The sequence below is a fragment of the Malania oleifera genome, chromosome 10, assembly GCF_029873635.1.
Source record: "Malania oleifera isolate guangnan ecotype guangnan chromosome 10, ASM2987363v1, whole genome shotgun sequence".
NCBI lineage: Eukaryota > Viridiplantae > Streptophyta > Magnoliopsida > Santalales > Ximeniaceae > Malania > Malania oleifera.
In genome coordinates this window covers 75332751-75476929 of record NC_080426.1, presented here as the reverse complement: position 1 = coordinate 75476929, position 144179 = coordinate 75332751, and the positions used below count along the sequence as shown (strand labels likewise).

General features: G+C 35.7%; 2 protein-coding genes across 3 annotated transcripts; both read right to left on the bottom strand.

The window, feature by feature from the left end:
* Positions 1-1169: 1169 nt before the first annotated feature.
* LOC131166077 (subtilisin-like protease SBT4.14) lies at positions 1170-8876 on the bottom strand. Its single transcript, XM_058124318.1, has 11 exons — positions 8628-8876; positions 8397-8488; positions 7447-7544; positions 7052-7195; positions 6831-6936; positions 4774-5287; positions 3363-3460; positions 2538-2759; positions 2358-2466; positions 2020-2233; positions 1170-1924 (listed from the first exon to the last, which is right to left on the bottom strand). Exons 1-11 carry the CDS (start codon positions 8757-8759, stop codon positions 1350-1352), a joined length of 2304 nt encoding a protein of 767 aa, XP_057980301.1. The 5' UTR covers positions 8760-8876; the 3' UTR covers positions 1170-1349.
* A 14023-nt stretch (positions 8877-22899) lies between these two features.
* On the bottom strand, positions 22900-139358 carry LOC131166237 (vacuolar protein sorting-associated protein 53 A). Of its 2 annotated transcripts, none has more exons than XM_058124585.1 (24): positions 138975-139358; positions 138487-138581; positions 135016-135072; positions 134662-134812; positions 123621-123691; positions 110256-110380; positions 108896-109056; positions 108656-108797; positions 107071-107134; positions 92628-92807; positions 92466-92507; positions 78411-78515; positions 78250-78309; positions 58009-58086; positions 46313-46420; positions 46160-46225; positions 33280-33357; positions 33070-33203; positions 32897-32990; positions 32517-32594; positions 31477-31539; positions 29418-29489; positions 29248-29343; positions 22900-23506 (listed from the first exon to the last, which is right to left on the bottom strand). In XM_058124585.1, the coding sequence occupies exons 1-24, from the start codon at positions 139021-139023 to the stop codon at positions 23210-23212; spliced, it is 2466 nt and encodes an 821-aa protein (XP_057980568.1). In that variant the 5' UTR covers positions 139024-139358; the 3' UTR covers positions 22900-23209. The 2 variants fall into 2 exon arrangements, with proteins under 2 accessions (XP_057980568.1, XP_057980569.1); XM_058124586.1 differs by having other exon boundaries at positions 29418-29486.
* Between the last annotated feature and the right edge of the window lie 4821 nt (positions 139359-144179).

Sequence of the window (144179 nt, the reverse complement as noted above, 5' to 3'; positions counted from 1 at the left end):
TTAGCTGCATTGTGATAGTCAGAGTGTTATCTATTTGGCGAAAAACACATAAATGTGCAGTTTCACAAGATCAGGGAATTGATTCCTTCTAGTGAACTACTACTTGATGAAGTTCACACGTCTGAGAATTTAGCAATATATGTTGACAAAGCTTGTTACAACGAATAAGTTCAAGCATTGCATGGACTTGATTAACGTCTCCATGTGTTAGATGGGAGGCGTCCCAATCTACTGTCCTAGGTGGAGCTGCAAGTTTTCTTATTTCTCCTAGGAGGTGAATATTCACCAAGGTAGAGATTGTTGGACTATGTGACTCATATTGAGTGGAATACATGCATAAGGAAAGCATGATGAAACAAGAACAAGGAAGTTAGGCTGCAAGAAGAAATCGTCGACAATTTGGTCGACGGTTTACCCTCAGGAGATAACCGTCAATGGATTGCTTGAAACTGTTGATGGTTTTAGTCTTTATGTTTCAATCTTGACATTAAATCATCTATAGTTTGCCTGAAACCATCGATCGTCTTTGTCGGCTTTGATTTCGAATTTTGAATTGGAAAGAACAATAGATTGGGGATTTCAGAGGATTTTCTTTCGAAGATTGCTATAAGGGTACTAGGGGAACTTCCTAAGTCTTTTGTATGCATATGGTTAGCATATAAACAATATTAATTTAACCTTTGTTTGAGATTGATAGTGAAAATCAGTCGTTTGCTCCCATGGACGTAGGTACATTGCCGAACCACGTGATCTCTTGTGTCATTGTTTATTGGCTTTCCTTTATTATCTGTGTGATGGATTGTTTCCATATTGTGCATCATTGATTGTTGTATTACACGATCTGATCAATTTGTGTTTCTGTTGCGCATTGGTATTTTTGCACAACATCCCTAATTTTTCAAGTATTATTGAAATAACCAATTGAAGATGATCATTAATTAGAACTCATTCACAATAGTAGATTTTTCATTTCACTAATGCCAAACTCTACTTTGATGTAACTGCATTGGATGAAATCGAATCTTTGCTTGTCTCATCTTAAAAGCATGGGCAAGATTGTAAGGTTTTCTTCAAAGTTAAATTTAGAACAAATTTCTTTTTTCAAACTTGATTTCTCAAATATTATATTCTTATTGGTAAATTACTTCTAGATGTTGCAAATTGACCCATAAATAAGAATCATTAACTGTATTTTGAATATCATTTTTCGATTTTGATAGATGGATACATTAGTCATTCGCAAATGCACTCTTAAAACTAGAATAGTAGATTAAACAAATGTACAATATTGGCAAAGCACATAGTAGTGAGTGGGTCATCTTTCCTTCCAAGGTCATCTTTCATTCCATTCACTGATCATATGCATGCTCCCTTACTGTGTAATTTGGATTACGAACAACTATAGGGCTCCTTACAACATGTCGATCGCTTTTCCATGCTAGGTAACCTGATAGCATTTGTGTACGCTGTGACATGGGACTTGCCTTCACCTCAACCTTGAATCTCTGCGTCTCCGACGCAAGTGAAAAAGTGAGAATCGTGGGCTCTACGCTAACTTCAACCCCATAGGGAGCTCTAATAATAGCTTTGTATGTTGAGTTAGGAGGACCAACATTAGTAACAATTCTCTGGAAAATGCCTATGGTTGGTTGTCTAGCCCTCTTGGTTACGGTGAGGTGCATGGTGGGATAGTTAATTGCATCGTAGCCTGCTCCTTGAAGTAGCGCAGAGCAGTTTATGGGTTTTGAGCCAACCAGAACACGCAAAGAGGATGCATTGTAACCCTCTTGGCATAGGAATCGAATGTAGGACTCCTCGTTAGTGTCATAGACTAGGCCTGGGCTCACAGCGTTTCTTGGGTTCAATTGACCAGCACCATAAGCGTACTCTGCTTCCTTGTTCACCCTTGAGCTCATGGGTTTTGCTGAAAATTTAAATTTGCTCCAAAGCAAGCATAAAATTTGTAATTATTAATTATATAATACACTTCTAGAGAGAGAGAGAGAGGTTTAATTTTACCAGAAGTTATGATGGCAGATTTGATCGCAGCCGGAGACCAATCTGGGTGGAAGGATTTGACATATGCAGCCACTCCAGCGACGTGGGGGCATGCCATTGAAGTACCGGACAACAAGTTAAATTTGGAGTGTCGGGTATCCGCATACCACCCAGTAATTGACCTCAATGGTGTGTATGATGCTAGAATGCTGACGCCGGGTGCAGCAATATCCGGCTGTTCATTTCAACTCACAACAAATTAAGCAGATGATTCATTTTGGAAATATAATACAAATTAAACACAACAATTAAGTCACAAAATCCTAATTTCATTCATCACTGCTTATCAAAATCTATACCTTGAGAAGGTGGTTTGATCCGGGATTGGGACCTCGAGAAGAAAAAGAAGCGACGAAGGGAGCTACCATTTTTTCTTCCTCGGATTTCCATATTGTTGCTGATGCTGATCTGCGTTTAACGTTTAACAACATTCATCATTTCAGAGATTAATTAAGAACATATATTGTTGTAATGCTTACTTTGTTGAGTCTATATAAGTGTCAATGGATTTAGCAACAGTGGCATTCACTGCTATCGCCGGTGTTACGTAAATTGTGGCCGACTCCGAATCACTTGGGTCATCAATGATCGCGCCGACGCCTCCAAGTGTTTTAACTGTCATATCCGTTTGGCCGTCTCTTTCGCAGTATATAATCTTCCCTTTCACCTTAGCAGGATCTAATGAGTTTTCATAACAAAACCTGAAAAAAATATGAACCTAATATTACCTCGATCTTATGTTGCAATTGGCAGCATGGATGAAGTTCAGTTCTTAGATTTGATTTATGTGGATTTTCACAAAATATAATATAAAATTATATCTAAATTCACATAAAGGTAAACCAATAATCTCAAACATTATATCTTAGTCTTCATCATTTCTTTATTGATTTAGTTTTCATGAAGATTTTTCCATGTTATTGGAGTGTAAAATCTTTACTTATGCATGCGTAAATATCTAAAAGACAAACCACATGATATATTAAGGATTATTTATACTATTGTCAAGAATTATAAAACTAAGAACTAAAAACTAGCAATCAATTTGGATAATATATCTAAAACCAAAAAGAATTAAAACCTAACTGGACTCATGTTCATTTTTGTCTTTGAATCAAAAAAGAATTTGAAATATAAGTAAGATAATTATTTTATCTTATTAACTCCAAGGATAATCCTATTGTATATGACTATTGGAAATTAGCAAATGCATATAAAAGTAATGAAAATAGAAACAGAAAATAAAAATGATACAAAACAACTTGTAAAAGTTTATTTCTTAAGTTCTGCCAAATGAAAAATACCTTGCACTCTCCTTTGAGCTAGAATCCTTAGCTATATCAATCCCACGAACAAGAGGTTGTAATTTTTTACTTGTATCAAAAGTGTTTATTCCAGTGCCCTACGAAATAAATGCATAGTAGTCACCCAAAAAATATGAAGATGAACAGCATTCTCCATTGACATATGCCAAGTTTACTACCTTCAATATTTTACCGTAACAGAACTACCTTCAAATCAATTAATATGAATGTATTAATTATAAATCTAAATGATTGGCTAAAGAAAAAAAAAAACTCAGAAGCACAATAACACAGAGGGCTTGCATTGCCAAGGAACAACTGAGTAAGCTGAAGTTCTTAGGGCCACATTAGTCAATTTATTAATTGACGTGTTTGATAAAATATCGACACCATGAAATGCCAACTAAGAAATTGAGTATTTAGACTTGAGTTTGAATGTGGACATAGACAGACTCAGAGACGCATATAATAATATAAGAGTTGGGAGTGTGGGACTAGGCCTTGACCAATAAAGCTTTGTTAATTGAATTGATGTCTAACAAGTATGGGCATATGAGATTAATAATGAATTTAAACATTAGTTGTTAGCGCATAGGCGGATATCCATCGGATAAAATCTTAAATCCGCCAACAACTTATTTAGAGGAGGACAAAAAAAAGTTTAAACCATATTCGACTCATTTAAGGTGTGGATCGATTATGATTTGATTTAAGTGGGTTGGATTCAGTTCGGATTAATGAATTTTTATCCATTTTGCAAGTCTACTTGTAATGCGGGTTCAAGATGATACGAGCTCACATGATAGGAAATGAATGGTAATGTGAATTCCATACTGCTTCATTCATGGATGTCCTGGATCCATCGTGTTACTAAGGCTTAGGTTGACCTATCTGTGACTTTTTTAAAGGATTTTTTAAAAATGAGTTGAATAAAATATCATTTAAAAAATGATTGGTCCCTTATGAAAAAAGATTTATTAAACGAAAAGCTAACTTTGTAAAAAAAGTTATAATGTGTCTAAAAATATTTAAAATTACTCAAATGGATATATGGTTTTAGAAAATATAATTAATATTTTGATTGTTTTATAATATTTGAAAAAAAAGAAGTTAAGAATAAGAAATGGAATAGAATATTTTATTGGAGAAAAAAATTATTTTTTAACTTTTAAAAGTTCAAAATTTCTAACTTTTAAGAATTTTTAGAAAAGTTAAAAATTAACTTTTAGAGGTTGAAGAAAAGTTTATTGCCAAAAATATTTTCACTTATAAAAAGACACAAAAAGAAGGGTCAAATTCATTCTAAAAGCTCACAAAAAAAAAAAAAATAAATAAAAATAAGAAAGAAAAAGTTGAAGGCAAAAAAGAGCAGAACTTATTGGCGTTGTAGGTAGGTAGCTTAATTAATTACCGAGGCTGTGTGGCCATTGCCCAGCACAACTTTGTTCCGGAACTGCCGATCAATTCCACTAGCCGCAACGGTGAGAAGCCAGGGAGCAGTGTTCACCAGTGTGCCCAGGGAGGGTCCACCATTTCCGGCGGCAGCCACCGTGACAATGTTCTTCCTCATGGCATGGAACGATCCTATTGCTATTGAGTCCTCCGTGTACCTAGCATAATAGCCGCCGATCGATAGGGAGATTACGTCAACGCCGTCGTGTATGGCCGAGTCGAACCCCGCGAGAATGTCCATGTCGGAGCAACCGGAGCTTATCCAACACACCTTGTACATGGCCACTCTGGCGGACGGCACGGCCCCGCGCGCCACGCCCTGTGCCAGCCCAAAGAGGCTTGCATTTGCGACGGCGCTTCCTGCTAGCGTCGACGACGTGTGCGTGCCGTGGCCGTTCACGTCCACCGGAGATGCTATGTCAGCCTCGTCTTTCACTCTATCCAGTTTGAAGAATTTGGCTCCTATGAGCTTGCTGTACAAAATTTTAGAGCAAAACAAGAGTGCTTTCAGTGTGAAGTACGTAGAGAAATATTAAGGAGGTTCACCTGAAATTAGAGTGACTTTAGATTTGGGTTAGGATTATATTGGGGCAAATGTGCGTTTTAAAGTGTAATTTCCATCCATGATGAATGAAAGGGCAATAAGAAAGAAATTTATTTTGTATTGGTCTATATCAAAAATACTATTTTAAAAAATTAAAAAAAAAAAAATAATGATGTGAAAAAAAAAAAAATTATTCATTGATTTGGTTTACTTTAAGTTTTTTTCTTCTCAGATTTCTTGATAACCAAACACGAAAAAGTAAAATATTTGTTATTTGGTATATATATATATATATATATATATATATATATATATATATATATATATATTTTTTCACTCTTGCAAGAGTCGAGAGAGGCTTGACAAGGAAAATCATGAGCTCACAAACAAATGTGTATTGCCCGTTGGCCCTTCCTACTTCCCACCCTTCACTTGCCTCTCTTTTCTCTCAAAGTCACTCTCGTAATATTTCTTCTGTGAATAGCAAAATAATATTACAATCAATCGCTAATTTTGCTACTTGGTATTTTGGTCAAGTTAATGTAGTTACAATTATATAGTATATATATGTTGGCCAATTAATTAAACTAAAATTTGGCTGAATGAGTACTATAGATTGTGTGCATACCAACTATGAAGGTCGTATTCGCACCATACATCATGACACTTAAATTGCATTTGAATTCAACTAATCAATTCATATATATATATATAAGGGCAATTACATATTATACTGAATAGATAAAAATGAATAGTTATAAGATCAACGATTTGTTGAATACCTATGCATGTGTGTACAACATACTATAAGCATGCTTAGTTCTAAAGATAGAGTATCGCATTTGTAATTTGATGGACATTGGTTTAATGTCTCTTAGAAATCAAAGCTAAAAAAATATTGAAAGGGATTCTTCACCCTTTTCCAAAAGTTGCAGATCTAGTATATCATTGGAACTTCCAGCTATGAATAAAAGTGGATAAAGTTAGAACACTGCAGTGTAAATCAAGAACAAGGATACTCTTCTTACAAAATGTATACTATATATATAAGGGTTAGATATTGATAGAATTCATCTCATTGTTCTTTGTGGTACAATCCTTGAGTAAATTTCATCAATTTATCATTTATTTTAGTTTTAATTTTGGTTTAATGTGTAAAGTAAAATGAAATTTCAATAGAATAAAAAATGAAATAAACTAAGGAGACTTTATGTCACATTACTGATAGTCACTCAAAAAAAAAAAAACATTGCCGAGGGCCTTTGCCGAGACTAACTAATAAAAATTAGAGGGCAAAAAGTGATCTTAGAAACCATAACATGCCAAGAAAAAATCTCAATATAGTACTCATTTTAGAATAAAAAAGTAAACATTATAGTTTCAATAAAAAAAAAAAAAAATCATGTTTAGATATGATTTGAGTGCTTTTTGATCAATTAATATATCTCAATCTTATATTTCAAAGGGTTTACTTGTTGCATCCCGAGAAATTAGCGTATCGTCCGCAACCTCCTTTCCATTTTTTGGGTGGAGGACCAAATCCGGTGTCTTTAAAACTGCTTGACTGTGGGGTGATCCCTGCCATACATACTAATAATCAAACCATTTTCATATCTATGGTATGTGCAGCAAAAATAAAAATTTTCCTTATCTAAGTGCAAAAATATTTAAAAAGATGCATTTGCATATAGACCTGAATCTAGCAAACCCACAACTATGTCGCTTTCCATTTTCAATTTTCTTCTTGCATTTTGAGGCAACCCAATAAAATCCCAAGATCGTGTGGTCTGGAGCTTGTGATATCGATTCGGGAAGACAGACGCAACTCTCTCCATGCCTACGACATAGTAAAAATATCTATATATGTTAGGAATCTTTGTCATCTGTTTTGGGTGGCATTCCAACTAAACACAGGCTAGTGGAATGCATAAAACCCATAGTCATGTATTCTATCATCATATGTGTCTAGCAAGGATGTTGTGTGTGCCACATGATTGAGATAGCAAGAATTTTTCTTTTGCAAAAAATGATTTCAATATTATGTCGAATGCAAACATTTGATGCACACACACACGCACGCAAACATACTTGATAGCTCGTTGGCTTCATTTGCAGATAGCTTTGCTACAAATGCATTAAAGTTCTTCGTGTAGCTATGGATGATGGAGTCCTTAGCATCTTCATCACTAAAATTCCAATGCAAATACAACACAAATAAATGAACAAAAATAACACATAATGTCAATTAGTATTCCCTTCTTTGGGTTTATTGATTACAATTCCAGTTGATGTTTAGAATGATTTATTCATGATAAAAAGTACAATTGCATCGTTATGATGTGTGAATGGAGTGCTTGGAATCTCATTTCATTTAAGAGTCTTGAAAAACTTCAAATTATATTGTCTGTCCTTAATTATTCCATCATCACAAGATTCATTTTAAGTATAGACAAAACTATGAGACTCATAAATCAAAATAGACAATACCTCTTGTCAACCATAACATAGTCTTCAACATTATTTAACAAACCTCTCTTCAACATTACTATATGTTTGGCACTAATATACAAAATGGAATAGAATTAGACGCAACAAAATGAAATTTCCCGTTTGATTTTTCATATTCTATATTTTATTTTTGCTTCATTCAATTTCTATCTTGTTTTATTTCATAGACATAAAAATATGGCATTGGTGTACACTCAAGATCATAATATGCATTAAATGTTGAGCAAAGTGCATTAAAAAACTGTTCAATTAGCAAATCCTTTGGTTTCTACATGCTTTCTCTCAAGCAATAATATCCTAGCATATGCTATCTTTTGACACATTTCTAGAAGTTTTTCAAAAAAAATTAAAAAGGGGATGGAGATGAGAGGGATAACTTTTTTTTTTTTTTCAACTCTCCTTATTATTCGTGAATTTGAATAAAATTAAATATAAATTTGTATTATATTTTGTACAAATCTAAATTGAAAGTCTCTAGAGAACTCATGATAAAAGTTTCAATAGGATTGCACTATCTTTATGAAACTAACCTTCCTTTCACCGTGGAGAGGAGATCAATGTGAGTTTGGACGGCAGATTCTTCATCATTGTGACGATCTCCTAAGTAAACAATATAAAATTTCTGTGCATATATATATACACGGTCACCTCCAATATTACAAATACGCACCGAGAAGGTACATAATAAACAGGCTAATGGAGTAGGGATTATAAATAATGAAAGTTAAAACATGATATAAAATTGGACACAGCTTAATTACCTTTTGCTCATGATCATCTTCTGCTGGAACAGCATTAACACTGAGAGCTGCAGCAGCAATTAGAGCCAGCAGAAGAAGAGAGTGAGTTAAAAAATAATGTGGGTGACATGATGGGGATCCATCTTTGAACATTGTTGCGCGCAGTTCAATTTCTAGAGGTTGGAGTTCGGCATGTACGTGTTGATGCTCTGTTTGTGGTATAGTTAATATATAGCAAGAAATTCTGAGGGTTTAGAAGAGAGATCGAATAGCTAACAGCGATAATGGTAATTAATAAATAGCTTGAGGATAAGAAGAATGGTTTGTATATGACTTGGGTTGTAAACTTTCTATATCCTGAGGCGGGTTTGGTAATTGGGAAACCAGACGTACAAGGGAGATTATGGTTCTGTAGCTTGGGACTATCTTGCTGGTCCAGTTGATCATATATGCCCACGAGCATATACATAAGTATAGCTTAATGGGGAATGCTTCCCTTGGAGTAACTTGTGGGACATTTCCATGTCCCTCTCTCATTGTGTCCTTGTTGCTTTGATGGGAAGATGAACAATAATATCCGATATATGTAGACACCCCAATTTTAATCGAGCCTCTCTTTTCCTCTTAGAGCGGGAACTATTCGCAATAGCATGGTAATTTAAAAAAGGAGAGGTCGATTTTATATTCTGGAAATTTGAAGTGTTTTATTGAGTCATTCTATTTTTAAAATCAAGTCCATGTTAATTGAGTTATTTTTATTAAACCTGTAGGTGTTTAAAATGGAGTCCCTGGTAATTGAGTCCTTTTGATTAAACTTGTAGGTGTTTGAGTCCCTAATAATTGAGTCCTTTTGATTAAACTTGTAGGTGTTTGAGTCCCTGATAATTGAGTCCTTTTGATTAAACTTGTAGGTGTTTAAAATTGAGTCCTGTTAATTAAGCCCTGTTATTATGTCCTGGTTTTTAAAGTCAAGTCCTTGTTAATTAAAATCCTTGTGTTGAGTCCTTATTCTTAAAAGTTGAGTCCCTTTTAATTAAGTCTTATTTTTCAAATCAAGTCCCTGTTAATCAAGACTTTTTATTAAGTCCATAGGAGTGTTTGAGATCGAGTCCCTGTAAAATTGAGTCCTTGTTAATTGAATCCCTGTTATTGTTGAGCTCCAGCCCTTTTTGTTAAGTCCTCTTAGAATTAAGGTCCTATTTTTATAAGTTTTTAGTCTTTGTTGATTTCTTGAAACTGTGGGTCCCACAAGAGAAAATAAAAAATTTTATTATGCTAGCAAGTGATACACATGGGGTACAAATTAGATACATACAAGATACGATGGGGTACAGGTACAAATTCAATACATACGGGTACATGGGGGGTACAAATGTAAAACACAAAAACACAAGGAAAGCCCTAATTCTAAAAGACCAAGCAGCTCCCCTCTACGCCAAGTCCCATGACCCCTCCAAAGATTCCTACACCAAAAAGGGAAAATAAAACAATCGTGCACATGGAACAAAATTTGAAAAGAAAATCATTCAATTAATGGAAGAATTTTGAAAATTGGGATGTATCCCCCAATATATTCGGTCAGACTCTCCATTGGAAGGAGAATCGGCCATATCATAAGGATGAGGGGGGGTTATTTTGCTATAGGAAGGAAAGCATAATTAAGGTTTTACCCGAAAGGAAACAATGGAAAATACAAAGACTAGAGATTGCCTAAATTGATTGAGACCTAGTCCTATAAATTGAAGGATCTTGCACAAACAAAGGGCACGACAGGACTGAATACTCAAAGAATTCAACACACAGCAATTCTAAGAGAAAAAAAATAGAGAGTTCTAAAAGAAAAGTAATGCAAAAGGGGCAAAACCATGGAAATCCACTAAGGGTGAAGTCATCACCCTATTTCTATGGTTCTTACTAGTGACCCCTAGCACTCAAAGGTGTACCTCCAATACCCCCTACAGCCTAGAAAGCTACCCAGACAGACACGGACAAAGGGAAAAGAAGACCGAAGGAGTAGAATACCTCGAGTAATTTGGCTAATCCTTCATCACTTTATTCTATGATAGATGACTCCCTTTGTGCATGCTTACAGGTTTTCCCCCTAGAATATCTGAACCCACAATGAGATAGGAAGACCTAAACCCACACTGAGGCTTGAACCTTGAAACCAAACTAAGACCTGAATCCACAACCTAAACAAGATCTAAATCCTAAAACTTGACTATACTCGAACCCTGAAACCATACCAAGACCTGAATCCACAACCCAAACAAGACTTGAATCTTGAAACCAAACCAAATCCAAACCCACACTGAAACAAGCCTAGAACAATGACCACCACAGCCCAAATAGCCTAATCCAAACAAACCAAAGCTCATCGTTTTAAAATAAAGCAGGGTTGGCCCAACCTTTTTTTTTAAACAAAACCATGACCCACTGTTTTAAAAAAAACAAGGTCATCCCAATATTTTAAAATAAAACTATGGTCCACTGATTTAAAATAAAATAGGGCCGACCCATTTTTTTAAAAACACGTCAAGGCCGGCCCACTTTTTCACCTCAAGGCCCAAGCCCATGATCTTAAAATAGAATAGGGACGACCCTTTTTTTTTTTTTTAAACACATCAAAGCCCAAACCAAATAAACAAGGCTGGCCCACTTTTAAAAAACACATCAAAGCCCACACACTAAACAAGCCCAATGGGTTGACTCACCCGAGTCAACCCTAAACTAAACTCACTGGGTTTCGGGCAAGTTAGCTCACCCTAAAACCCATTCACCTCACTTGAATCACAGCATCAAGCACACACTCTACAAATCTGAACACACCAAACACACATCACAATTTGAAAAAAAAAAACCCACTCAAGTATGAACACAAAAATCAACATTCATCGCAATTTGAACACACACGTACATCATAAATATGAACAAAAACCATACACAAAACACAGATCTAAACATTCACCTGCACATAAAAACACCATTTGATGTAGGACGGGGGAGGGTTCTTTGGTGATGGCCGTGTGGGTGATGGAGGGGATGCCGTGAAAATGGGATATGAATGGAATCGATGGATAACTAGTGGTCTCACACCACCTGATATCTAAGGAGAATGATTGTAGGCTCTCGCCACTCAATCACAAGGGTCGGAACAAAGATATACAAGCCTCACAAAGACAAAGTCTTTAATTCAATAACAATATTTGTTGTCTGCTTCTTACAATGATACATGACATACTTATAGACTTAACAAGGGGAAGGGGAAAAACACAACAATAACTAGTTAAGCTAGCATGGGAGGAAAATTACTAAACACACTAACAATTCCCATACAAGCATGGGAGACAAAAGAAATACAACACAACTCTCAACACTCCAACTTACAAGACTCACAACTTTCCAACACATTAAAGACTCCTATTTTCTAGACACAATAAATAATAAGCACACACTTGGAAGCTTGCTTGTCTTGCAATAATACAAAATAAAAATATAAGTCAAAGGGGTGGCCCAAGCCATGTGGGCCCCAATGGAACCGTGTGGGGCCCACAAGATCATGTGAGCCATATAGGTCTTGATCTCGGATTTGCTTAGTCATCTCAACTCGGATCTTTCTCATACTGAAACGTCTTCTAGATACTCCATGAGTCCCTGCAAAGTAGTTATGAACAAAAGAGCATCTAGAGATTGTCCATGTGTTAGCATGTCGGCAAAGGAAATGTGGACATCAGGAAGCCGTCCTTGTGTCACAACATCTGAAAATGACATAGGTAGGGCATGTTGATCCTCATCATCTCTCCCGAACCCAAAATAATTCTTCTCCAAAGAATTAAAGTCGAAGTAGTGGGAGTAACATTCCAGGCTAAGATGAAGGAGGTCTTCCTTATGATTCCAGCTCCTTTCGGTAAGTGGCTGGCCTCTCCACTTGACCAAGTACTTCCGGTATGATCCAGATTGAGTGAACTTTTCCTTGTCATCCAAGATTACATCAAGGTTCTTAGGCATGGGTAAGGATAAAGACAAAGGCAATGTCGGGTTTTCAGGTTCAAGAGGAGTGGGGAATGGAGTGGGGTCACCTACTGAACATTCTTCAAAAGAAGATGCTATAAGAAATGAAGTTAGATTTTCAATATTGAAAACATTGCTTATGCTAAAATCAATAGGAATATCAAGCATGTAAGCATTAGAACCAGTTTTCTTTTAAATTTTGAAATGATCCATCTTGTTAGCATATAACTTCCTCACATTTCCTAATGGGATCCGCTCAGGACAAATACAGAACATAACCATATCACCCTTTGAAAATTATTTCAACCTACAATGTATGTCAGCAATATATTTATAATGTTCATGATTCAAATTAATCTTCATTCTTATTTCAGAGTGTAGATTGTGTATATGCTTTGCAAAAGCATTAGTCGGCTCACTCACTCTAGACTTAAGCGTTAGTGGAATAAGATGTACATGCTTCCTAGGATTATATCCTGTGACAACTTGAAATAGGCTAAGGCATATGGTCCTATCCACTGAACTATTGAATGCAAAATTGACCACAGGAAGGCATAAATCCCAAGCTAGGGTATTCTCAACTACCTTACATTTCAATAGGTCCCTAAGGCTCCTATTCACTACTTCAACTTGCCAATTGGTTTGCGGGTGATAAGCACTAGGACATTTAAGTTTGGTACCTAACATGGTCCTCAAGGCTTTCAAGAAGTATCCTATGAGCTGTATATCTCTACTGGAAACAATGGTTTTGAGAAACCTAGCTATTCTCAATGACAATCTTGTTAGTTGCTCGATTATCGATGCATGTGCTCAAATTGTTATATTCCTTGGGATTAGGGAAAGTAGGGCAGGCAAGGGGACGTAAATTGTCATGACCTGAAATTTCTACCATTTTTTTTTTCAATATCTAATACCATAATTGTACGACTCGTACCACATTGGGGGTACTGGGTTTACCTGTCTAAATCTCATTTCATAACCAATCAGCAGAATCATAAACATAAAATCTTGAATACAATACCAGAGTTCTATTACCATCATATTTACATGCATAAATTCTCCAAAAACTTTATTACAACCCCACTGCACAAAAACATGTCTAACTGTATACATAACAATTTTCACTAGTATTCACTTTTGATAACACTATATATACCCTGCTCTGAAGCGCTAAACTCAATTCCCACAATGTCCTAAAATGTTAAAATATTTGTTGGGGTGAGACACCTCTCAGTAAGATGGAATATTTTATTATCAGTGTGTGGCAACATGAGTTTTAGTGTATAAAAATCACACCCATTAAATCAAAAACTTCAACTGAGAAATCATATATGTAGATATTTTTGGTAATATATACTTTTCTCAAAACACGCTCTAACTCAACAAATTTCTCTATGTAAATAAATCAACATATATAGATGTAAGAACCTCCCTTGTAGGGCTAACTAGCTAATGACATGCCTCCCTCCATGCTGGGTCGTGCGGCTCGAAGGCTAGACTTAACCATGGTTGGCCTACCACCAGGCTAAGTCAACTTCAACATATATCTATAGTACGATTTGCCTACCGCAACCTAGTTCGGACTCCAGGGGTGGTCTACAACACTTTACAGGCCAAATCGACTGTCTACCACCAACACTATCATACTAGACTACTGTGGTTGCACTCTCTGCCATTTCACTATAGCTACAGTACCGTGCTCTATACATAATTGGTCCACCATCGTTCTTAATTCATATATATTGTAGTTTTCATAGTATTATATAATAACAATATAACGAACTCCTTATATCCTGCCAACGTTATATTGGTATTTATATAATGAACAATATAGCGACCTCCTCATAACCTTCCAACGTTATATTGCAATTTTCATAACCAATAATATAACAAACTCCTCATATCTTGCCAACGTTATATTGCGGTTTTCACAACAAATAGTATCATAACCTCATTTTCATAAATCTGTATAAAACCAATCAAATCACATCCTGGTATAAAATCGTCATTTCCTATCTCAGTATAAAACAACATATCATAACTAGAAAAATCATCATATTTAACCAAACCATAAAAATCCTCCTCATGCCACACAATTTTTGACTGATAAATTATAACATTATAACTGCTTAGGAAAATATAAATTTTGCTGAAATAAAGTATCATTATCTCTAGGGTTTTTCTTAAATTCAAACACCAGATTTTCTAAAAAAACATATATATATATATATATATATATATATATAATAATACCGAATTTCCATTTTCACATGCCTAAATATTCAGAGAAACATATATAATATTTTTGTAAACATATGCTTAACATTAAACGGTTGAATTCCTGAAATTTCCTGACACAACCTATTCCCCTTACCTGTTTAGTAAGGAAGTGTCTGCGAAAATCCTACACCAATGCCTAGGGCATTAGGAGCACAAATTTTTTGTAATCATTTATTTTAATTTAATTAGCTGAATCCTGGGATAATAACTATTGCAACATACCTAGGCTCACACACTCCCGTTAACCCATTAAATTCTAAAAACAACTGACAAATTCATCTTCCTTACCTCAACCTTTGAGTGGTGCCTAGAATCCCCAAACAGCTAATCTGCTCCGATTAAACTGCATAAAATCGACTCTGGGATCCCAAAATAATGTTTCTCTGCTGATCTAGGCTGAAATTGGGGAGAAAATTGAAAAGAGAGAAAGGGAGTACCATAGCCCTAGGAGAAAGAGAGAGAGAGAGGGTATTTTCATTTTCCTAAAAAAAATTTGACTTGAGTTCCATTTATAGGTTTCTATCCCAGGAACTGTCGATGGTTTGGTTTTTAACCAAACCATTTCTTACTGTTTTACCCTTACCTAACCGCGGTAAAACAAAATCGTCAACGATTTTCTGAGCTCACCCAAAACCGTCGACGGTTTGGTCTGTACCAAACCTATTTCCCCCCTTTTCTTAATTATTATTATTATTATTATTATTATTATTATTATTATTATTTTTTAGATCTCTACATAAACTCTTTTGAACAAAATCACGTTCCATCAATTCATTCACTTGTTTCAGCTCCTCATGTTTTATCGCGTTCACTCTATAATGTGGTAAATGAGGTAGGGATAAATAAGGAACAAGGTTAGTGACATGTTGATCGTGTCTCATGAGAGATGACTCACTAGGTGGCTCAAAGATGACGTCCTTAAACTCAGAAGGTTGACACATGGCCCAGTTGGTTGACCAGACTCCTTCCCCCCTTGAACCAGTTGACCCGATCAGACCATTCAAACCAGTTTATTTATTTTCTTATTTATTTGCTTTATTATATTATTTATTTAAATTTTAAATTGATAAAAATAGTATAAAAATCACAAAAAATCAGAAAAAATAAGAAAATTTTGGGAAAAATACTTTTGAAGTCAAGAAAAATATTTTGGGTCATTTTGAGTTGGGAAATAAGGAAATATTCTTCGAAAATCCCAGAAATTTTAGAAAAAATGTTAAAAATACTCAGAAAAATTCATATTTTTTTTTTAAAAAAAATTCGGGAATATTTATCCAAAGTCTTTTTTTGAGAACCAACTAGTTTGTCAAAGTTTTCTTTCCCATTTGTAAAGTTATAGATTATTTTGGAATAATCTTCTACTTTTCTTTCTAAACTAGTAATTTTTAAATCCTTCTCATTTTCAAAAGTGACTTGTGATTTCAGGTCTTCTAGTTCTTTTGACAGTTTTTCAGTCTTATTCTCTATTGAAGCAATGTATGAGTCTTTTTCCTTTCAACAGTGTGATTTGACTCTAATTTCTTTACTAATGTTTCATTCTCACTTTTCAATGTGATGTTTCGTTTGGACATCCTAACAAAACTTTTATGTAATTTAAATAGTTCAATTTCCAACTCCGTGTATGAGGGCATGCTATCACATGATTCATTGCAGGATTCATCACTAGATTCAATAAACGAATCAGAGTAAGAGTTTACCTCATTGTTTAGTGCCATAAGGCAGAAGTTTGTCACCTTCTGATCAGTTAAGTCACTTTTTGAGCTGCTTGAACTGGAGTCATCCCAAGTTGTGGCCTTCATTGCCTTCTTTTTCTTCTTCTTAGGATCCTTTTTAAGCTATGGACAATCAGGTTTAATATGACCTACTTTCTTGCAGTTGTAGCAAGTAGGAGGTTCTGCTTTTGTTTCTTCGTTGTCCATCCTAGATCCTTGGAATTTTGTAGTGAATTTCTTATTCTTTTTAAAGAACCTACCAAATCTTTTGGTGATCAAGGCTATATCTTCTTCATCTTCCTCATTACTTGAGCTTTCTTTGGAAGCTTTAAGTGTGATGGATTTCTTAGCTTTGCTATCTTCAATTGCTCTTTCATTTATGGTCATCTCGTATGTGAGAAGTGATCCAATAAGTTCATCTAAGGTTATATCGCCTTTAAGTTTCTAACCTCAGCAATTTCTGTGGCCTTAGGTTCCTATATGGATGGGAGTCCTCTGAGGATTTTCCTAACCATCTCATATGTGGGTTAGTTCTTTCGTAGTGCGTTGAGGGAATTTATGATGTGAGTGAACCTAGTGTACATACTAGATATGGATACATCAGGGTTCATTCTAAATGCTTCATACTTCCTAGTGAGTATGTCTATTCTACTATCCCTAACATCTACGGTTCCTTCATAAATTATTTTTAACTTCTCCTAAATTTCTTTGGCACTCTTATAGCCCATTAGCCTATTAAATTTGTTTGTGTCTAATGCACAATAAAGTGCATTAATGGCACTTGAATTTATTTGCATAAGCTTGATGTCGACCTCATTCATTTCACTTTCTTCCTTAGGGACTTCTTTATTTTCAATGAATTTAGTAGGCAAGTAATTTCCCTGGACAACAACTCTCCAAGCCCTCCAATCCATGGTTTGATGAAAAATTCTCATCCTTTGTTTCCAAAAGGTGTAGTTAACATCGTAAAATATTGGAGGCCTTGTGGAGGATTGACCTTCACCAAATGGGGACACACCTAGGTTTGCCATTTAGATCCTTGTGCAACTACTTATTAGGATTTATTGCCACCTATGCTTTGATACAAATTGAAAGTCGAGGTGTAATCCCAAAAGGGAGGTGAATTGGGTATTTTAAAATTTTTTGTGTGGAAGCTTAATCTATTTTAATTTTTTTTTCACAAGTGATCTAAATACGTTAATGATCACAGAGTATTTTCAGCAAACAACTATACCAATACCAATATTCCTAAATATGAGAGAGCCTAAATTTATATATCAATATGTAATCAACTACACACTATTGACAATACTTACGACAGATTAATATTGATAAAAATATTGCTTGGCCACACAAGAGTTTATGCTAGACCTTGAATGAGTAATGAACCAATGCAATAAGATACTAGCTAATTAAATCTAATTTAAATTCTTAACTACAACAAAGTTTTGTCAATATGGGTATTCAAATCATTCATAGCATTTACAAATTAAAGTAAAACATTTACAACATACACAACAAATATATTTCAAGAACAATATGCTTGGAAAATAAAAGAGGTAAGGAAAGAGTGACACCAGAATTTTTTACAAGGTTCGGCAACCGTGCCTACGTCCTTGCCTCAAGCTACCTACTATGAGGATTCACTAATCCCTCCGTTCAATAGGTAGAGACACCTCTCTCTTTCAGTAGGCGGAGAAGCCTCTCAAGCGAAAACAACCCTTCCGCTTGCCAACGATACAATCACAGAGCCGTCACTTTACATAGGGAAATCAAGAATTAATTTTTGTACAAAGAAAACTCTCTAACTAGAGCGAATTTGTACACAATAAACACTACAATACTCTTAGAAGGTATTTTCTAAGAAGCTCAAATATATTGGCTCAGTTTTTTGGGTTTTTGAAAGCTTAAAACTTAAAGGGATTAACCAGAAAAATATTTTCAGCAAGAACGGGGCACAACAACAATTTTCAATGTAAATCAATGTGTTCTCTCTTGCCCTAACACAATTAAGGTTAGCTATAAATAGCTAGGTTTGAATTATGACCGTTTGTGCAGGTTTTGGTTACATTATATATTTGAAAATCAAAAATATTTTTAGTCGTTCGCGAAACGTATCGCGTGCTTCGGTCTACTGAATTGGGAGTTCAGTCACCCGAACCAATTAACTGTATGTTCAGTCGCCCGAACACGTTTGGTTGACTAAACTTGACGTTCGATCGCCCAAACCAACACTGTTTAGAACTTTATAATGGCAATAGCCATTGGGTTGACTGAACCAATGGTTCGGTCACCTGAACTCTCCGATGTCGAACCAGTTTGTTCATACTTTTGCCTTTGGTTGACTGAGCACTTGCCTCAGGCGCCCGAACACCTTGAAATTCAATATTCCTTTATATTTTTTATTCCAAAACTGATTTTTATCCTTTTGAAATATCATTTAAACTTTGTAAAAATATTTTCCAAGAATTCAAAAGGTATCTAAGTGCCAAATAAATATCCTATGAGCTTCAAACAAAGACCAATTGAGAAGTACTTACATAAGGTCTAGTTTACAAAGCACATTATAAACTAACTATATCTTCATATCCTTAAGCTGGATCTTCATCCAAGCTTTTCTTCAATAGCCATCTTTGATTTACTTGTGTTCTTCATGGCTTCTTCATAATACATCTTTCATTGTACTTTTAAACTATAATACTTGTAAATACACTTAATAGTACAATTAGATGCATTGATTTGTCATTATCAAAACGAGATTAAACTTTGTTAGATCAATAGACGCATGTTCAGTTGGTCATAATAAAAGTTTTGAGCATGATTGTGAATTTCAGTGTAAACGAAGACCAAATTTTTGAAAGATTTTGATCATTATGAAAATTAGACATTTCGAGATTCATGGTCTTGTTGGATTTTTGAAGAACTATATTTTTAAACTGGCTTTGATGTCCAAATTGTGAATTAATTTTGCAAAACTCATACCCCACCTTTTCTTTTTAATATTGACCAAGGGGAGCTATTATTTTTTTCAAAGCATGGATAGTTTTTAGCTAGATATATTTTAACTTATGACCATGCAACAATTGCCATATCAAACTTTTCTATTATAATTTTGGCCATGTAAAATTTTTAAACTTATTGTATTTGTGTGCAAATGGAATTACTTACTTGATTAGGAATTTTATATTTGTTTTACGAGTTTATCCTATTTTTGAGAATAAGTTGTTATCATAAAAAAAACAGAAGATTATTAGCTCTAAAATTTCATGAACCTAGTTTTGATAATAAGAAACTATTTTCGATTGATAACTTTGTGTTTAAAGTTGTAAATCTATTAAACCATTATGTGTGAAGATTTGATAGAAGACTTGCACTTGTTAAATCTACACACACGCACTTGTGTGTATACAAACATAGCCTAGCTAATTTGGTAATTCAAAAGAAGGATCTAAAAATAAATAATATTAAGAACAAATTAAAATTTTTAAAGCAAATAAAATATGGTGAGCAACATTCTAGTCTAAATATTTATTAACTACTTTAAATTCAAATTTTAAGATGCACTATAGAAATCTTATTCTAAAGTTTTGGGAATGGTAAACGAATTCAAATTATAATTAATTATTTTTTATAAATAACTATTCATATCCAAGAACTCACTACATAAGTGTGATGTTAAAAGTTATTTATAAAAATGGATGCTTTATTTATTCAACGTAATATATTATTATAACATCATGTGAATATAAGTACATGAAAAATCTTTAAAAATATAGGATATAATATGACACAAATATTCTATGAAAAATTATGAGTAGTATTAAATTTTAATATTTGCATAAAATTATGGTTAAAAAATTAATAAGTATTTTTTTTTAAATTTTATGAAAATCTCAATATATGACTTTTTTCATGAAAAAATAAATAACTTTATTACAATTTCTAAATTGTGATATTCTACCAATACTCTTAATTATTGTTATTTTTTTTACTTAATGATTGATTAATGATTTTTTAATTTAAAATTAAAATTTATTATTTAGGAGGTACTTCTAGTTCAAGCATTTTATTTCTAAAATTTATTTGTTAGAAATATATTATTATTATCTAAATGATGTTGGACACTTGACAATAATTTTAGAAGGTATTAGTGTAATTTACCTATTTTATTTTAGGAAGTCCATTTTATTTAATATTTATAATACTATTACATTGATTTTTAATTTAATGAAACAAGCATTTTCAGGTCCAAATATTTACTTATTGAAAATAAATTTTAAATATATATATATATATCTAATGTCATTGAGTTTTTTTCCTTCTTTTTTTTGGGTTCAAACTTTAATACATCTAAAATTGATTTTATAAATGAAATTTTATCTAATTTATGTTGAATTTATTTTCTTTTAAGAATGTTTTTTATTGCTTTTAAATATTGAGATATTTTTTAGCAAAATGTTTTACTTTATTCATACTGATTTATTACAATATAGATATAAATGTAAATTTCTATACAACATGTTATTTTATTTTATTGTTTTAGCCAAAATGAAAAAAAAAAAAAATCATTAGTTCAAACATTTAATTTTAAAAATTTTAATGATAATTTTATATAATTTCAGTTGAGGTCAATTAATCCCATTTTTTTTTTTATTAAATGGAATGACATTTTTACATTCAAACTATAATATATCTAAAATAGATTTTATAACTGCAATTTTATCTAATTTATGTCAAATTTATTTTCTTTTAGAAATGTTTTGTATTTCTTTTGAAATTTAGGGATAATTTTGCACAAAATGTTTAACTTTACTCATGTTTTAGATAAAACTATAAACCTATGAGTATTCTCAAACAATTTATTTGAAATTAAAAAAAAAAAACCACTCGTTAATTGATCATTAAGTAAACAAAAAATAAAAATTATAAATATTTTAGGTAGTGAATCACAGTTTATAAATCAAAATAAATTTATTAATATCATCATTGGAAGAATTAATAAATTAATATTTTTAAAATAACAATAACAAAAATTTTGTATATTAAATTTCTTATCTATAATGATATATAAATATTGAACTTAATATTTTGTGTAATGGAAATTAGAGCATTCCTTTTGTATAATATCTTCTGTTTTTTAAAAGATTTTTTATCTGATGTAGTTTGAAAATAATATAATTTCTTAAAATAAAAATTTTTTAAAAAATTTATAAATTCTTAACAATTTATTTTAAATTAAAAAAAAATACTCATTAATTGATCATTAAGTAAACAAAAAATAATAATTATAGATATTTTAGGTATCAAATTACAATTTATAAAATAGTATAAAATTCTTAATATCATCATTAGAAGAATTCATAAATTAATATTTAAAAAATTAAATAAAAATTCTACATATTAAATTTCTCATCTGCAGTGATATATAAACATTGTACTTAATATTTCATCTAATGATAATTAGAGCAATCTATACAAATATTTCATGCAACTAGAGCAATCTATTGTGTAATATCTTATATTTTTCAGAGGTTTTTTTTTGTTTCTTTATCCCCACATTTACATGCAACACATGATAGATTTGCTACCATATATATAGATGTAGATAACTATACATAATGTTAGTTTGTTTTATTTTATAACCAAATAAATTTTTTTTTAAATTTTTGCTTGAACATAAAACTTCTAAGCATTCTAAAAATAATTTACCAATTTTGATTAAACTTTGCTTACATATATTATAGAAATTAACTTTTTTTAAGAACATTTGGTCTTTCAAAAGATAAAAATATATGTTATGCATATATACATATAGAGTACAGAAGTTCATTTCTTTTTAAAATTTGATCCAATAGGTTCCGTTAGATAGGAACAGATACTGGAAACTCTCGGATAGAGTATTCAAACAGAAAGATCCATTAGATAATGAATTATTGGTTCTAAGCCATCTCCGTCGATTAATCAACAATTCGAAGTGCTTTTATTGCATATTCTTGATGAATCAACATGTTGATCTAATAAATATTTAATTTTTAACATAAGGATACTTCTGTCCGTCCACAAATTAATTTATAATCAAGAATTTGTATTCTTTTTTCTCAAAAAATATGAATATTTTTGTCCACTGAAATAATTGACTACTAGTACTTTTATAAATAATATAGATACAGATACCAAATTGGTGCTTCTTTTGGGGATGATAGGGTGGGAAACATCATGCCATGGAACACTACTTGCTTAGTTGCTTTGGCCTTTGGATAATTACTCCTCCAGCACCATAGAATACACAATTAAAACTAGTAGTGGTAAGGTATGTAATATTTAAGCTCAAATTGGCACTTGGGTTTTTCAGTTCCTGAAATTCCATACCAGTGTGTTCGTGGACCCAACTCATCTTACCAAAAAGAAAAGGACTCGATTTCCATTAAGAAAATATTTTTGTACTATTTTCTCTTCTTCTGGGATTGGCAAGCTCTATTAAGCCAATCCACCATCAAGCTTCCCCTTCTACTGACCAAAGAATTCAACTATAATATAACGACAAAGAATAGAAACCGAGGTCCTTTCAAACTATATAAAGTACAGCTTCACGAAAAGCTTCTATGCATTAAAGAGCTTCCTGAATGGTCCATCCTTCCTATCTTTAGCAGCCTCAGTTAGGGCTAGGAACCTCTTGAACCCTGTTGTGGCTGCACCTCGTCCAAGTGCTGCTGCTCTCGTTAAAACATCCTCTCTTGAAGTGATAATTCCTATTGACGTTGGACTAGGCACGACGGGAGCAGCAGGGACTATGGCAGCGATTGGGATAGCAGACGGGGCAATTGAAGGCTGTGTAATCCCTGATCCACGTTTGTTGAAGTCATCTAGTATACTTTGCTGGTCAGCTTTTTTAAGGCCCTGCACATAAAAGCGATGCATGGGTTCAATTCATTGCTAAACATTGCTTGTCTTGTAACCACGGTATTCCTCAGCGAAAAGTGAGGATTTATCAATAAATAAATGGAGGTGCCGGCCTTTAAAAAAAAAAAAAAAATGTCAATCAAGGAAGCAGCAGAACCACCACAAACAGAACCATGCTTAGATCATGTGATTGCAAGTGTTGCTCCAGCTTTTAAAAGATCACAATATGAAGTTTACAAGAGGTATTCTAATTTTTCTTCAAAACTATATTACTAAAAAGTCAATTGAAGATAATCAACATGAACCTGCATCCAAGAGTTCTCACAAATGCATTTGAGCATGAGACGAGCATCAACTGCTCTTTTAGATGGGACATAATTGGAAGAAGGGCAGGAAAGCACCATTTGAGATTAAAAATATAGTGGGAGATATAAGCCAAGCTCAAGGATGAATTATTTCCTTCCAACAAGAATTACTGTATGGAACCCAGGGAATTTTTTTTTTTTGATGATAAAGAAGAGTTCATTAATAGAATAAGAAAAAACATCAAGACAGCTCCTTAAACAATGTCAGGAAAATTCAGAAAAAAAAACATAAAGGTACAACCTACAGACTAAGGAACAACTTACAGACAAAAGGACAAAGGAGAAAGAAAAATCACAAACTAGCATTCCAAACATAATGCCAATCTTGCTGAATATCAGAAAAGCTCACCCCTTAAAAATCCCTTCTCCCGTGCACCAAAGAGAAACCAAATAATATCTTTTCCCAAACCAGCACCTGAGCCCATCCACAATCCCTAGAAAAATGTGAGCATTACGCTCCATCCACAATCCCCAAAAAACTGACAAAAAGCAAATTTCTAAAGCGCTGCCCTTTCCTTTTTTCTACAAAATCCAACAGAAGTCACTGCCAAAAAATCCTCCACTGTCTTAGAACTCACCCAAAATTCACCTAAAATACCATATTATAGCTGCTTATTCCAGACACTCACCCAAAGCATAGTCACAATGAATGAACAGATGCGATGATGATTCTGAACCATTAAAGCAGAGAACACATGTCTGGAGATATAGACTTCAACAAGGGGACTTTGGCCTTCCAAATGGAACTATAGAGCAGAGAATAAAAATTCGACCAATTCAAAAAATGACAAAAAGATTTACACGAATAAACCCCCCCAAGGACCCAGAGATCAAGATTGCCTATCCTCCTATAAAGAAAAACCCAGGAAAATTATTGTTCATGCTACTGACACAAGGTTTCTGTTCACACTAATGTGGCAGCCTGCCAGCCGCCTCTACTTTTTTTAAGGTATCTGTTGGTTAATGTTGAACCTTTTGGTTCATTTTATTTGGTATTGTTGCAATTAGTTTCAGTAAGTGCAGTAATTTATTATAAAGTTTTTAAAGAATAGTTTCATTGTAAATAAATGATTAGGACTCATTGTAAGCAGCTAGACTTCCAGTAAAATTTCAGCCTTTGGCATTTATGTTTGCTCAACAAATGAGCTCCTTCTAAGAAACATAGGCTTTCGATGGAACAACAAATTAAATTCTTCTCACTGTTGTTGGCTGCATCAAGTATGCCAAAAGGGTATGCTCTTTGTGTGGGTATGTGGGTGTATGAGAAGATGTTGCTAGTAACCTTGAGTTCCAGAAGTGATGAAGCACCTTCAAGCTAGACAATCATGTTGTAAGGGTCACAAGGTCAATAATTTCAATTCTCCCCAAATTTCAGGACTACAGAACCATGGAAACTTCACTTCTGATTTAAAAATTAGGTGTTGTGAGGGTCACAAGGTCTTAAATTTAGGTTGGAGTCAAATTTCAGGGCTTTAAACTACAGAAACATCATTTTGATTTTGACATGGACTTCAATTTTAAAAAATGACGGAAATCAGTTGTGAACATGAAATTTTTTATGGAACTTCATGTTAATAGTGAGAATAATGCATGATTTAGAAGTGAAATATTGCAAATAATGTCAAATATGTGATGGGTAAGTGGGTGTATTAAAGATAATAAATTAATATAATGAATTTAATAAATTAACTAAACATTATTTAATGTTCAAATACATCTTAAAAGGTCTAATACAAGGTTGTAAACAGCATGAAAGCTGAATATTGCATAAACTTCAAAATGACAGCTAAAATTCCAATCCATATCCTAATGATAAACTGATCACGTAAGAAGCCAATTCATAATAAAATTCATAGAGTCAAGTCAGAAATAAAAATTAACAAACTATTAAAAAACTAATTTAAAAATTTTAAAACTGGTATATGGTTGTAATTATTACGCACTTTTATTAGGAAGCCATAAATAATAAATTATTAGAAAAATCAATAAGTTGACTTAGTTCTTCAAATATATACGTGCATTTAAGTATTTTAAATGAATGATCAAAACAAAAACTATCAGTTTGAAAGCTAATGATCCAACTGTTATGCATTTGAATAGAAACTAAAATTATATTCAAGACGAAAAGCTTGTTAAATGATTAAAAAAAAAAAAATCAAAGAGTTTGAAATTTAAATGCTTCACATTTCTTTACTATTTTATCAAGCTGACGTATAATACAATTCAAAATTTACTAAACTTCTCAATGTCTCATTTCCGTTCTTTAAATTCCATTAAATAACCTCATTTTCTATAGAATTCTTTAAAATTTTCAATTTCAAACCAAGATTCTCAAGAGCTAGAAATTTCTGTAAAAATATTGTAATACTAATATTACAATGAGTTAGGAGATGTCTAAAACTTGAAATTTTTAGGTGCAATGAAATTTTATTCTGTAGTAATCTTTGGACAAAAATATATTTGATATTTCAGGATTTCAATGAATTTTGAATATTGAAAGAAATTTTTTGTAAAATGGAACATTTTAGAAATTCATGACCATGGTGACGCATGTGGTGATTAAGGAATATAATATTATGCTCTGGTCTTTGACAATCATTAGACGATACATTCACTAAAGCTTTTCGCTCTTCACAAGTAATGCATGTAGGATACTAATAATCCTAACCATATTGGACATGGCATTCTATCCTTTCTCCATAGTATAGTGGAGACAGACTGCTACGTTTACCATGTCATACATAATCTCAAACCCAAAGTGCGCCCTAGCTCAAGCAACCTCCCGCAGCTCTATTTAATTTACCTTTTTCTCCAAGTCACTGTTCACTTTATCCTTCTCATTTTTTTTCCCTGCAAACAAACTAAATAATCCCTCAGGAGTCATTGCAAAAAGCTTGTTGACGGAAGTCCCTAGGACAACTCCAATATAATTTTCCAATCGAATCGTTCTCAGATTTAGATTCATAGAGGGATAATGAGGTACGTACCCTGCTCCATTGTAGGGCAGGATGAGCCCATCATGAATCATGATTGGACATCCTGTCCCTTCCAAAACCGAAATTTTTCTACAGCCTAATGTTCATCTAAAGCAACATCATGGCATTGCAGACGCAGGAAGTGCAGGCAAGAATGGTGCAAACGAGATGTTTTTTCAAGCCAGAAGAAGGGATAACCTCCGAATTAGTCAATGAAGGGAATGAAATCACCCAACCAACAGGGTGATACACTTGGATCTGCTGCCATAGTGTCTTGGAATTAAAGTTAATCAATAACTGAACATTAAATATAAGGAAGAAGCAATTCACTAAAAGGGAAACATAGAAAATGAGATTCAAAGGCTTAGCAACCTCTTGATTCTAGAATTCCCTGCGGATCTGATTTCTCTCCTAAATTGTATGAAAATAGATTGCTTACAGTTACAAGACACTAAACAGGTATACACATAGAGGTTGCATAACCCTAGAATGCCTGCCCTTATTACTCAGATAAACTTTTCAAATCTAAAGCCTTCAAATTCATTAAGAAGTTAGATGAAAAACACACGACCTTTCTGAATAGTCTAAAAGAAAGACAACAATTATGGTCAATTAAACACCAATGTATAGCGTAAGACAGAACCTTGAGTGAAGAAAAGAACAACTACAAATAAAAGAACTCCAAAAGAACTTGGGCGAGTCAAACAAACTAGTGGGGGGACCTGTTGATGCCACCACATCAGACTGTAAGCAATGTCTAGTTGCTCTATTTTGTTGGACTATATAGGTTTTATCTCATTTTGATAATGACAAACCAAGGCATCTAATTGTGCTACTAAGTATGTTCACAGGAATTATGGTATTAAGCACAATAACAAGATGCAAATTGGGAAGCCATGAAGCATACAAGATAATATTTGGCTTTGATCATGGAGCGCATAAAGACCAAGCTTGAAGACTTGATATGATCGATGGAGCTTATAAATACCAAGCTTGAAGACTATTGATATGATCAATGGAGTTTATAAAGACCAAGCTTGAAGACTAACAGAATTGTTCTTCATGTATATTGCAAATAGGACTTATGTGAGTACACTACTATTGATTATGTGAAGAAGCTCTTAGGCACTCTATATTTCATGATCTATCATTTTCTAAAAGTGCAAAAATTATTTCAAAGTGTCAAAATCATTTTTGGAATGAAAAATTAAGGGTCTTGAGGCTTCAGAAAGTTCAAGAGATGGAAGCAGAGTAATCAATCGACCATATCGCCACTGGATGAGCACAATGTGTTCCAGGAAGTTCGGCGACCGAACCTCAGAGGTTGGGCTACCAAGTCGTTACTGACTTTCTCAATTTCCATCTCCAAGGAATTCTAGCGACCGAGTGTGCGGGATTCAACCCGCAACGGCTAGAAAACGGCTAGTTTTGAAAATGATAAATTATTTTTTAAAGGCCCAACAACCATAAAACGGCTAGTTCATTATCTTGCCTATAAATACAAGTTTCTAAACTTGTTTTAGGAGATGGAAAGGGATTGATATTGATTAGATTTGATTCATATTATTAGTGGTATCACTCATACATGAATCCAAGCTTTTGATCTTTGTTGAAAAACCTTTTCAAGAACTTTGCAAATTCTTTGTTCATCTTTCACGTGCTCACCTTCTAGTTACTCCTTGACCTTCATTCATAATCATTGGAGTGTATTAGTGTGATATTTTCATTACACTTATCCGCTCAAGTTTGGAGCATTCATTGTACATTAATTTCTATTGATTCCACTTTGAAAGGGCATCTCCGCCTAGTGAAGGAGGGATTGCAAAGACATCTCCACCTACTAAAAGAGAGAGGCATCTCCACCACTGAAGGAGAGAGGTTTCTCCACCTACTAAATGAGTGTTTAGTGGAATCCTTAAGGCAATGATGCAGGCAAGAATAGCTGAACCTCGAAAAAACACGGTTTATTCTCTTCCCTTAACTCTTTAATTTGAGAACATTTACATTTATACATTCTTATTTTGAATATTGATAGCATTTGCATATTTAGATCACTTGCTTAGATTGTGGTTAAAATAGTTTAAGTGCTAGCATAAATTTTTAAATATCTAATTCACTCCCCCCCCCCCCCCCCCCTTCCTTGGGATTACACCTCAACTAACATATTTAATTGTAGGCAAGAGAAACTAAGACAAGCAAAAGAATGAGGCTTCCAGCAAGCATCATGCCAGAGGAGAAGTTTTAACTGTTCGAGTACAAATCCTACTCATTTGACTTTTGACATTTTTTTTGGTTGCATGACACATCTTAGATCTTAGTTCTGAAGTAACAGAAACATCAAACAAAACTTCTAATGTAAATCATATATGAGCAAAAAAGAGTTATAATTGGGTATAACCTTGAGCTCTAGAATCCTCTGGAACTCCAAAGTTGTACCCTCTGGTAGTAGTGCATGATATGTATCACCCACAGAATCAACTGGAGACAGTATAACCTGTAGAAAAAGAAATTAGAAGAAAAAAAGAAGTTTCTTCAAAAGTAAACCCAAACAATGTTCTGATCCAACACCTTCAGAAGTGCTTCAGCTTTGCTCATCTCACGGCTTATAAATTTTGAGTAGTTAGCAGCACTTGATGTCTGCTAAAGAAAATAACGATACACAGTAAAAAAGAATTTTCAGCATCATGGGAGAAAGCACAGGTAAAACCATGAAACAATAGTTTAGTAACCATTTAAAAATAAAGACATTTATATTCAATAATGAACTTTATGGAGCACAAAAAACTTCTTGCCAAACAATCTTTAAGCTTCAGTGATTAATTTTTGTTGCCTGTCCAGAACAAAGTATCTTACATGGAAGTTGATAAATACCAGGCAAATGCTATGTTAATTGTCAATGAACATCTCAAAAAGGTATAAAAGCAATAGAAGGTTTCACATCAGGAAGTGAAGGCACAGGCATTTCCTGTCTGTGACATAAATCTCACAAATCCTTTTCCACCACTTCGCTTGAACAAGGCCATGATTCCTGTTAAGGATCAAGTAAAGACAACTAAGTATAAGCAACAATCAATCTTTGACTGAGCTACAGTGATGTGTTGCATAAGAAACAACCAAATTTTGACATGTCAACTAAGAAGGCCACACACGCACAAGACAATGATGACATAATGGTACAATAATTTGTTACAACTAACCAATCCATATATAATGGTGGTTACAGTGGCCTAATTAAAAAGGTAAGGATCATATTGACACAGGCCCCACACAAGTGTTTCCTAGTTACTTAGTCCTTCTGTAAAAACATTAGGATATCATGCATGAATGAATCTTAGTAATTGTCATTATGAGCGTCCCACTTCTTGGTGTAGGAAACCTGAAAGATACAACTCTTCTAGTCTTACTGCTGAAGAAAAAAAAATTACTAACTCTACCTCTCCATGTGGGCACTAACTTCTAGTAAAGCCCTTCTCATCCTAGCTGCAAATGCATCTTAACTTCATTATTTCAACCACTACCATTCTATGGACACGTAAGGAATTAAACATAGCCTTATATAACCCTATGGACATTTAGTTTATAGCCAATTTTTAGAATGTTATTACAGTAACCTAATAATTACATGCATTAATCAAACCACCATCTAAAATCACTAAAAAAGAAGAAAGCTCAATTCTCTCCCTATCATTCAGGAACCTCCAAAAATAAAAATCCCAAGAAGGCAATCAACAACAAAAGAAGAAAAACTGCTATTCTGCCCTGAGCTCAAATGGTAGATATGAGCAAAAAAGTGGACAAGGCAGCATTCCCCCAACCAGATATCTTTCTAAAAATGAGTATGAGAACCCTCACCTGAGACATACTAAGTATGGGGAATGAAGAGGGGATAAATCTGAGAGGATAGATCTCCGCGGACTTCCCAACGAACATGTAGATCCCAAATTAGTATCTCAACCATAATTTCAATATGAACTTACTTTTAATGACTCTATGCCAAAGGGATGAATCCTCTAAGGGGAACTGCCCAAGCTATGTAGCCAAGAGAGTAGTGTCTTTAGTCACCAAATTCCAAGACCCAAACCACCCTCTATCTTTGACCTACAAATGACACCTCGACTAACCAAATGATCCCTCTTATACCCAACCCTAGAACAAAGGAAATCTCTCATAATTTTCTCAAGCTTACTAGCAATCCCAATGTGAATCCTAAAAATAAGGATGCAAGACAAGCCTAAATAAGAGTAATGCAACCCCCAAGAGAAAATAAAGTACCATTCCAAGTATCTAGACACTTGGACACTCTATCTTCCATTGGATCATAAAATTAACCAACCTAGGATTACCACCAAAAGGGACCCCTAAATAAGACGACCCAATCCAAAATACCACAACCTGCAAACAAAGAAAACTCCCTAACTCAACCAGCAATCAAATTAATAGCAGAATGAAAGATACTTCGTGTGATTATGCATTTTCATAATTATATAATGCATATGTATTTAGTTGCATGTTGAGGAGTCAGCAGTCTTCTTCTTGGCATGTACACAGATGAAAGCCAATGGTGATGAGATAGAAGTGCATATTAAGAATAAGATCCGATAAGCTGTTAACCAATCTACTATCTCACCTGTTTTCCAAGGGAAGGAATATCTAGAAGAATTGTCTTCACGGCCTGAGTATCCAAAAGCATCTGCAATAGGGTAATACCAACAATTCAATCTAAAATAAAAAATTAAGTAAAATAAATTGATAAATTCTGATTCGTAAATAAAATAAGATACGAGTTTATACAACCATCATTAAGTATGTAATATTTTATGACCCTTCAAACAGGAATGTTATGCGACGTATTAACTAGGTCAAACTGTCGAAGTTATATTTTATATCTTGCTCATCATATTAACTTGGTTGAAGAGCATATGCTAAGGCCATTATATTTTGCATCTTGATAAACAATCCAAAAATCTGGGCAGATTGGGCCACTGTATTTATTTTTATTATATTTTAACTTCACAAAGTCAATTAATTTTGATATTAATTAAAATGATGTATGAAATGAATGAATTAATCCATAAGAGTGAATCAGGATATTTGATAACATAACATAAAGAAGCTAGCAACATAAACAAATGCATGCCGTAATTTGTTTCTTCACTTCACTGCTACAAAAACAGAAAACAGAAATGATACCAATCAGCCCCTAAGCTGTTGGTATATGGCCTTAAACCCCTTTCAGTAATTATTTGGGCATATCAAACCATAAAACACATGCTTGAAGTTTTCTAATTATTTTAAAAGAACAATAGTGGGAAATCAATTATTAATTAAATTAAATGAAACCATGAGAGAGAGAGAGAGAGAGAGAGAGAGACCATTTTCAATCCATGCACAAGGAAAATATCTTAATATAAAGTCTGACATTGAGGTTTAACTTCTATGATTAATAAAGGCAATGTATCATGCATGATTCAAAGAGAATATTTATATGCAGTGTAATTTTTTAGTTTCTAAGCTGCACCCCAACAAAAACAGCTTCAAGGTTATTCTAAGGGAAGCCTTCGCAGCTACGACAATGTATACTAATTGATCTTCCGTGACCCAAATGGATTCAACTATTTTTCTATTAAATGGAAAATGATACAAAATTAAAAGGAAAATAATCAGTACTTGCTGGGCCCCAGTTTCTGATATGTGCCGACATTTGAAAATGTTGACATAGAAGCGTGGACCAAGTGATGATGCCAGCTGCATAAGATAATTAATGAGTACATAGTGCAAATAAATAACAAGGAGAAAAAGAGAATAAAAGAATATACATTACAGAACTTCTTTCAGACAGCACTAGCTAGGCAAAGGAAAACAAATATAAAATGAACATCAAAGAATAACAATGCAAAACATTTGTTTTGATTTGTCAAGGCTTTGAGCATCACAGAAACAGATGACATCAAAACACTTAAAAATCTAAAAGTATAATTTTGAACCTTAAAACACCAACATCTACAGTCGAAAGCAAATATATGACAGCTGCCAATCTTTGTAATCACCTTATCTAGAAAGAATTGGAAGTAAATGGGAGAAAGAAGGCTTCCAAGTACAGGAATACTACTGTTAAGCACCAAATTTATACCATTGACATACCTGCAAGACCATGGATGAGGTTATACATAAAATTTGTCTCAGACCCTAGTAACAAAAATCTTTAAAAGCTGAGTCTCACTCTGATTGGTCGCCAACACATTCAAGCGTACCCCACGGGACTCGTGTCATTGCAGCCATTTCAGCATCAAATTTAGTTTCTAGACCATGTACTAATGTTACCAATGCTTTTGTTATAACAGCTGAAAATTCATCCTGCCCAATTACATGATATTTGTAAAAATGAACAGACACAATTTAAGTGGAAAATAATCTATGAAACAAAACTCACCTGCACTTCTGACATATCCACACCGTCTGTTAATTGAGGATCAATTATTTTTGATACATTTTCAGCCAGTTCCCCAGACTACAAGAAAAAAAAAAATGAAAGCAAGTTAGGATCTGATTACATTTTTTTTTTTTTTAGAAACAAAAAAAGAAAATTCATGAGAAATAGAAGTACAATCATGATGAGGACAAGTTCTCTAATAAAATGTTTCGCGGCTAAAGATTAACTTGGGTAAGAGTGGTATTGCAGCTATTAACGTGCCTGCAGAGTATGTTAGGGATTTAGCCATGGAAGTTGGGTGCCTTGAGCTGGGTTGGCCATTGTCCTATCTAGGGGTTCCTTTGGGAGGTAATCCTAGATCATCTAGTTTTTGGGATCCTGCGGTGGAGAGAGCGTCGAAGCATGTAGACGAGTGGAAGGGAGCCCTCTTTCCTTTGAGAGAGAGGATTACTCTAATTCAGGCTTCTCTTTCCAGTATTCCATTGTATTTTCTTTCTATTTTTAAAATTCCAATGAGAGCTGTAAGTAGGATTGAGAGAATTATGAGATTTTCTTTGGTCAGAGGTAGCAGATTCTGGGGATCATTTGGTGAGTTGGGTTTGCAGGACTAAGAGGGAGGGTGGTTTGGGTCTTGGAAATCTGGTGTCTAGTAACATGGTTGTCATGGCTATGTGGCTTTGGTAGTTCCCACTAGAGGTTTCTTCATTGTGGCATAGAAAGTAAATTTTGGACTTGATGGGAATGGATGGGATACAAATTTGGTTTTAGATGCTCTTCAAAAAGTCTATGGAAAGCTCTATCTTAGATTCACCCTCTTTATTCCTCATACTAAATTTGTTTTGGGTAAGGGTTGTAATATCCGTTTTTGGAAAGACATATGGATGGGGAATGTTGTTTTGTCCACATCTTTTCCTTGCCTTTTTCGATTGAGTCAGGACAAAATGATCCCATTTCTTCGTTTAAAGTAGACTCAAACAGTCCTTTACCCTCTTGGGATTTTGATTAAGTGTCAAAATTGCATAATTAGGTGCTTAAATGTGTGTATTGGTTATTGCAATTTGGATTAAAAGCCTAGTTATGCACATTATTTTAAATGAAGCTTAATTGATAACATTAGGACCATTATTCCATTTTTTCCCTTAAATTACAAGCACTTTTGTTTAATTATTGTAGGGTATTTATTTTGGATGCTAAAAAATTGGGCAACCAAAGAGGAGAATTAAAGGGAAATTTCAGCATGTATTCGCCCAGCACTTTGGAAATCAATAAAGTGTTATTTTGGGTGGAATAAATATAGGGCAACAACATGCATGCATGCGGCAGCCGTGAGTGGGGCCAAAAAGCAGCATGCGTGGAGGCAAAAAAAACAACATGCAAGGAATAATGCATGTCTTTGGCGGGCCAGCACGCAAAGGAAATTAGAGCTGTAGCCGTGAGGACCAAAAATAAAGATGCATGAGCCATGCAGGAGGGCAGGGTAAAGGCCGTGCGGCAAATAGGAGATTAGGGCAGCAAAAATCAGCCCAAAATAAAGACATGCATGGGCCAATTAAAGTGGAGTATGCGGTAGCTTTTGGGAAGGACTTTTACGGTTTTACTTTTGAGGGCAGCAACAATTATAAAAGGGGGCAGCCGTGAGCATTCAAGAGGAGCCGTGAGCGTTCGGCTAAAACAGCAGAGGCCGTGAGGCACAAAGCTGCGCGCGGCGAAGCAGCTGGACTCTCTTCCTCTCATCCACTCTTCCTTTAGCTTTATTTTCCTTTATTTTTATTGTTTCAATGATTTATTTTTTGGTTTAAGTTGTTCTGAAAATTTCATATTACAAACATGTTAGGCTAAATTTTATCTTGAGATTCAAGGAGTAACCCATGGATGTTTTGGGTTGGATTTCCTCCTTTTCTTGGGGCTTCAATGTTTAACTTGCTGGATTGTCTTTCACTTTATATTTAGAAATTATTAAAATTCTCTATTTTGGGTTTTGATAAATTGTAGACGTGAAGGCACAATTGATGCTTGAACTAGTAATAAGATCTTAATAGTTTCCTTAATATAAAGTATTAAAATTCTATGTTCTGGATTTTGATCAGCTGTAGACGTGAAGGCACAATTGATGCTTGAACTAGTAACAAGATTTTAATAGTTTTTCTTCCATGGTTTAAACTAGTTATACAATATGTTGAGTATTTTGGATTATACTAAAATTGCAGGCTTGAATGTTATATTATCTGATTATGATCTCCAGGAATGGGAAAGTGGCTGAGAGAAGAGGAAATTAGAGGAACATCCAATAGCAAATCGGAAACGGGTGAAACGTGCATCTCAAGTGTTTAATTAATTGTCTTTTATAATTGCAATTTAATTTCTACGCATTCCCTTTCAATTGTTTAGTCATTGGTAATTTTAGATCCTTAAACTCATTATCAATTTCAGATTCTGACTTAGTTCGGGCGACCGAAAGTATCAGTTCGGTCGACCGAATCCATTCTGACCTAGTTCGGGCGACCGAAACTATTATGACTTATTCCCCAGACACTCGGGCGACTGAAAAACCCAACTCAGTCGACTGAACCCGTTCAGTCGACCGAAGGGCCTAACTCGGTCGATCGAATCCACAATCCGTAGCTAGTTAATTGTTTTAGGAAATTCCTATCACCATAAATGAAAATTTGATTTCTTGTGAGACCTTAATGCTTGCATATTTCCTATTGTCCCTGTGAATTCGATCTTGGGACTCATTTTTGTATTACTTTGACAGCTTTTGCGCTTGGAAGTCAATAACATTAACTGATCAAATTTCCATTTCAGGAGAGCCTTGAATGATAGGGAAACTATTGAGTTATCTTCCTTATTGATTATGTTGAATAATTGTAGGGTATCCTCTGAAATGATAGCTGATATTGGTGGTTGGATTCTTTGGGAGTCTATTCTTGTAAATCTTTTTTTGAATTCTTGGTTGGGACAAATTCCTCTTTCCCTCTTTACAAGGTTATATGGAGAGTCAAAATTACCCCTGAAATCAAAGCGTTTCTTTGCTTTTTGTGCTTAATAGTATAAATACTAATGACTTGTTGTAGATGAGGAGACCTTTAAAGGCTCTCCTTTCTAATATTTGTATGCTGTGCTTTAATTGTTCAGAGTCTGTTTCACACCTTTTCCTGCACTGCGATTATGCGTGGAAGGTCTGGAACAAGCTATTCAATTACTTTGAAGAAAGATGGGTTTGTCCAAGAACAGTGGAGGAGTTCTTGGCAATTTCTATTGTGGGGTTTGCGAGGAAGAAGGAATTGCATTATGGAACTGTGCTATATTTGCAGTGTTTTGCAGCTTGTGGAAGGTTTGCAGTGTTTTGCAGCTTGTGGAAGGAACATAATGTATATTTGCAGGGAAGAAGTTACCATACTGGTTGGTGTAGGAAAAGATTCTGTTTATGGCTTCTTTATGGTGTATGGGCTATGGAAAGTTCAAGGGAATGTCTATTTCAGAAGTTTAGCGCGATTGAAAGTATCTTCTAAGGGCATCTTGAGTTTTTGTCGTTGGTTATTTTTGCAATTTTCTTTTTGGTTTTCCTGAGGATTATCAGACTTTGTTAAGGAGTTGTCCTCTATTCTGCTTGTAAATTCTATCTTTATCTAATTAATTTATTTTTCTATCAAAAAAGGAAAAAGTGCTCTACATAAAATAATAAATACATTAAAAATAAAAAATAAAAAGAAACAGAAAAATTAAGAACACCTATCATGAGATTCTCTCATCCATGCTTGGGTGTTATAATTAATCGAACTGTTTAAATTATCCAACTCTCCTCAGGCAATTCATTTTCCTAGCATGATTTTCCATCTGACTACAAAGTCTAACTTACTGCCCATGGGGGCAACTAATTTTCATTTTATTTACTGTCGACAGAAGAGCTTGTTTTTACAAATATGTACCTACAGATTATAGTCCAACAAGTAATCATCTGAATAACTACTGGGATTCCACTTCAATTTCTAACTCATTATCTACAGAAGAACCAGTTTACTTGGTGCAAATATATACCCGCAGAACCATCTACAAGAAGACCACAGGTTGAGGAATCATTTCAGCAGGACCAACATCTCTACAGCATTGTGGCTTGAAAAACCTTTAAGTGAGGAAGCAATCTTTTGTGCCTTGAAATATTGCAACCAGGAAAATAGATAAAGTTCCAGACGCAGAAAGTTTTACCATGAGATATTCAATCTGATATAATCAAGGCTCTTCATGATTTTCATACCAGGGGCAGATTTGTGCACCACATGAACACAACCTTTGTTGCCCTGATCCCTAAGATGGCTGGACCATTAACATCAAAGATTTCCTTCCATCCCATTAATTTAGTAGGAAGTGTTTACTGACATGCTTTAAGAATCAAAAAAGCAATCCATTTGCACCAAGCAAATGGATTGAACAGTATACCACCATAATCCTTTGTTAACCCGAGGCTCATCAAATCCTTAACCATGTGAGAAAGCCGTGAACCTACTGAAGATAGTTAATTCAGTTATTTAGTTGAAAAGTCAGCAGACAACTAAGCTTACAGTCAGCAGAACATTCAGCAATAAAATTATTCAGTCAGCAAGTTGCAGCCAGTGTGATTCTTATTCAAAGTTCTGTTCAGTTTTTCAAAGTGGAATACAGCTGTCATACATTAATAGCACATGAGTTAATTATTTAGTCTAGGAACTTGTCATATTCTTTGCCTTGTTTCTAGGTTTATTTAATGAGTTGTTAAGTTCCTAGAATATTAAAATTTCCCATCTATTCCCCATGTACTCTGCCCTATAAATAGTGGCCTTATCCTAGTCATTTTAAGTAGTGAAAAAATAGAAAAGAATCTCAAAAATCCAGCAAAAAGTGCTGCAGCACTGTAGCTTTTTATATATGTAATTTCTTCATCAAGTCAGTAAATTAAAGAGGCCTTTTTCAGTATTTTTCTTCTCTGTTTTTTCTGTTTTTCTATTCTTCTGTTCCAACAAAATTTGGTATCAGAGCCATGTCATCCAGCACCACTTCCTCTGCTGGAACTATGTTCAATTATTCTCAAAACCAAGTACCCATCTTCGAAGGAGAAAATTATGGTTACTGGGCTGATCAAATGAAAATTTTCTTCATTGCACGAGACTTATGGGAAATTATTGAAGAAGGGTATGATGATTCAATTTCAGAAAATGATGATTCATCCTCTACAAACACAAGCACAACAACCTCATCTCAGAGATCTGCCCAGAACAAAGAAAAAATAAGAAATAATGCTCTTGCTTTGAGTTATCTTCATCAAGGGATCAGCAAGACCATCTATCCCTGCATCTTTGGCATTCAAAAGGCTAAAGACGCATGGGAAACACTGCGGAAGGAATTTCGAGGAAACAATAAAGTAGTCTCGATCCGACTACTGCTTGGAAGAACTTTGATTGCTTGGCAATGAAAAATTCTGAAAGCATCAAAGATTTTTTCTCCAAGGTTGCTGTAATAGTCAACCAAATCAGAGCTTATGGTGATCGGATAGAACAAAAAAAGATTGTTGAAAAAATTCTTAGAAGTTTACCAGCAAAATTTGATCATGCAGCTGCAGCAATTGAAGAATCAAAAGACCTCTCAATTATGACCATGTTTGACCTCTGGTTCTTTAGAATCACATGAGGAAAGAATTAAAAGATCTTCAGGTCATCCCTTGGAGCAGGCTTTTCAATCAAAGCTTAATTTGAACCGGAAAAATCAAGAGAAGAAGGGAAATTTTCAGCAACAAGACCAGTCTCAAAGAGGCCAAAATAATCAGTCCTGTGCTCGTGGAAGAGGCAGGAATTTTCAGCCTCAAAGGTCCAGCAATCAAGGACAAAATTGCATCAAATGCAAGAAGTCAAATCACACCTCAGCTGAATGCTATTTAAGGTGTAAAAGGTGCCGCATTCCAAACCATTCAGACCGGGATTGTTGGCACAAGAGAAATGAAAGTTTAGAAGCAAATTTCAGCAAGGAAAATGATGAAGAGCAAGTCTTTCTCACTTATCTCAATGCTGAAAGCAACGACGACAAGGTTTGGTACCTTAACAGTGGCTGCAGCAGTCATATGAATGGTAACCAAGAGTTATTTGCTAGAAATGATGAAAATGCTTCAAATTCCGTTATTCTTGGTGATGGGAAATTTGTAAAAGTTGAAGGAAAAAGTGTAATAGCAATGCAGTCCTGATCAGGTGAGCAAAAATTCATCCATGATGTTCTTTATGTCCCAAGTCTTGCTCACAATCTCTTAAGTGTGGGGCATTTAATTCAAAAAGGATATCAAGTCCATTTCAAAGGAAATGAATGCAGAATCATAGACAAGAAGAAGAACTCACTGATAGCTAAAGTTGAGATGACTCGAAACAAGGTTTTTCCACTCTCCATCAACTACACAAGTCCAGTGGCTTTGAAGAGTGAAACTTCAAATGAATCTCAACTATGGCATCTCAGATATGGGCATTTAAATCATAAGGGATTGTAGCTTCTCAAGAAAAAGGACATGGTTCGTGGTCTTCCCCAAATAAATCAAATTGAAGGAGTTTGTGAAGGTTGTATTTACGGGAAGATGCACCTTCCTTTCCCTAAAACTTCTTGGAGGGCCAAAGCTCCTTTGGAGCTTGTTCATGCGGATATATTTGGTCCCACAAGAACACCATCTCTTGGAAACAAAAGGTATTTCATCCTTTTTGTTGATGATTTTACTAGAATGATATGGTTGTATTTTATTTAGAAAAAATCATATGCCTTCTCAATATTTATGGAGTTCAAAGCCCTCGTAGAAAGGCAAAGTGGGCTGAAAATGAAGACCTTAAGAACTAATCGTGGAGGTGAATTCATATATCACCTGTTCATGAATTATTGCAAAAAGGAAGGCATTCAAAGGCAACTAATAGTGAGTAGAAGCCCTCAGCAGAACGGAGTTGCTGAAAGAAAGAACCAAACCATTGTTGAAATGGCTCAAAGCATGTTAAAAGGTAAAGGACTTCTTAATCCTATTTGGGCAGAAGTTGTACATACCACTGTGTATATCTTAAACAGGTCACCAACAAAATCAGTGAAGAATAGAACTCCTTATGAGGCTTGGAGTGGGAGAAAACCAGATGTTAGCCATCTGAAAGTGTTTGGTTGTCTAGCCTACTCACTCAACAAAGCTCCTAATAAGGACAAGTTTGATTAAAAGGAAGAAAAGCTTCTGTTTATTGAGTACAAGATGAATCAAAGGGTTACCGGCTGTTGAATCCTATTAATCACAAGCTAACAGTGGCAAGAGATGTCATCTTTGACGAAAGGGGAGTATAGCAGTGGACTTCCAGCGGCCATAACTCAACAAATATTCCAGATTTTGTACCCGCTGAAGCAACAAGACCTGAATCTCAGAATCCAGCAATTTCAGAAGATGAAAACGCACCCGGGAACCTTTGTTCAAAATCTTAAAATTCATCCTCTTCACCTGTCCTAAGAAGATCTGAAAGAGTTAGAAGGCCTCTGGAGAGGTTTGGTGATTTTAGAAGCTATTTTTCTAATGAAAATTAAGAATTTGCTCTTTTCTCTTGTGAGCCACAGAATTTTGAAAATGCAGTGAAGGATAAAAAAATGGAAAAAGGCCACGGAAGAAGAGCTAAACGTGATTGAAAAGAACAACACACGGAAGCTTGTGGATCCTCCTGAAGGCAAAGACATTATTGGTCTCAAGTGAGTTTACGAAACCAACTACAACGAGGATGGTTCCATTCAAAAGTACAACGCCAGATTGGTTGTCAAAGGTTATTCTCAACAACCTGGAGTTGATTTCAACGAGACTTTTGCACCAGTTGCAAGAATTGAGACAATTTGGCTTGTACTTGCAATAGCTTCCAAATTGGAGTTAAATGTGTATAAAATGGAAGTTAAATCTGTGTTTCTCAATGGAGAATTGAATGAAGAAGTTTACGCTAAGCAGCCACGTGGATATGAAGTGAAGGGCAAAGAAGAAAAGGTGTACAAACAAAACAAAGCTTTGTATGGCCTCAAACAAGCTCCACAAGCTTGGAACAGTAAGATTGATTCTTATTTTCAAAATTCAGGATTTCAGAAAAGCTCTCATGAACCAGCTCTTTATTTTTTTTTTAAAAGAAACTGATTTCATCATTGTTTGCTTGTACGTTGATGATCTGATTTACTTTGGAAGCAATCTTCATTTACTTGCAGAATTCAAGCAGTCAATGATGAAAAATTTTGAGATGATAGACTTAGAGATCATGAAGTACTTCCTCAAGATGCAAGTTAAGCAAAGAAGAAGGGAAATTTTCATTTCCCAAGAAAAGTATGCACCTGATATCTTGAAGAAATTACATATGAAGGACTGTAAGGCTGTAAGTACTCCTATGGCTCTAAATGAAAAATTAAATTCTAGTGATGAAGATAAGAAATTCGACAAAAATCAGTATAGGAGTTTAGTTGGATCCCTTATTTACTTGACTCATACTAGGTCTGATATTACACAAGCTGTTAGTATGTTGTTTAGGTTCATGCACTGCCTAAGTGTACTTCATTATGCAGCAGCAAAAAGGGTATTAAGATACCTTAAAGGCACACTAAAACTTGGACTGAATTACAGCAAAGATTATGAGTTTGTTTTGACCGGTTTCACTGACAGTGATTGGGCCGGAGCAGTTGATGATCAAAAAAGCACATCGGCATATGTTTTCTGCCTTGGAAATGGCACCATTTCATGGTGTTCAAGAAAGCAAAACACTGTTGCCTTGTCATCTGCAGAAGCAGAATATATTTCAGCAACAGAGGCTGCTTGTGAAGGAGTTTGGCTGAGGAAATTACTTAGTGATTTTGGACTGAAGCAAGAGGGTCCTACAACAATTTATTGTGATAATATGTCAGCAATAGCTCTAACTAAGAACCCAGTTTTTCATGCCAGGACAAAGGATATTGAGGTCAGACATCACTTTATTCGTGACCTTGTGCAGAAGGAAGAAATTCAGCTAGAATTCATCAGCACTAACGAACAACCAGCAGACATGCTCACAAAACCTATTACTATTGAGAAGTTTTTGAAGTTCGGAGATATGTTAGGACTCACGGCTTTAGAGGGGAATTTGTGAGAAAGCCGTAAACCTACTGAAGTTAGTTAATTCAATTATTTAGTTGAAAAGTCAGCAGACAACTCAGCTTATAGTCAGCAGAACATTCACCAATAAAATTATTCAGTCAGCAAGTTGCAGCCAGTGTGATTCTTATTCAAAGTTCTGTTCAGTTTTTCAAAGTGGAAAACAGCTGTCATCCATTAATAGCATGGGAGTGAGTTATTTAGTCTAGGAACTTGTCATATTCTTTGCCTTGTTTCTAGGTTTATTTAATGAGTTGTTAAGTTCCTAGAATATTAAAATTTCCCATCTATTCCCCATGTACTCTGCCCTATAAATAGTGGCCTTAACCCAGTCATTTTAAGTAGTGAAAAAAATAGAAAAGAATCTAAAAAATCCAGCAAAAAGTGCTGCAGCACTGTGGCTTTTTATATATGTAATTTCTTCATCAAGTCAGTAAATTAAAGAGGCATTTTTCAGTATTTTTCTTTTCTGTTTTTTTTGTTTTTCTATTCTTCTGTTCCAACAAACTACAATACTTCAATTTCCAGGTTGAAAGTTAATTTGAGGAAGAGTAGGCTAGCTTATTCTCATAGTGGATGACGTCATCTTCTTGGCTGGTGATCATGGGCAGCAAGCAGGGGAGCATTCCTTTGAACTACTTTTGGCTTCCCTTGGCTGCAAATTTCAAGGGAGAAAGTGTCCAGGAGCCTATTGTTGAGAGATTTGATAAAACAGCGGGATGGCTGGAGACAAAATTCTCCTTCTAAAGGCAGAAGACTCACCCTCATGAAGGATAGTCTCTCAAATCTCCTGATTGTACTACATGCACCTCCTCCCTTCCCTTGCTTTGTGGCCAAAAAGCTGGAAGATATTTAAAAAAGATTCTATTTGGGAAAATGTAGGGGATGTTTCCAAATTCCACTTGGTTAAATGGGGAATTGTTCAACAACCTATTCAAAAACACAGCTTGGGTCTTAAAATCAGTCACACTTTTAATAAGGCCCTTATTGGAGAATGGCATTTGAGATTCGTGTGTGAGAGCTTTTTTTGGAGAAATGAAATTGCTCAAGTATGGCCTTGGTCACAACAGGTAGGCCTCCAAAGAGCTAAGGAAGCACTATGGGTTAGGTGCCTGGAAATAGATCAAAAAAGGTTGGGAGGATTTCTTCATGCTATTTTTTTTGGAATTGTTGGCAGTATCTTCTTTCGGCATGACATAGTGCTCAATTTCCTGTCATATTTAGTTTAGACTGTAAAAAAGATACTTTGGTGAGTATGCATGCTAACCACTCCAAAAAATGGAACAGCTTGGGACACCCTTTTATGAGAAATGCCCATGACCGCTTGACTCTTTTGCTCATTTCTATGGCTGCTTATACAGCAATGTCTCCCACTGGACCAACATGAATGTGCCAAGGTGGAGTCTAAATGAAAGTCGCTACTTCATGGTTAGTTTCTTCTATAAGAAGCTGGATAGCCCTCTTGAGACCAGGATCAACTTAACTTGGAAGGCTATCTGGAAAACTACAGTCTCAACCAAAGTGGCTTTTTTCGGCTTGGGAGCAACTTTGGAGAAGATCCTCAGTATTAATAACCTTTAGAAAGGGTGAATAACTATGGTCAATAGATTCTTTTTCATGCAAACATTACACAGAATCTGTGGACCACATTTGGCATCACTGTCCCTCGACTCAACTGGCCATTGTTCTGGCTGGCTAGCAGCATACTACAGCTGAGACAGTGGAGAAGAAAATCTGGGCCTGGGGGTTGTTCCTACAAAAAAGTAAAAGGAAAAAATCTTGAAGGAAAAACTACTTTTCTCACAGCCCTCAAGGATAGATGGCTTACAACTCTTACTTCCTGGTTTACTGGATTGTAAATTCTATGTGCTACACAATTTTTTTTGGGATACTTTGCTACACAACGGATTTCACACCAGTATTTATGAATCATTTTTTCTTGTACTCGGGTGGCAGCCCATCGATTCCCTTCTAGTGAATTCCCTACAATGATTTTTTTTTTTTTCAAAACCACCACCTCTTGGAAAAATAGGTTGATGGGCAAGCTCCCTCCTGTTAAAATGGTGTGGGGCATCCGAGAATGTAGCCCTTTGGCCAACTTGAAGGGATGAGGCTGAAGTTCAACACGGCTTTTCAATTGTTCAGTTATAGTGGAACTGTGCAACATCCAACAGCCCCGCCATCACCTGGTTATTTGCTTATAATCATGTGATGAGTCTGCTTCCTTGTGTTAGTCAGAGCAAAAGGAACAGAAAACCTGCCACATCCACACCTGCTGCATCTCACCAAACACTACCAGCCTAAACCATGAACATAAAATTGTTATAGAACTGGAGCTCTTCAAACAAACTCCTCGTTTTTCTAGCCTTTAGCAAAGATGCAGTCAATGCACATTACTATGACTCTTGAACACACATTCAGCAACCATCCAATCATGCCACTTCATCAAAGCACTTTGCTCCAAAATTATTGAATCATGTCCATACTCCACCTTTAGATGCCTTCCAACTATTAATCTCCTCAATAAGTCAATATCCAGAACCCTAATGCCAAACCATCAATTCTTGAATGTTTTTATCAACTAAGAAATGAATACCCACTGCTTGTGCATCAGAGAAACTGATGAATTATTCTTCCCCTCTTTTGGAATTTCATTCAATGTCTTTCCCATAAACTGCAAAATCCTCTGTTGAACTGTGAAATGAAATGCCCTCTTTTGCTAAGTTGCACCTTGCTCAGAAACAATTGCACGATTGGTGCTGCAGCCCTGTCATCCTTACAATGAATTTGATCACTTAGCATTCAAGCAGTATGACACTCTACATGCTGGTAACTTAATTTCAAGTCAAAAGTGTCCTTCATGAGCTGGAGCAGGTACCGGAGTTCATCAAAATTAGAGAGGAATTGAAGACAGATTCTGCATATCAATAAGTTTAATCAAAGTTTCAACATCCATGGAAGACCAGCAATAAAAACGGCTTCAGACCCCACATCTTATATGAACAGTGTTTCAAGCATAATTACATGCACGTTTTTTCTACTCAAATAAGATTTCTGTAAATATGTATTCATGCAAGTATTTTCTATGCTGTCAAATATATGTATGGATGCAAGCATGTATATATGGTCATTAGTCACATGACTTCAGAAGAAATACACATACACGCACACGCACACACGCACATGTAGCCAAATTTCCGCATCTTAATTTTGGGAAATTATTACGTGACTCCTAAAATTGTAGTCATTGATTCCTGTTTGAATGCAACAGCAAGTCAGCAACACTGACGGAGTTCAGATTTATCTGGTCACCTCTCAACCTCATTCCTGAATTGCTTTATGGAGACACCACAAAAAAGAGAGGGGCAAAAAAATCAATCATTCTAATATTTCCAGAGATATAAACATTGCACAGCTGACCTGCCATATCTACGTGTGCAAGTATAAACCTAGATAAAAATTACAGCTGCTCGTGTAAGTTTAAATGCAACAACAACAATGGAGAAGTCTAGTTTTATTTATAGTTTACCTTTCAACATGCTTCTTTCAGAGATTCATGTAAATAAAATTCTAAACACACCTTCCAAAAAACTCAAACATTCGACTTCAGGGGTCCTAATCAACAACACATGTGACTCACTATTCATACTAAGATATTGCTATGCATTGCATGATTGTTCAATTTACACATAAAGTTTAAAACATTATCCAATAGGCAATGAAAATGCTGTGAATCAGGAATCCAGTAATCTCACTAACCGTTTTATGACAATACTCAGCTGTATTCACAATGTAACATATAACCCTCTCATCCCGGTCAGATGTCTGCATGTTGTCGTCAAATGTAGAAAAGAAAAATTAGTAAATAAAAAGAAAGAATTAATCCCTCACATCAATCATGAAAAATAATACCTTTATCTGTCCATCCATACCCGTTGCAGCAGCAACTAACCCTGTACCTCCCTTTGGTAATTTTGCAAAAAGCTTTGTGGCATATGCTTTGAGAATTCTTTGAAATACCTAATAACAGAAACAAGCTTATGGTAATCCACTTACAGTGTACATGGACTGTACACACTGAATTTATTTACTTATGCTTTACTGCAGATTGGTAAAATACGGTAGCTTTAGCAATGTTTGTGCCCCATCAGCCTAATGATGAGGACATAGATGGATTGATGGTACTGGGCTCATCCCATGTATTTGAGTGGGTTTGAACTGTGCTCTCTCCAGATCACATGAAAATTATTGTGTACTAGAAAATATATATATATATATATATATATATATATAGTGTGTAATACATGGAAGTTGAAAATGAAGTGAAATTCATTAGATAAAGAAAGAATGTACAATCAGGAGAGAGGACATCTCCTTAATGAAATCCGTCAATCCTTAGAAAAACAAAACATAAAAAGAAAACACAAAAAATAAAATACAGCAAACTGAAATCAGCACACCCTTAGAAAGGACTTCCAATCCCACTGAAAATCTGTCAAACACATCCCCTTCAAATTTCCATTACCCACACACCACAAAGAAGCCATAAAAATCACCTTTTCCCACATCAACCAATATGGAATCTTCTTCCCTGAAAATAAGTAAATTATGTTCCTTCCACAAGCCCCATAGTGCTGCAAATAAAGCACAATTCCATAAAGCAATACCTTCCTTCTTCCTCCCAAACCCCACAAAAGATATTACCAAGAACTCCACTGTTCTCGGACAAACCCAGCTTTTTCCAAAATAATTGAATAGCTTATTCCAAACATTCCATGCAAAATCGCAATGCAAGAAAAATGAGAAACTGACTTTGAACAGTCAAAACAAAGCATACATATGTCAGGGGATAGAGCCTTTAAAGGTCTCCTCATCTGCAGCAAGCCATTAGTATTTATCCTATAAGCACAACTAAAGATACACTTTGCTTTTTATGGGGGATTTTGACCCTCCAGATTGCTTTGTAGAGAGGAAAGGAATGATTGGTACCAACCAAGAAATCAAAGATTTAAAAGAAAAAACACCCGAGGAATCCAATAACCAAGATCGATTATCATCCTTGGAAGATACCTACAATTATTCAACATAACCAAGAAAGAAGATAATACAATAGCTTCCCTATCATTCAAGGTTCTCCTAAAGATCAAATCCCAAAGGTAGAGGACTGCCTGAGTGTACCATAAAAGAAGAAATGGCATCATTTTTCCCTGAGCTCAAATGAAATAAACGAGGAAAAAAGGTGGCCAAAACAACATTCCCCAACCAAATATCTTTCCAAAAAAAATGTTGCAACCCTTACCCAACACAAATTTGGTGTGGGGAGTAAAGAGAGGGTAAATCTGGGAAGTAGCTTTCCATGGGCTTTCTGAAGAACACCTAGACCCATATTAGATTCCCACCCATTCTCATCAAGTCCAAATTTACTTTTGATAACTTTATGCCACAAGGAAGAAACCTCTAACAAGGATGGCCAAATCCATTTAGCCAAAAGAGCCGTGTTTTTAGACACCAAACTTCCAAGATCCATACCACCGTCTCTCTTAATCCTATACACCACTTCTAATTCTCTACATCATCCTTCAAACCCACTACCCTAACCACAAAAAATCTCTCATAATTCTTTCAATCTTGCTAGGATACCATTGGAATTTTAAAAATAGACAAAATATACAATGGAATACTAGAAAGATAAGTTTGAATTAATCATCCCTCCCAAAGAAAAAAAGGGTTCCCTTCCACTTGTCTAAACACTTGGACACTCTCCACCACCGGACACTCAAGGATTGCCCCCCAAAGGAACCCCTAAATAGAACATTAGCGACCTTGACTTAGCAGACCAAACTTCCAAGGCTAATTCGCTAACACTCTTTATAGGCATGTTAATAGTAGCGATTCCACTCTTTCTCATATTAATCTTCAACTCTAAGACCCTTTCAAAAATTTGAAGAAGTCGCACTATATTTAGAACAGAAAGCTTATGGTCCTCCAGGAAAAAAAGATAGTATCATCTGCAAACTATAGGTGTGACACCATAATTTCCTCCTTGCCCACTTTAAACCTTTCACTAAATCTCTATCCCCTACCTTGTCGACCAACCTACTCAAAACATCTGCCACTACCACAAACAGAAACAGAGAAATAGGATCTCCTCGTCTAATCCCCCTCATGACCTTGAACCAAGATTCAGACCCACCACTCACTATCACGGAAAAATTCACATTAGACATACAACCTTTCATCCATTTATGCCATCTTTCTCCAAACTCTTTCCTCACTAAAATCTTATCCAAATAATTCTAGCTAACTCTATCATAAGATTTTTCAAAATCCAATTTAAAAACAAGCTCCTTCTTCTTCCTCCTAATATCAACGGTTTCTTTCGCAATCAGAATTGCATCCACAATATGTCTTCCCCCCCCCCCCCCCCCTCCGGCGCGCCCCCAAACAAAAGCACTCTAGGTCTTAGAAATAGTCCCATCAAGCACCATACTTAACCTATTAGAACTTCAGTGATTATTTTATAAACACTAGAAATTAAGCTAATTGGTTTATATTCAAAAATTTTGATGGACCTATTTTCCTTTGGCACCAAAGTGATAAAAGTAGAATTAAGACTCTTACTAAGAACCCCATTCCAATAGAATTCATTAAAAACCTTCACAAAGTCATTCTTCACCATTGTCGAACATTCTTGATAAAAAGGTAGCTATCCAGCCTAGGAGTCCCTTTCCATCCCAAAAACTGTAGCCCTAATTTCCTTTTCCTCAAAAGAGTTTGCTAACCGAACTATCTTATTAACATGCAAAGGATCCCACTCTATCCTTCCACCATTGGTCTATTCTCATCCTCCTCAGAATATAGATTATAATAAAAATAAGTGATCTCCAAAGAAATTCTATTACAGTTCGTGATAATAACACCATCTATCCACCTCCATCTCCTTTATCAAAATTTTTCTCATTTTTCCACCAGTCATTCTATGAAAAAATCTAGAATTATGATCTCCATCTCTAACCCACTTGAACTTCATCTATTGCCTCCAGCTTCTCATTTCCTAAAAGATCTTCCGGTTTAATTTTTCAGAGAAATCTTTTTCGTCACTTCCTCCCTAAAAAGGGTCACTCCTTCCTTTCTTTGTAACTCTTCCAAATCTCCTAGAATATTAGACTTTTTAATCCTAATTTCGCCAAACAAATCCCGATTCCATAATCTTAGTTTTTCTATCAACCTCTTTAACTTCTTCATAAATCTAAACCCCTCCCAACCCCTTTCCACATCCTCACTCCACGAATCCCTAACCAAGGATTGAAAGGAGCCATGGTCTAACAACATATTCTTGAACCTAAAAGGGGTGGGGCCCCAAGGCAGTTTTCTATATTCCAATTGTATAGGAAAATAATCTAACGTGGGTCTACTAGAGATAGATTAGGAAACTCCTCCTCCCAATCATTAGAAAAAAATAACTTACCAATTCCACTAGCCACCCTCCCTAGCCCCACCCATTGACCAATTAAAATTGGCATTGCGCAAGGGAAGATCCCTCAACCCACACTCCCTAATAACCAAATCAAACTTCTGCATAGATGCATTAACCCTAACACCCCCCCCTTGTTCTCCTAAAGGGATTTGACAGCATTAAAATCACCACCCACAATCCACCTCTGCGAGCAAAAACCAAAAACAAAATAAAGTTCATCCCAAAAAGAACCCTTAAGAGTAGACCTAGAAGGACTGTACACAGAGGAAATCCACCATTGACCCCTATCTCTAATTTCAAGAAAGACCGAAAGAGAAAAAAAGACCAACTAAACAAACCACTTTAGTAATAGACCGTGTATCCCATAACACTAAAAGACTGCCCATTGCACCCTGAGAGGCTACAAAAACCCAATCCATACACCGCCCTTCACAAATCCCTCTAACGACCTCCCCATCTACTAACTCAAGCTTAGTCTCCTGAATCAAAACAATATTGGGTGAGTTCCTTAGTAAACCTCCCTAATCAAACACCTCGTTCTAGCATCTCCTAATCCCCTAACATTCCAACTAATAATCTTCATAATCTAACATACTTACCCCCTTTCCCTATCCCCTCCCTTCCCCCATAATTGATGCAAGAAACCAGATTTTTTTTAAATTCTTTTTCCACCCTCCTTTATTTTAATTCTCAAAAGTTTTTGCACTCAACCCCAACTTGACCTCAACACCTACAGGACTCACTAACTTTAACCCCATATCATCCAAGAGCTTGTTTGGGTCTTTGTAGTTCCTCTCACTAGCACCTCGGCCAACACCAAAGTCACTCCCCCCCCTCCCCTAGTTCTTTCATTGTGGCACAAAGACTCAGTAGGAAAAAGGACTGAACAGGAACAGGAAGAATACCTTTTCTAGGTTTTGAAGAATTCAAATTGCCCACTGGGTCCACTGTCTCCTCATCATTGCCCCCTCCCTACACCTGGAGGACTAACACCAATGATCACCTTTTCAAGAATAGGCTCAGGAACAAGGTGCAAAAGCCCCACATCAATCAAAGCATTACTTTGATCAGACATGTGCTTACAAAACCTTCTAACCCTTGCAGAAAATAAAGGGCTCTCTTCCTGTGCAAGCCGAGTTGCAAGTAGTTGTTTTTTACTTTGTAATATCTCTTCATTTCTTTTGTTAAAGCACAAATCCCCAGCAAGTTCTTCCCAATTGTCTTCTCCTCCCATCTCTATCTCACTTCTCAACTGATTGACTAATAAGCCAGAGTCAGAATCACAAAAGCTACTAAGATCATTTGCTTTTGAACACCTCTCATCATCATCATCTAGTTGAGTATCTTTATATTCAGCAGAAAACAGCCCCTTACTGCAACTACGATCAGTTCCAAAAAAGGTACTTCCATGTTTCTGCTGAATTGATTGTTGTATTTGATCCTCTTAAGTTGTCCCTCTGCAAAAGTATATCATCTGAAAACTATACCTCCCCTTCAACTAAATCACCCTTCTCCCCACCTAATTCTATTAAGTATTTCACATGCATACTATTAAACTTTGATATACATTATAGGCCCACAACCTAACAGCTTAAGCAACATAAGCTTTTATAAGTAAAGTAGTAATCTAACATGGTATCAAAGCTATGGTTCCCAAGAGGTCTTGGGTTCTAGTCTCGCTGCTTGCATTTATTGTGTGGTCGTTAAAAATAATCCTATTTCCTATAATGGGTGTTATATCTTTTATTTATCATTCCATGTGCAATTAGGCTGAATCTGTGAGGGAGTATTAAGTTTGTTAAATATTGTTGGCCCACAACCTAACAATTTAAGCTTTTAGGTTAAGTCGTAACATAGAACAAACAAATTTACACCCCAAGCAAACCGACTCAACATCCCAACAACTTGGGCTAGCGACATGACTCTTTCTTCACAGCTTTGTGAAATCTAAGACGGACACGATGCTTTTACACATCATTTTATAAGATATGACTGTGCCTGTTTTGAACAGTTTCATGCTATAAAAGTAATTCTAATTCAATAGGAAGTGATCATTTATCTAAAATTGGTCATGAATGTAGTTTCCACAATCAACTTCCAGACTTCCTCCTGAAGTAATTCAAGGTTCAAAATTAATTTCCAACCTCAAGAAGTGATTACCAAGCAAAGCAAGTTGTTCAGGGCCAGCAGAAAACTGATTTTATTTCATAAAATCACTTTAACAGGAGCATTTCATTCATGAAATATTGGATCCCTTCCTTCCATCACATGCCCAACAATGTGATTGCAGGGATTTAAATTGCCAATAACTTGGGATTGACATGTTTGGTTAGCATAATTAAACCCCAACAATCTGATGGCCATCTTACACTGGCTCATTTCGTTCATAAGGTAAATTACCATGAATTTTGGGGTAATTTACCAAAATACCCCCTGTTTATCCATGCAGTTGATTTGATGAGAATAGATAGGGCGGCTGTGAGAGGCATTAAGGTGGGTAAAGGGCAGGTTGTAGTCTCGCATTTACAATTTATAGATACAACAACAATAACAACAACAAGCCTTTAGTCCCACTAGGTGGGGTCAGCTACATGAATCATTTTTCGCCAATTCACCCGATCAAGGGCATTTTCCCCTATTAGATAAGGGCTATTAAATCTTTTTTCACTATCTCATTCCAAGTTATTTTAGGCCTACCTCTGCCCCTTTTCATGCTAGAAGCAATAACTAACTCACTCCTCCTCACAAGTGCTCTACTAGGCCTGGGTTTTAAATGTTCAAACCATCTAAGCCACCCCTCCCTTACCTTGTCTTCGATTGGTGCTATGCCTAAATTATTGCATATATGCTCATTTTTTACTTTATCTTTTAATGTTATGCCACTCATCCACCTTAACATTCGCATTCAACAGCTTTTACTTTTTGTACATGTTGTTTCTTAGTTGCCCAACATTTTGAACCATGAAGCATAGTCGGCCTTATAGTCATCTTATAAAACTTTCCTTTTAATTTTAAGAGTATTCTACGATCACACAACACATCTGATGCACTCCATTTTACCCAACCTATTTTAATTCTATGTACTACATCTTTTTCAATTTCTCCTTTTGTTTGCATAATAGACCCCAGATATCTAAATTTATTAGTGCTATTAATCTCTTAATTATCAAGTCTAATCTTCTCTCAATTACTACTCCTTATATTAGAAATTAAATTTCATATATTCTACCTTATTCCTACTTATCTTAAACCCTTTAGACTCTAATGTGGCTCTATAAAGTTCTAGCTTAGATTCCACTCTGCTCCTACTATCATCAATCAAAACAATATCATCTGCAAACAACATACACCATGGGATCTCATTTTGAATAGTCCTAGTAAGTTCTTCAATCACTACACTAGAAAAACAAGGACCCAAAGTAGAACCTTGATGTACACCTATAGTAATTGAAAAATCTCTAGATTCCCCTAATCTAGTCCTACTAGTCATTACTCTATCATACATATCCTTAATGACCTCAGTATATCTACTGCAAATCCCCTTCTTATCTAAGACCCACCAAAGAACTTCCCTAGATACTCTACCAAAAGCTTTCTCTAGGTCAATAAAAACCATATGCAAGTCCCTTTTCCTTTCACTAACTTTTCTATTAAGTTAACCAAATTGATTTTCTGAAATTCTCGTTTCTTGTCTTAGTCTATGTTCAATTATCCTTTACCAAAATTTCATCGTATGACTCATAATATTAATTCCACAATAGTTATTACAATTTTGAATATCACCTTTGTTTTTTTATAAAGGTACTACAGTACTTTTCCTCCATTCTTTTAGCATTTTCTTAGTTTTTATAATCATGTTGAATAGATTATTTAACCAAATATTTCATTTACCCCCTAAATATTTCCAAGCTTCAATTAGTATTTTATCTAGTCCTATAGATTTCCCGTTTTTCATTTTTTTAATGCCATCTTAACTTCAAGAACTCTAATTTTGCGAATAAATTTCCTATTTTTAGTCTTCTCCTCATTTGTCATTTCCAAGTTCAATCTTTCATTTTTTGGTTTTTATTAAACAACTTATTAAAGTATCTTTGCAACCTCTCTTTTATGTCTTCTTCTCTCATTAATACATTATCATTCTCGTCCTTTATACATTTTTATATCACCCAAATCTTTGCATTTCCTTTCTCTTGCTCTAGCAAGTTTACAAACGTCTTTTTCTCCTCCTTTTGCATCTAGTCTAGTATAAAAAGTATCATAAGCTCCATTTTTAGCTTCACTAATATTTTTTTTTTTTTTTTTTTTTTCATTTTTTCTTGCCTCTTTATATTTTTCAAGATTTTCTATATTTCTACATTTTTGCCATATTTTATACCAAAACCCTTTTTTCTTAGTGGCTTTTTGGACTTCTTGGTCCTACCACCAACTTTCTTTATTACCCGAGTATCTTCCTTTGGACTCACCTAAAACCTCTTTTGCTATCCTTACGATAGCATTAATCATTTTATTTCAAACAGTATTTTCATCTACTTCATCCCCTACAGTTCAATCACACTTTTTAATCATTTTATCTTTGAATTTTACCAAATTATCTCCCTTTAAGCTCCACCACTTAATCCTTTTGTGTTGATTTATGTTACTCCTTTTCTTCCATTTTTTTATATGTATATCTAACACTAGGACTCTATGTTGTGTAGCTAAACTTTCACCTAGGATAACTTTACAATCCTTACAAGATAGAAGATCCTCGTTCCAAGTTAAGAAGAAATCTATTTGGCGTTTATTATGCCCACTCTTGAAAGTTATTAAGTGTTCTTCTCTTTTTATAAAGCAAGTATTCAATATAACTAAATCATAAGACATGGCAAAATCAAGATTGTATCACCAGCCTCATCTCATAGCCTACAGCATCTTTTTCAATGTGTCCATTCAAATAAACTCCTATGAATGTCTTTTCAGATGTTGGTATCCCTTGTAAAATACTATCCATATCTTCCCAAAATTTTCTTTAAGATTTTCTGCTAAGTCTATCTAGGGAGCATATGCACTAAGAATGCTCACTATTTTCATGCCTAGAGCTATCTTGAATTTGACGATCATATCCCTTATTTTTTTAACATCTATTGCATTATCTTTTAGGTCTTTGTCTACAATAATTCTCACTCTGTTTTTATGTTTCTCTTTTCCAGTGTACCAAAGTTTAAATCCTAATTTTCCAATTTCTCTAGCTTTCTCTGCAGCCCTTTTTGTCTATTGAAGGCAGATTAAGTTAATTTTCCTTTTAAAACATTATTTCCACTATTTCCATACTTTTGCTTGTAAGAGTCCCTATATTCCAAGTTGCTAATCTAATCTTACTTTCTTGTGCTAACTTACTAGCCCTCTCCCTCCAATATGGACCCCTTGACCTAGGTGAATTTGGTAATAATTTATGATAATAAGATCTGACAAAGTTTTACTCTAGTTTTTAGCTACTTAACACAACCCTGCTCCTTTATTCGGGCTTGGGACCAGCTGTGTACAAGGATAATTTGTGTTACACAGACGAAGTACACATTTGAGTTTTTTTTCTTTAATGCAAACTTACTTCACATAGACAATTTTCTAAATCACACTCTACAACCAATAGAAACCAAACAAACAACACAACACATTTTTAAGAAAAATCTAAAGCATACAATTTTGGGTGTGCATCCAAGGTAGACTGAAAAAAAAGTGCAATAGTCCAAGATTTGCAAATGGAAAACACAAAAATGCATACATTAAGTCTACAAATGATAAATACAAAATCTCCACTACCAACTACTGAAATAAATAATAATAATTTCAAGATTGGCGATGGAGTTGAAAAGTATATGGTGCCAACATAACCTCTCATTGGACTCACACCCCCTCACACATAACCTTGATCAAAGTTGGATATTCTTTTTCGAGATGATCTTGAGATAAATGTGCAATCTTGCGTGTTTTTAGTCAAAATTCTATTGAATCAAATCCTTTGGAAGAACCATAAATTTGGCGTTTCAAGAGAGAAAAAAAATACCTAAGTGCAAAAAAAAATAAAACAAAGAAAATTTGAGGATTTGATTTATTCACTTCCAAGAAAATAAAATTCAGGAAGTGGGAGTGTATATGTAACTCAAGATTTAAGATTAGACAAATTAGATGACAAAGTAAAGAAAAAATAAATAAATGAAGAGAGAAGCTCTACAAGATAACAAAGAAACTTATAAAAGAAACAACCTTGAAAAACACCAAAACGATGGAAAGAGGGAAGAGAACGGAGGGCGGCGGGTGGAGTTCAAAATGTCAAATTTCTCCGCTACTATGATGAGCAACGGCTGCAGTCAAATGAAAACTCATACAAAAACTTCAATGAAACATCAAGATAAATCAAGAGATTGGGATCGATGCAGAGGAAGATAGCGAGACACTTGGCTGTTAGTGTATATTCTAACTAACAAGAAAAAGTAACAATTACATTTTAACTTATTTTATTTATTTATTTTTAGAATTTGCAGATGACACCATTATTTTCCTAGATGACCATGTTGACTTTTTGTTAATTGTCTCACTATCCAGGTGTTGCCAGAAAAATTCCTGAGCATAGAAACTCAAGAACCCCTTTAGATTTTGCAAAATCAACCATATACATAGCCACAAAATTTTTCCATTGGTCTGTAAAATTTCATTGCTGGAGGAAGCCCTATGCACCCCCACATGCCGGCCGAGAGGCAGCAGCTCTGACCCACACTCCGGCACGCGAAAGCTTCTTCAAGCCTATTTTTTCTACAATTGCTTTAAGAAAAACTTAAAATGCTTCCATACATCATTATATCAAGTTGTTGGTCATGTATTTTGTTCAATGATCCAATATTTTTCGATCGTCCACTTGTAGCACTTTGTTAATGGCTGGTATCGTTAGGGTCATTGGTTAGTTTCTTGGGGCTACAAAAGTGCCCATGTGTTAGTTTCTTGGGGCTGTGGCAGTGTAGCATTAGTTTGTTTATGACTCGTTCATGGTCATTTCAGGTGTTCACCTTGTTTGTGGTTGTTCTGGCCATTAACCTTGTTTATTGTTGGTCTCTCTTTTGAGTGTTGGGATGGAGTTCTCGAATCACAAAAGTATCTTTCCTTCATCATTGGCACAGATAACAACTGCAAAGTTCAATGGAAAGAATTATGTGCAAGTTGAAGGCTGTCAAAATCTATTTGACTAACTTAGGTAAATTTGAACACTAGTTCCAATCCGAGCATATGAAGACAAAAGGAAAGAAGTATGGATTTAGGAAGATGACTTGATGGTCCCACTATTGTGGAACTCAATGGAACCCATATTGCATGGATGCGCCTGGATTTGGATGTATGCAAGGAGGTTTTGGATTATGTACTCATGGAGATATGAATGTCATAGAGTACTTTACAGAGATGATGCGCATCCATGAGGAACTTGTCTCTTCACATGCTCATTCGATAGAGTTGACATGTGATAATCAAGCTACTATTGATATTGCCTCTAACCCAATCTTCATGAGTGGACAAAGCACATTGAAGTTGATTGTTGCCTTGTTCGAAGAAACTTGCACGAAAGCTCATTACAACCACTCATGTGAAATCTGAATGTCAAATTGCTAATTTATTCGCTAAAGTCTCAAAGGTGCTCATGCTAAATTTATTCATAACAAGCTAGGAGCATATGATATCTATGCTCTAGCTAGAATGGGAGTGTTGTCATTTTAAGCATTATTAATACGTGCTATTGTTATGTTAGTAAGCACGAGTTAATAAGGATATTATGGTCACTGTTATATATTTTCTCATATATTAAAAATATAAGGAGAGACCCATCGCTATGAGTAGGTCTTCCAATTTACCCAATGCTTCAGCAGTATTACATAGCCATGTTTTGAGCCTAATGCAAACTAAATATACTTTTACTTGGTTTGGAAAATTATTATGGGTGGCAAATACACTGGATAATCAGCTTCATGCAAGCAAAAGGGTAATTTTATTCGTTTTGAAAATTATTATGGCTAAGAAATACTCAAAATAATCAGTTGACATTGATGTTTTCATTGCAAATGCTTCCTAACAAGAAGGGGCATTTAAATGCTGAAGCTTTAGAATTAACCTTGACTAAATTCAGTAACGTCTGGTTTTTTGTCAAAGCACTGCATCGCTTCAAGCTCCTCCTGATTATCAAAAATACCTACAAAAAACAACACTAAGTAACTTAAAGAAATCAAAATGTCATAATTAATTAAAAATTTATTTGGAATGTAGATTTCAGAAAATAAAATGCATTAAGTGCAAACATCAACAAAATAATCAAGCAAAAGAAAAACATATTGTACTGGAGGACATTGGTGATTGTTGCAAAAACGGAACAATTCATTGATTCCAAATAACTTAGTAGTTACTTTATATGATATGTTCACATCCATCAAAACTGAAGATATGACATGCAAATAACTCATAAATAAAATAAAAGGCTAGAAATAAATCAGCACAAAACTAAACCTTGTCAAATACTCAAATGATGGTATTGAGTCAATTAACTATTTACTAGACCCAGACTGAAAGACAATCTATCTATTTGGTTCAAATTTTGGCTTTTGGCTAACCTGACCAAGCCATCACCTATGCAACCTCCTAGAAGAAAATTAAAAGCAACAATGCTGGACTGTATGATAAGTAAATTTATGGCCAATAAATTCATAATAAAATCATAAACTTTATAAAGAAACATCGTTACATAAACAAGAACAGCACAACAAAAGGTTAAAATGGTTTTGTGATTTTGGGTGCCCAAATTGGCATCAAATCGAAGCCCTCAATGGTGCAAGATATTGATATGGTGAATGCAAGGCATAATGAAGAGTAATAAGGTGCATTAAGTGTTGGCTATTGATTCTTTAAGCAAAGCCATACTAATTCCACTTATATTGATAGTAACAAAAGTTGAAATAGTCTATATAAAAGAGTAGATGTACATCAAGCTAACCCTTCTTTAGAACACCTAGAGGACATGTTTGGTTTGCAGCATAAAAAATATTCCTATGCCTCCCTCGTGGGAATATTTTTGTTTGGTTCGCATTGTAAGATTCCTAGGAATGTACACAGGATTCCCATGTCAATGTTTGGTTCAGTATGGGAATCCGATAGGTATTTTAAGATGACCATTATACCCTTAACACGAGTGTAACTAATACATGATGAACACTTATATTTTTCAATATAGAAACCTACTAAGAAAATGTACTTAATTATAAATTTTCAAGAATGATTAACCCAAATAGAAGGCAATATAGTGTCTAAATAATAACTACTATATTTAATTTTTATAAAACAATAATAATAATATTTTTATTTAATAAAATAAAAATGTCAACTAAATGTTAATTAACATAAATATTCACGCTTTTGATAGACATTTTAAATATTTTCTAATCAAAAATTTAATTAAATTAGTAATATTTGTAATCAATACTTTTAATATTTTATAATTAAAAAACTAACTAATTTTTAAGTTCATTAATATTTTTACTTGCCATTTAACATTTTCTAATTAAAAATAGTTAAAAATTTATAATTAGTATCTTTAATTAACATTGTACATTTTTTCTAATTAAAAAGTAATTAATATTTATGCCTTATTTATTTTATTAATAATTTATTATTTTAAATAGCGTAAAAGACACTCACCTCCCCTGAGGTTTGGTAAAAAGGCAAAAACCTCCCCTGAGGTTTGGCAAAAAGGCAAAGACCTCTTTTGAGATTTCAAAAATACCACAAACCTTCCTTGAGGTTTGGCAAAAAAACAAAGACCTCTCCTAGTTTTCAAAAATACAAACCTCTCCTGAGGTTAGCCAAAAAGACACAAACATCCCCTAAAAATCTTGTCCTTTTGCAAAATACAAGGGAAAGTTTGTGTCTTTTTGACAAACTTCAGGAGAGGTCCTTGGGATTTTTGAAATCTCAAGGGAGGTCCTTGGAATTTTTGAAACCTCAGGGGATATTAGTATTCCCCCCCTTCCCCTTTTTTTAAATATATAATAGAGTGTGATTATATTATTTCAGGAGCACGTTGTCAAAAATTCAAAATAGTGAAGTAGGATTCCCATGGCATTGGGAATCACATGAAACTTACAAATGCGGGAAGGGAATACGATGCATGTTTCATCAGAATCCTTTCATTCCCAAGAATGCGAACATTCCCGTGGCATTAGACTCCCATGTTCAAACAAACGCGGGACTAAGATGCCATGGACATCACATTCTCAGGATTCTTGAAAGCTACTGTGAAACGAATGCCCACTAACAGTGCTCCTAGCTCAGGCTTTAAACAATGATTCAGAGCATATATGTAGCCATTCCTTTTATCCTTTTGTTAGGGAAAAACAGTGGACTAGCTGACAATAGCTCAATGAATTAGATAAAAAAGAAAAAGATAAGAGGGAAAATTATTAAGTAACTTTACAGCACAGAGAAAAATACACACATATACACGCGCACGAACAAAGACAGAGATGCAGTGGAAGTGGTGGAAAGACAGTAGAATCCATCAGATTAGAAATCTGTCATTATGATTAATTTCAGAGACATGAAGTGGCAAAAAGAGGTCTTCTTAAGAAAAAATGCAGCAATGGAGGCTATTGAAGGTGCCACTGGGGTAAATCCTCAATCCACTCTTTCAGATCTCAGGAAAAGTCTGACCAAATCATTGAGAAGCAAAAATTTTTTAAGAAAACAAAACAAATCGATTAAAGAGGAGAAATAATTACAATGGAAGGAGGATAAGAAATCCACCTAAAAACAAGAAAGGATGCAGAAAGGCATACTAAAATTACACCATAGCTGCCTTCCAATCCCTTTGAATATAGGCCGGCGGTGTACCCTTGAAACCCCCAAAAGAAAAGTAAAGGCCCATTTAGTTTTGAGAAATATCTTCCATTTTCCATTTTTAATATTTTAAAAACTGTAAAACTTTTACCTTATTTTTAAATTTTTAAGATTCATATTAAAAGGTAGAAAATAAAGAGTTTGTTTAAATGTGCAAAATAATTTTTTAATTTTTGCTTTTTAAGATTTCAAAATAATCACAAACAAGACAACTTTTTTTTCCAATTTTCCAAATTTTACATAAGATAATATTTGGAATCATGGATTCTGCAGACTTGAACTCGGATTTTTGTGGATTTAGAAGAAACTATACACATAATCCACACAAATTAGAGCCCAAGATCAGAATTCCATGCTCCCATATACAAAGTAAGTGTTAGAAATCTAGAAAAAATAATGAAAAGATGTTTTCCAACTTTTCTATATAAGTTTGGAAAATAGGAAAACAAAATAGCATTTTTTTGTAAAAAAAATATTAGAAATGAAAAATAAAACTATTTCCACAAGGAAAAAGTGTCTGTACTCTTCATCGTTATTCATTTATTTCAAATGTTATAAAAAATGAAAAATTAGCTAACTTTTTGTAAATTTTTTGGAAAATTAAAATGGAAAGTGAAAACTGTTTTCCAAAACTAAACGGGCGGAACTTTTCCCCAAAACAACTTTGGAGAAGTCTTTTGATCTTTGAAAATTCTAGCATTTCTTTTGAGCCAAAGCACCACAGAAATGTATATAACTGCACAGTTCCACAAGATCATGCCTCTTCCCTTCTTCCCAGAACCCCAAAAAAGTCCACAATAAAAAAATCATGAATGTTTTCCTGCCACCCACTCTTCACCAAAACATGAAAACAAGATGTTCAACATATACCTTGTTACCAGTCACCATGCACAATTGCACACAATATCAGAGAGATTATTCCTTCTTAATTTTACAGTGCATTGCTTAGTCATATCAAATGATCTCAACTACAGCACTGCACCTTATCCCCTGCCTTTAGGGTCAGCTACATTAATCCTTCTTCTTTATAGCACAATTTAAGACTACACAATCTCTTAAATTAAACTTAGTGCGTCTGTTCTGTTGTCCATTAGCCAGCAAAGTTTGAAAATTGATACTACCACTTGGCAAGGACAAAACACGAAAGTTCTCTCTTGTGAGCTAAATGTTTTTTAGCTAATTTTAAATTATATTATTTGACATGGGTGGAGCAGGTGTTTTCATAATCTGGGCAAGCTCTTATTATGTAAAGTTAGTTTCTAACTAGTTTCTGCAATAACACAGTCCTCGTTAGCAACATACAACTTAAGTTTACCACATGGTCATAAATTTCCACGGAATTGTTCAAATTTATGTTGAAATTTCTGCTTTCCATCATCCACAAAATTGAACTGGCAGTCAATTTCCATCTTACATAATTTCCTTCGAAATTTCAATGAATCATCCTAAGTTTACTGAAATCTCAAAATTTTAGTGAAACTTGTAAAATTTTAACTATAGAATGAAATTTCCTTGGAAATCAAAAGTGAGATTTAGATGCAAAGTGAATTTTCTCTCTCAATTTATCTTTTTTTTTTCTTGAAGCAAAAGATTATTACAATGGCATTTGAAATTATCTGAAAAATTAAACTTAAAACTTTTTATAGAAAATTATCTTTACTTTTATAATAAATAATATTTAATTTATTTATGAACTTCATTTATATTAACCAAATATGCTTAATATTACAACTACTGCACCTCATACACGGGTAAAATGCACCTGTGGTCACCAAACTTTTAAATAAAAATCCCAATAACAATCAACTTTAATTTTTTGTGCTAAGGTCACCTAACTACATTTTTTTCCTTTTTTCTAGCAAAATTCCTCTTTCACTCCAATTTAAATGACCCCAATATGTGCAGAGGTGGAAGTTGTTTTTGGCCTGCATGGCAACCAAGGTCTTAAATTTCGATTTCGACTCAAATTTCGAAGCTCCTAAAGTACAAAAATTTCAATTTCGATGCCAATTTCGATTTTGAATTGAAAAAATATCGAAATTCAGTAGTAAAACATGGAATGCTTTTATGAAACTTTAGAAATGGTTAATAGACATAATAATGTAAGTTTTAAGACTAATATATTACAAGTTAAATACATCTATGCTTTGTATGAGGTGGAAAATTTGTAATATAATTATATAATGTGTATTAAACATAATTTTTAAGATAATGCAAATTAAACATGTTCAATTAATACAAATGAAATTCATAAACCATTAAAATATTATTTATTATACAAATAATGATAATTTAGACACGATTGGTTAAATAAAATGTTGCTTTAAGTCTATTTTTTCATATAATTTCAAAACTCTCGTAATAATCTTTTGTTTTGATAAAAAAAATAATAATAAATTCGACAGAAATTTCGATTTTGATGTCAATTTCGATTATATTTGAAAAAATAAGGGAAATTAGTAGTAAAACATAGAATTCTTTTATGAAACTTCATAAATGATTAATAGACATAATAATGTAAGATTTAGGACTAAGATATTACAAGTTAGATACATCTATGTTGCGTATGAGATGGAAAAGTTGTTATATGATTATATAATTATGTGTATCAAACATATTTGTAAGATAAGGAAATTCATAAACCATTTAAATATTATTTATTATACAAATAATGATAATTTAGACAAGAATGGTTAAATAAAATGTAGTCTCAAGTTTATTTTTTCATATAATTTCCAAATCTCTCGTAATAATCTTTTGTTTTGCTAAAAAAAATTAAATTAAGAAAGAAATTTCAGTTCACTCCAAAATCCCTCATTTGAATTCTAAGGAAATTTCATTTTATAGTTAAATTTTTGACAAATTTCGCTAAAGTTTTGATTTCAAGGGTGAAGGAGGCTGCAAATTTCGAAAGAAATTTCAACAATTTCATGGAAATTTAAGACCATGGTGGCATTCTAGGTCCCATCTCGGTAGACACCTATTCAAGTTAATTATATTTGAATATATTTTTTATTTGAAAACATATTTTTTATTTATTATGTTATATTATATTTATTTTCATTTGTTTATTCAAAATAAGATGAAAAGAAACCTATATCTAATATGATCCATTGTGTGCCTCTATTGCCACAGTCACGCTGCTGCTAAGCTGCCATTGCCACCTCTGCCAGCCACCATTGCATCCATGCCTAATTGTCGCACAGTCTCTTTTAGCCACTGCTCGCAGCTGCAGTGAGTTCTCCTCTTCTTTCCCTCTCTCCCTCTCTTTCTCCCTCTCACGACTCCTTTTACTTTCCCCTATCCACCTTGTTTCAAAGAATCAAAACATTGTCCCAATACATTGCAGCACGGTGCCCCACCCATCTTAATTCCCAACTCCCAATTATTTTCCTTGCAACATCACTGCCGCAACAATGCCACCACCATTGCAGCAGTGTACAACAACTGATCAAAGAAATGAATCTTAAAACAAATCTTATTGCTCCTCCCTCTCGAGTGTTCAAGACAGCTGGATTGAACATGTAGTTATTGGCTGACTCTGTCAAGGGAAAGCCTCGACGAGTGCCGCGCGGCTCGTTAATTGAGTTTAACCTAGGGGTTCGTGACAGTTGGTATCAAAGCATGGTGTGCATGAGCCCGGTGGGCATGAAAACTATGAGATGTGAAATGAGAATTTAAAATTTTGTAAAACTAAACAAGGCGGAGGCATGTAAGGCAAGGGATAACTCAAGAGAAAGGTGTGCCAATAGAGTTTGAGGCCGCCAAAGAGAAAATTGATTTTGAAAATAGAATTGTGGAACTTGAGTACCTCACTCCATGTATAAGAATCCCTGGTATGGAGTAGTTGAAAGCATCAAGAATAGGGGCAGGACGCCATCTCCCAACTCATGAAGGAGAAAGACAAGTAGAGCTTGCGTTATTCGAAAGGAGGATTGAGCAATTAGAAAAACATTGAGGACGTGATGACATCCATCATCCCAATGGGTAGTGCCAATAGAGCTTAAGGCATCCCTAAGGGAAGCAAACCAATAGAACTTGGGGTCTGCTAAAGAGTATTGAGTTGTCACCTTGAATAGGCTGAATCACATCGCTGGTGTGATGCCCTCCATGATCCCAAAGGGTAGAGCCAATAGAGATTAAGGCCTACCTACGGTAAATAGACCGATAGAGCTTGGGGTCTGCCAAAGAATATTGAGTTATTGGAAGCCTTGAGTAGGCTGAAACATATCGAGGGCGTGATACCAACCAAAATCCTAGAGGGTAGTGCCAATAGAGCTTGAAGCCTCCCTAAGGGAAACATACCAATAGAGCTTGAGGTCTGTCAGAGAATATTGAGATATCGGAAGCCTTGAATAGGCTGAAAAACATCATGGGCGTGAGGCTTTCCATGATCCTATGGGGTAGTGCCAATAGAGCTTGAGGCCTTCCTATGGGAGTTATGGAGATCATTGCTTATGTTGGTGCGTGCAGATATTAGAAAAGAACCCATGACAAGTTGATGGGTAAGTGAGTAGAGGACTTCCAATAGGATTACAGAGAGATGGTAATGGTTCCCGCTAAGCACCCAAGAAACTAGGCAAGGTGTCATGCCAAGTGCTAAAAGGGGTTGGCCGAGTGAACCCTGCACGCTCTAGTAAGTCAACATGGCAGAGAAAGGGTAAAGGTTCACGACAAGCACCCAGGAAAGTAGGTAGGGTGTCACACCATGCGCTAAAGGGTTGGCAAGGTGAACGAGGCATGCTTCTATTAGCATGGCAGGGAAAAGATAACAGTTCACGCCGAGTACCTAGGAAAGTAGGCAAGGTGACATGCCAAAGTGCAAAAAGGGTAGGCAGGGTGAACATTGCACGCTCTGACCAAGTTAATATAGAGATTTGGAAGCCTCTAATGACTTGGACGATGCTACGATGCGAGATTCGATTGATTTCAATGCCCAAAATACAACCAACTAGAGTAGATGAGCCGTATACCTTTTTGGTTCTTTACCTATCAGTTGTCGTAGTTACCTCACATAGTCAATGAGTCGTATCCTTTTTAAGATCCTTAACTGCCAATTGTCGTAGTTATCTCACACAATCGATGAGTCATATCCTTTTCAATCCTTCACCAGCCAGTTGGCATAGTTACCTCACAGTGGATGAGTTTGTGTCCCTTTTTAGCTCTTTGCAAGTGAGTATTCATGGTTCTCTCATACCATGGAGGAGTCGTACAGAATCAAGACTAAATATGTAGAGTACAGCGTAGTAGACAGGTAGTCAATGATGAAGGTCATCAACAACAAAAGTGGGGAGTCTTCTTACAAGTACATCGATGAGGACGTCAAATGAGTGAGTGGGGGAGAATGTTAGGGCTTGACAGTGCGACCTCAGTTAAATGGGGAGGAGAGATATCTCCACTTGCCCTCGCCAGGGATTTTTATACTGGATGTCAAATTACTCAGATGTTGGCTTGTGAGGCTGTCTTGTTGATTGAATATAACAACTAGTTCCACATGTCATTGAGTATGAAGGTCGCTTATCTTCATGAATTCATTATTGTTCGAACTGATATTCCAAGACTATGAATGGCTTCCGAAAACCTCTTGAGTGTTCATGATAGCCAGATTGAACATGTAGTTATTGGCTAACTCTGTCGAGGGAGAGCCTCGACGAGGGTCGCGCGGCTCATTAATTGAGTTTAAATTGGGGCTCCGTGACACATAGCATTTCACCTATGCTCTCACAGCCTCATGCCTTCCTCTTCCTCGCCATTTTCTTGCTCATTTTTCTTCCTTCCTCTGCTTCCCCTGCATCTCTCGTTCTCTCCAGATTTTTGAAACTAAACAAAGAAAGATCAATTTTGAATTCATCATGTATAAGTCAAAGCTACAACAACTGTGCCACCAACAGTTCTAGGCCAAACCAACCTAATTCCCAACTCCCAATTTTTTTTCTTGCAACACCATCACTGTGATGGTGCCACCACCACAAATCCCTTAGTAAATCAAACAAAATCATTCCCCAAAAAAGTTTTACTATTTTTGTGATAACCAATATTTCATTCGTTTATGATAAAACAAATGAGCAAACGGTTGATCAAGATCAAAGGGAAGCCCTTCGATCTGCAATTGGACAAAGGAAGATTCCCTACATTTTCATTCTCAAACATAATCATTTATATAAAAGAGGGTGAGATCTCCTAAAGATGTCGCTAACTGGTTCTCTAATGGTTTATCCTTAATCCTTATCGAGCTTCAATTGGACAGGTAGGGGATTTAGAAGCATAGAAACGGGTACTCTTCGGTATTGGATGTAAGATTCGTCCAATGAAGGTGAGGAATTATTTGGAGTTAGGGTGGAAAGGAAAGAGATATCCAGTGTTTGCTCGATGTTTGTCCTAGGGACTGAATGGCAATGGGTGGCAATGCTTTGTGACTGGGTTTTGCAATGTGGTGAGGGAGATCCATTTTTGAATGTGGTGACAAAGATGAAGGAAGCTACACAGCCCATCACTCATGGAGCTGAGTGGTGTAGGAAGAGAAGAACAACAAGGGAGAAGAAAGCAATCAAAATGAGTAGACATGGAAGGAGGGTGTGATGATAGTGAAGGATTAGCAACATATCATGTATGGTGGTGGTTTACAATCAAAAGAAATTGGATCTTCTATGCTAGAAACCTTCAATTCTTACCCAAATTTGAAGACTCCCTCATTAAAGGTAGCTACGGTTACAAAAGGGACCACCCAAGACCGGTAGACGCGGCTAGGGCTTCTGTTGGAAGGGAGGAAGAGATGAGGATTGAGCCGGGGTATTTGTTGTTTTTTTTTTTACCTAGGCTAGATTCTTGAAAAGGGGAGAGTCCCTTTGTTATCCAAATTGGGCCAGCCACTCCAACAAGCTTATCCTTATGATAAAAATGTGGGGGTGAGACATGAAATATTCTCTGGATAATAAAGAGGGCTATTTTTCTACCTAGTTGGGCCATGAACAGACCCAGTGCGTAAATAATGCTGATAGGGCTCAACAAATTGGTATAATCACCCATGGAGTTGCTCAATTTCCTAATAAAGGTCAAAAGTTCCCCTTTTGTGGTGTTTCAAATCATGGAAGGCTTGAAATTCTATTGACTGGTATAAAGAGGAAGGTTGTTCATCGAGGAGTGAAGGTGTTATGGGTGGAAATTCGCTGGAGATGCAACCAATTAGAGACAAGAATTTTCTCTACAAATCAGGAGGTAAGAATCTTTTGTAGTCACTTGGAGGTCAAATTGGAGAATGCTTCGCTGATGGTTTGCACATACAGAAGATGGGTTTTTTTTTGTAAAATAAATTATGCAAAAGAGTGCAAAATGGTTGAGGATTCAAAGGTGCACAATTTCATACAACTAGGAAGGCAAAAGTAATAAAAATTTTCTTGTTAATAATTGTATGAGTTCCAACTTATGTGAGGTTAAGTTTCTAAAAAATAGATGAGGTGGGAAGTTTTATGGTAAGGAATTTGAGAATTGTCCTATGTCTGATTCTGATGAAAGAGGAATGATTTTCAAGACGGAAAAAAATCAAGGAGATATCTCAGACGAGGACAATGAGTTTGGTAGCCATTTCCCTTGTGATAGGGGTCTTTTGTTGGATGAGATTTATGGAAAAATAGGTTATGTTTCCAACTCTTCAGCTACACTAGGGGATCTTTCCTATGTACCTCTTGCTCTGTTAGAAGGTCTAGAGGATAATACTACTTTTAGAATTAGGGTTTGGGGCTAACAGAAAACCAAATAAAAGTCAACGTGAATTGGCCAGACTTTAGAGCTCTATTAATTATGAAGAAGTGTTTAAAGATAGATTTTCTTAATTAAAGTTGGCCTTTTTTAAAAAAATACTTTTTTCTTTCTTTCCTGTTTTTCTTTTTCTCTTTTTTTCTCTTATGCTTTCCTAGCTTGTAATTTTCTCTTTTCTCTATCTTAATTGACACAAACTGAGAAACACTTCGTGGAAGAATTTTCTTTTCATTCAAATAATACACAAAACATTAGCTATATACATCAACACTAGCAGCAGAAAAAGGAAAATTAACTAGGTTATATCAGATCCCATGGTTTATGGGATTTTTTAGCAAAATAGGAAACTAACCAAATCAGCCTAATTCTAGGAATACAGGCAGTTACAAAATTTCTAAAATAGCTAACTATACACGTATAGAATACAAGTTATTAAACATATTTTCCCACAATCCCCCTCAAGCTGGCGAATAGGCATTTTCCATTCCCATCTTGGATACAATACTCTGAAACACTGAACTACTTAACCCCTTGGTAAGTACATCAGCAAGTTGGCCATGTGTAGATGCATAAGGTGTACAAATCAATCCACTTTTCTTTGATGAAGTGTCCATCAATTTCAATGTGCTTTATTCGATCATGCTGCACCGGATTATGAGCTGTGCTGATTGCGGACTTATTATGACAATAGAGTCTCATCGGACCATCCCACTTAATCCTCATGTCTTCTAAGATAATCTTCAACCAAAGTAGTTCACATACACCCTGATCCATTGCTCGGAATTCTGCCCCCACACTAGAACAAGCCACCACATTTTGTTTCTTACTCCTCCACATCACAAGATTTCCGCCAAGAAAGGTGCAATATCCAGAGGTCGACCTCCTGTCAACAATTGACCCAACATAATTGGCATCTGTGTATGCCTCAAGAACTAAGCTTCCGTTCCTTTTAAACAGAATACCTTTTCCTGGTGTCGCTTTGAGGTATTGTAACACTCGATGAGCTGCCTTCAGATGGATACAAACAGGTTCATCCATAACCAAAAACATTTAACATGCTTTTCCCTTTCTTGATTTATGCAAAGCACTTTATGAAAGGGCAGCCGCAATGGGTAATAGAGGATGGGGACCTAGTTCTATAAATGTGTGACCTGGTATGAGTTAGATGGTCGGCCCTCCCTCTTTAGAAGTACCCAACATTGGCAAAAGTGAATTCAGTGATGAAAATGAGGAACAATGGACTTATGCACCAGCAATACAGTCCACTGCGACTAATCAAGTCCCACATGAGAGACCACAAAAGAGAAAACTGTGATATGGATGAGAAGTTAAGTACATTGGACTCTTTTTCAATGTAACTAGTGCACTTTCTGCTTCAAACTTGGTTTGGATGGGAAAAATCTAATCCTTAGTACTTGGCTGTCATGAGAATCTTTTGTGAGGACAGAAGTTACAGGGATACGAGGATGGCACTCGATGATGCTGATTGTGCAAAAGGATGGATTATGTTGGTTAGGTGTAAACTAGGGCTTTACAGTGGCAATGTTTAGTTGATAGAATACTTCTTACGTTCGATGCATTCAAGATGGTACTCCTTTATTTTGAATGTACTTGAGATGATACTCTTTTTGTTTTGGATGTATTTGATATTGTAATCCTCTATTTTGGATGCAACTGAGATCACACTCTTTTATTTGGATGTACTTGGGATGGTACTCTTTTATTTTGGATGTGCTTGACAGGATATGCTACTCATTATTTCTTCTGAATTTCCAATAGTGATTTTGTCATCAATATTGTTGTGTTCCCCTTTCATATCAATATATATGTGTTTTCTTTTGGTCTTGATGTTTGAGACATTTTCTTTTATATTAATATTGTTGTTACATGTCACATGATAGGATAACAGTATCAACGCTTTGGACATGTATAAGGCTACATTTTCCATTGGGTTGGTATATTAGTATTTACAAAGAACTAGATTCAGAATTATTCCAAGAAACAGTGATATCTCATACATAACAAGACCTGAATAAACTTTAGAACTTTTACATGGTTCATATCAACATTGTGTTGAGTTAATACACATCCCCCACACCCCACCACCCCCCCCCCCCCCCGGGGCGCTGTTTGCATTTTTGCTCACTTCAAGCGAAGAACATGGCTTGTGAATAGTTGAAATGTTACTATGGAAGAAAAAATGACAATTTTCTTGAACATTATAGACCATAATGAGTGTTATGCAATAATAAAGCATAGATTTCCTCATTCTCTACAAACCATCCAAGTTTATTCACATGACGTGTAAAATACAATGATGGAATTTGGAAGAGAGATAAAAGTGCCTACTACATTGACCCACATCCAAATGTTTCTGACCATCAAAAAAGACTTTATCATATCTTTAAAGTATTTAATTAATTCATTTACTATGATTATTTATTTTCCTATGTATATTGCTACTAATATATAGGATTCAGCATACAGAGTAGTTGGTGGTTTAGATGGAACTTTAGTACATGTTGGTATTCCTTTGGAGGAACAAACACTTTGCAAGGAAAGAGGAAGGGGTCAATTTAATAAAAATGCCTAGCAATTGTGACTTCAACATGGTATTTACGTTTGTTTGGGCCGGATGGAAGGGAATAGCACATGATACAAGGGTACTACAAGAGGTAGTTTCTACCCTGCTAATGGCTTCCTGTATCCTCCTCGTATGTGATTCTAAAATTTGCATAAACAATATTATAAATTGGATACTGATTTCATAGTAACATTAAGGTTGATCATTTTAACAAATAATGTAGAAAAATATTATCTTTTCGATGCTGCCTATATGTGCATTTTATGGCACCTTATGGCAATATGTAATATTGGGTAGGAGATTTTTGCTATAGTCTATAGCCATGCAACATAGATAGAAAAAAAGTTTCATGCACAGGTTATAAATGTGATAGAGAGATCTTATGGTGTTTTGAAGGCCAAGTATCCAATTTTGAAGCAAATGACTCCTTCGACATTGATGTCCAAAGAAATATAGGGCTTGCTTGTTTTGCAATTCTTGATTCCATGATGAAGGAGCCCTTTTAGATGAATTTTTTCCCCAATTTGATGAAAACCTATGATGCTAATTGGAGAGTGTAGTAATTTAAAAAAAAAAAATTTGTACAATCAAAGAAGAAAATACAACACATGGCCAAATGAAGTGAGCAAGAAGAAAAAGTAGGCAGTTTTCCTCAAACCATACAGCTCCAAGTCTATTGCCTTATATATTAACATGAATAAAAAGATTTTAAGGCTAAAAATACACCCACACACACAACCTAATTATAAAAATAACATATTTTCTTCTAACGCTCCCCTCAAGCTGGAGGTATGCAATATAACTAACCCAGGATTTTTATAACCATTACACACAACGAGCTTAAATAAACGCTTTGTGAAAACATTGCCTATATAGTCCACAAATTTCACAAAGTCCTCACTACCTTCTTTAACAAAGCATCCCTCTCAAAATGATAGAAACCTTCAATGTGGTTTGTCCTTTTATAAGATACTGAATCGCTAGCTATATAAAATGGGTGCTTGATTATCACAAAATATATCTATTGGATTCGTTACCAAGAATCTCATTTTTGGCATGAGAGAATTCAGCCACATAAGCTCACTCACTCACAATATGAGTCAATAGCTCGGTATTCTGCTAAAAAATTTGTTTTTAGCTATGCTAGATAACAAGATTACCTCCCAAAATATATGATATCCAGTGATGCACCTTTGATCATCAACACAACCAGCGCAACCTACCTCAAAGTATCCCATGATCTCAGTGTTACATTACTTTTCTATACCAAACCTTTGCCTGGAGAGCCTTTGAGATATCGCAAGAACCGACAAACAGCATCCCATGCAATTGTTGGGATTTTCTGTAAACCAACTAACCACCCCTAGTGCAAAGGATATGTCAAGTCTAGTGATAGACAAGAAAATCAACTTGCCAACCAATTGCCTATATTGAGGTTTGCATTCAAACTCTAGTTTGACATCCCTGGACTATCTCATGCTAGGATCTATAGGAGTATCAACTAATTTTTAGCTCCCAACAAATCATCCCACTTAGCAAGTCCAAGGTATATTTTCGTTGCAATAAATTCAACCTCTTCCTACACCATACAAAGTATCCAAGTCCTTGATTTCGAATTTTTCCTGAAGCCAATGCTCAATATTTGCAATCCCGCTATGGTAATTGCCAATAATGATGATATCATCAACTAAAGGTACCAATTATGTCTCCATTTTGTGGACAAAGAGTGAGTAATCATAGTAGCATTGGATAAAGCAAAATATAGAGACCACCATATTCAACTTGTCAAAAAACGCTCAAGACTGCATAAGAGCATAAATGTCCTTATGCATACGTACTTTACCAACCTCCTCCCTGAGCAACATACCCAAGAGGTTGCTTATGTATACCTCTTCCTACAAATATTCATACAAATGTTCAAAGCAAATTGGTATAGAGACCTATCAAAATTAAATGCCAACAAGATCAACGCTTGGCAACCAATCAAGTCGTTAGTCATTTAACAGAGTAGTCAGGAAGATAGTAGACGGTGTAGACCCAACGACACCTAACCAACTCCTTACTAGGAGGCAAATCCACCAAGTACCATGTCCCTTGAGTGGTCAGGCCACCCACTGCATACTTCCACCTGGGGCAGCAAGGGCTTCGAGATGCGAGGAAGGGATAAAAAAAGAGGAAATTGACAAGGTAAACTATTGCATAGGGCTAAGAAGGTTTTTTTCCCCCCAGCCCGGTGCACAAAGCTCTCACGTATGTGAGGTCTTGGGAAGGGGCAGACCACGATGGGTCTATAGTACGCAGCCTTACCTTGCATAGGGCTAGGATGGTGAAGAACAAAAACATAACTAGCAATAGGATAAGCAACTAAGGACTACGGAGTACATGTTCAAGAGCAATGCACAAATCCAAGTCACACTTGGATCGATTTCCAGAACCTAAAGTCGAAACAGTGATGGGAAGAGGTGGCTGCATGGTGATAGTGACTGTGCATGCTTTCCATTGTTTATAAAACCTCAATTGTTTCTCTAGTCAATAAGGAAGAGTAGAGTATTTCTAGAGAGGGGTAACATTAGGAACAAGAGGATTAATACACAAGGAGATCATAGATCATTGATGAACACAAAATAGATTCATTCAAGAACCTTCGACAAGCAAAAAGATTGAAGCTCATTTTGAACAAATTCAAGTGCATTAACATATCAAAAAATTCGAATACCAATCCCAACAAAGTTTGAATTTCATGGTAGAATTGAATAAATACTAAATACACTCAAAACTTCATACCTGTCGTTTAACAAATAGATCTAGATCATAAGTGAAAAGTCATCCACAAAGGACACAAAATCATAGTTGTTAGAATCTTACAATTCACGATTCGACTCATATGATTCGTATCAATTTCACACCAAATTGATTGAAATCTTACTAATGAATCTATAAAAACAACCGATTCATTGCCAAGTCTATCGATAACCTCGTGAATCTAATGAATTGATCTAAATCTATTGATTCACACGATTCTCTAGACGTGTCATATCCTGACAATCCCAACTAGTTTAAAACCCTAAAAATACATTTCTTTTTGTCATTGCTTTTGTTTTTATATGTTACCTTCCATTCTTTGTCTACATCAATTTTGTGCTAAAATATAATTTCCCTTTCTTTTCATTGTTTAGGGAAAGCTTACACATGAAATATGATTTTTTTTAATTGTCAAAATTTAAAAGTATTTTAATATTTGGCTGCTTGTTCATATATCAATAAATGCATATACTTTTTGGAAGTTTGTTCCGAATCTTACAATTTGATTCGAATTTCGATTTGACAACTATGCACAAAATATTGACAGCTAGTCAAATTCTTGACTTTTCGTAGACCCCAAATATCAGAATAGATAAGAGAAAACAGTGATTTACTATAGGACTCGATTCTAGATGGAAAAGATTTCCCACATGCTTTCCCAGCTAACATACAGAAAGAGACTTAATCATGGGAAAAGCTTGTGGTTTTTAAAGAGATGTCAAATGACTTTGCCCTTGGTCAAGAGAAACATCATGAGTAGACATTGATGAAGTGGTATGCCAAGAACTGGATCTACTACCCCCACAATAAAACTAGTACAAGTCGTCCTTCTTACGCCCTCCACCAATCCTCTTCTTCGTTTCAAGATCTTGAATAACATGAGAAGAAAGGTTGGCCACTAAGATCAAGGGAAATTTAGGCATATATAACACATAGTAAAGAGGCAGGAAGGAAATGAAAACATATTGCTGCAACTAGAAACCAGTGTAACTGAAAGATTAACATTAGAGTGTAAAAGGGTTTCAAGGACTAAAATAAATTAGGACTACCAATCACATAAGAAGAGGCACCATAATTAACCAAATTCAAGGAGATGAAGAAGCAAGAAGCCAAGTTGTAGATGAATAGGCCATGGAAGCATTAGATGTAGGAGACTGAGTTTGGAATTGTTGAACCAAGTGAACAAAATTGTTATACTCCTTCCAAGACACAGTAAATGATGTACTCAACTGCTCAATAGAGTCGCAAAGTGCACTTGAAATTTCAATAGTGGCATCACCCTCGACAAAAGACTTATTGGCCCAAGTTAGTTTCCTACGGAGATCCCAATAATGAACAACAATACGGTTTTCCTTACCAAAATAGGTGCAAATGCAGGATTGCCACGAAGAACTCCTCGACCTGATACACCAACTTTGTCACAACCACTTTCCAAACCCCATCCTCATCCTCTAGTACTTCCATTACCATGGTTGGAGGTAGTGTTAACTATGGTTGAACTATCACAAGAAGAAGCTTGAGAAGAAGACTGAGAGCCATCTTTGGTGATCATGGATGATATTGGGTTCACTGACAAGAATTTAATGATCATTGGTGGGTTCAAGCTCATGTTTTGACCCAGATAAAAACTTAGTGGCCCAAAACTCTGCCTTTTGCTTCTTAATCATCACAATAGCAGAGCTAACTAGTAGATAGATGTAAGTTCCTTGCACATACCCATTAAAGTGCTACAGTACTCAGTACTCACTAATAGACCTACCTTCTTGGTCAAATTAGAAATACTTCTTATATAGGTCAAAAGCAAGAGTTTGATTTTTATCTTGTGAAAAGCTTTCAAGAAGATTGTCCTATGAGGCCTTGGCTGTTATATGAAACATAACGTTCATAGCAACACGTCACTGCATGCTATTCCACAACCACACAAGCAATATGTTACTCTCTTTCATCCATTATTCATAATCCTTGGAGTCCAGAGACAGAGGAGAATGCAACAAATAATTGGACATCCCTTTTAGGTTAATATACACACAAACTGCCTGAGACCACAATAGATAGTTGGAGGATCCAACCAACTTGATCGCTGTGATTTATACATTAATAGTATCAGCTGAAACTCCCTCCGCGGAGGCCATCAAAGCCACCACCTATACACTAAAATCAGCACACACTAGTATTGTGAATGAATAGCACAGAAACTCTGCAAAATCAGGCAGCATACAGGCTCAGAACAGAAATCCATATCTTAAAAATGTCTGGAACTTCAACACCACAAATCTGAAGTTACAGTATCCTAGGAGGAACTACAGACATAAATAGTCTATCACTCATCCTGTCAAAGTTGGCTTTGAACACATAGAGCAGGGAAAACCACACTTCTACCACACAGAACAGGGCAGCCACAACAAAGCACTGCAGAAACTCCAGAACAAACCTTGCAGCAGCCAGAAGCATAGGCAGGCATGAAAACAGCAGTCACAGGAAATGGTTAAAAAAATAACTCAAAATGTAAAATTCAGATTGAAGAATGTGGAGATTAGCTAAAAGGTTTTTTCAATTCTATTTTCAGCTTCTAGTTTGTCGTTCAGTACTTGTTTGTTCCCTTGTTCTAGGGAAATTTGTTTTTCTTTGTATTCTCGGTGCTAATAAAGTAATTTCTTACCTTTTGCGGGGAAAAAAGGTTCACAGAGTTAAACAGGGAAAACGAATATATGCATTAGCTACTGAAAGAATTCAACATTCAGATTCAAAGACTAGTTCCAGTTATATTTTGAACCCTAATCCCAGATTCAGAATTGCATTCGACATTAGGCCTTGAATGCTAAATTTTATCAAATGCCCCCTTAGTCTCATTTAATTTATTCCTCCATTTTGTTTTCTTTTGCCAATCGTTTTGGCTTTTTTGATAGAATTGGGGGGAGGGGGTGGTCTGAGGTCCTTAGAAGGTTTCTTACTCACATACTAAGAGGATTTGGAAGGACAAAGGATGCCAGTTGATTGTGCAGTTATGATGTTTTTGCAGTAGTTCAGGGAATTTGGTTCAAGAGGAAGGTTTGCACCTTTACGGGGCATTCTTTGCCTTTGCAATTGCATTGGGACAGAAATTGACTACCTTGCTTCATCTTGTTTCTCTTCTGCAAAGGAATGCTATTTTCAGATGATTAGTATGATGGGCTAGCTTATTAACTGGCTTGATGTTCTTTCTTTTCTGTTTTCCCTACCTTGTTTTGTTTTCTGATCAGTCACCTTGCCCTTCCTTTTGTACTTCTTTTTTTTCTCTCACTAAAATTCTTTCCTGAAAAAAATGCTTATCCATGGACAAATCCTAGGTGTACCACATTTTAGAGCACTTGTCATATTAATATCTCATTTCCAATCCACAAGCAGAAATATTTCACATTTATAGAATCCCATTTGCATATCTACAAGTACTACAACATGTTAGCCAAGGTACGGCAACAATATGCCTTTGTGGTGGAGGCCTAAGTTGTGTTTCAAACCATAGTTAAAATAGTGCTTGGATTGCTGCATAGGATAAAGGATTTGAGTAGGACTCTCACTAACAGTCACAGCTCTAGTTGTAGCGATAGATGCTCAGTCCTGTATGTGGTATCAAAGCCAAGGTCACACATACCATTCCTGGCACAACCAATGGCGATTGTTGAGCAAACTGTGTCTGCATGCCTTGAGGAGATACAAGGCATTGATCAAACATGTGCTTGGGCTGCCATAAGGTATAAGGGATTTGAGTAGCAGTGTCACTGCCATAAGGTAGACGAAGGATTTAACAGCCCTTAATCTAATACAGGAAAACACGCTTGATTGGGTGAATTGGCAGAAAAGGATTCATGTAGCCAACCCATATAGTGGGACTTAAGGCTTGTTGTTGTTGTTGTTGTTTGTCACTAACAGCTATGATTCCAATGCACCAATAGGCCATCGGTCCTAGTCCTACACAACACTTGCACATGCATTCCACACCCCCCCCCCCCCCCCCCCCAAAAAAACCTCCAACACACACAAACCAAGAAAGAAGGTGGAATATAAGAACTTATTCAAAGCAGGCCCCATTTCCATTTAATAAACTCTTTATGCTAACCCCAAGACTAGGGAGTCGGGGCAACAACAGATGAAACAGCTACGAGCATCCAGTAAGCATTCAGTAAGCTAGTCAGCATCTTAAGTCAAACCCTGATCTTCCAATTTGGAACCCTGGGTTGCATTTTATGTTGGAAATAATTACAGATTTCTACCAGATTTTCCTTGTAACTAAGCTAAAAAGAGTTTACCAAATCAAAACTTTAAAAACGAAGAATATGACTAGAAGTGTACCTGCATACTACTTGATAAAATATTGGTCTGGCCACTTTCCTCAATTTCCCAAGTTTCCTCCTAAATAAAAGAAAGATTAGTAGTTTTCCATAAAATAAGAAAATATCAACACTAAAATATAGGTATGTTGAACTTAAGAAGGAACAATTTATATAAAGTACCTGAACCAATTTTTCCAAATTCTCCATTAAAGTCTTCTCCTCTAGCTCTATGTATACCACCAAGTGAGGTTCAAAGCAAGAAGAAATAATTCCATGGAAATTGAACTATCAAAACAATAAGTAAAATATATGTTAGGACCATGAAAGGACTAGGCCTGAAAATATAGTATGGATACAAACAAAAGCAATGGCATCTTTTGCCCAACACAAATTACCTGACGGCCTATATTTTTAACCAGACTTATCAAATATTTTTTTTAGATAACTAAAGATTAGATTAATAGAAGGAAAAAAGAATTACAAGTAGTCAGATAACCAGGAGTTCTCACAATGCCAAAACAGAAAAGAAAAGAACAAAGCCACAAAACCTAACTCTAGAACTCTACCAACCCCAGAAAACCCCTCCTTTAGACCTGTTCCATCATAATTAATCAAGCACTTCAAAATAAAATTCCCTCTCAAGGGAGATATGTTTTTGACAAAATAATAATAGCTATTAAGAAATGGAACAAATGAACAGGGGAAAAAAATGGACAAGAAGTTTCTGAAGCAGAAAGGCCAGGATCGGCCGGTTATTGTGTAAAGGGCATTTTGGTTATCACCTATCGATGTGTATTTGGATTGGCCATGCAGCAACTCACCGCTGGCCAACCATCCTTCTCTTTTCTCCTAATTGCACAAACCCTAACTGTCTAGTTGTTAAACCAATCAACCTAGACCTTACAAATTTGAGTCATGGTATCAGAGCAAGGTTACTGTTCATCCAAATCAACTGCTGATGGTTTATGTTAATGTTCACTGTTCAAAATCATTGTTAATCACTGCTGTTCACACTTCACAGTTACTGTTCATAAAGATTGATCTAACTTATTTTTTATCCCCTTTTTTCCGCTCATTCTTATCCCTGGTCATCTCTTAAGAGCAGTAGCTTCATCTTAGTAGTCGTTTAGCAACCCTCTGTCCATCTCAGGTGCTCTGTTTGTGTCTGCCATGCCTGTGATGTGTTGAGTTCTGCTCTTAGACAACTGGCTTAGTTGCTTTTCTATTGGAAGTTCCTATGCTGCATATGATACAGACTAATAGCTGTGTTTGATTGGTTCGATGTTTTGATTCTCTTGCCAGTAGCAACATGGCTAGTGTGTGAAACCTGCAGTTGATGTGCTGCGATGAGTTTATTTTGAAAAGGGTTGTGGCTGCTTTTTGAAGCCTTCAAGAGTATTCTCTGTTCCTGATCTGCTCTGCACTTGATTTGAAGAGAACAAGTTGCTGGTGGCCGTCTGCCCATATGATGCCAGGTTGTCTTATGTGTGTGAGGAAGATCATGGCTGATCTTTGAAGCTCTCCAGTGTATTATTTATTCCCTGCATTGCTCTTTGTTTCTCTGTTCATGCCTTCACCTGCTTCTAGTTGCTCTTTAGTGGATTGTCCAGCAGCAACATGGCTGGTGTGTAAGACCAGCAGTTATGTCCTTCAATGAGTTTATGTTGGAAAGGGTTATGGCTCTTGAAGCCTTCAAGAATATTCTATGTTCTTGATCTACTGTACGATCAATTTGAAGTGCACAAGTTACTAGTCGCAGTCTGCGTAGATGATACCAGGTTGTCTTATGTGTCTGAGGAGGATCATGGCTGATCTTTGAAGCTCTCCAGTGCACTATTTATTCCCTGCACTGCTGTTTGTCTGTTCTTGCCTTCACCTGCATCTAGTTGCTCTTTAGTGTGTTGATTGGTGTTCTGCTTCTCTGTGCTCCATTCTAATGCTGGAATCATATTTGTGGCAAGCTTAGTTCGAATATGCCCCCATCCACCCCATACCCCACCTTCTCTCAATTGGCATGACCTCTGTTGGTTCCTTTTGTGATCACCATCTAGTGCCATTAGGTTGTCAGTGTGGTTTGATCCAGCTTGCTACGATGTTCCCCTGCCTACTGTTATTGTGCCAGATTTATGTCCTCGAGCAATTTTCTTTCTGCCCTGCATACCTCACAGGGTGCTCAATTGCGTTGTTGTGTGAGCCCTGTGTTGCAGCTGCTTCTATGGGCTGTGAATTTTCAGTCCTTTGTTGTACATTAACTATTTTCAGCTGGTCCTCCCAGCCAAGGTCTTAAATGTCGATTTCGACTCAAATTTCAAAGCTCCTAAAGTACAGAAATTTTGACAGAAATTTTGATTTCGATGTTAATTTCGATTTTGATTTGAAAAAATAATAGAAATTAGTAGTAAAACATGGAATTCTTGGTGGAACTTTAGAAATGGTTAACAAACATAATAATATAAGTTTTAGGACTAATATATTCCAAATTAAATACATCTATGTTTTGTATGAGGTGGAAAAGTTGTAAAATAGTATGTGTATCAAACATATTCGTAAGATAATATACATTAAACATATTCAGTTAATAGAAATGAAATTCATAAATCATTTAAATATTATTTATTGTAAAAATAATGATAATTTAGACATGAATGGTTAAATAAAATGGTGTTGTAAGTTTATTTTTTCATATAATTCCAAAAGCACTTGTAATAATCTTTTGTTTTGATAAAATAAATATAATAAATTAAGATAGAAATTTCATTTCACTCCTAAATTTCTCACTTTGAATTTTGACGAAATTTCATCGTATATTTAAAATTTCAACAAGTTTCACTAAAATTTCAAGATTTCGATAAATTTCGGATGATTCGTTGAGATTTCGACGGAAATTATGCAATATGGAAAATGATTGCCATTTCGATTTCAAGGGTGACGGAAATCGGAAATTTCGACGGAAATTTCAACAATTTCTTGAAATTTAAGACCATGCTCCCAGCTCTGTGGGGATTTCAGTTTGAACTCAGTGTCTCATGAGCGCTGTTCTCAAGGACTCTACAAAGAAAGAATTCACTGCTAATTTGAAGATGAAAGATTGCAACATTTAGATTATCTGAGGAGGTCATGGAAGTGGTTGCTTTTCAGGTAGGAGTGCTTGTCATTGTACTGCTCATATGTTTATCCCCACTGCATGAAAAAAAACCACATTGTTGACTGGTGCAGGATCTCCATAGGGACCATCCTAGCCAAACAAGTTTTTGTGATACTAAGTGGATCCTCCAGTACACTAGATCTTCTGGGAGGATAAGTATATCATCCTCGGTATCCCAACTCACAAGGAGCATGATAATCTGGTTCATATGGTCAATTTTGAGCCATGCCTTTTACAGTGACAAAAGCTGTCCTGGCCCATTCAGGTGCAGTAGGGTTTTCTGCCTCTCGCTCTCCGATCCTTGGATAATTAATTGTGGAGCCTCATCCCACATGACTGATTTATTTCAATCCTTGAAACCTACAATTTAGCACCCAAAGGTTTCTCTTCTTGATGGCGTAAACCTATCTCAGACACATTTTCTCTTCTTCCTCTGCTCCACTTTCCTCTGTACTCTACGTAGCTAAGTTTCCTTTGAATTTCTCATCAGAAGGTCACAATATAAAATCTCTTAACTGTTGAGTCATTCTATCCTTCTTATTGTGTTATACAGGATAACAAAGGATAGGTGAAAGCCTTGAGAAGGATGGGTTATATTTTTTCAATGGAGGTAGTGGCAGTTCTGGTTTTCCCTGCACAGCATCTTCACTTCCTCACACACTGTTTGGATCAGTGGCAAGCTTGAATGGATCATCCACCCCTCATAAGAACACCTTTCCTCACTCTCATTCCTTTGCAGGATTCCTCTGTTGTAGTCCTAGAAACAGGATAAGTGATCTCATGCTGTTAAATGAATCTTGGTTGGGTTTTCTAAAACCCAAAATGGGTAACCTGAAGAACTTGTAAACAGAATGTAAATTTTGATGCAGCCTAATTTAAGGGCAAACCTTATTTTTCTACTCCTGAATATTCTTTACATGACTCCCCTCTTGGGTTTTTCATCCACCAATGATCCTACTTGTCCACAAACCCTTTCCCCACTCTCATTCCTTTGCAGAATTCCCCTGTTGCAGGAATACTCTGCTGTAATTCCAGATAAGACTTCCATCCCAGATCAAGAAAAACATCTTAAACTGTAAGTGTGCAATATGATTTTCCCATTACTCATAAAAAAGATAACCATTAACCCATGTTGTCCTCAGAAATCCATGATAACCTATCCTATTGCTAATGAGGTTTTTTCTTGCATCAAGCATTCTTTTGTTCTTTCCTACTAAAAAAATTCTCATGTTCAAGACCTAGCTAATCATAAGTGGAGACAAGCTACAAACATAGAAATGGAGGCTTAACTTCTTGAGGGACATGAGTTGGTGGAGCTTCTAGCTAGTAAAGGATTGAATAGGTGTGACTCAGTGCATACCATAAGTATCATCCATATGGCACTATTCAAAGTCTAAAGGACCAATAGGTAGCTGAGACTCAAGACTCCAATTGTTGATTACTTTGGGACATTCTCCCTTGTGGCTTGATTGAGTTCTGTTCGGGTTCTGAGCTCCCAGCACTTAAATTCAAGTAGTCAATAGATGAATTAGATGTTTAAATTGTTGTCCCACTTCATACTTAAAAGGAGATTTGTACATGGAGAACCAACTGGGTATGTTGCTCATGGGAAGTAGGAAGTTTGCAAGTTGCACAAGGTTATTTATGGTCTTTGGCTGTCACCCAGGGCCTGGCTTGACAAATTCAGCTCAGCAATCTTAGAGTTTGGTTTTACACTGCTGTTTTGATCACTCGCCTTTGTCTAGAGGAGGGATACATGGCGGTGTTTCTTTGCATTGATATCACTATCACAGGCAGTGACATAAGAGGTATTGTCAAATTAAGGTTTTGCAAACTCCTCAATCATTTCCATGTAATGTGGTTGTATGGAGTGACAAGGTCTTAAGTTTGTGAGAGAGGAAGTACACTTTAAACCAACCAACTGAAACCAGTATGTTGGGAGCTAAAAGTTCCTAAGGATAATGGGCCAGATTTTGAGGATAAGTATCAATAAAAAAGTTGACCGCAAAGTTGACATACCAGATACGACAAGATATTTCCTTTGCCATGGGAGTTTCTATTCAGTTTATTGAGAAGCCCATGCAGGCTTACAGGGATGCTATAGTGTAGAATTCTTCGGTGCCTTGAGAATTCTCTGGGAAAAAAACTGGTGCAAAAGAGGTTACTGAAATGGAGATTGGGCTAGTTCTATTAAATATCTTAGGTCAACAATATGTACTGAACATTCGTGATAGTATGTCACCTGGTGTAAAAGGAAACTGACTGTTTTGGCTAAATCTGGTGCTGAAACATCGAGCTATAGCACACACAGTCAGTGTGTTAATGTGGCTCAGGTCCCTATGACAGTTTTGGAGTTTCAAATGACGAACTGTGGATGGAATCAATCCAGTATTTCATGACAGAACAAAGAACATCGAGGTAGACTGCTACTTTCTGAGGGATGTGTGATAAAGAAGATTGTGGCTACTTCCTTTGTCAATACTGGCGATCTCGAAAGGGGATGTATTTCAAATGGCTTTGTTAAAGCTCGCTTTGTATTGTTGTTGTGTTGTACTACGTTCTGAGGTTGTGCAATATTTAAGCACCCCCCCCCCCCCCCCCCCCGCCCTCCCCAGTAGCACAGCAATCCAAAAAACTGATCCAACTGACAGAGTAACCCAACTCAAACTGCTGTAAAATGGTCAATTTTTAACTCAGACCAAGGAAGTACCGATACCGATAAAGATACAGCAATACAGTGATTTTTTTTTTTGGGTAAATAATTGGATATGACACTGCCGCAATATGTTAGTAAATTAACATAAATATATATATATATATATAGATGTTTAGCCATGTTTTTCCTTTTAAATTAAATGAAAATATTCATGTAATAGTCATCATTCATGCTCAATTATGAATTGCATAATCATTAACAACTCATAAAGAATCAAGAAACATTCATCATTCATCAACAATCAAAAAGTGATCAAGGCTTCCAAGCAAAATATACACCAACTCAATATACCCTAATCACAATCAATGAATCAAGTAAGAAATGAAACAAATGAAAGCAAACTACTTCGTAAATTTGTAACTAATATCATCATCCATCATTTTTTATTAAAAACAAATACACAAAAATAGGCAAGTGGCAGAGCCATGATCCTGCTGTCCTGCATCTACTCAACTAATAAAACTAGCAACCCAGCCCCCTTTTAACCCTTTTTTTTTTATTTTTGCAACACTGACATCAATTTTGTATTTAAATTATTTAACCATCAAACACTCAAATTCTTGACCACCAATTACAACACACAAGTAATTGACCAACAAGAAGAAAGAGAGCCTTTATCAACTGGTAAGCAGATGGGGAAGAGGGAGGGAAGGAAGATGGAAGGACTAATGCTGCAAGCTTTCAAGAGAGAAGAGGCATCGAGTTCAAGTGTTTGACCCTTCGGCAAAGAAAAGACTTCAAGCTTCCAAAGAAGCCAAGATCATCGTTAAATGTCGATGAAGGCTGAGAAGTCCAGCGAGTGGAGACCAGGAGGGACGTTCAAGAGCTGATTTCTAGCAACTGGAGGATCGGAGGGAGGTTCACAGGTTGAAATTCTAGCGAGTGGAGGCTAGAAGCGAGGTTCAAAGGCTGGAAGGATGGTTTGCAAGAGCTAGGGTCCCAGACAAGTCATTCAACCTGCTCATCTTCTGCTGCCTCAGCCTTTCATTTTTATGCTTTTGTATAAAATAGCCCTAAAAACAGTGTTTTTGTCTCAGAATGTGTCCCAAACATATCCCCGACGTGTCTGGGCATATCCCACTGTGTCCAGAATAAGCAATTAAAAAATCATTTCTGACACGTGCCGGACACGAATCTGTCTGTGTCAGGGCCGTATCTGTGTCCGATACACATTGGATACTGGCAGTCTTGCCCTTTTGAAGTGTCCATGTTTCCTAGGCTCAGACTCAGTTGAAAATAGGTTGGAGAATGCACAATTCGATCACTTCGATTCAAGTGAGATGTGGGCCCCTAACAGACCATTGGAAAACCAATTCAACAGATTATAAAAAGTCATGATCCCTTGCGCTAGTTTGTTACCTACTCAAGGCCATTCAATGATTTCTGTAAGTGCACCTAACCATCCTATGCCGACCTCCCGGCAGAACTTCCAAGACTTGCCATCCAGTGTCCATTCCTTGACTATATGGAGGCCAAACCTCCACTTTGCACATCAGCAGCGAAACCACATCCTTAATTGTGTCTGCAGCCTTCCAATTACCACAGCCTGCACATTTTCATTATGACTTGCTTTCTCATAACTGTCTTAGATCACACTCTCTCTCTCTACTAGAAATGTTAAATGGGTGGATATGGGTCAGACCAGGTGGGGTCAAAATGAATTGGGTCATTAATGACCCATTTATGATCCATGTACATAAAATAATTTGAACCATTTATGATCATATCCAACAATTTAATGGTTTGCTTCAGGTTCAGCTTCTGGGAGCCCCCATGATGTCAGTTTGAGTGAAATTTTAAGGTCAAACCAACCAAAAAGAATCCATGCACAGCCCTAAACCCTAGGCTGAGGGTGTGTGAGACGAAGGCCTAGGTTTGCTAGTTATTGTATGCGGAGGATGTCAATCATCAATTATTAATAAATATTCAGCTCCAATTTCGGAAGAATATCCCCTTAGATCATGCTAAATGATGGAAAAAGATTCATGTAGCTGACCCTACCAACTGAGTCCCATGATGTTAGTTTGGCCCATAAACCCTTGTAATTTATTTCTTCTCTTAATATATTTCTTTAATCATCAAAACAGTTGAGTAACAAGAGCAAATCTAGCCAACACTGTACTGTAAAGAGAATCATTTAGCCACCAAACATGTTTATAATGCTCAAGAGAACCATCGAACTTTGTTTTGAACACGCAAATCTATTTGCATCCAATAATAACTCTTCCCTTGGGTATAGGAACAAAATCCCATGAACCAATCCTATCTAAATCCAATGTACTAGTCCTATGGAATGCGCGCAACTCATCTTGCATGCTTGCATAGAGTACATGCTTCCTTATAAGTATACGACTTAATAAAGACAACAGACAAGAAAACTACAATAAGAAGATAAGCATGTATTAGAAAAAGTCCCATGTACCAAGCTTATCACGTGGATTACAAGTGCAAAAAAGGTACCCTCATTCTTCTTGAACAGGATCCATAGGTTCAGCCACCAAGTGGAAAATAAAAAATGCCCATCAGGGCATATGGTAATGGATGGTGAAGACTAATGCTGTCAACAACAATACCAAAAGACAGCAACAAAAAAGACAGTTCCAAGAATATGCCTGCATTTTAATTCTGCTACACCGTCTTTGATGGATGGTGACAGATGGAACAAAGGAAGTAGCAATCATGCAAAAAAAATATTTGACACCAAATTACACCAAAGTACTATTGTAGTTGAAAATTAAGTAGGAACCACAGAATGCAGATTCTGATAACTTTTGAAGAAATAAGATTTATGAGACATTAAATACACCCAACCAATAGGAAAAGTACTTTTATTGAAGCAAAATTATGCAAAAAAATATTCGACACCCAAATTAGACCTAGGTACTTCTGTTGTGATTGAAAATTAAGAAAGAAGCAGAGTCCAAATTTTGATAAATATTGAAGAAATTAGATTAACAAGACATTATATACACCCAACAATAGCAACAAAAATCATCAATTAAAGAAGCACAGTATCGAGAGTTGCTTTTTAGGAACTGGAGATGGTCCCTGCATATAAATATGAGCATGAGAGAGAGAGGTAATAGAAATAGAACCACCACAATAAAAGATGCCAGTCAGAAACATTTCTAAAAACACCATAATAACCTAAACCTCCCAAATGCTCATTAGAAGAAAATGACCTAGCGTAGAATGCATAAACTGAATTGGGAGGTATTATTGTCCAAATGGGGAAAAAATTATGAATATTCAGCACTAGAATGTATAAAATCTCCAAGTAAAAGTCACCAGCCCTACCCAGTCCCAATGTCCTTCCTGGACTTCCAGTCCTGAACAAGACCAGAAGAGAGGGGAAAAAAACATTAAATCCTGAATCAGAGTGTTGACTAATTGACAACGGACTATGAGACAACCAGGGAATGTAAAAGACATTAGGTATGATAAGGCAGATGATGGGGATATAGCAGAACCCAAACACAACTAGCATAGGATAGCCATTGGCAGTGAAAGTTAAGCTGGAACGTGAAGGCGAAACGCCATTGCTAGTTGAAGAGAGGTTAGGTTCATACGATCAGAATGATAGAATTTAAACCTGGAGCAATTGAGCCAGTCAAATCTGAATTGAATGTGGGCAAGGCAGAAGCAAGAGACTGATCCTCAACAAAAGAATCAAGTACAGACTAAAGCCTGCACAATCATTGACTTAATGCTAGCACAAGAGGCACTGGAGGAACAGCATGTAGGAGTGACTAATGTTGCACAAGGGTGACATGATGTACATTCGTAGAGCAAGGCTGCTGGCTACTTGTAAAGTATGCCCTTTTGACAAGAAGCTTCCCAATGTCTCACAACAAAAACTGCATTCATCAATACCAACTTGGCATTTAGGCTTTGCAGAAGGATTAGGCAAGAATGCAGGAATGTAATAGAAGCAGCAAACATGATGATAAGGGAAACAATGTGAGCCATTTTGGAGCATGTTTCCAAAGCAATCAGTTCATGTAAAACACCATCTAGAGTGGGTAAGAGGAGCATGGTCGAGAATAGCACAACAGAGAGGTTTAAATTGGTCCCTTACAGCTATAAGAAATTGGACTAATCTTTGTTACTCTCATGTTCTTAAATTTCCATGAAATTGTCAAAATTTTTGGCAAAATTTGCGGTTTCCATTACCCTCAAAATCGAAATGGCAGTCAATTTCCGTTTTAAATAATTTCTGTCGAAATTTCAACTAACCATTGGAAATTTATCGAAATCTCGAAATTTTAGCGAAACTTGTCAAAAATTCAACTATTGAATGAAATTTCCTCAGAATTCAAATGAGAAATTTAGGAGTGAACTGAAATTTTATTACGAGAGATCATTATTTGTATAATAAATTATATTTAAATGATTTATGAATTTCATTTGTATTAATTGAATATGTTTAATGCACATAGTATGTTTGATACACATTACATAATTATAACACAACTTTTCCACCTCGTACACAACATAGATGTATTTATCTAGTAATATATTAGTCCTAAAACTTACATTATTATGTCTACTAACCATTTCTAAAGTTTCATAAAATCATTCCATGTTTTACTACTGATGTCCGTTATTTTTGCAAATTGAAATTGAAACTAACATTGAAATTGAAACTTGTGTTGAAACTTCCACACTTTTGGAGCTTTGAAATTTGAGTAAATCGAAATTTAAGACCTTGGTTGCTCCCTGTAAGTTACATAACTATATAGTTGCTGGATATCCTGTGGCGCCATGAGAGCAAGCTGGTCCAAGTATGTTGCCATTTGATTATAGAATTCCTAAAGACTAATCTTACCACCTTGATTTTCCGTGTAATTAATATTGCTTTGCAAAATTAGGCTCATGCTTTTTTCTTTTTTTTTTTTAATAATGAAGAAGACATATTGAGAGAGAGAGAGAGGACACAGAGAAAGTACAAAGTAGGGGAGATGAAATCCTCCAAAAAAAAAAGGAAATAAAAATAAATAAATAAATAAAAATCTACACAAAAATTAATCAAGAAGACCCCTTTCAAACCCTTCCCATTATAATTCGCCAAACACTTGAATTTTCTACTCCCCTCTAACCCTTCTTAACCCTAGTTTTACCAGCTAACACCATCTATCGAATTTCATTTCTTTCACAATCTGCCATGTGTGAACCCAATTCATCCAACAATGAACTAGAAGATTCTTACCAGAAAACTCCTCCGCATGGGAGGGCAAAATTCCATCCTTACCCAACTGCCTTTCATCCATAACAATACCATCATTTTAAAAAATACTAATTCCCTCCTATCCTTCCAATGGAGGAGGTGGAAACACATTAAACACCCAAGCATATAAGATAAATCAGAAACATAACAGTATTATTCTAAAATATTATCCAAGAGCAAACCCCCATCACAATCAAAATCACTCAGGTCCACACTGTCATTATCCAAAAAAATCCCTGCCCCCCAAAATTTTTTTTCTTTGCAGCTACTCACCCTGTTGCTCGTCCCACCTTTTGATCAATTGGTTCTTCCAATATAATTAAATTGCATCCTGCATCTCTACTCAAAACTATTCTTGTTATCTCCCCAGAAGAAACTTGCTTTCCTTCAAATTTCAACACCCATCTGCCCTGTATTCCAGCAAGCATAAACCTTTTGAACCCTGATCTTGTCAGAATTTTCTTCCTTACTGTTTGAATTACCCGAAAACAACATTATTCCCGACTCTTGACCCTACAAGAATTAAGTTTTTTTAATAGAACCGCTTCCTCTTTTCAAACCTTTTAGAGGACTCACTAAAGATTTTTCCTACTAGGGGAATCTCTTGTCCCACTATAAATACAAATTCATTGACCAAATCTCTGTAATTGTTCAATTCAAGACAATCCTTTATCGCCTCTTTCTCTCTAAACCTTTCATTATTGTTGCTTCTTTCTAAGGAAGATGGAACGCTCTCTTGGTCATCATGAGTCTGCTAAGAAAAAGAGCATTGCAAGGTAGGGTGTGTACCTGGAATCTTCTTGGAAGACAACATTCTTACTGAGTCCCTTGATTGCCTAGAACAGTTAATGGGAGAATACCGGGGTTGATATGCAGGCACCTCTTGAACTCCCTCAATTTGGCCTCCTACTGTTAGCTGCTGCTCTGGCTGAAAGATTCCATCTGTTACAACTTCTCCCAAACGTTCTTGTTAATGGTTATATTGGTCATTGCCATTGTTTTATGTTGGTAAGCGCCAGTAAGGGGATTATGGCTGTTAGTATGTGCTTGACATATATTACAAATAGAGGGAGAGACATATCGCTGTGATTAGATCTTCATTTTTACCCAATATCTCAACAATTCTCTTTTTAAACTATGACTCTTAGCTGAACATCCCTAGTATTTAGAACACCACCAGAAGAATCCTCTTAGACCTTCCTGGGATAACCTCCTTGAACATTTGCCCCAGCCTTTTGGTCCTCATCAAAATTGTTAACATAACGGGCCCGTTTAGAAGAATGGTCAAATGAGAAGAACCGTCTTTTTTTTTCCAAAGAATGGCTCAAATCATTTTTACCGTGAGTATGGGTCTGTTCAATTAACTCGCCCAACTTAGTTTAGAAACAAGCTTCTCCTTAAGAACCATCCTTTTTTTTTTTTCTCCAAAGGATGGCTCAAATCATTTTTGCTGTGAGTATGTGTCTGCTCGATTAACTCACCCAACTTAGTTTAGAAACAAGCTTCTCCTTTGTCAGTTACCTATCCAAAACGAGAACCGACCATCCCAGCCCAATATTCTTTGCTTCATCCTCCCCAAGAACAACCCTAGGCAACGTTGCTAGCTTCAAACCCCAAGAGCTCCTTCAAAATCATCTCTTGCCCACGTAGAAAGCAAATCTTGTCCTCACAGAAACCACATCCTGACTCCATATTTGGATGCGATTTACACCTTCACCTTCATCATTCTTCCCTTCCTTCACCACCTGACACAAGAATCTGGGAGCCAAAAGATTTGCTTCACCTTTACCTCCATATTCAAGATGAAATTCCTATCTATCTTGCAATATCAATCGCAAAGCTTTTCCACTCACCACCTTTTGGCGCCACTAGGGATGAAGACAGAAAATTTCTTATTTTTCCACTCCAATTCGAGCTCCAGAAACTTCCCCACCTTTGCCCACCTAATTGACATTGAGTACTGCATGTTTCTCAAACAAACACTAAGGACTCTTTTCCATCCAATCAAAAATTGATAAACCATCAGCAAACCAAATGACAGCCTCTTTTGAGAATCTGACCCACCTATTATGAGTTCAAGAACAGATAAGGAGAGCACTTCTCATTTTGTGATCCAATCCTTGGACTCAAGATACACTCCTTGCAAGTTGCAAATAAATTCACAGCAGAGAGAGAGAGAGAGAGAGAGAGAGAGAGAGAGAGAGATAATGAGAGCACTTCCCATTTTGTGATCCAATCCTTGGACTCAAGATATACACCTTGCAAGTTGCAAATAATTCCACCATTCCTTTGCTGTGCAAAATTTTGAGAAATACACTCTTTGGCTCCACAGAATTATGCAACCAAGTTAAGACTTGAGCATTCTCCATTCACATTTGACCACTGATTTTTCAAAATCAAGAACCTTAAACATAAGGTTTAACTTCAGGACCAAAAACACATCCCCATCTTCGTCGATCAAGCAGAAATTTCTTGCTTACACTTGACCGATAGGAGTAGTTACACTAAGAGTTTGAATTTCGGCCACTGAGAATGACATAATTACCAATGCAATCTGATAAGACTACTGCGACTGCGAAGAAATTAAGGAAGATGAAACAAACAGTGAGAAAAGATATAGCAGATGACATTTGGTAACACTGCAACAAATTGGGATTTCTAATAAATTTGGCAGTATATCTATAGAATCAGATTACACTCTGGAAGATGTCAGAGAGGCGAAAACAGCAAGAAAACCTTGAAACAGACTACAAATTATAAGATAAGGACTGCAGTTAATAAACAAGAGAGTTGCAACTCAGCTATAGCATGGAATAAAGGCTGGATCCAGGGTAGAAATTACACCCAGACTGTGCTTGCATACTGCAATTTTCAAATCCTAGCTGTAAATATATTGAAATGCAAAGAAAAAAAAAATGCTTGAGAGAAGGAGAAGAAGGATGGCTCTCTTGCCATATGACTTTGTAAAAAAAACAATTCTGCCGTATATTCTCTAATCATCCAGAATACAAGGCAAAAGAATACAGTGAACAAGCATGTGTGCCTAAAATTGCACATGAAATTTGAGGACTGCACATATGACTAATGTAAATACTAGAGTCCCATTAGCAAAAATGTAAGGACAATTATAGAAAGGTAAGATCATACCCCGGCTCCAGGCACCGGCAGGTCTCTATGTCCATCATTTTCCTGTCAACAAAAAGAAACATAAAGACAATAAGCTAACAATTGAGAAGATTACTTTTTGAAGTAAATCCCTTCCCTTGGAAGGAATTGTCTCCAACTTATGTAGCAATCAGCAATGCATACATTAATCCCACTTCCTTGATGAGCTGCAAGCTTTTTTTCATACTTCTTCCGAATATCAGATACAATTTGACTCTTATTTTCCCCCTCCGTTTCTTCAATGTCGCTCCCGATTTCTCGGCTTCGAACACCTCCAAATTTCTCAGCCAACTCTTCCTCAAACTCCAAAGTTCTTTGCAATGCCTAGAAACATTTCCATTAAAATTAAATAAACCAGCTGCTATGAAAAGGGAACAGAAAAATGATATTGATCAAGGGGCAGAATACAAACATATTAATTGCAACAAGTAGTTCCCGTTGTTGATATTCAATGCAAACATCATATACATATAAAATGGTATTGCCCTTTTCACAAGGAAATCTATTAAAAATGAAAAAAAAAAAACAAAAAACATAACAAAAAAAAAAAAACAAACATAATATACGAAAAGGAAGTAGAAGGCATGCCCAAATGAGCAGGAAAAGGATTATAAAAGAGCCAACCTCCAATCTCTTTGGAGATCATTGAAAGCTATGATCTTAAGAACACCAAAATCTAATGATCAAAGCATGCCTAGGAAAACTATTCAATCCTTAAAAAAAATGACAAGGCTTTCCTTAAAATTCTACAAATCCACACCTCAACAAGAAACAAAGTATAGTGAACCAATCACAATGGTACATCATCTTTCCTTGGTTGCTCTTCCAAAACCCCAAAATTTGACCCTTCTAACTCACTTTAATTGGCCAGCACACATCACTCCTAATCTAGCACACAACTAAAACTCCAAAGATGGGTAGCCATTTCACAATGACGAAATAGATGTTCAGTTGTCCCCTTGGAAGAAAGACACATCACACATCACACAAAAGCCAACAGAAAGTGTCAGGCCTTCTCATCTGCAATAGACTGGCGATAATTCTGTTAAAGAGCAACTCTAAGCAAGAAGGCAACACACATTGTCCAAGGCTACACCATCATATTGGGGGAATGGGGAGGAGGCCATGATAGATGCAACCTTACTCCACATTTTGAGAGTCCAGGAGAAGCTATAAATGTTTAACAAGCATTTCTTTTCTGAATAAGAGAAGAAGATATTTCATTAATAGGAAAAGAATTTAAAATGAGGAGAATAAGACATCCCCATCAAAACTCTGGAACAAACCAGAAGAAAGAAACCTTAAAAACAAATAAAGACTAGAAATATCAAATCAAAAGATTCTTCCAATCTTGCTAAACTTCCATAAAGCTAACTTCCTTATAGCACCCAAAACTAGCGCACCACAAAGAGCCCAAGTATTGAATCTTTTCCCAAACCAGCCGCCAATTCTATTTTTTCCCCCAAAAAAATCAATTCATTACGCTCCAATAATAAACCCCACAATACAACAAAAATACCACATTTTCTAAAGTACAGCCCTAGCCATCTTCTATAACCCTCAAAAGAAATAGCCAACAGTTTCTCCACCTATGCCAGGCAAGCCCAATTTTCACCTAACACACCAAATAACTTATTCCAGATTCTCCAAGCAAAATCACAGTATAAAAAAATATGAGATGACAATTCAGATTCAAATGACAGAGCACGCACATTTGGAGATAAAGCCATTGTTAATGGTTATTTAGTCATTTAGCATTATTATTAATTGTTAAGAGTTTCGTGGTCATTCCAATTGTACTTGACATATATTATAAATAAAGGGAGAGACCTATCATTGAGTTTAGGTCTTCCATTTTACCCAATTATTCAACATGGTATCAGAGCTATCCACCAAGAGGTCTTGGGTTCTAGTCTTGCTACCTACATTTATTGTGTGGTGTTTAAAGAATTATTGTGTTCCCTATCATGGGTGTTATTTATCGTATGTTTATTTCTCCACATGTGGTTGGGCTGCACATGCGGGGGAGTGTTAAAGCTTGATATACATTGTTGGCTCACAACCTAACAGCTCAAGCTTTAAGGTAAAGTGGTAATCTAACATGGTACCAGAGCATGATTCTAAAACCTAAATCCTAAGTGTTACCAAGGTCTTAAATTTTGATTTCGACTCAAATTTCAAAGCTACAAAAGTACAGAAATTTTGAAGGAAATTTCAATTTCAATTTCAATTTGAAAAAATAATGGAAACCAATGGTAAAGCAGGGAATTCTTTGTGAAACTTTAGAAATGGTTAATAGACATAATAATGTAAGTTTTAGGACTAATCATTTCAAGTTGAATACATCTATGTTGTGTATGAGGTGGAAAGTTGTAATATAGTATGTGTATCAAACGTATTTGTAAGATAATGTGCATTAAACATATTCAATTAATAAAAATGAAATTCACAAATCATTTAAATATAATTTATTATACAAATAATGATAATTTAGACATGAAGGGTTAAATAAAATGTTGTTGTAAGTTTATTTTTTCATATAATTTCAAAAGCACTTGTAACAATCTTTTGTTTCAATAAAAATAAAATAAAAAATTAAGAGAGAAATTTCACTTCACTCTTAAATCTCTCATTTGAATTCCAAGGAAATTTCATTGCAGAGTAAAATTTCCAACAAGTTTCGCTAAAATTTCGAGATTTGGATAAATTTCAGATAATTCATTGAGATTTCGATGGAATTATGCAAGATGGAAATCAACTACCATTTTGATTTCGAACGTGACGAAAACTGGACGACGGAAAGTTTGACAATTTCGTGGAAATTTAAGACCATGATTGTTACCACCACCATCAAAACTGAAGCCTAAAACCCATAATCCACTGCAGGTCTATCATCATAGAAGATTTTTCAGCTATGCAATAACCCTAGAAAACAGCCAGCACCAGCAGTATGTCAGACCAGTCGCTGAAACTTTCTGGGCAACACTGCCAGTGTGAGAACATCAAATCCACTATAGATTTGTCAAAACCAACACCACAATCAACTACAGACACTGCTGTTCTGCCCCCCACTGAAATCCCACCTCCAGGCAGTGTCACACGTGCCCTCACATGCTGGACGAAAGCTGCCGGGGCCGACCTCACGCGCCGTGTGTGAAGCCACTCTCAGGCATGGTTTTAACCTGAAATGATACAGCAGTGATCCAATTCTTCTATTGACATGTTATTGGAGTTTTACGTGATGTTTTTTGCCCAAAGTTCTTACCCTTTTTAGTTGCCCATGTACGGCACCCAAGGAATGGTTGTTTGATGCTTTGTGAAGCAGTATATCAATGGTTATTGAGTTTATTCGGTCTGAAACAGTGGGATTTAATGTGTTTTATCAAAACATCAAGCTGATGGACATGTGTTTTGCTCAAAGATCCAATCTTTTTTGTGACCATGCACTCGTGGTAATTCGTTAGTTGTTTTTTGGTGCTAGTAACAGTCATTGGTGACTTTCTTGGACTAGTGGCAGTGCTCATAAGTTGTTTTTGTGAGGCTGTGGCAGTGTTATAACTTATATAAGTTAGCTGGTGGTTTCTCCATGGAAGTTTCAGTGGTTCACTTCTCCAATTGTTCCAGTGCTGTGAGTTGCTTTCTTGGGGCTGTATCTGAGTTTCCTCGTGGTGTGGCAGTCTTATACTGATTTATTTGTGACTTGTTCATGGTTGGTCACCTTGTTTGTGGTTGTTCCAATTTCTCCAACAATTAATCTTATGGTCATTAGTCTGAGTTTGTGAATGTTGGGATGGAGTTTGTAAATCCTAAAAGTATGGTTTCTTCGTTAGTCCTTGGTTCAAGTAACCACGTACTATGACTATATCATAGGAGGAATATTCAAGGTTTCTACAGTATCAATCGCCTCAATGAGCATCTTATCACATTGCGTCTTTTGCCCAAAAAGGTAATCCTACAGTCTGTGTCATTTGGTGTTCTTCCTACTAGTCCTTCGATTATCAATTATGCTGCCGCTGGCCATATAACAAGTGCAACCAACTTCTTTTCTAATCTCTAGTTTCCCAAAAATCTACCTCAAGTTAGCCTTGCCGATGAGTCCATTATGGCAGTTAAGGGGATAGGAAGAGTAAATCCTACTCCTTCCATCTCTCTTTCTTCTGTTTTATACATTCCGAAATCTCCTTTCAATCTCATGTCAGCTAATAAGCTTACAAAGTCACTAAATTGTTCTGTCACTTTCTTTCCTGATTCTGTGGTTATTCAAGATCTAAAGACGAGAAAGACAATTGGCATAGGACGTGAGGCTCGTGCACTTTACTACTTTGAGCTGCCTTCTCCACCCATTGCCTGCGCAGTTGCAGCTACACCACTTCAAATCCATTGTCGCCTTGGTCATCCGTCCTTGGACAAGTTGAAACTGCTAGTTCCTACATTGAATTTTGTCTCTAATATTGAGTGTGAATCTTGTCAATTGAGTAAGCATCATTGTGTTCCCTTTGCATCCCAAGTCAACAAACAAGTGGTCAATCCTTTCATGCTAGTCCATTCCTATATTTGGGGTCCTAGTCATGTCATATCAATGTTGGGGTTTCGATACTTTGTTGCATTTGTTGATGACTACTCTAGGACGACTTGGTTATATTTAATGAAAGATTGTTCCAAGTTGTTTGATATATTTTGTGCCTTCAGTTCCCAAATAAGGACTCAATTTTGATATGCTAGTCAAGAAACTTCGTAATGATAATGCCAAGGAGTGCTCCAATACCCAATTTAGTACTTATATGACTATCTTTGGTATGATCCATCAATCCTTTAGTGGCCACACTCCCCTTGGGTTTGTTGTGCAAGAGGAGTCGAGCTAAGTATGTCGACTTAAAAAATCATTGTCTGGATTAAAACAATCTCCAAGAGCATGGTTTGGTTGTTTTAGTGTTGTAGTACTTCGATCATTTTTTTTTTTTTATCGTCATACTCCATCTAGCAGGATTTTGCTTATTGGGCATGTGGATGACATTGTTATCACTATCGATGATGATTGAGGCATCGAAGACCTAAAGATTTTCCTACAGAGTAAGTTTCAAACCAAAGACTTTGGACCATTGAAGTACTTTTAGGGTATAGAAGTATCAATATCTCATACAGGTAATGTGTTGTCACAAAGAAAGTACGTTCTTGATCTTTTAGATGAGACAGGGCTGTTGGGATCCAAACCTGTTGATACACCCATGGATACCAATAGTAAGTTAGTGTCAGATATGGGTGATTTGTTGCCTAACCCAAGTCAGTACAAGAGACTTGTTGGAAAAATGAATTATCTCACAATCACCCAACCAGATATATCCTTCATAACAAGTGTTGTGAGTTTGTTTCTTGATTCCCTGAGAATAAGTCACTAGGATGCAATAATTTGCATTTCAAGAAATCTCAAAGGTGCACAGAGGAGAGGTCTCTTATATCAGGATTAGGGTCACACTCATATTCAGGGAGATATAGATGCAAATGGGGTCGGGTCACCTTCCAACCGAAGATCCACAACTAGGTATTGTATCTTTGTCAATGGTAATTTGGTGTCTTAGACAAGTAAGAAACAAACTGTGGTGGCCAGGTCAAGTGCTGAGTCTAAAAATAGGGCTACGGTGCAAACTACATGTGAACTTGTTTGGTTAAAGAACATGTTGAAAGAACTAGGTTTTCCATATTCTTAGCCTATGGAGTTGATATGTGATAATCGAGCTACTATTCATATTGTCTCCAACCCTATCTTCCATGCGCGGAAAAAGCATATTGAAGTTGATTGCCATTTTATTCGAGAGAAACTTGAACAGAAGCTCATTACAACCACTCATGTGAAATCCGAGTTTCATCTTGCTGATTTGTTCACTAAAACCTTGGGAGGTGCTCGTGTGAAATTCACTTGTAACGAGCAAGGAGCATATGATATACGCTCCAGCTTGAGGGGGAGTGTTAATGATTATTTAGTCATTTAGCATTATTATTAATTGTTAGAGTTTGTTCTGTAATAAATATAAGTTAGTAAGGGTATTATGGTCATTCCAATTGTGCTCGACATATATTATAAATAGAGGGAGAGACCTATAATTGAGTTTAGGTCTTCCATTTTACCCAATTATACAACAACGTTCAAATGTCTCCATATCTGAAACAAGTTGTTAGTATTAATTTATTTAAGCACAATCAACCAAATGAAAGCCTTAATTTTTTGGGGGAGCTTTAGCCTTTCAAATAAATGTATATAGCGTGGAAAAACAATTACTCTCAGAAGAGTATCGCAAACTAACATTGTTATCCCACCCATTTTCGCCCAACCCATACTTACTTCTAATCAATCTATGTTGAAGGGAATAATCTTCTAGGGGAAAACTCCATAACTATTTAGCCAAGAGAGCGATGTTTTTAGACACCAATTTTCCAAGACATCCCTCTAATTTAGATCTACAAACTTCTTCCCACCTAAGTAAGTGATCCCAAATACCCCAACTCCCAACCACAAAATCTTTCATTATTTTCTCTATTATATTAAGATTATAAACAAGAATATGAGATGCTTAAGGAGAGGTGGGAGTGGAGGAAGAGGATCCTGATCAAGGAAGTTTTTGTCTAAATATTCACTAAATATTGTTGGAGCTTATGATAGAGTCAGTTGGAGATTCTTGGATAAAGTCTTTGCAAGAAAGGCTTTTGCTGAAAGGTGGTGTTGTTGGATTAGGGCTTGTTTGTCTAATGTGAGGTTCTTGGTCATTGTGAATGGAGAACCTAAATTTTAGTTTAGTGCTTCAAGGGGCATTAGACAAGGAGACCCTTTATCCCCTTTTTTGTTTGTCCTTGTAGCAAACCTTTTGAGTAGGATGGTGGGTAAGGCCATGGGGTTGGTTAGAGGATTAGAAGTGGAGAGATGGGGAGTGGTGGTTTCACATCTCTAGTTTGCTGACAACGCCATTTTCTTTTTAGATGATCATAGCCTTTATTTCAAGAGAATCTTTGGTATTCTCCATATCTTCAAGAGGATGTATAGGCTTAAATTTAATATAGGGAAGACAGTTTAGCGGCTTTGAATGTGTCAGTTGAATGTGTCGAGTGGGCTACTAAAGCAGGATGTGATATTCTAGATTGGCCGTTGACTTACCTATGGGTCCCTTTGGGGGGCAATCTTGAGCTGCAGAATTTTAGAACTAGGTAGTGGAAAGGGTGACGAAGAGATCAAATGGATGGAAGGGAGCCCTACTCTCCCTTGGGGGGAGAATAACCCTAATCCAAGCTAGCATTCTTTTATACTTTTTGTATGCTTTCAATGTTCCAGTAAGATTGCTAGCAAGCTCAAGAGGATTACAAGAGACTCTTTTTGGCCTAGCGGGGGTGTCTAAAAACACTACCCATTTAGCTAAATGGTTATGGCACTTTTCTCTAGAATAATCGTCCCTTTAGCATAAAGTAATAAGAAGTAAGCTTGGGTTGGATGAGAATGGGTGAGATACCAATGTTAATAATTGAAGATGTCCTCTAGGGAGTCTATGGAGGTTCATTTCTTTAACTTATTCGTCTTTCACCCCTCCCACTAAATCAGAAGTGGGGAGGAGTTCTTGTATCATTTTAGGAAAGATCTTTGGTTGGGAAACACTTCCTTTTCCACTTCTTTCCCTCACCTCTTTCATTAGAGTTTTGAGCAATATAGAGCCATATTTTTCTTTGTTGACAATTTAAGCAATCCATTTGGTTTCCTCGAATCTCCCTTTTAGGAGACCTCTAACAAAAAAGAGATGGGGGAAGTTGCCATCTTTGTATTCTTTATTGAATAGGAATAACCTTTCTTCAAGGGGGGAAGTTTGTTCTTGGTCTTTGGATCCGTCGGAGTGTATTCTTCCGATTTTTTTTTTTTTCCTTGAATTCTTCATCGGTTCCAAATCTTCATTTTTGCTCTATCCTACTATTTGAAAGATCAAGGCTCCCAAAAAAATTAAGGCTTTTACTTGGTTGGTTGTGCTTAATAATATCAATACTAATAATTTTTTGCAAATTAGGAGACCTTTGAAGGCTCTCTCTCTCTCTCTCTCAATGCATATGTGCTCTGTTACAAAAGCTGCGAGACATCTTCTGACCTTCTTTTGCACTGTGAATTCACTTAGAAGATTTGGAATAAATATTTTGGTATTATGGGGAAAGATTTGGGTATGTGCTTTGGTTTTGGACTTGTTAGCCATTATTTCTCAGGCTTTGGTAGAAAGAAGGATAGGGCAGCATAATGGAAGTGTGGTATTTTTGTGACTTTATAGGGAATAAGGATGGAGCATAATGCTTAGATTTTTTTTCCAAGGAAAAATTTAAATTGGGTGCTGGTTTGGGACAAAATTCAGTACTTGGCCTCACTTTGGGGTGTTGGCTATGGATTTTAGAGAGGGGGTAGCTTTTGGGAGTAACAAAGAGATTGGAAGCAAATGCTAGCTGTTGATCTTTTTTTCTTGTTTTTCTTTGCTATTTTTAATTATTCATTTCTGGTTTGTCCCAGTTTTTCTCAGGAGATGTCTCATTCTTCCCATGTAAATTCTTTATCTATTAATGAAAATTACTTTTGTTATATATATAAAAAAATATTCCCCAGATATTGGTATGATTTGGGAAAATAAAATTGAGATGATTGACCAAGGGCTTATCAGGAGTATTTGGGATGGTCAGTGTAGGGAAGCACCACACTCAGCCTATTAGCTAGAACTTTGGTGATAATCTTAAACACTAGACACTATAAATAGGTTTGAAGTCCCCCACCTTAAGGAATCTAGATTTCTTACACACTAGAGTAATAAAAGTGGAAATATTGCTCTCCCTCAAAATCCCATTCCTATAAAATTCAGCAAGCAAATCATCCTTAACAATATACCTGCAATCTTTAAAGAAAGCTAAATTAAACCCATTTGGACTGGGTATCATTAACATTATTTTGCATTTGGTTCAGATTTTGGGTACTAATGGACTACATCCAAATAATTTCAGTGGGCAGCCCACGGTTTCAGTCAAATTACCTTCTCCGAAGCAGGCCCAGTACCTATCTGAGGCTCTGCAAAATGTCTGTCAGTAATCAGGCTCTGAAACTGCATAAATTCTATTTTGAGGTGTCGGGACCAAAATTAGCTCTGTTAATTTAAAACAGTACAAGCCCAAATGCCACATAATGGTGGTACAAAGTCATGAACCCTACTACAGTTGTTTCGCAGTTGGAGAAAGAGCAGTCAACTAAATCCTTGTAACAAGCAAGAGATATCAATCCAGTGAGTCATGAAGGCAGGAATCTGTAAAAGGTAAATTTAGTTCAGATTCACGGAGTTCAGTTGATAATTCTGGTTAACGAAAAGAAAAAAAAACCCATGAAAGAAACACAGATGGAAATATATGTTTTTTCGGAATCTCCAAATGTTCAAAGGCTGCTAGAGTTGAGAGGGTTAGCAAGGGTAAGGAGAAGAAGAAATGGGGTGATGTTTCAGATAATGACAGTGAAATCACTAGTAGTTTGCTCGTGACAGTGCGTTGCTTTTGGATGGGGTTCAGGAACAATAAGGATATGCTTCTAACTACCCAGGGATATATCACGTGTCTCACCATCTACAATGGAAGACCTTTTCTACTTCTTCCAAGTGCAGGATCATCACAATTTCTTTCTACCCTCCACCATCCCCATGGGGATGGTCTACAGGGTTCAGAACAATTCCTCTTACTACAGGATGTTTACCTAGCCAACGCTTAGACCCAGCTCCACCCATATTTTTCTGGTTCACCCCAAAAAGCAACTCTTCTGCTCAGAAATTAAATGTTCCAAATGTTCCTAGAAATTCCTGCTCCCATTAGACCTCGTATCTATATGCATTAGGATCCCGATTCATGGATCTCTTAGTTTGAGAAATAAAAATAAGAGGATGAAACCATTTCTTCTAACTCTCTTCCAAATTCGAGAAATGTTGATTGATTGTAAATGGATGGGGGTTTCTATTTTTGAGGATGATGGAATGGATAAAAAGCAGCAGTGCATGAATGAGATTATGCCCACCCCTATGGAGAAGGTTCATGTGCATGATTTAGAAGCTAACAATTGATGGATAAGATGGGCTTGTGGATGTCTGATCATCGAAGAAACAAAGCTCAACACAATGGAGAAAGTAAGGAGAAAAAGAGCAAGAGGCAACTCGCAAATTTGCAGGGTCAATGAATTACGACATTAAGGGTTTAAAGAAGGGTTTTATTATTTAATTCTTGCAAAATTTTTATTTTTATTTTATTTTTTGTTTTATTATTTTTTATTTAATATATTTTACAAATTTCTTGTTCTCCAAATAATCTTATTCACACTAGAGACAAGACTAATAGGTCTAAAATCCTCCACTTTAAAAGAATTAGATTTCTTCGATACCAACGCTATAAAGGGGGTATTATTACACACAAAAGACTCCATTTTCAAAGAACTCACTAAAAGCTTTCAGCAGATCCTCCTTTACTATTTCCCAACACTCTTGAAAGAAAGCAATGTTAAAACCATCCGGAGCTGGAGCCTTATCTCCTTCCATCCTAAAAACCACCCCCATAACTTCCTCCTCATCAAAAGGTCTCTCTAGCCATTAGAGGTGTTCATAGTTTAGTTACCCAAACCGAACCTCAAGAAACTGAACTGAACCAAAAGTTTAGGTTCAGTGTTTCTATGAACTGAAATCGATCCGAACCCTTCGGCTAACTGATGTTCCGGTTAACCGACAATTCAATTCAGTTATCCAATTCAAACCAATTTTATAATTTTTTTATAAAGAAAAATGAGATATTTTACTCGGTTTTTGATTTAGTGTGTGCATTTATACTTTATTTATATAAATTAATCACCCAAGAAATATTTGTGCAGACTATTTTGTAACTTTAAGATATATTATATATATTATTATATAATAATATATAAAATAATTGATACATATTGTAAATAAATACATATATCTGTTCAGTTTGGGTAACCAATGTTTCATGAACATAAAAACAAAAATCAAACCGATAATCAAAAAACGTAGGAAAAAAAACCAAAAAACCAAAACCGAACTAAACAAATCTATAAATTGAAATTCCAGTTCATTTTGGATTGGATTGGTTTTCAAATATTTTTTAACAACCCTACTAACCAACACATCTGATCAGCAGATATAGGGTTATCTAATCCGCCTGCAATGATCCTCCTCTATATACAAGCCCAGGAAAGAGTTGGTGATAACAAAAGCAATATGACATTGATTATTAGACACTATCCCATCCCCCACATCTAACTCTCTAACCAAGTTCTTATTTCTTTTCACATTAGCTAGTCTTTAAAAAAAGAGATGAGTAGCAGTCACCATCCTCAGCCCACTTGAATTTGGCCTTTTTTCTCCAACTCCTCATTTCCTGAAACATAACCACTTCTAGCTCGTTTTTCAAGGAAACTCTCCTAATCTCCTCACTGATTGTAAAATCCAATCACATTATAGCAAAAAGGCAACACATATCATTGAAAGCATGCATGCAACTCAAACTAACATTCATCTCCAAATAAACATTCAAAGAACACCATTCCACTGCATTTTGGCATGAATATATCATTCAAACATACCCAATAGCACGCAAAATAAGGTACCGAGTGCCACTAGGACTTAGGATTTTACATTTTTTGACTCTCACATTCAAATTATGAATGTAAATCTACCTAATACATTTGAAAAACCTTAAAAACAGAATGAAAACCTCTGAAAATTTTTTGTATTTTTCAGAAATTTTCTGCAATTTTTATGAATTTTTATCAATTTATAAGCGTTGAAAAATATAAGAAAATACAATAAAATTTAATAAAAAATATGTTCAAGATGAATAAAAATCCATACAAAAATCCATAAATGTTTAAATGGGTTTTTCTAAAATTATAAAACAGAAATTTAAGGAAAAAAACTAAATAAAATAATTTTTTTAAATTAGGAACAGCTAAATTAGAAGAAAAATAAAAATAGATAATAAATAATAAAAAAAAATCAGGAAAACATTTATAAAAAAAAAAAATTGTTTTAGGCTGCCTCCTATTTTTTCATAATTTTTTTCTGCAATTAAAAATCATTTTTTATGAATTTTTGAAAATCAAAACAAATTATTAAATTTAATAAATAAAAAAGATAAAAACCAGTCGACGAGTCTCCATGGACCGGCGAGTGGTCAAACTAATCTTTTCCCAGAGGAAATCCATGCATTCCTTTCCATCCATAAACCCCATAACATTGCAAATACACCACACCTCCATGAGGCGGTATCCTTCCAAAACCTGTGAAAGAAATTGCAAATAAATCTTCCACCGATACAAGGCATGCCCAACTCTACCTCATAATACCAGACAACTTATTCCAAATCCTCCAACTTAAGTCGCAGTGTAAAAAGAGAGGAGAAGCTGTCTCAGAGTCCTTCAAAACAGAGCACAAAAACATTAGGAGAAAGAGCCTTCAAAGGTCTTCTGATTTGCAACAAGTTGTTAGTATTTATTTTATTAAGCACAACCAACCAAGTGAAAGCCTTAACTTTTTAGGGATCCTTAGTCTTCCAAATTATAGGAAAGAGTGGAAATGAAGAATTAGAACGGATCAAGAATTCAAGAAAACATTGGCAAGAATACACTCCTGACTAATCCAAGGACCAAGTGCGAAAATCCCTCCCAAACGAAAGATTACTTCCATTCAATAAGGATGGCAAAGAAGACAACTCCTCCATCTCCCTCTCATTAAGATGTCTCCTAAAATGAAGATTCTGGGAAACCAAAAAGGACTACTCAAAATCCCTAAGGAAAAACGATATGGCTCTATTTTTCTCAGCACACAAACAAAAGAGACAAGGAAAAAAAAGAAGGGGGGGGAGGGGGGGTGGGTGGGTTAGGGGGATAAAACTTCATTACCTAGCCAAGGGTCTTTCTAGAAGTGGATACATGACCCACCCCCCCAAACCACAAGATTAGTGTATGGGGTAAAGGAAGGACAAATCTAAGAAATGGACCTCCACAAACTCCCCAAGGAACATCCAGCCCAACTTGCTTCTTATTACTCAATGCCAAAGGGTAGATTCTTCTAGAGGGAATCACCTCAATCATTTAGTTAAAAGGGCAGTGTTTTTAGAAACCAACTTACCTAGACCCAACCCACCCTCCTTTTTTGGCTTACAAACCTCATCTCATTTGACTAAGTGATACCTATGGCCCCCCACTCCAAACCACATAAAGTCTCTCATGATTTTCTCCAGTTTACTAGAAATCCCTTTCAAAATCTTAAAAAAAAACAAAAAATAAAAAGGAATGCTTGAAAGATAAGCCTAAGTCAAAGTAATTCTACCCCCTAAAGAGAAGAGAGCCCCCTTCCTCCCATTTAACCTCCTCATCACCCTCTACACCACTGGACTCCAAAACTCTGCTGCTATAGGATCCCCCCCTCCAAAGGAACCCCTAGATGCCCAATCCAGAATGTCACACACTCACACCCCAGTTCAATGGCCCGCTCCCTAACACACTCGTCAAGTTCATTCAAAGATGCTAATCCACTCTTCCCCATATTAATTTTGAGACCAAACACCCTCTCGAAAATTTGGAGAATACCCAAAATACACATAAAAGGACTATGATCATCAAGGAAGAAAATGGTATCATCAGCAAACTGGAGATGGGAGACCACCACATCCTCCCTCCCTACTTTTACACCCCTAGCCAGCCCCCTCTCCACGGCTTATCCACAACCATGCTCAACACATCCTCTACAAGAACAAATAGAGAAGGGGATAGAGGATCACCTTGTCTAATGCCCCTAGAGTTGCTAAACCAAGATTTGGGTTCACAATTAATGATCACCAAAAACGACACGTTAGAAAGACAGCTCCTAATCCAATGATGCCAACGCTCACCAAAACCCCTCCTTGCAAAGACTTTATCCAAAAAGCTCCAAGCCTCCAACTTACTCTATTGTAAGCTTTCTCAAAGTCCAATTCAAAACAAACGCCCTCTTCATATTCCTAAGACAATCCTCTACCACCTCAATAGCCACAAGAATGGCATCCACAATTTGCACCACCCCACCCCCCCCCCCCCCCCCCCCCCCCCCCCGGCCCAAAAAAAAAAAAATGCACTTTGGGCACAAGAGATTGTATTAGCAACCCCTGCACTCTACATATTGGCTAAATCCATGGTAATAATTTTGCACACACTAGAAAGAAGACTAATAGGTCTAAAGTCCTCAACCTTAACAGATTTAGATTTTTTAGGCACCAAAGCTATAAAGGAGGAGTAAATACTTTAGGTCAAAGTCCCATTATCAACTTGGTAAAAACTTATTGGTAACAAGTTACAAGTAAAGAACCTTAAACTTTAAGCAAATGGTCCTTTGTGTCAGCCAATACATCCTTCAGTTTCAAGTTTAAACCACTCGTAAATTACAATAGCAGACCAGAATCTTACTAGCCAACTGCACATAGTTGTGAAAGGCAAAAAAAAAAATTAAATTAAATTAAATATGGATCCATCAACTACAACAAACAAAAATAGTCCAGAACTCTGGCTTACCAACAATAATGTCCCAACATCTGGCTTGTCTTTTAGGTTGTCAAGGATCTCCACAAGTTGTGTCCTGAAAAAAAAACAACCACAACACAACTCTATAAAGAATTATCATAGGAAAGAGAAAATAGTAATATAAATCATAAGAAGATTTGTGCACATTGAGCTGTGAAATAATCATGCAGCACAATCTGAATTCCAGCACAAAATTATCCATTGGAAAGAAGAACCATATTCTTTTATAAAACAATGGTAAAATATATCATTTGGTGTGTGCATTTCTTTCCAACAAAATCCCCCATAAAACACGAAAAGCAGCACACTTGCACAATCTATTACCATCCTCACTCCAATGAAAACCTCTGAAAGAAAAATTACATGCTTAGTTGCTAAGGGCCCCGTGGTATCATTGTGAAAAATCATGAAAATGAAACCAGAAACAAACTAAAAATAAAACCAGCAGTCTGTGGAAGTGTGGTATTTTTCTGATATGTAGTGTATCTGAATGGACAAGAATTCTTGGCTTTTTACCACTGAAAATGTCTTCAACTTTGCTTTGGGATAGGATTCAGTATTTGGCATGACTTTGGGCTTTTGCAGATGGATATTTTAAGGGGGTGTGTTTTTCGAATTTACAAGGTGAATGGAAGGATGTATTATTTTGATTTTAACTTTTCACTTTTTCATTCTTTTTCTTTCTTAGAATGATTTTTATGCCCCTTTTTTCTGCACATTCATTCTAATTAATAATATTTCTTCTCCTTCTATCAAAAAAGATATTTCTAAAACTAAAACAGATTAAAAACTAAATTGAAATGCTCATTTTTGTCCTTGAATTAAATAAAAATTAAAAATATGACTAAAAGAATAAAAATACAGAAATAATACAAATTAAAAAATATTATTATAAAAAAAGACGTACCAGAGCCACAAGGCTCCCCGCTTTGCAAGAATAGCGGAGGGTCATCACAATATTTGCAGCCTTACCCTTTCTTTTACGCAGAGAGATTGTTTCCTTCGACTCAGGCCCATGACCAACTAGTAGCTAAGGACCAACCTTACCATTGATCCAAGGCCTGCTCTCCAAAAAATTATAATAAAAATAGAATTTATTATTATTACAAACATAATTACTATATTTCAGTAGTCACTTTTAGTTCTACAAGAACCATCTTATTGTACATGACAACTGAAATTAGTAAAAAATATCTTTTAAATGACTAATATTTTGTTCAAATTTTAGGAAATTTTATGGATATTTGTATTTTAATTATGTTTCAAATTCACATTGTCATTCAATTTCAATTTTAATTAAAAATTATGTACAAAATGAAAGATTTAATATGCAAATGTTAATTCTAGATACTAATGTATTCTAACAAGATGCCAAAACTAAAAAACAAAAAATCCAATTTTCAATTTTTTTTCAAAAATAGCTTAAAACCAATAATAGAAACAGAAAACTAGCAATGCAAACAAATGTTGGCGTAATTTGTTTCTTCATTGTACAGCAATGAAAACAGAAACAAAAAATGGAAATAATACCAAACAGCCCCTAAGATTTCAACTTAAAGGCAACCCAACAACTGACCTTGTCAACTTACAAAACTGGATGCATAGCAAATATTCAACATGCCATGAGCGAGGAAAAATTTTCCAGATTTCCTCATTAGTTCTTAGTCGACGCTTGATCCATGCATATCTCCTTTCAGTCTTATCCAACTTGGCCAGCTCTAAGCAGAAATGCAACAAAATTTCACCTCAATTTAAATTCTCACATATACTGGTAAATATTAATTAAAACATAATACAAGAAGAAAATCAAACTGACCAGCCCCTTCAAAGATCTGCTGATATGATGTAAGCTCCCTGCTGCAAAAATTCTTTACTAACTCTTCCCTTACAGATGGTTCCAAAGCATCAACAACTAAGCAAGCCTCTGATAATTGCTGTAGCAAATTACTTGCTTCACTCTCTTTTCCTGTACCTAAGCTGTGTAAGCAAGAGATAGACAAAATGATTTAGAAAGTAAAGGTAGCATATTGTTCTAATAAAAACAAAGTGAGAAACAGTGTTATGATGCTAAGTGGATGTAAGCACCAAGCACTCTTGCAGCCTTGGAAAAAGTCTGCAATGCACAAGTACTTGATAAGTTTGAGCATGTCTTTTTGAGGGAAGAGATGAGCTAGAGGAAGAAACCTAAAATGAATTGGATGAGGAATATAACACGAGAGTTATTCAAGAGTGGCAACTAGTGAGTTGTAGAGAAGGAATTTATAAGAGTTAAAGGATGATAGAGGTTTAGGCACTAGACATCCGATTTTCAAACATTGTTGGCTTGCTTCAAAAAGCCAAGTATGGCCACTTCTTGATCAATCTCCTCAAAGGGGACACTGATCATGCTCTAGAGACAAATTGATCAAGCTCTAGAGATATGTATGGGCACTCCTCATAAATGTCCTCTTCGAGTAGATTGATCAAGCTCTAGACTACAGCAGACTATTTTTGTCACAATGTTTGACTGATTTCCAAAAACGGTTTGTTGGCTTCCAAAAATAAGTATGGACACTCTTAAAACAGTGAGAGAAGGAAATATCCCATTTGAGAAGATTGCACCAATCATATTTCCTACTCTCTTTTGATGAATAACAGAGGAGGAGTGCCCATACCTGTTTTTTAAAGAAAACAAAAATTTTGGAAATCAACCATGCATAGTGACAAAAATGTCCAGTTGTCTCTAGAGCTTCTGGAAGAACAAATTTTTCATCCATGTCATACATGTTTAGGACAATTGAAAGAGTTAATAGTACATCAAGTCCAATAGAGCCCTACAAGAATAAAGTAAAGTACAGCGATTGGCAATCAATATGTACACACTCCCACCAGCAGCAATACACAAGGTACACAAAACTAAAAGAGAACCCGCACATTACTAATAAGCAAAAATTTTAAGTGTCTGTTGTTGGTGATTCTCATATGGTGATTAAAGAAACAAAGCATAATGTCCCAAGCCCTCTCCAGGGCAAACGATAGTACCAAATCCACTAATAGCAAGGCAAAGGTACTCGTCCAATTAGTTTTCCCCGTGGCAATCCCTAATTATATGCTTATAACAAGTCATGACCTTAAGTAGAACTCTAATAATCATCATTAATAAAAAAAAATGTGCAATTAATTTCAAAGATGAGCACCTTGAAAAATCAGAAAAAACATGAGACTTCAATATCTGTTTGATGTTTTTAAACTTCTCCCTGAGTTCTGTAATCTTTGCAATATCCCTATAGCCTTCAAAATGACTGCATAATTGGTTTACAGCCTGAAATGTGTAATGAACCAAATTAGCAAGTGAAATCCACCTCCATATAAAAAATAACAAAATAAATTTAAAAAAAATAAAAAGGATGCATAGGAAAAAAAAACTCAAATTTATTAGATAAAAAAACTCAAAAAGGAATTGATGGATCAAACTGCTTATTACGCCAAGCAAGGACTTAAATTTCAGTTGAAACATCAAATTTTCAAATTTCAGAGGGTGTCGAATTGAAACTAACTGTCAAATTCATTTTTGAGAATTTTTATGGAAATTACAAAATTTTAGTAAATTTTGATGACAATTTCAATAATTTCAATAAATACAGCATTGTAGCTCAAATTTGGTGGGGAAAAATATATACAGAAAAAATGCACTTTGAAGCCCAAAACTAAGCATACCTCATCACTTCACCCTTGTTTTGAAGCCTTAAACTAATCATACCCCCTTTTATTTTTTTTTAATATGACTACTACTACTAAATGTTCTTTATTTTTGCTTGCTTTGCGACATGCAATTTATAAAACCTACACACTTGAAACTTCGGCAAAAGGCTCAGTTGTCCCACATCAACAAGTAGCAGGTGGCTCCCCTCTTTTATTAAAGATTAAAAAGCCCACATCTCCTCACCCATCGTATAACTCTGACAAACGTTTGAACAAAATTAGACCTAGAGAATTTAAAATTGACAATATTCTATTAAAAAAAAAATGTTACCGAGCCATGAATACATAAATATATAAAAATAAAAATATAAAATGGCATTTATGTTTCAGATTTCCAGGTTGGTTTTCTTGCAAAACTGAAGCCAAAAAACTGAAACCGAAAAACCAAACTAAAATGTCAAATGGTTTGGTTTTGGCCCGGTTTTCAGTCTGTCCGACTTTAAAAGCATGCTCTAATGCACATTAGGCTGGCTCGTTGAGGATCAAAGACTGTACAATATCTACTACTGCATATTGTACATTTGTGGGTGGTAATCTTGTTACACGGCGTAGCAAGAAAGATCTAGTGCTAAAGAAAAATACCACACTGTGGCTCATATTGTTAGAGAGAATGTGTTGTTGAATCCTCTTATGTCACAGATATGATTCTCAAATTAAGATCTAGTGCTGAAGCAGAACAACAAAGGCCATAGATATGTTTTGATATATTCAAATTGCCATTTATATAGTTAGCAACCTAGTGTTTCAGGAAAGGACAGGGCACATTAAGGTTTGACTGTCATTTTGTGAGAGAAGTTCTGTTGAACATGTTTTTAAGGACTCCATTTCTGAAATTTGGTGATGTTTTCATGGAGGCTTTAATTAAACACTTAGTTCCCACGTGTGTCTAGCCAACCGCCCGGTCGACTGAACCACTTAGTTCAAATCCACATGGTCGACCAAACCGCATGAAAATTGAAAAATTGCCTTGGAATCCTATTGTCTAGTCGACCGAACTTCCAGTTCAAATTTTACCTGGTCGACCGAACTAGAACACTTGGTCAACCGAACCTCACCTTCGATCGACCGACCCTCTCGGGTTGCTGAATTTTTACCGAGAGTTAAATTGGGTTAATTGTTATTAAACTCACTTAATTTTTTTAAAAAATACCCAGCGTATCCCCAACGGCTATATTCTCTCCCATATCTTATATAACCCTTCATTTGCTGAAATTAAACATGGATTAAGGTTCATGATTAAGAGAAATCCTTAGAAAATATTTTTGACCAAAATCCTTATACTCCTAAAATCCTTCAAACCTATTGCTAAAATTCTACCTTTTGTGTTTATCTATCCACTTAACTTGAAAGGTAGTTTCTTATATCTCTTACAAAGGTAATTATCTCCCTTGTTTCAAATTGTTTCATGCATTGATTTTTGGAGAGATACCTAAGGTTTTTCCCATTATATTTCACTCATTAATATTTGATTGGGAAAAACCCTCGAGTGGCTAGGAACCTTGTATCCTCATTGCAAGAGTTCATAAGCTCGATTTGTGCCTTGATGAAAAATTTTGAGCAAGCATAATAACCCTTTTATCCACTGTGCTTATTACTTAAGAAACATTATTTGAGATATGTGTTAGGGTTATTAAGAGCCTTTGGTTAATCTCATCACAAGCATATCGGCTTGACATCAAAAGCCTCACTCTCACAAACACACATTGATATACATTTGGTTGAGAGTTAATACTTGAGTTAATGAAATCTCACTAGAGCTTAATATCCTATTATTTGTGAGTGCATCATTTAGTTGAGCATATTGGTGCATATTTGCTTAGTGTAAAAAGTACTTTATTTGTACGCAAATTCCTATATCTTTTGTATTCCAGGTGTGGGCCTGAAGAGGGAGACTAGCTCTGATAAATAGTCCCGGACTGGCTTAGACCCGGTTAGGAAAGCTAGGTGCGCCATCCTGATAAAGCGTGCTGGTTGAGGTCAGCCCCGTGAATTGACGTGGTTGCAACCGGTGCCGCTCCACCCATGAAGTGAGCCATTAGTGGAATCCTCAGGCTTGCGAACTAGAAGTGGGGACATAAGCACATATGGCCGAACCCCAATAACATTTCTTGTGCGTGCTTTTAATTTTCAAATTTTAAATTCCAGCACATGAATGTTTATATTTTACTATTGTAAATGATTGGGTTTATAATTGCATAGACGGACCCTAGGTTGAATGTACTGCTGCTATTCAGGTTGAACCTAGGAAAAAGTTTTAAATACCCAATTCACCCCCCCCCCCCTCTTGGGAATACACCAAAGCTAACACATAGGATTTAAGGGTCGATCAATTCCTGTCCTAGATAATTCTAGGGTTTTTAGGTGAACAAAAATAGAAGGAAAACTAAATTTTATTAATCAATTGGTGTAGAGGACTGGCAACCTTACAGGTTATTTATAGCCTTAAAAACCCTCATTAACCCTAAAATTAGGAGAAAATGAAATACCTCTAGACAACTCATAAATCCCAGAATGTAAAATATATGTATATATATATATATATGGTATACTACCAAAATTTTTTAATTTTGACTATTAAAACCTCTAAAATACCTAAAAGTCTAAAAAAAAAAAAAATCCTTATCAACAATGAACACGAAATTTATAATAAAATTAATAAGAACTGAGATTGGAGTTTGATTTGTTCCCATGTTACACATCCTACATTAGATCCCTCAACTTGGAAAAAAAAAAATTGTTCTAGAAGCATGTTTTTCTTTTCAAAAAAATATTATTATTGTTTTTTTTTGTTAAATTAGTGTTGTAGATGGAACTCATGTATGTGCATGCATTCTCTCGCAATATGGAGGGAAGGATAGTGTTTCTCAGCAACTGCTATTTGGAGTTATGTTTTAAAATTGCATCTGGGAATATGAATTTGGGACTGTGAATTTGAAATAATTTCGATAAAATTCCACACTATTTTGCATTAAAACTTGGCATTCTTTAAATCATATTTCTTTTAAATAATGCGTGCTGGTTGAAATATATATATATATAATAGGAGATATAGATAGAGAATTCTCGCAATTCCTCGTTGCTTAAATATTCTTCAATTGATTATCGTTACCAACATCAATTTTCCTACATCAAATGGTATTTTTCAAGCAGTTGTCTTCACCTTTTTAATTTCAACCACCACTTGTTATTTCTTTTCATGTTACTGTTTTTTTTTTTTTTTTTTCAATAATTAGTTAACTATGCTGATTTTTGTGTCTAGGATTTGTAGGCTTAATATTTGTTTTTTGTGTTTTTGTGTTTTCATTTGCAAGTCTTGGAATATAACAAAATTTGTTTTTATTTTTTATTCTTTTTCCAGAAAGTACTATTGCATGGATTTTAGTCTAGCTTGGATGCACATTCAAAATTGCATGCTTTCAATTTTCTTTTATAAATGCATTGTATTGTGTGAGTAGTTTCTACTAGTTGTAGGGTGCAACTTAGAAAACTGTCTTTGAAAAATAAGTTTGCTAAAAAAATAAAACACAAACATGTACTTCGCTTGTGTAACACAAAGTCTTTGTACATGCAATCGGTCCCAAGCCTGGATAAAGACGCAGGGTTGTTTTAGGTAGCTAACAGCCAACGTAAAACTTTGTCAAATCTTTTTATCATGAATTCTCACCAAAATCACCTGGACGAAACGAATATACCGGGTCAGTATAAAAAAGGAGAGGGTTAATAAGTTAGTATAAGAAACTAAGATAAGATTAGCAACTTGGAACATAGCGACTCTTACGGGAAAAAGTATCGAAATAGTGGAAATAATGTTTAGAAGGAAAATTAATTTATTCTGCCTTCAAGAAAAGAAATGGATAGGAGAGAAAGCCAAGGAGATTGAAAAATCAGGATTTAAACTTTGGTACACTGGCAAAGAGAAACATAAAAACAGGGTGGGTATTATTGTAGATAGAGACCTAAATGATAATGTAGTAGATGTTAAAAGAATAGGAGATAGGATCATTACAATCAAGTTAGTTTTAGGCCCAGATATAGTGAACGTAATTAGTGCATATGCTCCCCAAATAAGCTTAGCAGAAAATCTGAAAAAACAATTTTGGGATGATATAAATAGTATTTTACAAGGGATCTTGATGTCTGAAAAAACATTCACAGGAGCTTGTTTGAATGGTCACGTTGGGAAGAATAATATAGGGCATGAGAGGATACATGAAAGTCATGGATATGGAGATAAAAATAAGTGCAGTGATACAATCTTAGATTTTGCCATGTCTTACGATTTGGTTAAAAATACTTGCTTTTTAAAAAGAGAACACTTAATAACTTTCAAAAGTGGGTACAATAAAAGCCAAATAAATTTCTTTTTAACTGAGAACAAGGACCATATTGTAAGGATTGTAAAGTTATCCCAGGTGAAAGTTTGGCTACACAACATAGAGTCATAGTATTAGATATATATATTAAAGAATGGAAGAGAAGGATAGCATTAATAAACACAAGAGGACTAGATGGTGGAACTTGAAGGGAGATAAAATAGTAAAATTCAAAGATAAAATGAACAAAGAGTGTGATTGGACAATAGGGGATAAGGTTGATGCAAATACTATTTGGAATAAAATGGCGAATTCTCTCGTAATGATAGCAATAGAGGCTTTAGGTGAATCCAAAGGAAGATACTTGGGTAGTAACGAAAGTTGGTGGTGGGATCAAGAAGTCCAAAAGGCTGTTAAGACAAAAAGAAATTGGTATAGATAGTGCGAAATTGTAAAAATATAGAAAATCCTGAAAAATATAAAGAAGCAAGAAAAATTGCAAAAAAAGATAATCAATGAAGCTAAACATAGAGCTTATGATACTTGATATACTAAGCTAGTTACAAAAGAAGGAGAAAAAGACATTTATAGAATTGCTAGAGCGAGAGAAAGAAAATGCAAAGATTTAGGTTTTGTAAAATGTATAAAGGACGAGAATGATAATATCTTAATTAGAGAAGAAGACATAAAATAAAGGTGGCGAAGATACTTAGATAAGTTGTTCAATGAAAATCAAAATGAAAGATTGAACTTGGAAGTGACAAATGAAGAGAAGATTAAATATACGAGATTTAGTCGTAAAAATTGGGTTCTTGAAGTTAAGATGACATTAAAAAAATGAAAAATGGGAAATCTATAGGACCAAATAATAAATGGATTGAAGTGTCGAAATGTTTTGGGGATAAAGGAATTTTTTTGGTTAACTAATCTATTCAATTATATCATAAAAACCAAGAAAATGCTAGAAGAATGGAGGAAAAGTACATTAGTACCTCTATATAAAAACAAAGGCGACATTCAAAACAGTAATAAATCTCATGGAATTAAGATTATAAGTGATACGATGAAATTATGGCAAAGGGTAATTGAACATAGAATAAGATCAGAAACGAAGATTTCAAAAAATCAATTTGGTTTTAGGCTTGAGAGATCAACAATATGCTATTTATCTTTTAAGAAGTTTAATGGAAAAATTTAGGGAGAAGAAGAAGGACTTGCATATGGCTTTTATTAACCTAGAGAACGCTTATGATAGGGTACCTAGGGAAGTGCTTTGGTGGGTATTAGAAAAGAAGGGAGTTTACAGTAGATATATGGCGGTCATTAAGGATATGTATGATAGAGTAGTGACTAGCGTCAGAACCATAGGAGAAGAGTCTACAGAGTTCTCAATCTCAATAGATGTTCATCAAGGTACCACTTTGAGTCTTTATCTTTTTACTTCAGTGATTGATGAAATTACTAGGAATATCCAAAATGAGATCCCTTGGAGAAAGTTGTTAGCAAAAGATATTGTGTTGATTGATGATAGTAGGAGTGGAGGGGAATCTAAGCTAGAACTTTGGAGAGCCACATTATAGTCAAAAGCGTTTAGGATAAGTAGGAATAAGACCGAATATATGGAATGTAATTTCAAGAATGTAAGGTATAGCAATAGAGAGAAGATTAAACTGGATAATCAAGAGATTAATAGCATTGATAGATTTAGATATCTTTTATCTATTATGCAAGGTGAAAGGGAAAGTGAAGAAGATGTAGTACATAGAATTAAGACAAGTTCGGTAAAATGGAGGAGTGCGTTAGGTGTGTTGTGTGATCATAGAATACCCTTAAACGAAAAGTTTTACCAGACTGCTACAAGGCCAACTAAGCTTTTTGGTTCAGAATGATGTGCAACTAAGAAACAACATGTACAAATAATGAAAGTTGCTGAGAAGCGTATGCTAAGGTGGATGAGTGGTTTAACATTAAAAGATAGTAAGAAAGGAACATATACGCAAAAATTTAGGCATAGCATCAGTTGAAAACAAGATAAGGGAGGGGCCACTTAGATGGTTTGGGCATTTCAAATGCAGGCCTACTACAGCACTTGCAAGGAGGAGTGAGTTAGTTATGGTTTCTGGCATGAAAAGAGGAAGGGGTAGGCCTAAAATTACTCGGAATGTAGTAGTGAGAAAGGATTTAATAGCCCTTAATCTAATAGAGGAATATGCTCTAGATCGGGTGAATTGGCGGAAAAGGACTCATGTAACCGACCCCACCTAGTGGGACTTAAGGCTTGCTGCTGCTATTGTTCTTTCACATATCTCAATCTTTTCATTGCACTCACCCCACCAATTCCTAACCAAGCTCTGAAATTCCAGATGAGTCAACCGCATGTTCTCAAATCTAAACGGAGTAGGACCCTCGTTAAATGGATTAGATTCAAGAACCAAAGGGCAATAATTAGAAATTGCTCTAGGGGGTACTTCTTGAGTAAGGGAGGGAAAAGTATCTTCCATTCAGTGGTAAACAAGAACCTATCAATCCAAGTAGCCACTGTCATGTTGCCATCTACAATCCAAGCAAACTAGGCATTCGAGAGTGGAGTATTCCTCAAATCACTCCCTAATCAAAGTATCAAAATCCCTCATGCTAGAGGTGATTTTGGAACCTCCCATCCTCTCATAAGTGGACCTAATAACATTAAAATCAAACCAAACCCCCCCCCCCCCCCCCCCCCCCAACATCAACAGGGATAACACATTCCAAAAATTGCAGCTAATTCATCCAAAAAAGATGCCTCTCAACTGAGGGTTATTCAGTCCGTTCACCAAGGTAAACCCACCATCAGCCCCTATCTTTGACATCTAAATGAACAGAGGCAGAAAAAGAACCAATGAGAACATCCAATTTTATTGCAAATCTAGTGTCCCAAATCATCACAATACCCCCTGAGGAACCTGTGGACACTAACCAGACCCAATCTTTGAATTTAGAGTCCCAAATGCTCCTAACAAGAAAACCATCAACCACCTCTAATTTAGACTCTTGAAGCATAACTAGGTCAGGGGCTACCTTAACAATGTATCTGACAACGTTTACAAGGGCAGCTCAAATCATCATTCTACCATCTTACTGCCCCTAATCTCTTAAGCTTCCCCCTCCATAGTTAATGGTAGAGGCTAATTTTTGCAATTCTTTTCCCTCTCATAGGTTCTATGGGAGACAACAGCCTTAACACTTGCCCAAAGGATTAACTAGAGAGCAACCCAATCTGTCTATAAGCTTTTGTGGGTCCCAGCTGTCCCTCTCATCTTCCAATGGATCAAGGGTTAACGTCCCTCCTACAGAACCTAATACCCTTTGGCAAGAAAGGTAAATCGTTTCAATTAGGTCAGCCACAGGCGTAGGAAGGATACTTTGCCAGATTTAATTAACTCATTGCAGAATTTATGAGCCCGAATTTAGGATCAGTCACAGGATGGAATAAAGGCTGGGAACAAAAAGAATTATCCATGAAAGTATTAGCAGCCAAAGCTTCCTCATCAAAAATAATCCTTGAACCTATAGAAAAGCTTGAAAAAACCTTACCAGATTGATCAGAAAAGGCAGACCTATTTTAATTCCCTATCTCCTTCAAAAAAGCCTCTTTCTTTGGATTTTCATTTTGATCTTCATCAAGACTTATTTTTAGTTCCTCAGCAGCATCTGAACTTCCCACATCTTTCATCTAGGATGAAATCAGACAAACATCCTCATATTCCCAAATCTGTTCCAGCAAGTTGTTATCATCTTCATACCAATCTTCCAATTCAGTATCAAAATCGGGAAGACAGCATCTTTGCGTATAAGACTCTGAATTCTTCATGTCAGATCCCTGCCCATTTCCATACTTGATGTTCCTGTATTTTCCACAAATTTCTCTAAGAATCCAGCCTTCCTTGTAATATCTTCCCTATTAGTATGAACTGAATATCCTTCTGGAACCTTGATAACTTCACTTTCTGATCTGTAGGAAAGAAGGACTAACAACAGATTTCCCTTTCATTTTTTTCAGTACTTTCTGAGATTCCTCTGATTCTTCTTCCTGTAATTCTTCCATATTGGTTGGGATGCATGGAGCCACCTTAACAGGTTTCTCCTCCCTCCTTGATTACTCAACCATCTCCAACTCTCTCTTTGATCTCTCTGGCCCCAAAGGCAGTAAACCAAGGCTCCCATCATTCAAAGAAGGCCCCTCAGAGTATCCTGAGTTTTTAGTTAAGTTGGGCTGCTCTTTTTGCACCCAGACTAAACCTGCTAAGACAGCCCATTTTTTCTTTCTTAGGCCTACCAGATATACAGGCTTTAGAGTAAGTCCTCCAGATCCAAAATTCGTACAGTAAAAATTTTTTTCCACTTCAATTAACTTCACCCCAAAATTCAGCTTTGGGAAGAAATTTTTTTTAATTTGAAAAATCCTCACTTTCCAAACTCAACGACTTTCCTGTGAATCCAGCAACCTTAGGGGGGAATTTTATTTTTAAATTTGAAACAGATTTGGACCTAGATACTGCCTGAAAATCTCTCCCAGCCAAATCCACTTTCCAAACTCAGTGACTTTCCTGTGGAACCAGCAGCCTTAGGGGGAAATTTTTCAAATTTTGAAACCCATTTGAGCTTAGATACTGTACAAAAATCTCTACCTCCCAAATCCACATTTTCCAAATTCAACGACTTTCCTTGCTGAATTTTCTGACTGGAATCACCAGAATTCCCCCAACTCCGACCAACAGAAACTCCATCCTTCACCACCCCTGCATGACTAGGCTCATTGGGAAGCCCATATACACAAGGCTCTCTCTCTCATACTTCTCTATATCCTGGGAACCACAATTTTTACACAAAAACCCTAGTATTTTCTGCTTTTTTTGTTGTAATATGCCTTCATCTTCTTTCAGTGATTTGCAGAAAATTCACCACCCTGCTGCCTACTTTCCCTCTGGAATTCATAGAGAAAATCTTCCCCCAGAATACAGTAGTTTCTTAATTACAATCATATGTCCAAGTTTGTTTGACACCAAGCGAGTAATCAAAAACCATCCTGGGTTTTTAGTCATTTTCACCCATGAATAAATGGAATTTTCTATCCAAAATTCACAGAATTGTTGCTGAATCCATTTAACTTCATTATTCAGCAATAAGCACCAAGATTATCTGTTCCCAGATTTCTCCAGTATTCTAAGAGCTCACAACATAGGAATCCACTCAAAGGAAAAAAGCTTCCTATCTATTTTAAATCTGTTGTTTCTCCTTTTCCTTCTTTTCTAACTTTCCTTCCCCCCCCCCCCCCCCCCACTTTTTTCCTCCTGCAAAGTGAAGGATTAAGCCAAAATCAACTTGACTCCAAGCCTTTACCAGAGACCTTCAACTTCCATATCCATTAGAAAGAAGAGAAGAAGAGGGAGAGGGGGGGGGGAGACTTGAAGCATTCATGCAACAAAGCAAAATTCTTAAATAAGTTGTTGCAAATCGCAAGAATTTTGAAGGATCTCTCTCCTGATGTATGTGTGCTCTGTTACAAGAACTCAGAGACAGTTTCACATCTTCTTTTGCACTCTGAATTTTCTTGGAGGATTTGGAATAAGCTTTTTGGTATTTCAGGGGAGAGCTGGGAAGGTCCTTCTTCGGTGGGAGAATTGTTAGCTATTTCTTTTGTAGGCTTTGGAAAAAGGAAGGAAAGGTGAGTTCTATGGAAATGTGGAACACATGCAGTTTTGTGGGAGTTATGGTTGGAGCATTATGCATGGTTATTCACTGGGAATAAAGCAAAAATGGTGCTGGTTTGGGATAAAATAAAGTCCTTGGCCTCACTCTGGTGCATTGGTTTGGGGTTTTTCAGAGGAAGTAGTTTCCAGGAGTTACGAAGAGATTGGAGGAACCTGTTGGCTTGTTGATCTTCTATTCTTTATTATTTTTTAGTTTTAATTTTTTTCCCTGGATTGTTCCAGGCCTTTTTCAGAAGATGTCTCATTCACCCTCCTGTCAATCCTCTTCTTATTAATGAAATTTTCTTTTGCTATTAAAATAAAATAAGAATAAAACTACGTCATCTTGTTCTTGATAAAGCATTCCAGTCCCTGATGGCATCTTGAAAACAGCAACCCTAAAACAGCCCGCACTGTGAGCCCAAAGAGAAGCAAAGTATCGAAAACTGTCCCAATAAATCCAATGAGCCCAAAGAGAATCCAAGTATCAAAAACTGTCCCAATAAATCCAACCGACAATCTCTTCCCCGTAAAAGATCTAAGATTTCTCTTCATCCAAATTCCCTGCAGCACAGCACATCTCCACAGCCTTTTAGCATCCTTAACTTTCCCATAACCAGCAAAAGAAATAGTCAGCCTATCTTCCACTGAATTTGACAGACCCAACACAAGTTCCAAACAAAAGAACAATTTATAAACAAGAGAAAAACATCCTCCAAACTATTCCCACACATGAAACACATATCCAGTGACAGAGCTTTAGAAGGTCTCCTACTCTGCAGCAGATTGTTGGTCTTACCTCTATTAAGGACTACCAGCCAAACAAAAAGCTTGATCCTAGAAGGAACTTTAGCCTCCCAAACACCCCGATAGGGAGGAAAGATCACATTAATTTTAGTAAGATGAGAAAAGAAAATTTTACAAGACCAAAGAATCCAAAGACCAAACTCTATCATTACTTCTACTAGAGATATGGCAACCCAATAGTATAACAATTAAAAAGACAACTCCACCTCTCCATCATTCAACTCCCTTCTAAAGTTATAAATGCAAGAAAAGGAATCCCTCTCAAGAATGAGAATAGCAGAGATGATATCACTATGATGGGAAGAAAGGCAATAGTATAATTTTAAATAGCAGTAGCAGCAGGTAGCACAGCATATGGTAATGGGTATAGCAAGAAGTAGCAGTCGCAAATGTTACATAACAGGAAGCGAGTGTAATGGCTGTCAAATCTTTTCAAGGACACACAATTTTATATATATTGGTTTATCTACATATTTTTAAGCTCTTAACCCTTGTTAAAAAACAGTTATAGTGCATTTTGGATCTTTTAGTTCAACTTACTCGTGTTGTTTAGAAAGGGCGATAAATTTTACATTTGTTCTGAACAGCTATTGACATAAAAATTAATTTTTTTTCCACTTTTTCATTAATCATATGTGCAATACAATAATTAATTAATAAAAAATACATTATACACTCCATTAATCTATTTTTTATCTGTTAAAGTAATAAAAATCTAAATAAATTTAGACCAATAAATTTTATTGTATGATTATAACCTAAGCTTGTATAATTATTATAATATATAATCATAAAATTTATCATCAAAAAGACAAAGCACTAACAACTTGAACATGAAAAAAACAAGAAAGGAAAAAAAGGTTTAAGTTGAAAAATATAGGGAAAAAATCAAATTACTAATATTATGAAAATATAATATTTATTAACAAAATAGTGTTCAAATCAAATTGTTAATTAATGCACCTTGTGTGGATATTAATAAAATAAATTATTTTATTATCATTATCGCCCTCATTATAATCTCCCCCCCCCCCCCCCCTCCCCCATATAACTTATGGAGAATGATGTATGAAAGGTAAAAAATAAAAATGAGAAGAAAAAAAATAATAAATAAATAAATAATTTTGTCGTAACAGTCCTGCAGTGGCTCTTGATGGTCAATATGCAACATTAGCATATTGTGATGGCCAATATGGCTGTGAATTGTCTTCTCACCGATTTAGCAGCATGTAAGTTATGTAACTATATTGGGAAAAAAAAAAAACCATTAGGTAAAGGACATAGCCACTATTTAAAACCATGGGCAATATAACCAAGCAAACAAAGAAGATAATGCTACCCCACCCCCCCCCCCAAAAAAAAAAAAAAAAACAGCTTCCCAATACCTAGTATGATTATCTTTTCCCAATTGGAATTTCATCATAGGAAGCAAGGTAAGGATAAACCCAAGAAAGGAACCTCCAAGGACCATCAGAGGAGTTTCTAACACCCCAATTAGCATCCCATCCCATTATTTTGTAAGCTATATTTGCTTTTTATTACCATGTGACAAAGAGAATTCACCTCCAAGGAAACCTCCACAACCATTTAGCTAACACAGGAAGTGTTTCTAGACAACAAATTACCAAGAACCAACCTCCCTTCTTCTTTAGACCTCTACAGACCACTTCCAACCTAACCTATGATGTCTCCTCTCCCCTATGCCCGACCAAAGAAAAATCCTCATAATCCTCTCCATCAGGTGAGATACCCCTTCATAAATCCTAAAAGGGAAAAAATATAGCAGGATAGTAGAAAGGCTGGTTTGACTAGTAAAAGCCAATTCTTTTTTCTACTTTAAATCAAATCCAATATTAGAATGAAAAACTGTTCCAGATACATTGAAAAAAATAAAGCATTTGTATCCCATAGTATACAAGACAAAATGAATGGTCTACTGAAATCAAAATACCTCCAGCTGTGCCGCAGCCTCTTTATATTGTCGTTTTGAAGCCATTACTTGAAGCTGCTCAACAGCAGAGACTGTATGACGGAAAAGAGAGTGTCTGTAAGAATCCATACATCACTGGTAGAATTCAAGTGCACTCTTACAGTCAAAAAGGTTATTACACAGAGTCCCATGCCAGCAATTTTTCAGTAATAGTAGTGTCACAACTAACTTTGATACATGAAATGATTTGAGAATTGCTCACACAACCACAATAACCACAAAATTAATCTTATAAATCACAAGTAACATTTTAAAGCACAGGTCTAAATTAATGAAACCCCTGAAAAATTGTGCAAGGCAAAAGAGGCTGTTATTGGCATCCAATTATCATTACTACCCACACAACTCAAAATTTACAAGATACATAAGACATGCAGAAACAATATATTAAATGTAGATACTAATGAAGACGTCAATGGTCACAATGCATCAAAATTCCATCCTCCATTTAGAAACACAACAGAAGCTAATTGTGAAACACAAGGATTTTCATGGCCAAATTTAAGTTAGGAGACAGTTGATCATCCATTCAACTGTGACCCATTCGAGAATAGGCAAGAAACACAAACCTTCAAGCTTCAACAAAGCAAGAATCCTTTAATCCCACTAGATGGGACCAAGTACTTTTCCCATTATGCTCTATCAGGGGGGAAATCTTCAAAAGTTGGCAGTTCCATAAAATCCTTTCTTATTAATCACTTTCAGAAGATCCCTCCCCATCCTATAATTTCTAACATCAAAGAAAAGACTCCTTCATACTAGATGCCTACATTTTCTGTGTTTGATTGATTTGGTTAGGATTTTATCCAGACTGGATTAATATGATTTTCAACCGAAAAAAAAAAATCAAACACAACCAAAATCCTAATAAAACCAATTCAGTTTATTAACTTTGTTTACTGAATTTGCCTCTAAACATTAATTATATGTTTTAGCTTTAAAGTTTAAACATCAAATTCAAAAATATTAACAAAAATTTTAAGCAATCACTTTACCCAAAAAGCTTTTTAAGTTTTTTGGTTGGCGTATAGAAGTGTTTGCTTAGCAGGACTCCAATGTCATGGTTGCCAAGAGGTCGTAGGTTCTAATCTTGTTGCCCAAGTTTATTGTATGATTGCCAAAATTTGTTAGGTTAAGGGCCTAGAATGTATATCGGGCCTTAATGGCAAGTCCATAAATAACAAACAATAAATGTCACCCATTGGACTAATAATATTTAACAAATTTACAACAAACACAAGCAATGACAAAAGAACCCAGTTTAACTAAAAGATTAAGTTGCGAGGTTGTGGCCAACAACGTATATCAAGCCTCAACACTCCCCTACACTTGCATCCTAACTGCAGTTGGAGAGATAAAACTAACAATAGATACCACACGTTATAAGAGAAGTATATTTATATTTTAAATAATTTTTTTATTAAAAAAAAAATATGAGAGAGAGAGAGAGAGAGAGAGGGAAATTACATCCTAGTGACAATACAAAATCTTCAAAAAAATTTTAAAAAGAAAATAAAATAAAAAGTAACAACAATTAATGAAGAAATACCCTCTTTGAACCCTTTCAAAGACGTTTTAGTAAGCAGCTGCTTAGTGTGGGATGGTCACCTAGACTGGTGCAAATCTCAAAGATTTGTTATTAAGGCATATTTTTATAAGAGGGGTGAAGAAAGCGACAAGAACATGAGCAAGTGGGCTCACTCAAAAGGTGAAAGGTTTTCAATTAAGATCTAATACACACAAATTCACATTTGATAAGAAAAGAAAGGCTCTATTAAAGGACCAAAGAATATACCGAAGATGGAGGATAAGTCCTCCAGAAAAAAACCAAAAATAATTATATTCCTAGATCTATAAAAGAGAAGGAGAAGTAAGTGCACTAAACTTTTATTTGAGAGCCACTCGGAAAACAAGTGTGGCTTTTTTTTTTCAGTCAGAAAGCCACTTGTGAAAGAATACTCAGTTGTACAGCAAAAAGATGTTTTTGTGCGAAGAACAAGGAAAAACAAGAAATCACCATCTTTGACATTGGATCAGGATGAGAATATATGGAGCCTTGTAATGCAATTTTGGGTATTAATCGGGCAGCAGCAGACATGCTACAGACAAAACTACTGGCCCTGGAGAAGCTCCAAGCATAGAGCTAGGGATAAAGATCTGTGGGATGCTACTCCTCAAACTGAGTTCTGGATTATTTGGAGAAAGAGAACTGCAAAAGCCTTTTAAGGAGTTGAAAATCATATGGAAAATTGAAAAGATAAATTGTTTTCTGTCTTGCATTTTTGGTCCAAGGGTTCCCTATGTAACATCTTTGCTTCTTTCATGGATTCTTTTGAGAGCCTTTTCAAGAAAAAATAAAAATCATGTCAGATAGCCTGCAAATCACACTGGAAGTCAGAAAAGCAAAACCAATTAAAACAATCGCCTCAAAAGGCTCAAAAAGAAGCCAAAATCAAATCCTATACAAGTTTTCGGTTTCCAATAAAATTCCCCATCAAACAGAAAAAATTGCACGTCTCCAAAGTATACAAGCATCCTTACTCCTTCCATATCCTCAGGGAGATAGAGATTAAAAACCTTCTGCTGATTCTGAACAAATCCATCTCTCTCCAAACAAAACCAAAGATCTGGCCCACAACATCCAAGAAACTGAACACTGCAGAAGAAAAAAGAGAAACTCTCACAACTCTCACAACAAACACACACGTTTGGAGATAAAGCCTTGTCAGCTCTCTTGAACGATTGTGGTTAAGTTCTGCAGATTGGATGACTACCTCTTGGACTCCGATAGAAATGCACATGCTTATCTGCACCACGGCCAAGCTCGCCCCCGAGGGGGGGGAGGTGTTGGAGGTCAATAATGACCCGACTTCCAAAATAAGAATATCAGTTGAGATTCATTAATAGCATATTCATACAAGACCTTTAAAAAGATTACCCTAATCTGGGAAATTACCTTCCAACTATCTCAATGTGAAAATGTTTCCGAACAAAATAACAATATTTTGGGAAAGAATTCCTATGGGGGCGTTCATTTGCACTTAATTGCCACCTTATCGGCTCATATCTTAGGTTTAAACCAATTCAATGAGCGTAGGATATTTGACTGCACTCTTTAACACCTCCGAATGCCTCTAAATTGATAAAATGTCAATCCCACTTACCGCCAGTACTTAACCAAATGATCTCTAAGATTTCAAAAACTAAAATCACTTGAAGCAAAATAGACATATGACCAAGTGCTTAAAACCCGTAGAGTAAGTAAATCAAAACTCCAATAATAAGGCCATAATTACAATCACTAAATAAAATTTAAGTCCCAATCTCGTCCAACCATAGTACAACAACAAGAAGCCTTAAGTCCCACTAGGTGGGGTTGGCTACAATGAATTATTTTTCTCCAGTTCACCTGATCGAGAACATTTCCTCTACTAAATTAAGGGCTATTAAATCCTCCCTCACTACCTCACTCCAAGCTATTTTAGGCCCATGGCTACCCCTTTTCATGTCAGAAATAATAACCAACTCACTTGTCTTCACAAGTGCTCTATTAGGCCTGCGTTTCAAATGCCCAAACCATCTAAGCAGCCCCTCCCTTATCTTGTCTTCAACTGGTTCTATGCTTAAATTATTGCGTAAATGCTTGTTCCTTAGTTTATCTTTAAAATGTCATACCACTAATCGACCTTAACATTTGCATTTCGGAAAATTTACTTTTTTGTACATATTGTTTTTAGTTGCCCGGCATTCTGAACCATAAAGCATCGTCAGACTTATAGTTGTCTTATATAACTTTTCTTTTGACTTTAAGGGTATTCTACAATCACACAACACATCTGATCCACTCCTCCATTTTACCCAACCTGCTTTAATTCTATGTATGACATCTTATTCAATTTCCCCTTCCATTTGCATAATAGATCCAAGATATTGAAATTTATTAGTGCTAATAATTTCTTGATTATCAAATTTAATCTTCTCTTAACTACTCCTTACGTTACTGAAATTACATTTCATAGATTTTGTCTTATTCCTATTTATCCTAAAACCTTTAACTCTAATGTGGTTATCTAAAGTTCTAACTTAGTTTCCACCCTACTCCTTCCTACTTTCATCAATCAACACAATATCATCTACAAACAACATACACCAAGGGATCTTAGGAGAACCTTGATGTACATCTATTATGATTGGAAAATCTCTGGATTCCCCTCTTAGAGTTCTAACACTAGTCATTACTCTATAATACATATCCTTAATGACCTTACTATATCTACTGCAAAGCCCCTTCTTTTCTAAAACCCACCAAAGAACTTCCCTAGGTACTCTATCATATGCTTTCTCTAGGTCAATAAAGACTATATGCAAAACCCTCTTCTTTTACCTAAACTTTTCCATTAATCTTCTTAAAAGATAAATAGCTTCTGCTGTCCCAAGCATAAAACCAAATTGATTCTCTAAAATCCTCATTTCTAGTTTTATCCCTTGTTCAATTACCCTTTACCCTTTCCCACAAATTCATTGTATAACTCATAATCTTAATTCCACAATACTCATGAAAATTTTGAATATCGCCTTTGTTTTTGTATACAGGCATTAACGTGTTTTTCCTCCATTCTTCCATCATTTTCTTGGCTTTATAATAATGTTGAAAAGATTAGTTAACCAAATATTTCCTTTAACCCCTAAACATTTCCAAACTTCAATTTGTATATTATCTAGTCCTATATATTTCCCACTTTTCAACTTTTTAATGGCATCTTAACTTTAAGGATTCTAATTTTGCAAATAAATCTCCTATTTTTAGTCTACTCCTTATTTGTCACTTCCAAGTTCAATCTTTCATTTTGGTTTTCATTAAACAGCTTAACAAAGTATCTTCGCCACCTCTCTTTTACGTCTTCTTCTCTAGTTAAGACATTATCATTCTCGTCCTCTATACATTTTACATTACCTAAATCTTTACATTTCCTTTCTTTAGCTCTAGCAAGTTTCTAAATATATATTTATGTTTCTATTGTATCTAGTCTAATATATAAAGTATCAAAAACTCTATGTTTAGCCTCACTAATAGTCTTTTTTGCATTTTTTCTAGGCTCTTTATACTTTTGAAGATTTTTTATATTTCTATAAGTTTGCCATATTTTATACCAATTTCTCTTTGTTTTAACGGCCTTTTGGACTTCTAAATCCCACCAACAACTTTCTTTACTTCTCGAGTATCTTACTTTGGACTCACCTAAAATCACTTTTGCTATCCTTACAATAGAGTTAGGCATTTTATTCCAAATAGTATTTGCATCTGCCTTACCCCCTACTGTCCAGTCAACACTCTTTGATAATTTTATCTTTAAATTTTACCATATTATCTCCCTTCAAGCTCCACCATTTAGTCCTCTTGTGTTGATTTATGTTACTCCTTCTCTTCCATTTTTTAACATGCATATCTAACAGTAGAACGCTATGTTGTGTAGCCAAACTTTCACATAGGATAACTTTACGGTCCTTACATGATAGACGATCCGTGTTCCTAGCTAAGAAGAAATCTATTTGACTTTTCTTATGCCCACCCTTGAAAGTTATTAAGTGTTCTTCTCTTTTGATAAAGCAAGTATTCAATATAACCAAATTGCAAGACATCACAAAATCTAAAATTGTATAACCAGCCTCATTTTTATCTCCATATCCATGCCCTCCATGTATCCTCTCATAGCCTATATTATCCTTTCTAATGTATTCATTCAAATCAGCTCCTAATGAACATCTTTTCAAACGTTGGTATCCCTTGTAAAACACTATCCAATTCTTTTCAAAATTGGCTTTTTAAGAGTTTCTACTAAGCCTATTTGGGGACATATGCACTAATGAAAGTCACTATTTCTAAGCCTAGAGCTACCCTAATTTTAATAATCCTGTCCCCTATTCTTTTAACATCTACTACGTTATCTTTTGTCTTTGTCAACAATAATTCCCACCCTGTTTTTATGTCTCTCTTTTCTAGTGTACCAAAGTTTAAATCCTAATTTTTCAATTTCTCTAACTTTCTCCCCTACCCATTTCATCTCTTGAAGGCAAATTAAGTTAATTTTCCTTATAAACATAATTTACACTATTTCCATACTTTTGCTTGTAAGAGTCCCTATATTCCAAGTGGCTAATCTGATCCTAGTTTCTTGTGCTTCTTTAGCCTTCCCCCTTCTATACTGACTCAATCTATTCCTTTAACATAGGTGGATTTGGTAAGAATTCATGATATAAAGATCTGACAAAGTTTTAAATTGGTTGTCAACTGCCTAACACAACCCTGCTCCTTCATCCGGGGTTGGGACACAAAGATAATTTGTCTTACACACGTGAAGTATAAGTTTGAGATTTTTTTTTTCTCAGAAATGTTATCTTATTTCACATAGACAATTTCTAAAACACACCCTACAACCAGCAAAAACCACATAAACAACACAATGCATTTAAAAATCTAAAGCATACAATTTTGGCATGTGAATCCAAGCTAGACTTAAATCTAAAAACTCATGCCATAGTACTTCTTGAAAAATTTTGTACACTGCAACATTTTCAAATAGAAAACACAAAAATGCATATGTAAGCCTACAGACTATAAACACAAAATCTACTCTACTAACCAACACTTGAAAAAAAAATAGTAATAATACTAATAAAAATAAATAACAAGAGAGGAGAAGATCTCACCGATGACTTAAACTAAAGGGCAATGACAACTGATTGACTAAAAATAATACCTTAACCAATTAGCGTTGAAAATTTGATGATGCTAAAGAAAAATCAAACGAAGAATATTGAAACAATGAGGGATTGCAAGAATTCTTCAATCCAAATTCAAGATTCAAATTCAAGATTGGCGATGGGGTTGAGTAGTCGATGATGCCAGCATAACCTCTCACTAGACTCACGCCCTCTCACACATAACCACCTTGATCAAAGTCGGATGTTCTTTTTTGGCACGTTCTTGAGATAAAATGTGCGATCTTACGTATTTATAGTCAAAATTCTATTGACCCAATCCTTTGGAAGAACTCTAATTTTGGCATTTTTAGAGAGAGAAAATATGAAAGCACAAAAAAATTGAGGATTTGATTTCTTCACTTCCAAAGAAATAAAATTCAAGAAGTGTGAGAGTGCATGTAACTCAAGATTTCATATTAGACAAGCCAAATGATGAAAATAGAATAGAAAAACGAGAGAAGCTCTGCAAGATGACGAAGAAACTCATACAAGAAACCACTGTGAAGAACACCAGACAACAGCGAGAGAGGGAAGAGAATAGAGGATGGAGGGTGAAGGCCAAGAAGTCAAATTTCTTTGTTACTACGGCGAGCAACAGCCAAACCCGAATGAAAACCCGTACAAGAGCATCAGATGAAGCATCAATCGAAATCAAGAAACTGGAAATTTCCGCCGAAAATAATCAGCAAGACGGGTCTTATTAAATATTTCTAACATTGAAAGATCTTGGGCCTTCAATCTGTGATTTTTGGCTGATCCTGGACATTTCGAAGAGCTCAAGATCAATATTATATATGTATGGGCTTTGGAGATGGCCTTAGATGATGCTCGAAGAAAGGAAGAATGATGGCATGGGGGGCAAGGTCTGGATGACGCTCAGCCACTGCACTCAAACAACTTTGTCTCCCTTGCCAGAATTTTCAACTGAAAACTTTTAGAATTATTGTAAGGAGAATGAGTTGCTTGCTGCACATTTATCGGCAGCAGAAGAAGAAACAAAGATACTGAAACTTTGACCAGTAGTAAAGATGAGCTGCAGGCTTCAAGAAACATGTGTGTGAAGATGGCTGGGAGGATAAAGAGTTTACATCATTTAAGTATAAGAATAGCCAACTAGGGCTTGTCGGGATACGAATGAAATGGTGCTCCACAAGGGCATCTTCAAAGTCATTTTCAAAGCTGGCTCTTGATCAGAAGCAAAACTCCTCAAAATCAAATCTTGATTGGCAGTGAAACAAATACTGGCTCTTCAACTGCCACAGCAAATGCAACCTGCAATAAAGCTTGAAGAAGAAGAAGAAGAAGAATAGAAGATTTGGCAGGGTTTGCATAGTTTCTTGCAAATAAATTGAACAATAAAATTCTCATGCACAAAGACCTATAGCAATCGAAATAAACTGAACAATAAAATTCTCATGCACAATGACCTATAGCAACCGCTTTACCCTTGATGATAATTCCAATTTATAGTACTTTAATTTTTACACTTTAAAAAAAAGGGGATAATAACGACAGTTTGCACTTTTTTATGATAAACGAAGATTTAGGGGGGAGGAAAATAAAAGTAAGGAGAACAAGGTAGTAGAAAACAGAAAACAAAAAAGAAAGAAAGAAAGAAAATAATAACAACTTCAATGAAGCAAAGCAATCCAATCCCACTATAAGTCTTACAGATATACATGCCTAAAGAAACCATCCTCCGAACCCCAAAGGGAAGCAAGAAACACCTTTCTGCTCCAAAGCAAAGGAAGAGTGGCAAAACCTTTAAAAATTCTGCATCTTTCTTACCAAATACACCAAATGATAACAAGCACAGCACTAGAAGGCTTTCCACTCCTTCCCCCTATAAAATCCCATTTCTTGCCATAAAATGCCAAACATATTATTCCAAACAACTCAGGTGAAAGGGCAAAATAAAAACAAAATAGAAAATGTCACCTCACTTATAAAGCAAAGGACACAAACATCAGGTGACACAGGGCCTTATCAGGTCTTTGCTCCTGAAACAAATCATTAATATTTCTGTTTTGTTAGAAGAGGACGACAATTTTATTAAATCTGAAAAACAGAGTGCAAGATTTGGAGGACAAGGAGTCCTCCCCTGCAGCTAGAAAAGCTGAAGAAAACTATAAATAGCAAGGAAAATACCAAAATAGGGAAAAACAAATACAAGAGTCGTGAGCAATTTGATCTGCTTCAGAAAATCCTAGCATTCCATTCTATCCACAAGGTCCAACAGATGGAAACAACAGCCGCACACCCTGCCATTCCTCTTCTTTCCAGAACCCCTGATATTAACCAAAAGCAAGTCTCTCGCCTTTCCTTGAGCCACCCACTCTTCCCCTGCCACAGAGAAAAGAGCATTCCAAAGCTGCGATGCAACACACAAAAAGATTGGCATTTGGCTCATTGTTTTCAGAACACATGAAGCACATATGAGGACTAAGAGTCATTAGTAGGAAGGACTCGGGTCCAAGTAAAAGCCTTCATATTTGAAGAAACTTTATCTCTCCCAATTAAAGAATAAAGGATAAAAGGTTTAACAATTGGATCAGGAATCAAGAAATGAAAGACTTGAAAGAATAATCCCTGAGGGTGCCTTTGGTTCGGTGGACTAAGGCTTATAGGGACTGGACTGGATTGGACTGTACTAAATTAGATTGGGGTTATTATCCTATCCCATGTTTGAATTAGTAAACCCACTCAATAGGCTAATCATTCAGAAGACTAAAATGCCCTTCAACAAAAAGATATTAAAATTTTAGGAATTCTTCTGTTTTTCAGTATGATCTCTATCATCATCTCTATTCCCTGATATTCTCCTATCCCATCTAGGTCTATGAATTTCTCTATCAATTCCATTACCTTATCCTTACCCATGAGGTTCCAACATTTTATCCTTAATTGACCTAGGAGTTGTTCCTGGGCATCCTTAAATTAAATATCATAACAATACAGTTGAAGATCTGTTCAAATTTTTAATGCCTCAGTCAAGCATCAAACACTTAAAATTTCATCTAAATCAAGAGATTTATTGAATGAAATTAAATGGGAAATTATCAAATCATTTCAAACATTCTCTTGAAAAAAAAAAAAAAATTCCATTGGCTTCATCAAAATTAGCATCACAAAAAATAAATAAAAAATACAGTTTGAGGAGGAACAAAAGAGGTGTGGTGATCAGATCTAGCACCAAGCAATTCCTCTACCATCTGCTGCTCTATGTCATCATCTCACTGCGAACTCTCTGCTGATTCACTTTCCTGTCCATCCCTCTTCATCACTGGCAACCACCTGCCAGCACCCACTTTTCCATTCCGCCATAGTCGTTGCCGGAGGAAGTTGTCTCTCCGACTGCAGCAAATATCTTCCTTGTGGCCATTTGAAGAAAAGCCATGTGACATCTCTATAGTTTCACTGTGAGTTGCAGAGAGGTAGTTTGAGGTTTGAAGAGGCTGGTTGGGCTGTTTGACGGACCCAAACCCACCTCCATTACAGCCACATTTTGCTATTCGTCCCTTCAATTCACCACCATCTCCCGGAACCAGAGAATGAAGACAAGCTTCACCGTCTGATGGTGCCACCACCCAGATTGAAAGGGCTGCACAGAAAGCATAACAAAAGGGGGTGGGGGTGAGACAAGAGGGCATCCCTTGTGAATCCTTTGTTAGCCAGGCCGGCCAGTCTTATCCCATATGGGCTGTTGGGGGGAGTCCTCCTTCCTTAGTCAATTCAATTCTTCTTATCAGCTACATCAAACATGGGATTAGAGTCCTTATCCCACCCTAGCCTAGCCAGTAGACCAAAAATGTACCCTAAAAAAATCTAAACTCCAAATTCTTCACTCCCCAACTGTATATGAAAAGAATCAAGAACATGTATAAAAAGGGCAAGCTCATTAGTCTTTCATTACTAAATGAAAATCCCAAGAATGCCCACCCTCTTGCAAGAGAAGGAAAGAAAAAATAGGAGTTTTATGAAGAGTAGATAGCTGGAAAAGACAAGGGTATGCATGCAGCATGACCAAAGGAGCCTTCCCAATCCAACAATCCTCTCCAAAAATAAAAAGCAATTTCTTAAAATCGCAAATTCTCAATTTGATCCTAAGAGCTAACAAAAGCAATCCAACTAAAAATCTCAATTCCAAAAAGCAAGATGACACAGTAAAAAGTAACACAAAAGACAAACACACATAAGCATATGTTGGATCAAAATAGACAAAGAGAATAGACACGCTAACCCAGCATGGTAAGACGATGCAGAGCAGTTATCGTAGTTGTTATATGCTTTTTTGCAAAATCCAACTTCTTAATATCACGGCATATCTCCTGAACCATCATTTCACTTTGCTCAGCTTTGGTTTTTATTTCTCTGATTTTATACATGAGTTCCTGTTTTATCAAAAAATATATATATACACACACATAAATACATAAATCCAAACCAAATAACCAATGATGAAAAGTAGGAAATGCCATCTAATGCATCAGGAAGTTTAATCATGCAAATAATGAACAATGTTAATTGATCTGTCAGGCAACAAAAGAATATTATTGTATTAAAAGAAGCTGAAGAACTCTGATAAATAAACAACCTCAACAGCATGTGTAGCCACAGCCAGATCTTCCTTGGCTTTGGTTCCTGAATTACTCTGTAACAGCATCAGCATTGGTTCAAAAAAATGTTGAATAAACAAGAATAAAGGCAGTAATCTAGTGCAAAAAATGTTTCAACAAGAAGCCATGAAAATAAAGAAATTATCCTTGTTTATGTACTCTTATATAACTCCCCTCACCCCCCAACCCAAAAGAAAAAGGAGCAAGGGGGAATTAGTCTTGATGCCTTAGTCTTCTGCACCTCACGGACGATCTAAAGAGGTTTTGAGCAAGCAATACACAGAAAATATAAAGTAAAAAAATAGAAGAAGTGAAAAAACATTTTAGCATTCCTATTTGCAAAGCCTCTATAGCCAAATAAAAAACTGATCATAAGATAAGCAGAAAAAAATTGGTGAATCGATCCTAAATGAACGCCTTTCCAAATTCTTAGCTTAGCCTAGATAGACAAAAGAGTAGGAGACTGAGCTATCTGCAAAATGCACATTCAACATCCAAACTATCAATACAACTCATATCAAAATAAAAGGTCTCAATCAAGATCATGCCAATCAGACAAGAATGATGAAATCAGATTTTCTTCCAATATGCACAACCACACAAAAATATATAGCAAGGGACATGTTTTTCAAACAGTTTCAAAATTTGAAGTACTCACCAGGAACCAAACGACATAGGCATCGATATGGGATAAGCCCCCCAAAATGTGTTGTTTGATACGCACACAATAGGCATGTCCCAAAAGAAAAGGAACAAATCCCCAACTCCCCATAAGTTTGCAAAAAAAATTTGTGATACTGGACTTTTAGGTTTCAGCACTTTTCCAATTCAATAATTATTAGTAATACTTTTCCATATAAGTACTTTTTTGGAAAAGTATTTTTTCATAAGTAGTTCCAAATGATGCCTTGATTACTTTGCTTTTTTCTTGCATGAATAGTTTTACAAGAGTGAAATACCATGTTAGGACTTAGGAGGCTAAATAAAAGCAAAATGTTGTACAAATTACTTGGAGTAGGAGGGTTTGACCAAATTGTAAAGTGTTGTGGTAAATATAATAAACATCTAATAGGAGGAAGGCCAGAAATTCACCGGCGGTTCAATATGGATTTCAATGAAAGTGACGAGAAAGGTTATTAACATTATTGACTTGAATATGCTTCAGCTCGTATATATGAGTTCGCCAGTAGATGTAATTCCTTTGCGGTGCTGAATTATGATGAAATGCAGTGGGTTTTCAAACAGATGATTGCATATTGGTCTGATCCATGTGGTTTTGATAACAGTTTTTTTCGGCCCCCCGGGGGGGGGGGGGGGGGGGGCATTATTGAGGACTAAAAGGAGGGACTCTTGGGTTCAGGTTGCTTGTCAACAACGAGGGCTGACAATTATGTTGCAAAGGAGTAAGAGAAAATGGATGTTTGATTCGAGTCCCAGAAGATGCTGACAAGTGAGGATTCCAAGGCTTGCATGAAGGCACATCTTATTGCTAAACGATATACTTAGTTGTACACTTTGTATTATTTTGACACATTCTCCCCAGTTGCCAAATTTGGTTCATTTGTTCATCTCCTCAGGCACCACGTCTTGCCCTTTGCATCAGTTAGACCGTGAAGAATGCCTTTCTAAAAGTTCATCTTCAAGAGGACGTCTATATTGAGCTACAACCTGAACTTGTTTCATTAGCATTGGCACATTGCCTAAAAAAATCCTTATATGGTCTAAAGCAATCTTCCAAAGCATGGTTTGGTAGGTTCAATGCATTTGTGCTTGAGTTTGGCCTTCAACGATGTGCGCTAATCACTCTGCATCTATTACCATATAGCTGTGCAACTTTGCTGATTGCGTACCAACACACTGCATTTTCCTCCATTCATATGGTATTTTATTAGTTTTTATAATTGTGTTAAATAAGTTAGTTCACCATACAATTCCATTATCACCTAAGCATTTCCAAAGTTCAATTGGGATGTTATCCGGTCCTATAGCTTTTTCATTTTTCGTTTTTTCAATGCAAACTTAACTTCGTTAACTCTAATCTTGCGAATAAATCTCATATTTTTAGTCTTTTCCTCATTCATCAATTCTAAGTTTAAACCTTCAATTTGGTTTTCATTAAATAGCTTATTAAAGTAACTTCGACATCTTTCTTTTATGTCCTCTTCCTTAACCAAGAGAATACCATCCTCACTTTTTATACATTTTACTTACCTAAGTCCTTACTCATTCTTTCTCTAGCTCTAGCAATGTTAAATATATCTCTTTCCCCTTCTTTTTGAATCTAATATATCATACAAATTATTAAATGATATATGTTTAGCTTCACTAATGGTTTTTTTTGCATTTTTCTAGCCTCTTTATACTTTTCAAACTTATCCATGTTTCAACATTTTTGTCATGTTTTATACCAAATTCTTTTTTTTCTTTACGGCTTCTTGGATATCTTGATATCACCCCCAACTTTCTTAACTATTCAACAATCTTCCTTTTGATTAAATCTCTATTACTATCTTTTTAATAGAGCTAGCTATCCTACTCCAAAGAGTATTTGTGTCTATACCATCCTCTATAGTCCAATCACTATCTTTGATCACTTTATCTTTATATTTAATTATATTTTCTCCTTTCAGGTATCACCACCTAGTTCTCTTACACTGGTTTGTTTTATCTTTTCTCTTCCATTTTTTAATACATATATTGAACATTAAAACTCTATGTTGTGTGGTTAAGCTTTCACCTAAGATAACTTTACAATCCTTACATGATAAACGATCTACCCTCCTAGTTAATAAAAAATCTATTTGAATTTTATTTTGTCCACTGTTGAAGGTTATTAAGTGCTCTTGTCTCTTCTTAAAGCAAGTATTCATTGTAATAAAATCATGTCATAGAGAAGTCTAAGATCATCTCCCTAGGCTCATTTTTGTCTCCATATCAAGAATTGGTCATAGTGTTTGCATATATTAAAATGATTTAAGAAAACTCTTTCTTTGTTTGAATCATTGTCATCAAGCAATTTTGCAAACTCAAGATTTGTCTTCAAATAAATGTTCATTAGCGACTCCATTAATATTTCTCAATGACCAAATAAGTTTTCTATAAATTGGATTGCACTATCTCCCGATGGAATTATTTTACAAATTTCCTTGACAGTTTACTTCCCCGAAGTCATAAATTTTGTGCAAACAAAAATGTAATAATTTAAACCTCCATACTCAGGAACATAAGCAAGTTTGAAATCAATACAAAATTGATATTAGAAAGCACACATAGTTCTTGGACACAGTCTAGTCTTCAAAATTATTTTTCAGATTTTGTTTCTTGGACTCAATTTCTGGTTTTTTGACTTGTTCTTTGCCTTTGAACATGGGCTGGCATCCATTTCCTGCCCTTTAATTCATAGTTCAATCTACTTATCAAAAAGAAGGCCAAAAACAAAATACAGTTACCTGTTGGCGGACAGCCGCTAATATTTCAGCATCCACACGGCAAATCTCACCATGTATCTTTTGCATAAGTGGCTCAACGCCAGATAGAGATGCCTCTGCAAATCAACCACACTCGACTGTCAATTCAGTGGAAAGCGCTAAAGAACAAAGACAAAATAAACTCTTTCATTTAGGACACACGCAGGCAATCCAAGTTGTAAATAACATTTAAAATGTCAAACATAAAAAAGAAAATCGACAAATTAGCAAATGAAAACGCGATAGAGAATTCTGCCGACATCACATAACCTGATCCAAATTCACCCGCAGAATCATACGCTCAGAGTTCCATCCCGTTACTCATTTTCAAACTTATAGCTCCATGAGGAGCTAATTTTTTTTCTTAGAAAAAATGAAATCATTTGCATCATTAGTCCCATTTCGATAGCCCACAAAACATAGTCGGAATCAACAATTCTCAATCAGAGAAAGAGAGAGAGAAATCAAACCCGTTGGGAACATCTGGTTGATGTACTCTAAGGCACTAGACTTATCCATTGCCGTGAAACTAAAATTCAAACTTGCTGATCACTCGACGGCCCGCCCGTTCTCTAACAAACTGCCAATTTCACGTCAAGGGAGATAGAGATCGGCGGAGACACGACGGAGCTGGTGGTTCCAGCAGGAGGCAACGTTCCTGCACCTTGGCTCTCACGCGGAAAATCCCTGGAGTATGCCCCCCATGCTGCTACTCAGGCTACCTAGCAAATCTTGCCGCTCTTCTTCTTCTAATGTAAGATGCTTCTGCAATCTCGAGAAGGCCAGCCTCTCTTCTTATAAATATAGATCTTCTCATTTCAAGACTTCATATTTCCCAGTCTCTCATCCTTCCCGTATTTTACGAAATATTTTATATAAATAATTATATATATTAATATTAATATATATATATATATATATATATATCATTTTACCATGATTACTAATAATAATAAATAGCCATGGACATACTTCCCAATTTTCTATTTTTTAAAGAAATTGAATGTTAAAAGGGTCGGAAAACTACTTCTCAATTATAATTTATCTTTTCAATAAATGAAAAAATATTTTACATGACGTTCATTTTGAATTTTAGAAAGATAATACCAAATACGAAAATCTTCTTTATAATAATATAGATACTAATTTATTTTATATATAATTCTCCAACCAAAGTCATCTGTCTTGACACATGACTAGACACACTTGGATTTACATAGATTTAGACTATGTAGTATTATTCTAAGGACAAATTCCATGGGAGTGGGTACCTCAAGCCTTGTGTTCTATGCTTTGCATATGCCCACTTCATGCTTCAATCTTTGGTTAGTAATATTCATAGATCTTCACAACATTTTCTTGCATTTTCTTCCGAGCAGTAGAAACATGTTTTAGAAATCTAAAGCTTTAAATGGAAACTTCATATCTTGCACATTACTCTTCTCTCTCTCTCTCTCCATTTATTATTAAACCTTCAAATCAATAAAGCGGACAAATGGAAAAAAGTTCTATTTACATCCAAGCTTCAAGTAGAGCTTTGGATTGAAGATTTTTAAAGTAAATTAGAGTACAAGCTTTAACCATCTATTTTCTTTTCTCTTGTTGTTATATTTGTTTTTCTTTTCTTTTAAGGGGGAGATTTCATTTTTTTTTTTCTCTCGTCATCAAATTTGCTTGTTTGTTTGTTGACAAAATGAACTAGTGATGATGTTGTTGCGGTGGTACCGCACTTAGTAATGGTGGTTTGCTAGTAGGGACATGACAGAGGAGAGATTGAATTATCTTTCATTTTTTACTAGTTGTGAAGCTACAATAAAGAACTTAAGGAGAATTGATGGTTATAAGTAACTATTATTTCTCTCCTAACAAGAGACACTTATGTGATTTAGTGTTCGTAATTCCACATTCAACATGATTCTGCTTGCATTTCTTTCAAATATGCAATATTTTTTCGCTTATTTATCAAATCTAGATCAAATATCATAAAAGCAAAGAACATAGCATTATTTTTTGTTCTTCCAAAACATATGGCCATTTTACCTTCTAAAAGCTAATTTGTTCTATTTTTCAGTTTGTAATTTTCACTCATCCCAAACTTTCTAATTACAAATATATAATTGTTACAAGGCATATATTCATAAAAAAAAAAAAAAGGTTTATTCTTTCATTTGATCTTCCTTATTTTCACGTTTCATTGGAATTCAAGGTGCAATCTACTGCCTTATATAACAAGAACTATTTTTCTCATTCCAAAATACAAATTGTTTTAGTTGAGTTTGGACGGCTTTGAGATGTATAGTTTGGCCATCAAGTCCATCTTTTGAAATCTAACCATTGTATTGATTATATTGGAATTAGCTAAATGATGATTTGCAAATTTAAAGCGTTTGTAATTCAAATCCCTTGCAAACATAACAATTTTCCATTTGTATGCTGAATTCTTTCAAGTCTTATATAAACGGATTTTTCAAATAGATTCTGGCTAGAGGTGATTTTTTAAATTAATGTCATAAGTTTTATGTTTCTATGTTTTTATTTTTTATTTTTGTTGTTATTTTGATTTGATTCAATTGTGAGTATTAGCTCAAACTTGAATTGTTAACAAAAAAAACAATAGACAATCAAAGGGACTGAAATAGTTTGGCACTCCTTGCCAGTATTGGAAGCAATCATCCTTACCATTAAGAGAGCTTGGCTTTTCACGAGGACTCAATTCAATTGTTTTCCAAGAATCTTGAGCTAGGTATGCAAGCCATGTATTTAGGACGGGAGGAAGGACAACATGGTTAGGTGGTTTGCTAAGAAAAACAAATGTATCAGCTTGCTTCAATGTATGGCGACATTCAAGTAAGGAAATACAAAATGAACAGTTGATCAAGCAACAATTGTGATTGAAACAAATGCAATACCAAGGCACCAAGACTTGCAAAAAGGCTTTTCAAGCACAATATATATGAATGTATATGTGCTCAAACCTTTCAAAAATTAACCCACAATTTTTTTTTTTTCCCAAGAATATTTTTCAAAATGAAGTGAAGGAGAGAGTAACTAATCTTTGGGTGAAAGAATGCTCAAGGATTCCAAATACAATAAATGCTTTCTCCACAAAAATGTTTCTCAAAAGAAAGTGTGGGTGAAATATGAATTTGCTCTCAAAAATGATTGTGCAATGAAAGAATAGAAGAGAGTAAATTTGCTCTTGTTTTTTAAAAGATGAGTGAAAATCAATTTCAAGAATTCAAGCTCAATAAAAAAGTTCTCCAACAACGATTTTTCAAAAGAGAGTGTAGGAGAAAACTAGAATTTATGCTCTTCAAAATATTTTAGCAATGAAAGAGTAGAAAAGAGCTTTGATTTTGAAATAAAATGCCACAAATGAGAGAATATAAATCAATATGCTCAACAACCATTTTAAAAGCATTGGCCAAGGTATTTATAGTGATTTTCAAAATATAAACGTCTTCTGACCATTGCAGATTAAAATAACATTTTAATTTCAAATTTCTCGACCATTGGAGCTCAAAATTGGCCTGAACCCGAGAGGTTCGGTCGTTGGTTCTTGCTCTGGTCAACTAGCCTTGGGCGATTTCCAAACACCCAAGGTTCGGTCGACTGGGGCTTTGATGAGTCCCTAAAATGCATGATTTTAGACCCTCACCTACCTTTGTTTATCCTTACTTTATTATGTATTTACCCATTGTTATCATTGTTTGGAGTTATGTAAGGTTTGTTGGTCTTTTTAGGAAAAATAGGTTAAAACCAAGGAGTTAGGCATATAAGAAGCTAAAAGAATTTGGAGTCCACAAAGTTTAAATCAGATGTTTAGCCAAGCTCCTAAAGCTCCAGATCATCAAAGGAAAAGAAGATTACGCTAGACCAAGTGGTGCGACTAGCGACATAAGGGGCGACCAAGTCATCTGCAAATTCCAAGGTTTCGACTGAAGACGATTTGTTGCAAGGTTCAACCAAGTCTTCGACCAAGTGATTTTCAAGGACAACCACATCGAGATACTGAAGCATATTGAAGCCATAACTACCTAAAGTATCGACGAAGTGTTCAACTAAAGAGACCATGAGAGGCGACTATGTCGAGTTCCTGAGATTTCCTGAAGCTTGAGATATTGCAAGTCTCGACCATCAACTCGACTAACAAGACCCTATAGAGCGACTTAGTCGAAGATGCTAAAGATTCAAATCCCTGATTTCCCGCGAGTCTCGACCAGGATGTGATCAAGGGAAGCATGGGAGCAACTTGGTCGACAGCAACAATCTTCTATGCAAGATTTGCTACAAACTTTCCTAAACTAAAAATCAAACCTTGTAAACCCTAGAGACTATAAATATTAGCTACGAACATAAGCTCTGGGTTCCTCTTTGGCCAATTTTGGGTTAGTGACATCCCTAAAACGCCATTGAGAACCAACCCTAGGCTGGATTTACTTGCTTTCTTTTACATTCCTATTATGGTTCTCTTTTGTATTTCTGATCGTTAGTGACAGACGAATTTGTTTGCAATAAGAAACCATTTTTCCTGCTTTCATTTACATGCTTTCAATTTACATGCTTTGATTTACTGATTTGATTATGATGAAGTCTTACATGATAGGATAAGTACTACTACAGTCTCCATTAGATAGAAGTAGTTAGCTACGAATACCGCAGAGGTGCTCGTGTGATCATTGAGACAGGGTATACTCCGGTTCCCGACCGTGCTCCGGACAGCTGGTGCACCCTTGCTACCCTATGCCCTTGAATGACCCTCTCCCGCTTGGCCTGATATTCTCGAGTTAGTACTTCTATGTATAGCTGGTCGAGTGTAGTCAAAGGCATGGCGTCCTAAGTCTGATTCATATCTGAGCATCGCTTTGTAAGAGTAGGGTTAACTTAGATTTTATCTACTTTCCAGTAGTTGTTAGCGCACTCTTTGCAAAATAACATCTTTATCACTTTTTTTTGCATGAGGCAATAATAGACTAATTGAGAAAAGATTTATAACTATACGGTTTAGTCCCTGTGGATCGACACTCGACTTCCCCACTTTCTATTGAACTTCGGATCAAGTTAGGTTTATAAATATTATTTTTTATTGTTAAGGACCTAAGCCTTGGTGAGCCTACCAAATTTTAGCGTCATTGTTGGGGACTAGGGTGCGGTTGTTAGCCAATTTCTCATTTAGTATATTGTTGCTTTATTTGTATATATATATTTTTTTTCTTTTCTTGTTTATATATTGAAGTCTTGACTCTCTGCCCTTAAATTGTGTATGTTTGGTCTACGTTCTTTGGATCTTGAGATAATTCCTATTGACCCCAAGATTGAGAGATTATGTAGGTCCCTTAGGAAGCCAACCTCTAGTCCTGAGTTTGCTGAGTTGCATGAGCCAAAAATTATGGCTGAACAAAACCCACCAATTCCCGCTAAACAAATCCCAGAACACCAAGCTCCCCACCTACATGTGGTGGGAAAGCGACAACTTCGGCCTCTTAGGGACTACTTTGTGCCTAATGCATACACTTCGCCATCTTGCATATGATTCCTGAGTATTCAGGGAGCACAATTCGAGATAAAGACTTCTATCATCTCGATGCTACTCACTTTTTATGGGCACTCCACTGAAAATCCTTGCCAGCATCTGGATGAATTCTTGGAAATCTCCACCACCATCTGTATTCCCA

Bases quoted from the DNA above. Each gene is read 5' to 3' on its own strand.
- LOC131166077 (XM_058124318.1), bottom strand. From the start codon at position 8,759: ATGTTCAAAGATGGATCCCCATCATGTCACCCACATTATTTTTTAACT. The intron at 6,937-7,051 runs GTCTATATGCAA...TATGTATGGCAG, and splicing joins TGTGGGTTTGCTAGATTCAG to GGATCACCCCACAGTCAAGC. The intron at 2,760-3,362 runs GTATTTTTCATT...TATTTTTTTCAG, and splicing joins AGCTCAAAGGAGAGTGCAAG to GTTTTGTTATGAAAACTCAT.
- LOC131166237 (XM_058124585.1), bottom strand. From the start codon at position 139,023: ATGGATAAGTCTAGTGCCTTAGAGTACATCAACCAGATGTTCCCAACG. The intron at 92,508-92,627 runs GTATGCATTGCT...TTTTGTTGACAG, and splicing joins ATCAAGGAAGTGGGATTAAT to GAAAATGATGGACATAGAGA. The intron at 32,991-33,069 runs GTGAGACTCAGC...ATGGTCTTGCAG, and splicing joins TGTGTTGGCGACCAATCAGA to GTATGTCAATGGTATAAATT.